The sequence below is a fragment of the Schistocerca serialis genome, chromosome 3, assembly GCF_023864345.2.
Source record: "Schistocerca serialis cubense isolate TAMUIC-IGC-003099 chromosome 3, iqSchSeri2.2, whole genome shotgun sequence".
NCBI lineage: Eukaryota > Metazoa > Arthropoda > Insecta > Orthoptera > Acrididae > Schistocerca > Schistocerca serialis.
In genome coordinates, this window is record NC_064640.1 from 361,804,146 (window position 1) to 361,926,041 (window position 121,896).

The 121,896-nt window shown below is 39.7% G+C and overlaps 1 protein-coding gene across 7 annotated transcripts; it reads left to right on the forward strand.

Annotated features, from left to right (window-relative positions):
• The first annotated feature begins 20,763 nt into the window (after window positions 1–20,763).
• Window positions 20,764–116,858, forward strand: LOC126470166 (protein phosphatase methylesterase 1). Of its 7 annotated transcripts, none has more exons than XM_050097804.1 (10): window positions 20,764–21,100; window positions 52,227–52,413; window positions 52,488–52,597; window positions 52,947–53,192; window positions 61,800–61,865; window positions 76,418–76,637; window positions 97,135–97,321; window positions 97,726–97,858; window positions 99,086–99,184; window positions 114,371–116,858. In XM_050097804.1, the coding sequence occupies exons 1-9, from the start codon at window positions 21,039–21,041 to the stop codon at window positions 99,102–99,104; spliced, it is 1,230 nt and encodes a 409-aa protein (XP_049953761.1). In that variant the 5' UTR covers window positions 20,764–21,038; the 3' UTR covers window positions 99,105–99,184; window positions 114,371–116,858. The 7 variants fall into 7 exon arrangements, with proteins under 7 accessions (XP_049953761.1, XP_049953760.1, XP_049953759.1 ...); XM_050097803.1 differs by having other exon boundaries at window positions 97,726–97,817; XM_050097802.1 differs by lacking the exon at window positions 114,371–116,858 and adding an exon at window positions 107,784–108,470 and having other exon boundaries at window positions 97,726–97,817.
• Window positions 116,859–121,896: the final 5,038 nt, after the last annotated feature.

Below are 121,896 nucleotides of genomic sequence, written 5' to 3' on the forward strand. Positions count from 1 at the left end.
TTGCTTATGTTACCGGGTGTGGGTCGCCTTTTTTACCATCCAGGTGTGATGCAGAGCCCCAATACCACCAGAGTATCTACAAATAATACTTTTTCCAAAACCCAACCCACATAATGCTGACTACCAAAGCATGTACATAGGTTGCTGTGGAGGTAGTATGTTGATGTTATTTTGTTATAAACACACACCCGTAGCTCAGATACACAATTTTGTGTGTTGTTTTTCCATGGGATCCCCTCGAATCCCTACCCCAACCCTCAGCTCCAGCTTACTACAGTGCATCCATCTTCAGACACCACCCAGATTTAGTGCTGGTGGATTCACTTCTACACACTATCCTGGACTTACAGTGGTTGGATTCCCTTCCAGACAGTACCTGGGACCAACTGCAGGATGAATCCACATTTTGGTCCTACCCCAGCTTGACACATGTGGACTCATCTTCACACTCTGTTCTAGATGTAATGCATTTGGATCTACCCTGAACGATATCCGAGGCATAATGGTAGTGGATCCACCTTTGGATATTACCCCAGATTTATTGTTGGTGGACCCATACTCAGCAATATTCCAGGCATAATACTGATGGATCCATCACTGCATGAGTTCTGCACCATATCCCAAGTCTATTTTGGACGGTGGGGACCCCCATGGGAAAATGACACACAAAACTAAGTTGTGTATGTGTTTACTGCAGAATAATGTCAACAGTCTACCTCCATAGCAATCCATGTATGTGCATATGTTTTAGCTTTCGCATTGGTAGTTGGTGTTATGTGAGTTGGCGTTTTACTTACATGACTTAGATTAACACCTAATACTATTGCATGGCATTTGTCTAATTTTTAACCATTTATCTTACTACTAACCTTTTTTCGATTGTTCTCTCTGGCAGTATGAGTCATGGGAAATATACAGCTTTTTACAATATATGATTGACTGTTTTGGAGCATAGTTAACACACACTGCAGAGAGAGAAGTCTGGAAATGCTGTCAGCTCGACTGTTGTTCATAGCTCATCGCTAATGTGGAAGGTTAGGTCTGCCTCTGCTAATTCATCAAGAATGCCTGTTATAGTTATCTCCCAGGCTGAAAGCTCTTGTCATGGCCCCATGGTTTTAATGTTTAACATTTTACCACTGTGAATTATTATTATTTTAAAATAAGCAAGTACGCTTTTGATATAGAGTGGACGTGAGCGACTTTAAAAAAATGATTTTCCTTCGTTAGTACATGTATCGATGTGTTAAGTAACACTATACACAAAACAAATCACATCATCCCTACCCTAGGCCGAGATGGCAGCACACACACAAGATAGTGTTAGATTGCAGTTACTTACATCCACTCTTAGAGGTATGACCAAAAGTGCTGCCACATTGGGTCTTTAATCAGAGATTTTTCTACCAATACAAATTGTCGACTAAACTTTGTTTAACAGGTGGGGGGCTATTGCAAAATATAATCTGTCAGTCAAAAATTTTAATAATCTAACATGGACATCAATTAAGCAAACTTGTGCTGTTGGTGTTCATATAAAATACCAAGGAACGAGTTATGCTCACTCCTCACAGAGTACTATTGCCGAAAAAACATACTCGTTTTTATCATATTTTTAACACATGCCAGAGGCTAATAAGATCTTGATTCAGGCGTGCACCTCTGTTTCCAGCTAGACCATGGGCATGCTGTGCACAGTAACAGCTGTCCGCTAATGGATGCTGCACAGCTGTCAGGTGTTGTCTCGCTGACAGAGTAAAAAATTATTCTCACTACCTGCCATTAGTATTATTGTGGAAGCAGTGCGTATCGTGATAGATACTGGATTCCAAGTGATGTTTGATGCTTACATATGACAAAGACAGGTTCCAAAATAGCATGCACCTGCAAAGCTGCATTACTATTCTTTGAATGAATCCAACAGTGGTGTCTGAGGTCAGGGTAGTACACCACAGATAGTTGTTGTGTTGCACAACAAGTCTCAAAACATCAGAAAATTATTCCTCTCTATCATTAGTGGATCCACTGTCCACATGACAGACCAGTGCCTGCACCTGTTCTGAAATACAATCCTGCTATCTGAGTACATACTGTTGCCTGGCTATGTATTTATTCTAATCTTTTATTAGTCCATCTCATCCTCCCCACTCTCTCTGCCCATTTGGTCCTCCACTCTATCCATATTCCCCTTCCCCTTCTGTCCATCTCCTCCACCCCCTTCCCTTCTCTATGTTAACATGCTCATCGAAAGAGGAGGCTGGTGGTTCTTACAACCACAGTAGTCCTTTCCAGATTGTAGCTAATATGAGAAGCAAATTTGGTTGAAATCATCCCAGAAGTTTAAAATCAGCTCTCTACCCACGACTGTGCCTACATACGCACATGTCAAATATATTTCACACATATTTAACGTATTTCACATATATTTGTATACATATTTCACTTATATCTTGTGAATTTCTCTCTGCTGTTTCATTTTCACACAGATCAATGTTTACGACATATCTCCTGAACTATGTTGATATAATGTGAATGATGTAATATTGCAGTTATGTCTAATAGTATATGTGACTACTGTCTGAGAAATGTATTGCGAATAGAGTCTGTAATAAAGAAGGGGTGAACTGAAACTTCATGCTTGATGTTGTAGTTTTTCACACATCTCAGTATTTGACGTCACATTTCCTGAATTGAGTTGTAGAATTGCATATTTTTGTGGATACATTCAGTGGCCTATATGGATACTGTCTGTCAAAAGTTATGCAAATAGAGTTAGTATCAACAAAGCAATAAATTTGAATTTAAATGACTTGCATGATGTGACAGTTTTTCAGGCATCTCAGTGTTTATGGCGTCATTTCTCCTAAACTGCATATCGTACAATGATATAATTTTGCTGGTACATTCAGTTTTACTTGTGAATATAGTCTGCAAAATGTGTCGTGAGTACAGTTAGTAGCAAAGAAGTAATAAATTAAAACGTCATGCATCATGCGACAGTTTTACTGCATGAACAGCGAAAACATAGTAAGAGATAAACTTCTTTCCCTTCTGCAGTTTGTGTAGGTTGTCCACAAGAAAAAGTTTTTTAAAGGTTTGAAATTACGTGTAAAGTTTGTTGCAAGTCACTAAGTGCTCTCATTCTGACATACTGGATGACTAAAGGAGGGGTATACGAGCATCATGGGCTACACAGCTTCTTCAAGCCCATCCCCACCCCCTCTCTTGGTAGGTATGTGGTTGTTACCCCCACAGCAATACTTTCTAGACAGTAAGTGATATATGTCTCGAGTTTGGTTGAAATCGATCCAGTGATTTAGGAGGAGATGAGAAACATACATACATACATATATCTTAAACAATTTTTACTAACACATAGTTTTTATAGCATTGAAGACTATCTGAATATGGAAAAGTAATATTATTTATATATACTGATGAAAAATATTTGTATTTATTATCCAAGTTTTTGAAACAAATTAAAGATAAGAAGCTGTATTGTAATTGACTGCATCCATACAATATATATTGTTAACGGATGAATAAAGAGATTGATTGATTGATAGACATCCATCCATTTTTATGAGATGTATGGGTATTTAAGAATACTGGTGGAACCGGTTTAAGAGAGTGTTTCCTGTGTGCAGCAGTGAGCTGGTGCTACCATCTCTAAAATTACATGACAGGAAATAAGAATATTCGAATTCTATTGGTTGAAATAAGCAAAGGAAAGAGACTTTTGGGTATAAATACGGATCGTCTCGATGTGAAAAGTCTGAGATCTCGTCGCAGCAACATCATCAATTGCGCTAGAATCAGCAGAGGTGAAATGCCATAATGGAAATGGTTATGATGATGGTTTATCAGGGACTAATAAGTGTCTCCAACTTGACTGTAGAGATTGGGATGAGAAGTTCCGCCTTATGCAAGACACTTTTCTTGTTCTTTTGTTTCACCCATACATGTTTCAGCACATTTGTGCTATCGTCAGTGTGTTCAATTTTTATTTTTAACTGTAAAATTGTTGTTACATATTAACTTTTGTGTTGTTTACAACATTATGTAAAAGTTCCATTTATAGCTTAATTGGCGAAAACTGGATGTAAGCATTAGTTAACATACCTTACATGATGTTATTGTCCATTTATTTTGGTAGCTATTCAGCTACACAATATACAACTTGTCATCTGCAAACAGCAAACCGTAATTTGTGTTCTATTTGTTATGCATTTACGAACGGAAATGAATCTGCATCACTTTTTTGTGTGTAACTTACAGTTTCGAAGTTTTGGTGCGTTCTGCTGTGTTGTTGGCGAAGTAAATAGGCTTACTTCTTAACCTATGGTCGCTTGGCACCGCACTTTTTTCGATTTCTCAAAACATAGGCGGAGTTTTCGCTGCCATTACATGGCGACGCATATAGATGTGGTAGTAAGTCGGTCCACAAATTGCAAGTATTTAGCGTCAATAAGGTGCAAGTTATGCGACAAAATCGTATCAAGTGGCATTAGAATTTGTTCAGTGTTGCATATTTTGTATCATTCGCATTTCTTCGCGAAAATAAATCAAGAAAACGTTTCGTGTACGTGTGGAACAAAGTGTAACGGACGTCTGGCAGCGAGTGAAATGTGCCGCGCAAATCGTGAAATAATAGTACTCGAATCACTGCAGAAAGAACTGAAAGCCACAAGAGAACATGCTCTGTTGTTGGAAAACATTATTAAAAGCCTATCTGACCCATCACATAAAGAACTCAGTCAACTTCAGGAGTACAGTGACCCAAAGAAATGTGCAAAACCTAAATTTGTTGCCAGTGAGTTAAAAGTTCCGTTAAGAAATCGATTTCAACATCTTATTACGGATTGTGAACTTAAAAATGTTGAAACAAGCAACTCACTCCAAGACTATGAATCGGAATCGGCGGGCAGGAAATTTACCAAGCGTAAAAAGTCAGTAAAACGTAACTGTCTCGATGTTGCAAACAAAGTGACTCCTAAAAACTTTAGTAGGCCTACAGTTTGGCTTGCCGACAGCCACGGAAGAGGAATTGCAGGAATTCTTCGTTTCCAGCAGGATCTCAATATTACAAGTGTTGTGAAACCTGAAGCAGGCATAAAAGAAGTTTTGAAAGACTATAAAAACAATAATCACGTGACATAAAGTAGATGCATTGTAATATTGGGCGGCGCAAACGATGTATATAAGAATGAACTCATAGTAGCAAACAGAGTGCTAAGAGATGCGCTATGTACAACAGAGGATCAAAAAGTTATTGTTGTAGGCATACCACACAAACATGACCTTACTGAATCTTCTTGTGTGAACAGAGAAATCCAAAAAGCAAACAGGATGTATAAAAAGATCTGCAAGACCACTTCAAATGCTTTTTTCCTCAGTATTGACGATCTTGAATGAGAGCACTTCACAACACATGGAATGCATTTAAATAAATGGTGCAAATCGCTGCTCAGTCAAAAGATCAAAATGTTAGTGGATAGTGTTTCTCCTAGATGTATGAAAAGTGATCCTATTCCACTACCACTGGTAAAGGACACCTGCAAAGTATCTTCCCTACCATGTACTCTAGTTGCAGCAGTAACAAAACATCAGGTATCACTGATTACAAAAAAATGTGCTGGGAGAGAAGAAGCTGTAACTACAGTTACAACAGGTAGAACACCCCATTCTTGAACTAAGGTAATAGAAACAGCAAAGGTGGCATATTCAGCAACAAGTGTACCAACAGGTGATCCAGCTGTCCATTCTGCAGCAACATTTGAACTACCTACAGTGGGAACCCAGCCACTTAGATCATGTCATGAACAAGAAGAAGAGAAGAGACCTCCAAGAGTAGAAGCAGTATCAACTGTAGAGGGCAAATGGAAAACTGTACATCCATTACGTCTAAATGATTTTTAGTAGAAGGCAGCAATGGGGAGGAAGCCCATAAGATAAATAGTGCCAAAGATTTAATAGCCTCTCAGCAAAATAGTGCATCTGTAAAGAAAGACAGGTTTGACTTTATAATCTGTTATCTTAACATTGAAGGAGTAACGGATAAAGAATTTATTGTCAATGACTTTGGATTAGAAAATAAGTTTGATATCTTTTGTTTAAGTGAACACTGGGCTAGTGAGAGTGAACTTACATTTACTACATTTGATAATTGTAATCTAACCAGTAGCTACTGCAGAAAATTGCATTTAAGAGGTAGTGTGGCAATATATGTTAACAGGTCACTTAGCGGTACAGTCAATAGATTAGATCTAGATTTTCTGTGTGATGAACAAAACTTTGAAGCTGCTGGTATAGTAATAGACAGTTTTAAGTTAGTTGTAATTTCCCTGTTCAGGTCACCTAAGGGTATAACCAATGTATTTTTAGAAAAACTGGAACTGCTGTTACCTGTACTTACAGATACTAGATGGATACATTATGATATTGTGATAGGTGGAGATGTGAATGCTGAATTCGATGTTACAACACAAAAGCGTACTGTCACTGAACTCCAAAACCTACTAAGACAGTGCAACTTACATACAGTCAATAACAAGCCTACAAGAGAACATACATGTCTTGACAATATTTTTGTAAATTTTAAAACAACAGAAGAATCATGTTTTGTGACAGTATTTCCATATTCTGATCATGATTCAGTATCTTTAAATTATACAAATAGGTTCCCTCTTGATAAGAGTAATGTAAATAAGCCTGTCCCAGAAGTTGTGGTCACTAGACCAGTCACAGATGAGAAAATTGACAGGTTTTGTACGTCCCTTTCTAACAGAGATTGGTTTTGCCTGTGTTATGATGAGACACATTATACTTTAAGCAATTATCTGCCAGCAAATGTACTATTTGATATGTTTCTTAAAGCATTTTTGGGACACTTTAATGACTGCATTCCAATAAAGAAATCCAAAGTAACTGACAGAGTCCTAAAAGCAAAAGTTCCAAATAGACAAAATACACGGTATACAAAACAGCTGTCTACTATGAAAAATCAAGTTATGTTGTTGTACAATATTTATAAAAATCTGAAAAGCAACCATGCTAAATTAGCCTATGTTAGATCTAGGAATGAGAACAAAAAAGCAATTGTAGAAGTCAAACAAGCACACAATTTCAGAAGTATTGAGAAATCCACCAATAAGTGCAAAGCAGCATGGACACTAATAAATAGTGTCGCCAGAGATAAAAGAAGTGACAAAATTAGTATCTCTCCCCAGGAATTTAATGACTTTTTTATTAAATCAGTTGAGGAAGTAGGCAGTGCTATAATTAAACCTGAAGTCAGCTCATCACAGTTACTGTCAAAAAATATTGCTAGGTCATCAACAAACACAAGTAATTTCAATTTATCTGAGGTCTCACCAGGTTTTCTGTTAAGAATAGTGAAGCAGTTAAAATCATCAGACAGTGTAGACATATATGACCTGTCTTGTAACATGCTGAAGAAAGTAATAGACTGTATAGTGTACCCCCTAACATATTGTATACACAAGTGTATATGGGAGGGTTATTTCCCTGATGAGCTTCAACTGTCTAGGGTAGTTCCAGTACATAAAAGGAGATAAAAATTGTGTTACAGAGACAATTGAGCAAGCTTCACTCTGTTTAAAGCAAATGGGTTCTTGCTTAATGAAAGCAAAACCCAGCAGATTGTATTTAGTTTAAAAGACAAGTTTGCAACATATGATCCTAGTTGTGTTAAATTTTTGGGGTTGTATTTGGATGATAAACTTTCTTGGAATCCACATATTAAGTATATTAGTGGTAAATTGTCTAGGGTAATCTATTTGTTAAGGCGATTAATGTACTGTGTACCTAAAAATTATGTTGAGTATCTTGCTACTCATTTTTCCAAAGCATCATATCCTATGGTATTATTTTATGAGGAAACTCCACTTGTGTGCATGATATACGATTGCTTCAAAAGAAAGCTATTAGGATAATTACAGGCCTACCATACAAGGCTCATTGTAAACCTTTGTTTACTCAACAAAAAATCATGACAGTAACAAACCTATATATTTATTATGTTTTAATCTACACAAAAAAGAACTTCCCTAAAGTAAAACGCAGGGCAAATATACATTGTTACAACACTAGGACAAACCGCTGTATCTATACACCCTACCACAGACTGTCAAAATCAGTTAACAGTTATGAACTTATGGGCCACAAATTATTTAACAAACTTCCACAAGCTATACAAAATGTACCAGAGCAACAATACAAATAAACACTTCACACTTCATGACTGGTTGGTTGTAAACCCATTCTACAATATAAAGGATTTCATGACCTGTAACTGTAACGTTGTTAACAATTCTGTTCTTTTATAGCATGTACTGTATTGTATTATGTGTATGACTTTGTCTATTGCTGTAATGGCTTAAAGACAATAAAATTATTATTATTGTTGTTGTTGTTGATGTTATTGTTGCTGTGTGGTGTTCATTTGTTTTGTAGTGTGTTTTGCTGGGTGAAGCGCGCAAGTTTGAATTGTATTTGGTGTTACTGGTGTGTGGTTTGTGTGGGTTCGCATGTGTGTGTTGAGCACTGGGGCAGAGAGAGAGAGAGATGGGGGGAGGGAGGGAGGGATTGATAGAGGTAGAGATAGAGAAAGAGAGGGAGGGAGAGGTAGAAAGATTTTTATTTTCATTTATTTATTTATTTGTTCTTTTCCCCCATGGGTATTTTTGGTGTGGGTGTTATTTGTATAGTTCTTGAATTGTGGCGAAGAGGGTTTTGTTGCACAATAATGTGTAGTCATTGAGTGCTTTCTTTCCTTGGGATATTAATTTTTGGATGTGATAGTTTTCTTCTATAGTTAATTTTTGATATAGGCTGCTACTAGCTTTTAGGATGTGTAAGTCAGTTTCAATGTTTATTGGGCGTTGAATGTGTGCTATCAGGTGGTCTACAAATGGGTGTGAGCTATTGCTTCTCAGTGCACTGAGGTGTTCTGTATACCTGGTTCTGAAATTCCTACATGTTTGGTCCACATATACAGATTGACATCAGTTGGAAGTAAGTTGGTAAATAATGGACTGGACGTATTTGTCAGTGTTAGTGGTAATTCTTCCAAGTCTGCTTTGTATTGTTGTTGGTTCTGTATGTGATGTTGAGTCCTTGTTTCTTTAATATATTAACCACCCTGTGTGTGACTTTGTTGTTGTAAGTCATTATGTGTCATTTGTTACTTACTGTCTGCTGATTTATTGTGTGTTGTGTTGTGTGTGTGTTTTGTGGTTATGTGTTGTTTGTTTTTGTGGTTTATTTTGTCTACTCTCTTTGCATCTTATCCATTCTCCTGTGCAATTTGTTTTATTGTGTTCAGTTCTTCTGTGTGATCATGTTTGTTCCTGGGTATTTTGTTCAACCTGTGAAGTAAATATCTGAAGCTGGCTTCTTTGTGAGTTATGGGGTGATTGGATTGGTTATGAATAATGGTGCTGGTGATTGTGGGTTTTCTGTAGATTGTGAATTCATGTTTATTGTTTCTCTTCTGTATGGTAAGAAATTAACTTTTTCATCTATTTGTGTTTCAATGTTGAAGTGTATTTGTGGGTGGATGTTTATGTTTTCATTAAGTTCTTTTATGCGAGACTTGGTATGTTTTCATTTCTTATTTTTTCTATTAAATCACTTGAGTTCTTTGGACTTCTGTTTTCAGTGTATCTTTATATTGTCTGTAGCAGAGTGTGTGTGTGTTTGTCTAAGTGGTATGGCAGTACTTCGGTGTAGTTTATCAATGGACGTATAGGTATTCCGGGTTTGTGAACTTTAGGCAATGATTTTGGGGTGGGGGCTTTGGGAATTTTCTGTATCATTCTTTTAATCTGTGTTTCTGCGAAAATCGTTTTTCAGGGGTTTCTGTAACTTTCTTTGGTATCGGTTTCTTGGGTCACTTATTAATTCTGTGATGTTGTTGCTTTGGATGAATTCTAATGTTTTGTGAATGTATTCCTATTTGTTTATAACTACTATTGAATTACCATTGTCAGATTTTGTGCCGATGGCATTTTCTTGTGTTAATTTGTTCTGTAGTTTTCTGTTTGTTTTTTCTTCAGCAGTCCTAGTGTTTTCTTTTATGATAGTTTTGTTCGCTTTGATTATGTTTCTTATTTCCTCAGCAGCTAGTTCTCTTGTTAGATTTGCATTGAATTCAGGTGTGTTTAGTTTTTCTTGTTGCTTTATGATGTGTTCAGTTTCTGTTATGATATTTTCTACTGTCCTGTGTGACACCACTGTGTTTATGTTATGTTTGGGTCCCTTTTCAAGTAGGCTATGTTCTTGTTCAGATAATTTAATGTCTGTTAGATTAATCACTCTTTTGTGAAAGGTGTGTTTGTTGTATTGGTGGTGGGATTGGTATGTGTTTGTGTGGTTTAACAATTTGGTGAGTTTCTTTTGTTGGATTGTCTGTTTTCTGCCTATTATGGTATCGGTGTATATTCTGAGCCTATAAATTAGTTTATCAAAAAATGGTAGATATGTTATGTGATTTGCTAGTTCTATATGCAATCTGTATAGTTCAATATTCAGAGTCTGTTTTTTGGAATACAAAAACCGGATTTCTTGCTTTATCCACATGATTACTGCCTTACATTTTGTCTGCTGTGCTGCTGTTGGCATGTTGTTTACAGTTATGGTTACATAGTTAGGTACTATTTTATAAGCCAAACATAGTTTGTTGAACTTTATGTTGAGTATGGTTTTATGAAGTCTGATGGTTGTGTTCTGATATTTGTTGAAGAGCTGCGAAGGAAATACCTGGCTTGGCGTAGAAACGATCATCTTATGGTGCAGTTCTTCTTGTTGTTTCCATGCTTGCTATGAAAATGGGATGAGAAGTTCCACCTTATGCAAGACAACTTTTTTTGTTTTGTTTCCCCCATATACGTATGTTTCATCACTTTTGTGTTATCGTCCGTGGGTTCAATTTTTATTTTTAAATGCAAAATTGTTGTTACATATTAACATTTGTGTTGTTTACAACATTATGTGAAAGTTACATTTATAGCTTAATTGGCGAAAAGTGGATGTAAGCTCGATAGCTGCCAGAAGAGCCTCTTCCACATCCCGGACAAGGCCCCCTGGCAAGCACACCAAGTGAATGTTGGACTTCTTCCCCGCCCTAGCTGCTATGTTCCTGAGGGGCTCCTCCATGACCCACCTAACATTGGAGCTACCAATAACTAACAAACCCCTGCCCTCACGTGCCTGTCTGGACCTCATTGACTACTTGAGCCAGAAACCAGTACATGTGGAAATGCCTACCTAAAGTAAAAAGTTCTTAAAGCTGAAGAACACTCAACCACCAAGAATGATATCCCTTTGTCATATACACTGACTTAGAGTACCTCCTACCTACTGTGATGCATTGTGAAGGCACCAATACCTCACAGACTATCTTTACAGAAGACACGTGCCATATGCAGCAGAGTATTAAGTTGTATGTTCGTACGACTCAAATGTCAAAAAATTCGAAATGTAGATGGCTGGCTGTTCTCAGAGATCAAAAACGTGTGTTGGAAGTTGATGGGATTTACCACAACAACATTCCCATGACCGACTCGCTGGAGAATGATGCCCTATTTGAGCAGGCATATTTGTAAGCTGCCATTGGATAGAAAACTGGAAAGTCCATGTGGAGACCACTAAAATCTAACGCATAAGTTCCACAGCTTACCCCACAATGCATCCAACTTGAGTGCCAATTGCTGTGACGTATCAATGTGTTCTTCCATAATTTGAGTGGGTATGATGCCTACTTCCTTCTTGAGCACTTGGGTCATTTTGTCTTTGAAAGATGATTAGGCCAGTATCATTGTGGCACTGTTGAATAGTACATTTCATCCTACAAATGAATCACACCAAAAATAACTCCCTGTATCATGGATTTGCTGCATTTCATTAATGCTTCTCTTCAGAAATTTTCTGAGACGATGTGTGAGAAGGATATTCTCATCACCAGGGCTGCAACTCCTGATCATGTAAAGTTTCAGCTTGTGATGGAGAAAAGGATCTTTCCTTATAAGTACCTACATTCCATGTGCATGCACAGTTACGCCAAGGCAAATGACCCACGAATGAGTGAGCGGTAGTACAGGCTACTGACGATTTAAGTTACATCATTTACCTGGACATGAAAAACTCTATGGGTATGCCATTGAACAAAGGGTTTCAATAGCTGCTTGAGGAGGTAATCGCCAAATTGAACAGAAAGATCCATAACGTTTCAGAGGATGCCAGTGAGAGTTATCTTCTGGAGGTAGAACTGGCTTATCTCACTCATCTGCATGACGAGCACAGCGAGTTACCACTGTGTCCAGAATACCTAGTCCCATGAAATGGTTCCATCCCGAAGCTGTTATTAATGCTAGGGAATACGCAGCGAGAGATTCTAAACGACAGAAAACTTCAGCATTGTTTCAGTTTGGGTATGTAACTTGTTGGAATCACCCATGGTATCTCCTTCAAGCAGCATTGCTGGTTGAAGGAGTACATTGATGTGAACACCAAAAGGAGGGTTCTTGCGATGTATGATTCTGAAAAAGATTTTTACAAATAAATGAACAATTCAATTTTCTGAAAAATTGTGGTAAATGTTGTAGAATACCACGTAATTCATTTAGTTTACCGGTGGGGTAGGGGGGGGGGTCGTTTAGTACAAGAGATTGCATCGCCAGACCAAATAGCACGTGGGTCACCATCTTCAATAAAGCACTAGTCGCTGTGGAGATGACCAAGATCTCAGTGCAGTTCACAAAGTCTGTTTATATAGCTATGTGGCCGGCTGAAGTGGCCGTGCGGTTAAAGGCGCTGCAGTCCGGAACCGCAAGACCGCTACGGTCGCAGGTTCGAATCCTGCCTCGGGCATGGATGTTTGTGATGCCCTTAGGTTAGTTAGGTTTAACTAGTTCTAAGCTCTAGGGGACTAATGACCTCAGCAGTTGAGTCCCATAGTGCTCAGAGCCATTTGAACCATATATAGCTTTGTGAAAACTCTTAACATTGTTGAAAGAAAACAAAGGTTATTAATATTATACATCACTGTCTTGCATGTCTACGTATTTACAGTCCTCTGCCGCTGGAGTGCTCCAAATTGTAGCGTGTAACATGGCAATGTGTAATGTAATCGAGTTTCGAATTTGAAGAGTTCGTCCACGCATGTAGCACCTTATTCAACACAACAAAGCTACATCACACATGAGAGATGTGATATCTGCAATAATTAGCCGTCTTGAATTCACTGTCATCAATCATCCTCCATTTAAGAATTTAAAGAACATCTTCAAGAACTTCACTTTGATAGTGATGAAGTTGTGCAAGCAGAGGTGAGGTTGTGGCTCCGCCAACAAGGTCAGTGGGGGTATGAACGAAATGGTCTCTCGTTGGGGGAAATGTTTTCGTCACTCTGTTGAGAAATAAATTTGTTGACTGAAGGATAAGTATGTAGAAAGTTGAAAACGATCGTTTCATTTAAGAAGAATTCAGAATTCTCATGTTAGGAATTTCAGCAGTCCCTTGTATTTGTAGTGAAAGTCATCAGAAACTTTTACAATCAAGTAATAACATTTTTTGTGCATATGCATAATATATTGCAGAAGGAATAGGAACCAAAAACACTAAAAATACTCTACACATAAATTTTTAGTATGAATAACCCATTACAAATTATTGTTCAACAAACAACAATGTTCGTTTTTTGGTCATTGGCTTTAAGACATAAATTTTAACATAAAAACACATTTGATTTTTCTTATTATTTGACAACAACGTCCATTTTCCTCACTAATGGCATATGGGAAAACTCGCAAAAGAGTATCACACCATCACTGCTCCAGCAACTTTACATTTAAATCTCCAATCACTGGCTCATATTTATCAAGAGCCATTTTCAATCAGAGCACGAGGAGTTAGGGTCAACCCCTGTTCTCAATATAATGCACGTCATATTCTGGTAACAAGTCTTTAACCCATATCACTTTCTTCAAGTCCTACACGAACACTCACAGGTCGGGTGGAATAACTGAGCATGTATCATTCAGCTCCATATCTAAAGGAGTACTCGCTGAGCCCATGCTGTGCTGATGGTGATTTTCCATCAGCCATATTGCCGAAGTTATACCCAATTCATAGTAGGGTGTTGTCCACTGTAGAATAAAACCACCAGAAACAACAATGCTACTTCAACACCACCCAACACCTGAAATGCAATTTCCTTCATAACAAACTTATTTTCTGTGGAGTGGAATCCTTGGAAATCAAAAATATGCATCGTACATAGTTCTGTGCGAGAAGTGTGTTATCACTGTACCTCTTAGAAGTCAAACAGGTTTCAGGAAAGGAAAAATGATGAGAAATCTCACAAAACTCTCTTCTTAAGCATCAGACATTTGTTATTACCTTCAGTAAGATATCTGACAGACCAGTGAATAGAAGTAGGCAAATAAGCAAATTTACAGTTCAAGTTCAGACCACACAAAACTAATCAGTTTTATTTATTTCCTTCAATCTGTGCTCTGTGTGTTGTGCTGTATGATTTGTCTTACCTTGTAGACAATTGAAAGAACTGTATTGCTTCAGGTGTAAGTGGTAGACCAGTTAGCAAGAAACAAGTCAATAACACTTTCCAATATTTCATTTGTTACTCAATCTGTTGTTGCAGCTCTGTTGGCATTGATTTTATACTTGTGTCATTAGTAAAGCACTCACTTTCTGCTTCTTCAGTGTAAGATGGAAGGTCATCTACATACTGCAAGAATGGGACTGGTTCCAAGATAGAGCCTGTGGGATGCCCATAGTAATTTATCACCACTCAAAAGAATATTCATCATGAGAACTGCATGAGTCATCTAACATGACCCTTTGCTTCTTATTACTTAACATTATCTTATATTTACATATACCGAACGAGGTGGCACAGTGCACTTGCATGCAGGAGGACGACGGTTCAAGCTAATGTCTGGCCATCCTGATTTAGGTTTTCCATGATTTCCCTAAATTGCTTCAGGCAAATGCCAGGATGGTTCCTTTCAAAGGGCACGGCCAGTTTCCTTCCCCATCCTTCCCTAATCCGAGCTTCTGCTCCATCTCTAGTGACCTCGGTGTCAACAGGACACTAAACACTAATCTTCTTTTCCTCCTAAATTTACGTGTATGCCCAAATTCTGATAAATACAGTACCACTTCCAAAATTTTTGAGAAAGAAGTTAGTAGTGAAACAGGTCGATAGTTATGAACGTCTGTCCTACTACTATTTTTAAAAGAGCAGCCATACAATGGCATACTTCCTTCTGTCTGGAAAGAAGTATGTCTGCTACCTGACAATCTCAGCATACAGTGCTCTTTAGGTGTAAGACACCTATCCACTTTCATGGACTTCGTTGCAGAATTCGTATACTGCAATCCATTACTTTTTTCCATTCCAAAGTAAACCCACATTTAGAACATGTAAAGGACTTCACAATTAGAGAAAGTCAGTAATCGTTGGTCTACCTTTGGTCCTCATGCAAGCGGTTATTCGGCTTGACATTGATTGACGGAGTTGTTGGGTGTCCTCGAGAGGTATATCATGTCAAATTCTGTCCAATTGGCGCCTTACATAGTCAAAATTCCGACCTGGTTGGAGAGCCCTGCCCATAATGTTCCAAACATTCTCAATTGAGGAGACATCCGGTGACCTTGCTGGCAAAGACAGGGATTGGCGAGCACGGAGACAAGCAGAAAAAACTCTTGCCGTGTGTGAGCGGGCATTATCTTGCTGAAATGTAACCCTAGGATGGCATGCTGTGAAGGTCAACAAACGGGGTGTAGAATAGCGTCCACATACTGCCATGCTCTAGGGGTTCCATGGATGAAAACTGAATGTGTGCTGCAATGAAATGTAATGGCACCCAGACCATCACTCCTTGCTGTCAGGCTGCATGGCATATGACAATCAAGTTGTTATCCCACTGTTGTCTGAGGTATCTCCAGACACATCTTTGCTGTTGTTTGGGGATCAGTTCGAAGCTGAACTTATCACTGAAGGCGATTCTACTCCAGTCAATGAGATTCCAGGCCAAGTGTGCCCATGACTACTGCAGATGGGCTTGTTGGTGTACAAAGGTCACTGATAGTCGGTGTTAAGTTAGAAAAAAATGGAGAACATTTTTGTCTGACATTATCAATGTTGCAGTTGATTACGTTCTGTTTTCTTGTCATTGATTCTACTTTACTATCACCTATTTACACTGTTTTGTGCCAAAATAAAAGCAAACTTGCAAAATTTTCGTTTGTTTCTTTAATTTTGGAGACTAGTCTACATCCACATTGACAGTAGCTGCCTCGTCCTATGTGACAATGGGATATCTCACCCTGTATGATGTTGGCTTAAGGCCATAAATATGAAGCCAGCGAATTACGCATTTAATTTAGACAAAAACATTGTGATTAGGGTATGTGTACTGTAGGATTATTAATAAAAATACAAACCTAAATTTGTGTAAAAATGATTACTTATATTACCTACAGATGCAAAAACACGAGTGGAGAGTCAAATACTACTGTCTGTAGGTAAATGCTTTAGCTACAATAATGCAATGGCTTTAAAAATAGACTATTCGTTTCGAAGTTTTCAGAGACTGACTTTTATACTTATAATATGTAGGTTCCTGAGGAACAGCACATGGAAAAGCTTGTGGGTCAAGGCTTTGTGACGAAATATAGCACTCACTCAAATACAGTACACTATGTTCAGAATGTGTCCTCAAAACTCAGTTTGACTGAAGGTCGACGTCATATATTCACATCACAGCCTAGCACTTTTTTCATATTTTCTCTCATGCATGCAGCATGTTTGCTGCACTACAGTTTTCATAAATGAATGTAATGTTTCTGTGTATGATACCTATTTATTTGACAGAATTTCATATTAAACTTGTTTTACTTTGCTCTTGGCAGTTCTGTTCACAGCAGCTGACTATGCATTATATGTTTTACTTGAATATTTACCTTTAAGATAATCCAGTGGGTGAATTTTGTGAGAGGGTAACAAATTATTCATTTAAAATTTTCAACATACGAATTCTTTTCTGTGCGTGTATGATTATTCTGCTCTGTGCTAATTGTTATGATGGAAGAGTTTTCTTTATTATTGGAACTGTTGCTCCAGAAAGTAATAATGACCGATGTGTATCAAAAAGTTCAACATTTCATGCAAATTCTACACGTCTGTTTGTTTTCTATTGTTCCCAAAAGACATTCCCCTCAATCTAGATTTGAGGAACAGTTGTCCTTCAGTTTGCCAAGACAATATCCTGTAATAATAACTGGTAGCAAATGAGGCACTTGGTTTCAGAGGTGATGCAGTATGTACATCCACAGAATTCCACTGATTTAATCTTTAGTGCAGTTATGAGTAAGTGTCTGTCATGTGAGACATCAATTGCCACCTGATAATCACTTAGTATTACAATGTAGTATGGTTCGCGCAGTGAGAATGTTGAGTGAAAGTCTTTTTATCACATGAACAAAGGTGAATGCAAACACAGGAATCGTATTATCTTTAAAAGATAGTGAACTAGATTTGTGATAAAGTACACTGCTTAATAAGTAGCAAGGCTGTGTTGTTTGCAAAAGTGGAATAAAGATTTAATTTCATAAAGCAGTGGAATATGTTTTGCTGAATTTAAAATGATAATTTAGGTATATAACCCATTTGTTGCTGAAATACGTTTTTACAGACATTGTAACTGCTTATATGTGGAACAGTGATTGTAATGGTTGGCTAAGATCACTACTGAAATACGGATGGAAAACAAAAACGCAACATCAGCAAGGAGTTGTGTAACGTAAACGAAAGTTGGTAGGTATGGTTCTACATCTGAAAGATGACATCCACTCAAATTTAGCATCACTCGTGTAAGAGTGGTGCTAGTAGTGTCACCATGAAGATGTAGGTCAGGTTCGTTTTAAATACCAACTGCACAGTCGTTAGCCTTCGCTACCTTTGAGATTGGATGTGCTGAGCTGATGTTAGTCAAGAATGCCTTTAAGGCGACAAAGATGGCATTATCAACATCTCACTGAGTTTGAATGAAGTTGTGTACTAGGGCCATGAGAGGCCAGATGTTCCTTCTGCGATACAACACTATGACTTGGCAGGAATGTAGCCACAGTATGTGATTGCTGGCAGCAGTGGTCGGGAGAATTTACAGTCACAAAAGAACAGACTCTGGATGGCCACGTGGCGCTGCCAAGAGGGAAGACCATTGTGTTTAGCGTATGGCTATTGTGCATTATACTGCATCTGCAGCAGCAATTTGAGCACAGTTAGGATCACAATGACACAATGAACTTTCACAAATCAGTTACTTCAAGTATAGCTTCGAGGCAGATGCCCTGTAGTGTGCATTCTACAGACCACATACCGCTGTGATATGCCACTTGAGTGGCGTCAAGCCAGAGCTCGTTATTGGAGGGCAGGATGGAAGTTTGTTGTGTTTGCTGATGAAAGCCGATTCTGCCTCAGTACTAATGATGGCCGTGTGCTGGTTAGGAGGAGGCCATTTGAGGGCATGCAACCAATCTGTATGCGTGATAGACACCCAGAACCTACACCTGGAGTTAAAGTCTGGGATGTTAATTCTTATTACAGCAGGTGTGGTTATCCCACACATGCTGACTGCAAAATTGTATGTCAACCTGGTGATCCGACCTGCTGTGCTGTCATTCATGAACAGCATTCCAGAGGGTGTTTTGCACCAGGATACACTCGCCCACATACTGCTGTTGTAACCTAACATGCTCTACAGAGTGTCGACACAGTGACATGCTGTCCTGACCTGCTCGATAACCAGATCTGTCTCCAAACGAGCACATGGGACATCATTGGATGACAACTGAAGCATCATCCACAACAGCATGAACTGTCCTTGTGCAAGTGCACAAGTGCAACAGGCATTTGGAACTCCATCCCACAAACTGACGTCGAGCACCTGTACAACACAATACATTCATGTTTGCATGCTTGCATTCAACATTATGTCAGTTACACCAGTAATTAATGTACCAGCAGTTCATATTTGCAATGTTTTATCTCTCACTTACATTAACCTGTGACCTTGCAATGTTAATCACTTAAATATGTTTCCTAGACAAATGTATTCCCAAAATTTCATTACTCTACATAAAATATTTTTTGGTGTTGTGATCTTTCCCATCAGTATTTATCTAGTGCCATTTAAGAAAAATTGTCAAACGAAATTGATAGTGTATAAAATGACCTAAACATTCCTAGAGAGGGAAGAAATGTGTGTGCGAGAGAGAAACATAGATAGGCTTTCTTCTGGTAAACCTTCCGGGATGTAAGGTCGTGGACCACAACCTTACATCGTGGAAGGTTTACCAGAAGATATGTCATCCGGTCGTGAAAGCTTTCATACTATGATAGATAGGCTTTGCTTGGCATTAAGCTTATGATTCTAATAGTAATGCTTAATTGCATCTAAGCTCAGTCAATAATTTTCATACAGTACTGTCAGAATTGTCATGTTCCTTTACAGATAACTAAAAAGTGTCAGTTTGGCACTTATGTTCTGAAAATCTTGCATTGTAATAGTAAAATGGTAGGAAGGATCTTGTGCCATTTGTACTGTTAACCATTAAAGGTAACAGATAGACTAAAGTTAAAATGATAATCTGATTTGCCACGGTATGGTCAATGCCTAATGAATGAATTTTTGCATCGACAGATTAAGTGCTCAGCTATGAGCATTCCTCTATGAAAGTATGTAATGTCTAAGTAAATACTCGGATGTAACTGTCAATTCAATGTCCTTAAGTAGAGAGGACAAGTTTCACACAGGGTTTTATGAGAGAAATCCTTATTTCGGTCTCGACAAGATGGCGGATTTCTGTGGCCCCCCCCCCCCCCTGCCATCATCTAGTGCCTAGGTAACGCTATTTTCCTTCTTATTCTAACCTCCTTGTAACATATGCCTTTGGTGTCAAGTTACATTAATATTACAGCCCAATATATACATTTGCATCACTCACTGCTGCAAAAATATTTCTATCTGTTAGTTGGAATGACACTAGGAGCGCTAGCTGCGAGAAAGCCTGCCGTAAAATTAATGTTTGTTTTTAATAATTTTTCTTCATCATTAACGAAATAGATATTATGTTTTTGCATTCCAAGCATTACTAAATTATCAAGAGACGTGCATGATCGTAAAATAAATGTAAAATCAACCGGATGCAAGTATTGTATTTCATACCAGTTTCCTATGTTCTAATTTCACTGTTTTGACTGGAAGTGTTGTGAAGAAAACTTTATGTTGCTGAGCAGATATACGACCATTTTTTGTAAAAGGTTATTTCTTTTACTAGCCATTCACTTGCACTGAAAAGAAGACGACATTCTTCAGTAAATATCTGTAAGTTACAACAGAATCGTAAATAAACTGTCCTGTAATGTACCATTTCATACCTCGTAGGGTCCTTAGGAGAGAAATAGAAAGACAAATGTGGCGCCATTTTTTAATTAGTACCGATTTTGGTGGCACAGCATACGCCCCCTGTTGCAAATCTATGTTACAAATCAATATAAACGGTGCTATTCGCGTTCGTCCGACATCGTATTCAAAAGTGTAGGTTTCGGTCCGCTGGGAGCGTTGTTTTCGCAGTGTTCAACAAAAATGAGCAGGCTTGTATGTACGGGTGGTAGGTAGTCTCTGTGGTAATATCTTTATGGGCGATTGTATGCTTTGGGGACGAAAGAGAGAATGCTAATTGGCGCGATGGCTACTGGTGTGTTGTAATTTGTGCCCGAGGAGATTGTGTGTATTGGTTGGTGAAATGTGATTATTTAATTCCTATTAACTTCAGTTTAGTGTCCAGTGAAGTGTTGTAGAAAATGTAGTGGTGTACAGACTCTATCCCGAAACCGACTCATCGAAATTTTTTTGATTTTGTTAAATGTCATCATCTGTAGCAGTCGTGACTCGAGCGTGATTTCACTTCAGACGTAGAATTAAATAATGTCATCGCTTCAGAAGAAAGTTCTTAAAACTAATCTCCCTACTGGCCCGTCTGTTGCAAGGTATTGTTAAATTTGTTCATGATTATTAATGTTAGAAATGGTTGAGGTTGTTTAATATTAGATTGTTACGGTGTAAAATGAAACATTATGGTTAGAAATTACTATGTCAAAATGAATCACTATTGTCGTATCAAGTGTCTATAAATGACATCTTGTTACTGATTTTGGTAAGATTCAATTTGATGTCGTTACTGATAGTTCTTTCACTACTGCTATTTGTACACAATCAGTAGTATGTCGTGACTCTTTTGAACTGTATACTTTTTATATCATTTAACAAGTTTTTCTTACCGGCGTTTGTCATGTTAAGAAAAACGTTAAGTGGAAATTTCATAGAATCGTTGTACCTAGCTGTATACTTTTAAACCACTGATATTATCCTTGTTTACAGTTTGCTTACTGTGATAGTTGTATTCAGAAGGGATGGAATGTTGAATGATTGCCCGAAACTGCATAAATTTATGAAAATTTTCCCTGTGAGCGGTCGCGAAAGCAAGTAATTTTATTAAATGTAGGAGATTAATCATATTATTTTTTTGTTTGTGTTCCATCAAATATGTTAGCTATAACACAGAAGGTATTGGATGTTTGTCAAACAATAATATCAACTTCTGTCTACAAGTAGATAGTATCTTTTGTGAATAGGCTTACTGGAAATGCACAGGATAGGTGTAATTTTATGTGGTGTAAGGTGCCTCTCCCTGCCCTCCCCCCCCCCCCCCCCCCCCCCCCGTCCTGCAATGGACAGGTTCATCTGTTAAGAGAGGCCTAATTCCATGTGTGTGAAGGAAACTATAGTTTTTTTCCTCTTTGTGACAATTTGTTACTGAGCATATTGTAAGCTTTTGAATTTTATCCATTTCTGCTCCATATCTTTGTCCTCAGCACTGAATATTTTATATTGACAACTCCATTTGTATCCTGTCACTGTTGCTAAGCAAGAGTATTTTCCTGTCTTTCATAACAGTCATAATTACACTGTATATAACCAATGATGCCATCACAGCCTTATCAGCATTGGTGGCCTAACTTACATTGAGTTGCGTAGTTCAGGATGTTAATATGAGGTTTAAGATGATGCCTTCAGGAATTGGTTCTCTGCCTGCTTGAAGTTATTTTTGGGCAAGACATTCAGAATGATGTCAGGTGAATCCTTGTCTCTGGCACTTGTTTTGATTGTATGAGTCTCGTAGTCTACACATGTCAAATTGAAACTCCCCTTTCTGAACCACATTTGATGCTTAAATTCACCCACATAATTTCACATGCAGTACCCATAACAACTTCACTGGATATTATTGAATTCTTTACTCCAGTGCCACCATTGGCCTATAACCTATCCTTGCAATAAATATTTCAATCTGTATTTAGGATTTTGTTGCTGTTCACATTTGTTTTCAACTAACTTTCTGTTCCTGATACTATATGGGCAGTATTATCTTAAATAAGTCACACTAGTTGTGGTACTGTACCATAGATACTCCTGCAGTTTAGTAATATCATATTAAACTTTTCTATTTCCAACCTGTGAGGCCAAATAGTGTCTAAGAGTAATTTGGCTGATCTATCTTTGATTTCAATGGGCAATTAATCACAGATCCAAACAGGGTGGGGGTCCTCAAACTTGAAAAAAGGCTCTGTGGCAAGGAACATGGATGACAAAACACAGAAAATTAAGTTTTAAAACAAAAAATCCACTATTCAAATTTGACTCTCATTTTTAGTGCTATCAGAATATACAAAAATACAAGACTTGATTCTTCTCATTTCCTCTTGTACGCTGTACACAAACATGCACATTTCCATGAAGCTCCCTTGTGTACATGAACATGCTCTGTGGCTAGGTACTTCAATAAGTATGATGCTCTTGTAGTGCCTCTAAAATTTAGTGGTCTTGGAATGCCATTGACACAACGTACTAATGATGTGGAGAATTAGTTGCAAACGACCATGGAGAACTGAATAAGAAGCACCAGAGTACCACAACACTGGATTAGGAGTGTCACAAGTCTCTCCATCATGCCAGTATGGCACACACAATTTGCATCCATTTCACATGCAGAAGGTACAAGCATTGCTGCAGGAGACTAATAAAAGAAGCTAGAATTGTGGAACTGCATTATACATAAGATGCAAGACCAATGTTCCCCCATTAACAATTTTTGAAAGGGAGATTGTAGGTAGACTCATAATATGCACAAGTGTAAAAAAGTGGACCCTCTGGGCACTCTAATATATACACAGTACAAAAACAGTGTTGATATCTGGTGTAACATGTTTTCATAACTTAAGGCCATAGGTGCTACAATAAACACGGATAGGAGAAAGTAATGTAACAACAGTTAACGTATGCAAAGTGTAACACTGTCAGATAAGTGTCTTACCTTCTTACTTTGTTGATATCATTACTGCAGATGTGAAAATGGGCACAGGCTGACACTGGGAAGTAATGTAATGGCACAATAGAACGTGCAATAAGGGTCAACATTTATAGATAATTTGACAGCGTATGGCAGATATTTACAATAGTTTTATCATTCATGAATATATTTGTATCTTTGATCTTTTTAGGAAATATTTTCAGAAGTTTGTTGACCAATCATGTGAATACAGAACATTATTGAGGAAAGTTAAAGGTCATCTGGATCCTTTGATAGTGATTGCTTGTGGACACAATATCTAACAGCTAATTCGTGAGATCTCAGAACACTAGAGTTTCTTTCATGTGTCCATCTGGAATCTCCAATTTGTGAAGGGGAGATTTCAGTAGAGAACATAAGTAGCCTATGTGATTTTGGACACAGGCATAATGGATGTGTATTAAACAATTCTATCTATGGAGAGTTCAAGTTCCAAAAAGAACAGGGCGTATAAAACACTTTTTTTACAATTATATGTTTTTAAAAAGTATCCTGTTCAAGCATCCATTAGTTGCTGTGTAAGTACTAAATGTGCATATTACAGATTTCTTGCAATTATTATGTCACATTTTTCTTCGCACACGACATATACTATAGCACTTTGCTCATGTTCTTGCTCACATGCTTTAGGAATAATTGAGGGATCATGCCTACGTTACTGAACTGTTGTATGTATGTTTCTCTTCTGTTACAGTTAGTTTTGTATTGTACTGACTTGGGGGATATATTAATTTTGTTTTAATGCTTTACTAATATTGTGTGTGCATTGGTTGTGATGTATTATGGTGTTGAAGTATATGTTTCCTGGTGTGTGTGTGTGGGGGGGGGGGGGGGGGGTTGTTACACGTACACACATTGTGTTATTGTTGTCTGTTTGTGTATCTGGATTGTTTTTGATCTCCCTGCCTTCTGTCCGTATTTTCCTTTAAGTGGTGTTGCATAGTTTGTGTACTATGTTGCCTTTGTGTCTATTTTTTGTGCTATGTTGATAACTGTTGTTCTTTGTGACCTATCCCTAAGGCACTTGACAGTATGACTCACAGTATTCTTCTAGATAAATTGAAGTTTTATGAGATTGATGGGCTAGCCAACCAGTGGATAATATCGTATCTAACCAGAAGAATGCAGAAATTTGTACTTTTAATCTGGGGACCTAATTCTGACTGGGGTGAAATTACATATGGAGTTCCCCAAGGCTCAATCTCACATTTACTATTTTTCCTCACCTGCATAAATGATCTTCTGTGTAATATACAATGAGCAGAATAATTGTTTTTGCAGATGACACCAGTATTGTAGTCAATCCAAGCATACATACAGAATGAGAAGAAATGGTAAACAATGTTCTTAAAAGTATCATTGACTGGATCTCTGTGAATGGTTTCACTCTCAGTTTTAAAAAGACACAATGTATTTAGTTCTGCACATTTAAGGGTACTACACCAATGATAAATGTAGCAAGTAGCACCAGTAGTATGTAGTAGGAATTACTAACTGAACTCACATATGTATATATTTTTTTCTTTTTGTGTTAAAAAAAAGGCAAAATGATTCGTGGAACATCTAACTAACATGTTTATTTCTTCCTGATAGTTCTTTTTGCTTAGATCACACACAAAATTTTGCCTCCTTCATTTCCCACCCTACACCACACCACTCTCACCCTCTGATAAGTCAGACCTAGAGCGTGTGAGCAAGAACAGTGTGCTATAGTGTAGGTTACGTGTAGAAAATGTGGCATATCAATTGGAAAAAAATGTGTACTATTACATAAAGTACATACAGAATAACAAGTAGATTCATTAATAGAACAGCAAATGAATGTAAATGAAGGAAAACCAGTTCTAAATAGAAATAGTTGGATTCAAAAGAGCTGCCAAGAATCAGTACCTGTATAATTAATTTGCTTTGTATTACGGACCACTGAAGATGCCTAGCATGGATAGGCAAAACATGTACATTTCAGCTGCGTCATATAGCCATGTAAGAGGCATGGAACCTTTTATAGATGGGGAGCTTTTTTATATACGCTGTTGTTGTGGTCACGATTTTGTGGTCACTGGAGAAAAATTTAGTCACTTGATGTTGAGCATTATCAGCAAACTCATCTCCATAATATATGCAGAAAGGTTACAAATGTCTTGAGGAACACAGCTTTTTTTAAAGTAATTACCAAATAATGAAATGGACAATAGTTTAGAAGAACGTAAATTAAAATGAACATACATTATGTGATCAAAAGTATCCGAACACCCCCAAAAACATACATTTTTCATATTAGGTGCATTGTGCTGCCACCTACTGCCAGGTACTCCATATCAGCAACCTCAGTAGTCATTAAACATTGTGAGACAGAAGAATGGGGCAGTCCGCGGAACTCATGGACTTCGAAAGTGGTCAGGTGCTTGTGTCATACATTTGTATGTGAGGTTTCCATGCTCCTAAACATCCCTAGGTCCACTGTTTCCGATGTTATAGTGAAGTGGAAACGTGAAGGGACACGTACAGCGCAAAAGCGTACGGGCTGACCTCACCTGTTGACAGACAGAGACCGCTGACAGTTGAAGAGGGTCGTAATGTGTAATAGGCAGACATCTATGCAGACCATCGCATAGGAATTCCAGACTGTGTCAGGATCCACTGCAAGTACTATGACAGTTAGGCAGGCGATGAGAAAACTTGGATTTCATGATCGAGCGGCTGGTAATAATCTACACATCATGCCAGTAAATGCCAAACAACGCCTCGCTTGATGCACGGAGTGGAAACATTGGATGATTGAACACTGGAAAAACATTGTGTGGAGTGACAAAACACTGTGCACAATGTGGCGATCTGATGGCAGGGTGCGGGTATGGCAAATGCTTGGTGGAAGTCATCTGCCAGCGTGTATAATGCCAACAGTAAAATTCGGAGGTTGTGGTGTTATGATGTAGTCATGTTTTTCATGGAGGGGGCTTGCATCCCTTGTTGTTTTGCATGGCACTATCACAGCACAGGCCTACATTGATGTCTAAGCAACTTGTTGCTTGCCACTGTTGAAGAGCAATTTGGGGATGGTGATTGCATCTTTCAACATGATCGAGCACCTCTTCATAATCATGGCCTTTGGTAGAGTGGTTACACAACAATAACATCCCTGTAACAGGCTACCTGCAGAGAGTCCTGACCTGAATCCTGTAGAACACCTTCGGGATGTTTTGGAACACAGACTTCGTGCCAGACCTCACCGACAGACATCGATACCTCTCCTCAGTGCAGCACTCAGTGAAGAATGGGCTGCTATTTCCCAAGAAACCTTCCAGCACCTGATTGAATTTATGCCTGTGAAAGTGGAAGCTGTTATCAAGGTTGAGGATGGGCCAATGCCATATTGAATTCCAGCATTACTGATGGAGGGCACCACGAACTTGCAAGTCATTTTCAGCCAGGTGTATGGACACTTCTGATCACATAATGTACTAAAGGGGGTAGGGAGCATCATAAAGATGATATGGCATCATGTAAAAATACCAGCATCAGAATACAAATGAATGAGGAAATATAACGTTATTTACAAAGTAACAAAATGGCCAGTACGTGGTGTGAATAGTAGCACAAGGAGCACTGAATGTGGTAGACAAGCCAAATAGATGCAAAATTACTTAAAAACAAAGCACATCAATAAGAATGTGATACAGCAAAGATCATAAAATACCTAGTTGCCACATATCAGAAATAAGAGACATTACAATAAAAATGTAAAACCTAAATGTAAGATAACGGATGGACATGGGGCAAGAAACGGATGAAAGCTGGATGGCACATTAGGCACATGTCATATTACATAAAGGAAATACATAAATATTACATTTTACAAAAGACAGACTCTTATTAAGCTGCACTATGAAAGTCAAATTCATATGATTAAATTAAGAATGTGAAGAGAAGGGGACAGAGGTGCCCATTGACAATTTTTGTTTAATACTTACATTCACAGACAGTGAATAACATAACATAGTATATAATTAAAATAAGTACAGTTTTAATGTTAAATCAATGATAAAGAGCCTAAAGAAATGGATATGCAACTCCATTGCAAAGGTTGAAGAGAAAAATGGTTTACATGATCAAATTTGAATGAAGGCCGATTGTTGTCAAAGTGCTGGTTGAAATATACTGTTGTAAAATGCATGTACATCAACAGAATCGTAAATGTCGTCTGGATTCACATGGGCTCCGTTGTAATTTATGAATGGTAGGTACATCAATAAAGAGTAAAGGTAAATAAAGGGGAAAGCGGAAAATAAAGTAAGGGCATGGAGATGGGTGTAAAAAATTTTGTTAGAAAGACATAAAGGGGAAGGGACAACATGGATCGGAAATAAAGAGAACAGTGATACAGGGCAACAGATAAGCACTGTGCAAGAGCATAAATTGACAAACTGTAAATGAAAAGTAATGGTACATTGTTGCACAGTATTCTAAAGAGGGCAGGTAACAAAGAAGCACAAGAACCACATATAAAATAATGAACCTATACAGGAAAAATAATAAGCAGGCTGTATAGTGGAACGTGGAAATAAACTATGTAAACAACAGGTCATCAGGTACATTGGAAAACTATTGGTGAGCCAACCCTGTTTGTTGGTTAACCACTTTTGGATGACTGATAGAATGATGAATATAAATTTAAAGCTCCTGAAGAATGTCTAAATCCTGCCCTTTAGGCTTGGTATGCAAGATTTCTGAGTTATCGTTAATCAAGGATAGTAGATGGCCTTCATTTTTAAAATGAGCAATGGGTACTGTTGTTTTTATAAGTGTGTTCCCTTAAATGTGTGACAGTCCTTTCGAATCTGCCCTATGTAAACATTATCACATGAGCCACAGTTAATTTACAGATATTTTAAATTTCTCTCTCCTGCCATCAGGCAAGTGTGTGTGTGTGTGTGTGTGTGTGTGTGTGTGTGTGTGTGTGTGTGTGTGTGAGAGAGAGAGAGAGAGAGAGAGAGAGAGAGAGAGAGAGAGAGGAGGGGGAGGGGCACACGTGCATGCACGCTTGTTCTTCCTACAGCGTGAGAAAAGAATTTCATTCCGAAAGCTAGCAAAGCAAAGCTCTGTACCTTTTGTTTTTGTATCTGTCGAGGACGCAGCACTTCTGCCTTTCAGTGAGTCATCTCTTTATTCCTTAATAATTCATTACTCTCAACCAGAACTTTTCATGCGTCTTTTCTAATAGTGTCATCCTTAAGTTGTTCAGCAAGCATATTGAACGTAGAAAGGAAATGTACTCACTTGTGGGAGATGGGATGATTTAAGTCCATGTCAGTAATTATTATCAATGGTTATTAGCTTATGATAAATATCAGTTAGGAGGTCAGGGCACTCCGTACTTATTGTCAGACCCAGTGCTTATAGGGTGAAGGTTTTAATGTGTTGCAGAGTGGCTGGCGTCTCCTTTTTTATTCTCATGGTGAGCCAACCATGGTAACCTGCTTTGTTGTTTTATTCTCTTCATCCCGTTTCTTGTATTTCTGTGGTTTTCTTGTACACTTTTGTCCATTTACATGTTTGTTGCCCTTCATCGTTCTTGTGATTTTCCCTTTCATTCTGTTTTGAGTTGTCAGTCTCTTTTGTTTTATTCTCACACTTGTGGCATTGTTTTATTTGGAACAAGGGACTGATGACCTTGTAGTTTGGTCCCTTCTCCCTCTTTTAATCCAACCAACCAACTAGCTCATTCTTGATGGAGCCGCTATGATTATGTGGTTTCCTGGTCATATCACTCTGAGAGTAACAGACTGCTGCCAGGGCTGCAGTCCTTGTACCTCAGGCCGCTAGTTCGTCCAATCCCTCTGATGATCTCTCTGTTGCTGTCTGTCAGCAGGTGGTTTCACTTTGGCATCACCACTGATCCTCCCTTTGTGGGCTCAAGCTCCAGGGAAAGAAGCCTTTTGGAGTGGCTTGGATGACCACCTCTGGGCCCTCTCGCCATGGGATCATTTTAGCTAGGTTGCGTATTGGACACTGTCTTTTTAGCCATCGCCATTTGTTAAGTGGTGCTCCCCCAACACTTTGTGCTCATTGCCCTCAACCTCGGACAGGCTGCCATTTCCTGACAGAATACCTTGTTTTCAACCATTTAAGTTCTCATTTGTATTTGCCGTCTGAGTTATTGGCCACTTTAGAAATGACGCGCGGGCTGTCGACAGCATTTCAATTTTTATCTTTCTCACAGTATGACAAATGACATTTAATCTTTAGTCTAGAAGCTGCATTTCTCTATGGCTTATTTTATAGACCTTTCTCCACATCTCTGGTATTAGCTGTTTTTCCTTCCTTTGGTTAGGCTTAACATGTAGTCTTTTTTAAATCCCGTCACGGTCTTCATGTTACATGGTTCTGACATGGGCACGTATGACCCTAGTTATTTTTGAGCCCTAAAACAAAACAAACAACTGCAGGCCTTTTTGGGTAAAGTTAGTTATTGTTCTAAGTTGCTCCCTCAAGCAGCACACATTATGCACCCACTTAACCAGTTATGCAAGAAGGGAGTTCAGTTCAGGTAACTGGCTGCCTGTGAGCATGCTTTCAGCCAGCTGAAATACCTTTTATGCTCAGGGCCCTGCGTTACGCCCTTTTCTCCATATTTCTCCTTGTTTTGGCTGCTGATGCTTCCCCCTGTCGCATTGCTGCAGTGTTTGCGCATTGAAACGATGATGGTACTGAGCAACCCATCGCCTGTACATCTGAGATACTGACACCTGCTTAGAGAAACTACTCACAGATAAAGAGGTTTTGGTGACCATCTTTGCTCTTCAGAAATTCCATGTGTACCTTTTTAGGACCAAGATTACCCTCGCTACCAACCACAAACCATTGGCCACACTCTCAACTTCCAGAGTGGATGGCTGAAAGGCTCCAGCATTGGGCTCTTTGCCTTAGTTCTTATAATTACACTACTAAGTGCAAGCCTACCATGCAAAATGCAAACATAGAGGCACTCTCTCGTCTATCCTCCGGACCAGACCTGGCATTTGACTGACAGATCTCCTGTTTCCACATTGACATAGAACAATGCTACTTGGATGGATTTCCCATTACTGCTACTCACATCAATGCAGTTAAGTGCTGGGACCCCATTTTACAGTGTGTTACTGTGTGTGGGTGGCCCACTTGTTTTTTTAAAATCAGCTGATCCACAACTCTAAGCCAGGGCTCACCTCTCTCACTACCCCCCCTGCGGGCCCAGGGTTAGAATAGGCCCGAGGTATTCCTGCCTGCCGTAAGAGGCGCCTAAAAGGAGCCTCACACATTTCGGCCTTTATGTGATGGTCCTCTGTAGGGTTAGACCTCCATTTTTCAAAAATTTTCCCAAAGAGCGAGCCAATTGAGGAAGGTGCACCTTACAAGGTGCATTGTGTCCATTGTGCATTAGATCTTTAGCACACTTTCTCGTCGTGGCATTGCAGTCCCACTCATCTTCCATCTCTTGGGCGAGGACACTTTCCTGGGTGTGTTTTCCTCCACCCACTATGCAGTGTCATTTTCTGCACCAACGATGACCATGGAATTCTTTGCACCTCATATCCAGCACAGTAGCCAGTCCGTTGTGGTGGGGCTGCCATGTACCCTGTTGGTTGTAGCCCCCTGACTACACAAGGATTGCTCTGCTGATGCCTGCGCCATTAACTCCCCATGTATGGCCAAGAGTAGATGCCCGTCACCCTGGGGCATTGGGACTCCCTGCAGTGGGCATCCTGCCAGGTGGCCTTTGCTGCAGCTGGGTGGTGCTCGTGGGGAGGGCCCCTGGTCAGAGTGCGTGGCATCAGGGTGAATGACACGCGATTAAGGTACCATGTCATCACTTGCTGGTGATCAAATGCCATCAGTCTCCAAGTGTTCCAAGTCTCAGTACACTGCAAGGAAGTATGATCCTAAATAGTTACCCTCCCTGGCCACACCATGGGAGGAACGCCAGGCTAAGGATGGCAGCTAACCTTTCTCGCCCCGTTACCTTGTATGTACGAGAGTGATGGGGACTCCTTTGTCTCAGTAAAGCCTCAGTTTTTTTTTAGAGGACAGGTTTGGGGAGGTGGAGGGCTTGTCCAATATGTGGTCAGGGTCAGTCTTAGAGAAGATGGTTTGTATCAACTTTTTGCATTATAAAGCGTTCCTTCCGCCATCCTTACTTCTCGGTCCCGTTGTTCTCCCATTCGTGGAAACAACTAAGTTTCTAGGGCTCACGTTGGACAGGAAACTGTGTTGGTCTCCGCATGTCTCTTATTTGGCGGCCCGTTGTACACATTCCCTTAATGTCCTCAGAGTTCTTAGTGGTTCATCTTGGGGAGCGGATCGCACTGTCCTGCTTCGCTTGTATCGGTCCATAGTCCGATCGAAGCTGGAATATGGGAGCTTCGTCTACTCATCTGCTCGGCCATCCCTCTTACGCCGTCTCAACTCCACCCACCATCGGGGGTTACGTCTTGCGACCGGAGCCTTCTACACTAGTCCTGTCGAGTCTTTATGCTGAATTACCATTGACCGACCGGCGCAACGTACTGCTGTGTCAGTATGCCTGCCGGCTGTTGTTTATGCCCGACCACCCCTCTTACCAGTCCTTCTTCGCCGATTCTCTCGACCGTCAGTACGGGTGGTATGTGTCTGCCCTGCTGCCCCCCGGAGTCCGCTTCCGTCGCCTGCTTCGACAATTGGAATTTGCCCCCCCTACCACCTTCAGAGAGGGTGAGAGCCCGACACCACCTTGGCTCCAGGCTCCGGTTCATATTTATCTCGACCTCAGCTCACTCCCAAAGGAGGGTACTCCGGCTGCAGTGTATTGCTCACGGTTTGTCGAACTTCGTGCTCGACTTGCCGGTCACACCTTTATTTACACCGATGGCTGCAAAACTGACGATGGTGTCGGCTGTGCCTTTGTCGTCGGGGCCGCCACCTTTAAATACCGGCTCCTCGACCAATGTTCGAGCTTTACGGCCGAGCTTTTTGCTCTCCATCAGGCCGTTCAGTATTCCCGCCGCCACCGCCATTCATCGTATGTACTCTGCTCTGACTCACTCAGTGCTCTTCAGAGCCTTGGAGCTCCCTATCTGGTCCATCCCTTGATTCAACGGATACAGCAGTCCCTCCATTCTTTCGCTGATAATGGTTCTCCTGTCAGCTTTCTGTGGGTTCCCGGACATGTAGGAGTGCCTGGGAATGAGGCTACGGATGCTGCAGCCAAGGCTGCAGTCCTCCTGCCTCGGCCAGCCTCCCATTGTGTCCCGTCATCTGACGTTCATGGTGATGTTTGTAAGAGGCTTGTGTCGTCGTGGTGGGATGCTTGATCATCCCTCCAAGGAAACAAGCTTCGGGCAGTAAAACTGCTCCCAACTGCTTGGACAACCTCCTCCCGACCATCTCGGCGAGAGGAGGTCCTTCTGACCAGGTTGCGGATTGGGCATTGCCGGTTTAGCCACCGCTACCTGCTCTCCGGTGACCCAGCCCCGCAGTGCCCTTGTGGTCAGGCATTAACAGTGCGCCATGTTTTATTGTCGTGTCCCCGCTTTAGTCAATCTCGTGTTGTCCTGTCCCTGCCATCTACTTTACCGGATATTTTAGCTGACGACGCTCGAGCAGCTGCTCGTGTTCTGCGTTTTATAACTTTGACTGGCTTGTCCAAAGACATCTAACCTTTTTACTTATTTTGTCTGCATCTTTGTCAGGTCTTTCTGGTGTCCCCCCTCCCCTTGAGTTTTACTAGATTCCATGTGCTCTAACAACGGTGACTGGGCGCTAATGACCTCAGTAGTTGAGCGCCCTTAAACCCCACAAAAAAAAAAAGGGGGGGGGGGGTCAGTCTTGATTAAAACGACATACTCTGCCCAGTCACAGGCATTACTCGCTTGTGATAAGCTGGGGCATGTTTCCGTCACCATTGTGCCTCATAAGAGCTTAAATATGGTTCAGGGTATTATATTCCACATGGACCGTCTTTTGCAGTCCGACAACGAGCTGCGCGCCAACTTAGAGCAATGAGGAGTTCATTTCATCCTGCGCATCCATTGGGGTCTGAGGGATAATCGGGTTGCCACTGGTGCCTTCGTCTTGGCGTTTGAGGGTGACACATTAACCAAGAAGGTCAAGATAATGGTCTGTCACTGTCATTTCGAGCCATGTATCCCTCCCCAAATGTGGTACTTTAAGTGCTGGAAGTTTGGCCAAATGTCTTCCCGCTGTACTTCCCGCATCACATGCCGAGATTGTGGACATCCATCCCATCCCAATACTCCATGTGCCCCACTTCCCATCTTTGTCAACTGTGGAGAGCATCATTCACCTTGCTCGCCAGACTGCAGGATTTTACAGAAAGAGAAGAAAATCATGGAATATAAGACCCTGGACTGACTGACCTACACTGAGGCCAAGAGGAATTTTGAGTGCCTACATCCTGTGACTGTGACCTCCTCTTATACCGCTACTACAAGAACAGTTGTAGCCCCATCAGTTCCGTGAGTTCCAGTCAGCTCTCAGAGCTGGAAGACTACACCTGCTTCCTTGATGGTAGGGGGCACTTCCCTTCCTGTTGCTCCCATACCATGTACCTCAGGAGCACTGTCCCCCCAACCATTGGGGACACCAGTCCCCACTTCTCAGCTGGAGAAGCGTAAGTATTCTTCGGCTCCTCTTGCTAGGAAGTTGTCCCTTGTATCACTCCCTCCCCAGGTTTCTGATAGTGGGAAAGATGACTACTGCCAGTGGCTGAAGTGCTCAAAAGCAGCTGGTTGTATGGCTTCATGATCAGCCTCAGTCCAAGAGACTGAATCAGTGAAGCCATCCCAGCCTGATAAAACCAAGGATCAACAAGAGAAATCCAGAAAGAAGATGTCCAAGACCAAGGGAATTGCGGTGGCACCCACACCACCACTGCCTACAAGCTCTGGTGTCCACTGAGGACCTAGATATTGCCAGACCCTAAGACACAATGGGTATAGCCTGCTCAGAAAATGTCAGTGGCAGCAGGTGACCCTGAGGTGTAGACTGCCTCATTGAGTGTTTCATGCCTTCCCAGTCTCATGATCACGTCATCCTCTAGTGGAACTGCAGTGGTTTTTTCCACCACCTGGCTGAGCTACAGCAATTGTCAAAATTTACACCTGCTTTCTGCATTGACCTCCAGGAAACCTGGTTCCCGGCAATGCGGACCCCTGCCCTACGCGGCTACAGGGGATATTACAAGAACCATAGCGAATATAATAGTGTCAGGTGGAGTTTGCATTTATACCCTGAACTCTGTATTTAGTGAACCTGTGCACCTTCAAACTCCTCTTGCAGCTGTGGCTGTCACGATACGGTCGACGCAGGAAGTAACTGTTTGCAACATATATCTCCCTCCAGATATTGCGATATCGTTGAACGTATTGGCTGCATTGATTGATCAACTCCTGAACCTTTCCTACTTTTGGGATATTGTAATGCGCATAACCCCTTTTGGGTTGGCTCCATGCTTACTGGCCAAGGCAGAGATGTCGAAACTTTACTGTCTCAGTTCGACTTCTGTCTCTTAAAGACTGGGGTTGCCACACATTTCAGTGTGGCTCATGGTAGTTACTCTGCCATTGATTTATCAGTTTGCAGCCCAGGACTTCTCCCATGTATCCACTGGAGAGCACATGACGACCTGTGTGGTAGTGACTGCTTCCCCATCGTCCTGTCACTCCCTCGGCATCATGCCAGTGGACGCCTACCCATATGTGCTTTAAACAAGGCAGACTGGGTAGCCTTCACCTCTGCTGACACTGTTGAATCGCCCCCACATGGTGCCATTGATGTTGTGATTAAACACATAACTACAACAATAGTTTCTGCATCAGCAAATGCGATCCCTCATTCTATAAGGTGCCCCCGGTGAAAGACAGTCCCTTGGTGGTCGCTGGAAGTCGCTGCGGCAATTAAGGAGCATCGGCGAGCTCTACAGGGGCATAACCGGCACCTAATAGCCTTCAAACAGCTCCATGCCCTCATTCGCCAGCTTATAAAATGATGAAAACAGGAGTGTTGTGAGAGGTACATGTCAACCATTGGGTGCCATACATCACCTTCCTAAGTCTGGAAGAAGGTCAGCCACCTTTTTGGGTACCAGACCCCTACAGGTCTCCCTGGCGTTAACATCAATGGTGTGCTCTCTACCGACGCAAACGCGATGGCCGAGCACTTTACTGAGCACAATGCTCGAGGCTCTGCATTGGAGAACTACCCCCCAGCCTTTTGCACCCTCAAACGGCGGATGGGAAGGAAAATCCTCTTGTTCACTACACGCCACAGTGAACCCTATAATGCCACATTTACAGAGTGGGAGCTCCTCATCACCTTTGCACATTGCCCCGACATGGCTACTGGGCCTGATTGGATCCACAGTCAGATGATTAACCATCTCTCATCTGCCTGTGAGCGATATCTCCTCGTCACCTTCAACCACATCTGGTGAGATGGTATCTCTCCATCTCAATGGCTGGAGAGCACCATCATTCTGGTGCTAAGACCTGGTAAAAATCCGCTTGATTTGAATAGCTATCAGCCCATCAGCCTCAACAACATTCTCTGTAAGCATCCTCATACGGTGACCAGCAGTTGGGTTGGGTCCTGGAATTACGTGGCCTACTGGCTCCATGTCAGGACGGCTTCCGCCAGGCTCGCTCTACCACTGATAATCTCGTGTCCCTCGAGGCTAATTTTAGTGCATTTTCTGTGGTCCTCTGTGTCCTCCGACCTACGGCTTTTAGGGTGGAGGTTTTAATGTGTTGCAGAGTGGCTGGGTTCTCCTTTTGGGTCCTGGAATTACGTGGCCTACTGGCTCCATGTCAGGACGGCTTCCGCCAGGCTCGCTCTACCACTGATAATCTCGTGTCCCTCGAGGCTAATTTTAGTGCATTTTCTTTGGTCCTCTGTGTCCTCCGACCTACGGCTTTTAGGGTGGAGGTTTTAATGTGTTGCAGAGTGGCTGGGTTCTCCTTTTTTATGCTCATTGTCAGCCAGCCATGTTAATCTGCTTTCTTGTTTTTAATCTCTTCTCCCTGTTTCTTCCATCTCTCTTTGGTTTTCTTGTTTTGTCCAGTGTAGTGTTTGTTGTCCTGTCTTTCTTATGGTTCTCCTTTTCTCCTGTTATTGTGCTGTACGTCTTCTTTCTTTTCTTCTTTCCCTTGGATAATTGTTCTACTTGGAACAAGGGACCGATGACCTTGCAGTTTGATCCTTTCTTCCCCCCCTTTTTAAACCAACCAACCAACCAACCAACCTCTCTCACTCCGTCGCCTTTGCGACCACATTCGTCTGGACTTTGCTGGTCCCTTTCTGGGATCTATGTGGCTCATTGTCGTGCATGCTTATTCCAGCTATCCACATGGGGTGAGCATGGTATGCACCACTACCACCACATCACTCAATACACTTAAACCAGAGTTTTGCCATCAAAGGGCTTCCCCGCATCCTCATGTCAGACAACGGGCCCCAATTCACGGCAGTGCCCTTCGAACAGTTCTGCAAAGCCATTGGCATCAAACACCTGTTCAGCCCACATTTTCACTCATCCTTCAATTACGAAGTAGCTGGATGGTGCAAACATTGAAACAACAAATTTTGAAAGCTGTGAGAGCATCCATTGGTGCAGGAGCACTTAGGGTTCCTGAGCACCTACATGACAGCTGCTGTCCATGACCGCAACCCGGTGGGTCTCCTCCATGGGTGTCCGCTGCGTGTTCTACTCCACCTTCCTTCACCACAGCCCTCTGAATGCCAGATCCAACGTGCTAGACGATACCCCCAGGTTCAGTGGTATGGGCACACTCATGCGGAGCAAAACCTTCACGGATGCCTGCTACAGTGGTGGCCACCCATGTGTGGCACCTCATTATGCTTGATACTCTGAGGGCTTTGGAACATTGGCCCACTAACTGCCTACTGACTGCCCCATCACTGAGTAACTTGGGAGTTGTAGCGCCTGCTTATGCAAATTCCTCAACCAAATGGGTACAGTAGGAGCTCCAGGACACTGTCAGTGGTTCCCGTGGACGTGGATATGGATCTCACTGCAGTCTACCACACAGCCATTTGCCAGCCCATTGTGCAAAGTCCCTTGTTCCTTCTCCCAGCTGGTGAGCTTCTCCACCAACAGTGCTATTAGTTCTCCTTGTGAAACATTGTCCTGGGTGCTTTAGGTCCTATGTGCCCATTTTGGAGTAGAGAGGGGGGGGGGGGGGGAAATCTGGTATCCTGGCCTGATGATTTTGAAAGCCCGCCAGAACACATGGGCCTAAACGACAGCCTCTACGTGGCACTCCTAAAATTTGCAAGTACTGCTGTCGCCACCTCAGTGCTATGTGTGGGGCACTCCACACATGCAAGCCTATTGACACTTGCGGCTGCTCTATAAAGCTAGCAGCACAGGACCCTGGACCTCAGTCATGTTCAGACTGTGCTGTAGTATTGTTCAGTGTATTCATTGTTGTCTGGTTCCTGATATTGCTATGTCTAGGCTCTAGATTTGGTTCACTCTCTGGAATTGTCATTCTGCCACTCTCTGGACTTGTCATTCTGAAATGTTGTCTTCATTGTCCATCCATTGCTGTTGTTGGCTTTCCGCGGTATTTGACGGCTCACCATTGATGCCCTCGGATGGTCAGCCAGTGTCTCCTGGCCATGTCCAATGCTTGTATATTGTCTCACATGATATTGGCGTAGTTTCTTTGTGAGGAACAGTATAAAATATCATTGAACACCATTTTTCACATAACTGAATGAGTGAATACTATATAGGCCTACTACTCACCACATGTTGATGCCTGATAATTCTTTGGACTCTTGTTTGACCTTTCCTCTGCATTCTATTTGCTAATTATGGAAAAAAAAGTTGATCTGCTTACAGCCTGAGTTCTCTTACTTTATCCATATGATACATTTGTGAAATATGATGGAGGTTATAGAATCATACTGCAGTCTGTCTTAAGTAAGTAGACTGTTGGCCATTAATGTCGCAACTCCTCGAAAGGTAGCAAAAAACATTTATTTGTTGTATGTATGCAGTACAGTAGGAAAATACATAGTTTAAATTTGTAGGTGATGTGGGGCTTTACAGGGGAAATTAAGTACACAGAACTGTCACCTCAGGCAGAAAGAATGGCTCTAACCCAACTAGGCATAGAGTTGAGCTAGGCTTGGATGACAGAAATTGGTATGTCATTCCATGATGCTTCAACTGTGGCATAGAGTCCATCAGTCACAATGGCTGGTGAGTGGTGGCTGTGCTGGTCGGGGCAACAGTTGAACACCCTGTGCATTGAGGTTTGTCAGGACAGCCTGGACATTGTATGGTCATGCATTATCCTGTTGAAAGCTAATGTCACAAGGCCCTCAAAACAGCTGCTGTCAAAATAACTGCCTATATAAACCAGATGTGATGATGATATGTACCCAGTGGCACCCATACCATCACATCATGTTATGGTCTTGCATGAAGTTGACAAATGCAGTCTGGTCATGTTTGCTGGTGTGGCTGTTTTCTGCAGCAAGTACATAAATATTCATTTTATAAATTAAAAATGCTATTTTCTTGCTGCGATCTATATTTATTTGTGTTACAGGTGCATTTTGCCTTTGTATTAAGGCATCTTCCATGGATTTAATCTGGAATAATATAGTTTGTTTTTATACTATATTAATAGATTAGGAAACACCTCATGTCCTAATTTGTACATTACTAGATTATTACTTATTATCATTTGCTTTTCTGGCCAAAATCAGCATGTTCTCATCTGGTCATAGGCTAGGCGTCACACTGTCACATCACTTATAAAATGTAGACACATTTTCCACAAAATTTAGCTTATGAAATATGAAGACAATACACAAAGATTGTCACGTGAAAATGTGTCAATGCTTTATAAGTGAAATGAGTGTACATCCTCTAACCAAAGACTAGATGAGAAGAAATGCAGATTTTGACTGGAAAAACGAATAACATGAACCGTTTCCTCACCTGTAAATGTCGCATATAAAAACAAACCTGTATTTTTTCCATATTAAGTCTACTGAAGATTAACACGCGAAACATGTCTGAAACATAAATACAGGGCTATTACAAATGATTGAAGTGATTTCATAAATTCACTGTAGCTCCATTCATTGACATATGGTCACTACACACTACAGATACGTAGAAAAACTCATAAAGTTTTGTTTGGCTGAAGCCGCACTTCAGGTTTCTGCCGCCAGAGCGCTCGAGAGCGCAGTGAGACAAAATGGCGACGGGAGCCGAGAAAGCGTATGTCGTGCTTGAAATGCACTCACATCAGTCAGTCATAACAGTGCAACAACACTTCAGGACAAAGTTCAACAAAGATCCACCAACCGCTAACTCCATTCGGCGCTCGCATTCGGGAGGACGACGGTTCAATCCCGTGTCCGGCCATCCTGATTTAGGTTTTCCGTGATTTCCCTAAATCGCTCCAGGCAAATGCCGGGATGGTTCCTTTCAAAGGGCAAGGCCGACTTTCTTCCCCGTCCTTCCCTAATCCGATGAGACCGATGACCTCGCTGTCTGGTCTCCTTCCCCAAACCAACCAACCCATTCGGCGATGGTATGTGCAGTTTAAAGCTTCTGGATGCCTCTGTAAGGTGAAATCAAGGGGTCGGCCTGCAGTGAGCGAAGAAACGGTTGAACGCATGCGGGCAAGTTTCACGTGTAGCCCGCGGAAGTTGACGAATAAAGCAAGCAGGGAGCTAAACGTACCACAGCCGACGGTTTGGAAAATCTTGCGGAAAAGGCTAAAGCAGAAGCCTTAACGTTTAAAATTGTAACAGCCCTGACACTCGATGACAAAGTCAAACGCTTTGAATTTTTGGCGCGGTTGCAACAGCTCATGGAAGAGGATGCGTTCAGTGCGAAACTCGTTTTCATTGATGAAGCAACATTTTTTCTTAATTGTCAAGTGAACAGACACAATGTGCGAATCTAGGCGGTAGAGAATCCTCACGCATTCGTGCAGCAGATTCGCAATTCACCAAAAGTTAATGTGTTTTGTGCAATCTCACGGTTTAAAGTTTACGGCCCCTTTTTCTTCTGCGAAAAAAACGTTACAGGACATGTGTATCTGGGCATGCTGGAAAATTGGCTCATGCCACAACTGGAGACGACAGCGCCGACTTCATCTTTCAACAGGATGGTGCTCCACCGCACTTCCATTATGATGTTCGGCATTTCTTAAACAGGAGATTGGAAAACCAGTGGATCGGTTGTGGTGGAGATCATGATCAGCAATTCATGTCATGGCCTCCACGCTCTCCCGACTTAACCCCATGCGATTTCTTTCTGTGGGGTTATGTGAAAGATTCAGTGTTTAAACCTCCTCTACCAAGAAACATGCCAGAACTGCGAGCTCGCATCAACGATGCTTTCGAACTCATTGATGGGGACATGCTGCGCCGAGTGTGGGAGGAACTTGATTATCTGCTTGATGTGTGCCGAATCACTAAAGGGGCACATATCGAACATTTGTGAATGCCTAAAAAAACTTTTTGAGTTTTTGAATGTGTGTGCAAAACATTGTGAAAATATCTCAAATAATAAAGTTATTGTAGAGCTGTGAAATCACTTCAATCATTTGTAATAACCCTGTATAGTTTGCACCAAGAAAATGGCAATTTCAATTTGTAAAATAAACTGAAAATGTTCATTCTCCTTGGAGCCTCCACACACAGTTACATACATCGTGAAGTTGTATGCTGAACTGAGACTCATCTAAAAAAGGCATGGTGTCACTGATCTGTTAGTGCTTTTGTCGGAGGCATATTCATTGACGTGCTTCCCTTTGTTGCTGCATCAAGGGAAGCCTCAACAATGGCCACCAGACTGACAGTTTGTGGAGCTCAAGACATCAGTGTACTGTCCATGTGAATAGTTGTCTTGCTGCAAAGAAGCCAATTTTATGACTTGAGGTGCACAATATGATATGTCTGTCTGAACCTGCACTGCTGACTAAACAACACATCTGTCCTCCCGGGTGCTAATCACATGGAACTCTATAGAGTCCTGCATGGCAATGAAAGTGGCGCTCCAGTGCCCCTGAATTATGTATTTGCATGACAGTTATGGGGTCCCAACCAGTGTGAGCAGCAATATTGCAGACCAATGAACCGCAGGTCTTGATAGATCACAAACCTTCTGCTGTCGAATTCTGACTTGGTGGTAGACATTTATCCCTGTTACATGAAACGCAACATGATTTTATCACATACAACCAACATTCAAATATGATTTTCTGATTGAGAAATCCACTTCATAATTGTTCCTTATACGAGGGGCATTCAGAAAGTAAGCTCTGATCGGTCGCGAAATGGAAACGACTATGAAAATCCGATAAAGCTTTGCGCAGATGTGTTGGGTAGTCTCTCTAGTATAACCCCAGTTAGCATCACGTCGCTCTTCTCATTTCTGAGCTCGCAGTGAGTGCGTAAAGATGTCTAGAAAATAGTGTCTGCCGCCAAGTACGAGGGCCTGGTGAGAAATTTCGCCTGAAGCTATGCAGCTAACATTACATAACTGTCGTGCTGTTTCGTCTTCACGACAATTCGCAGCCGCATTCTGCAGGGGCAATGAAGATGCTCCTGCATCGTTTTCAAATGGAAACGTTAGATTACCCACAATACAGTCCGCAATTGTCTCCCCCTGAGTTTCATCTCTAGTCACATGAACTGCTGTCTTTGAAGACAACATTTTGACACAGACAACGAGGTGTAGGCCAGCGTGGAGAATTGGCGGAAAGCACTGGCGGCTGCCTTCTATGATGAGGCTATTGAAAAGTTGGTACAACGCTATGACAAAAGTCTAAGCCAGAACGGCGACTACGTAGAGAAGTAGCTGAAAGGTGTAGCTAATTGTTACAAGTAAAACATTTCTGATGTTCACTGTGGTTTCAATTTGGCAATCAATCGGAGCTTACTTTCTGAACAGGCCTTGTATACTGAATTTGGATGGTATTACTCCTATCTAATTTGTATTTTGCAAATGCAGACATGTACTACATTTTTTGCCAATTTGACATTTGTAGCTTGCCGCATTTGTGCTGTTCCAATTTTAATGGAAAAAGTGTACTTTTCCAATATCGCATTCTTAAAAGAATCTCACTTTTCTAACAAATATTTATAAGTAAGATCTCAGAGCATTTGTAACATTACCAAAGACTCCAGTTACAAATCTAAAAATATGCATCTGAATTCCTTTGACTCCCTCTTTCCATCTGACATGGTGAAGATATGTGTATTGATCACCACCAGAATTCAAATTGATTTGGATGCTAAAGAAAACTCGGGCCATATTAACTACAATGTTCTTGATATTTGTCTAACTGTGGTAAGTAGAAAAACTGTCAGTTATTGTTGTCACTGAGTTTGCAAAATTCCATTAATCAAATTCTGTCCTTAATTGTGGGTAATCCGTTTACTTCTTACTTTGAAGTTAAGAATATGATGCTTACATTTAGTGGGGTTGACCAATAATGTGAATAATTTTCTGTATCTTGTTCTTGATTGTGTGTTGCTTGTCTCTTGGTACAACAGAACTGTTCAAAATTTGCCTGATTACCTGAATTTTTTTAGAGTACAGTTTCTGAGAAAGACTTCTTATTTACAGGGTCATTTCAGCCTTTTTTTAAAATTTCTGATTGACATGATGCAGTTTCAGGGTAATTGTTCACCAGTAGCAAGATTTATGTTCTGGGAGGAATATCACTATGGTAACCTCAGAAAATTTGCTTCAAAATCTGTATTTTGTTCTCATAAATTCGTCTGCTTTCGTATATATGTATACATAAAATGCTTGATATATTATGTTCCATAATCTCATGGCACGTTAACTGATGTCAGTGGTGTTCATCCACTCTCCTGTTATCTCCCTCCTACTGTTGTAGGTAGTATCACTACTAACTTCATATCATCAGATATTTTTGCTGGACATTTTACTAAAAAATCATCAAATTATGCACAAGCAAGACTAAAAACTTTCTAGTTCAAGTCAGGTTCAGTTAGGTTAGTGACATCTGACATTAATAAGTGGAAGACCAGTCAAGTTGAGATAATTTGCTATGGAACCTTACATTTAATAATTGATACCTGGTTGGTTACAGTGAAATGTGGGGGAGATATGTTAAACACTTTCTGTATTTGGAGCGATTGCCCAAATACAAAACATAACGGGGGGGGGGGGGGGGGGGGGTTGGGTAAAGCCTTATGGTAACACTCAGCTAGGATATTAATGCAGATGTGATATTTGGACTATTACTCCTGCACAAGAAAAATACTATATTTGATTTGTAAGCAGAACAGGGGAAGTGTGACTATGAAATCTTTCGCAACAGATTTATTGTTGTAAATGTTCTCAGTGTACTTACCGCATTAAATTTCAACGAAAAAAAATGAGCTTTTGGCAGTATTCGCCATTATATTGGCAGGAAAGCACCTGACAGTTAAAGGAAAAGAATTACACAGATGTAACTGATACTATGTAATAGTGCCCACTGTGACCCGATGTTACATTAGAGCCAGCAATGAAACTTCACTGACACTGTCTTTATTTGCATCAAAGTATGTCGTTTTTACTCCTGTACCTCTAAGAATCATCCACAGCAGTCACCACTACATCAGATAAATCTGTTTAATACCTTTCTCTCTCTCTCTCTCTCTCTCTCTCTCTCTCTCCCTCTCTCTCTCTCTCTCTCTCTCTCTCTCTCTCTCTCTCTCTCTCTCTCTCTCTCTCTCCTTTTTTTTTTTTTTTTTTTACAGTCAGTTGCTTTCTTGGCACTGGCAGCAGTGGACATTGTGAAAAGCTTGAATTCTCATTTGGAATTAAAGTGACAAGTGCTCTGAGACCATTTAATACAGAAGAGAAATAAGTTTGTATGTTGGCTAATGTGGTTATACATCTAGTACTGCTTCATTTGACGCCTTTCTGAGAGACAATCTCCACTCCTTCCAAATTAGCAATGTACTAGCTTGAATTCAAAGAAATAGTATCGACAGCAGTTGAGAGATACACATACCAAATAAATTAACCAGCGATGGAGCTGATACTCCTTTGTACACAAAAAGTGTCAAAACACTGTTGCAGAGACAACAAAAAAAATGCCAAATTTAAATGAATGCGAAACCTCCCAAGATTGACTATCTTTCTTTTACGGAAGCTTGAAATTTAGTACGGACTTAATGTGAGTTGCTTATAATAGTTTCCACAATGAAAGTTTGTCTCGAATCCTGGCCAAAAATCTAAAGAGATTCTGGTCATAATGTAAAGTATGCTAGCAGCAAGACACAAGAAATGTCCTCTCTGCGTGATAGCAATGGAAATACTATTGATGACAGTGTTGCTAAAGCAGAGTTACTAAACACAGCTCCTAAGAAGACAACGTAAACATTCTGGAATTTGAATCAAGATCAGCTGCCAACATGAGTAACATAGAAGTAGGTATCCTCGGGGTAGTGAAGCAACTTAAATCACTTAATAAAAGCAAGTGTTCTGGCCCAGACTATGTACCAATTAGATTCCTTTCAGAGTATGCTGATGCAATAGCTCCATGCTTATCAATCATGTAAAACTGCTCACTCAACGAAAGATCTGTACCCAAAGATTGGAAAGTTGCACAGGTCATCCAATATTCAAGAAAGGCAGTAGGAGTAATCGACGTTGATGTGCAGTAGGATTTTGGAACATATATTGTGTTCGAACATTTATGAATTACCTCAAAGAGAATGGTCTGTTGACACACAGTCAACACGGATCTAGAAATCATTGTTCTTGTGAAGCACAACTAGCTCTTTACTCATACGAAGTGTTGAGTGCTTTTGATTCTGTATTTCTAGACTCCAGAAGGCTTTTGACACTGTACCTCACAGTCGGCTTGCAGTCAAGTTGTATACTGATGGAATATCTCTCTGTTATGTAACTGGATTCGTGATTTCCTGTCAGAAAGGTCACAGTTCGTAGTAACTGACAGAAAGTCATTAAGTAAAACAGAAATGATTTCTGGTGTTCCCCTAAGCAGTGTTATAGGCCCTCTGCTAAACAATTTAGGGGACAATCTCAGCAGCCGTCTTGGTTGTTTGCAGATGATGCTATCATTTATAGTCTAGTAAAGTCATCAGAAGATCAAAACAAATTGCAAAGTGATTTAGAATAGATACCTACGTATGTTACAAAAATTAGCAATTAACCCTAAATAATGAAAAGTGTTAGGTCATCCACATGACTGCTAGAACGAATTTGTTAAACTTTGGTTACACGATAAATCAGTCAAATGTAAAGGTCGTAAATTCAGAATTACAATTAAGAACAACTTAAATTGGAATTAACACATAGAAAATGTTGTGGGGAAAGGTGAACCAAAGACTGCATTGTTTTTTACTGCAGAGCTTTATGCTGTTCTCCAGGCTGTCCAATACATCCGTCACCATAAGGGGATACACTATATTATATGCTCGGATCCGCTCGGCTCTCTTCTCAACCTCCAAGCTCTTTATCCCATTCATCCTCTGGTCCACCGGTTTCAGGACTGCCTCCACATGCTCCACTTGGGAGGCATCTCTGTGGCATTTCACTGGCTTCCAGGGCATGTTGGTATCTGTGGAAACAAGGCAGCTGATATAGCAGCAAAGGCTGCAGTAGTCTCTCTCCCTTGGCCCGCTGTTTGCATGGTTCCCTTTGCCGATCTACAGAGTGTTTTATGTCATCGTGTTGCTCATTTATGGTACACACATTGGTCTGCACTTCCCAATAATAAATTACAGGACGTCAAACCTCTTCCCTGTCCTTGGACCTCTTCCTCTCGGTCTTGTAGTCCGGAGGAGGTAACCAGATAGGGCACTGTCGTTTTAGCCATCAGCATCCTTTAAGTGGCAGTCCTCCCCTGCTTTGTCCCCACTGCTCTCCGCCATGGACGGTGAGACACCTTTTACTTCACTGCCCCTATTTTAATCCGCTACATGCCCATTTACAGCTGTCACCTGACATATCTTCACTTTTAGCAGATGACACCCGCTCAGCCGATCACATCCTTGAGTTTATCAGTGTCAGTGAGATGACATCGGTCATTTGAAGCTCTTTTTCGGGGAAACCACCCCACCTTCAATAGCAATTTTCTAAGATTTCCTTCAGTTTTGTTACCCCCCTCCTTGAGTTTTGCTCCCATTGCTGCTCATTTGAAATTCATCTTTTTACCCTTTGCTAAGCCACAGAATGGACACTTATGACCATAGCAATTTTACACCCTAAAACCATAACAAAAAGGTTGCATTTTGTTGGCAGAACTGATTTACTAATGAGACCGCCTGCACTACACTTGTCTGTCCACTGTCGGAATACTGTTGTGCGGTGTGGGATTCTTACCAGATAGGATTAAGAGTACATTGAGAAAGTTCAGAGTAGAGCAACACATTTTGTGTTGGGGCGAGTGTGTCATTGACATGATACAGTACTTGGAGTGGACATCATTAAAACAAAGGCGTTTTTTGTTGCAGCGTAATCTTCTCATGAAATTTCAGTCACCAACTTTCTCCTCTGAATGTGAAAATATTTTGTTGACGCTGATCTACAGAGGAAGAAATTGTCATCATAATAAAATAAGGGAAATTGGAGATCACACAGAAAGATGCAGGTGTTCATTTTTTCCGGACACTGTTAGAGACCAGCATTATACAGAATTATTTGGCAGAGGGCTCATTGAAGCCACTGCCAGATGCTTAATTGTGTTTTGCAGAGAATCGGTGTAGATGTAGGTATTGTATCTGCAAGACAGTTGGTGAAGAGAGAGGGCATATGGTGTAATTTGCTAGATTGTATGGTCATAACTGTCACTAAAATGCTTTGAGAAGGTTGCAAGTTGTTCAAATGAAATGGATACAGCCATTTTTACTTGATCCAGTCTTCTTTACTTGAGGTATTGATGGTTTTCCCAAATCATTACAAGTAAATTTGTGAAGGTTTCTAGTAAATAAGGCATTTTCCTCCTCAAATTCCCATTGATAATATTGGCAGAATGAAGTAAATTTGGACACACTGTTTATTATTGTCATGGTGTTGTTTAATTTTGGAATTTCATGGTTCCTTTATTAATCTGTTTTTACTTTATTTTATTTATTTATTTTTTATATACTTCTACCCAATTAAGTTCAGTGTGTGTTATATTATAATGTGTGACACTGTAATCATCACAGATGTTCGGTTTAATAAAATCAGTAAGCAAAGACATAAAAAATGGGTTGTGACAAGATTAGATGTCCAGTCCTAAATAACAAGTTTATATATATATAACTTGCTATTTAGGACTGGACATCTAATCTTGTCACAACCCATTATATATATATATATAATCGGCTATACTCAGAAACATCCAATTGGCATTGAAAAATGCTTTAAGCATGACGCTCTTCAAAAGGATTGCTCAGACATCCCTTGGCATGATATAAGCAATGAACCGACTTTAGACGGAAAAATTCGGGAATTATGTCGCAAAATTATTGCACTGTATGATAAACTTGCTCCTCAACGCACTGTCAAGGTAAAGAGAGCTCCCGCTCCGTGGCTCACCACTGCATTACGCCAGTTAATGAATGAACGTGATGCTGCACATAGGGCCTTCAAGCGTAACTCAACTCCCGAGGCGTACGAAGCTTATAGGAAACTCCAAAATAGAACCAAGCAAAGCGTGAGGAATGCCAAAATCAGACATGCCCGCTCTGTCGTATGCGGCATATCAAAACCTGCTGCACTGTGGAAAAAGCTGCGCAGTTTCGGTATAGGGAAGCGAAGATCTGACGCTGTTTATCAAGCGTCTGCAGAAGAATTAAACAATTTCTTCTCAACAGCCGTAAACTGCCACGCAGCGACAAATTACCAGCCCCAAGATATCAATCTCTCGAGAGACAAGTTTTTCCTAAAACATGTCACTACCGGCACAGTACACAAGGCAATTATGAGAATCTCTTCCGAGGCAGTAGGAAATGATGGAGTGAGCATTGGCATGATTAAGAACGTCGTAAACACTATTACTCCAGTTATCACAGACATCTTCAACCTGTCTCTTGTCAGTAGCACATATCCTACTGAGTGGAAGCAAAGCTTAATTCAACCTATACCCAAGACTGACAACCCTAAGTCGCCAGGTGACTACAGGCCGATCAGCATACTTCCTGCAATATCTAAAGCCCTAGAACACATCGTCCATGAACAGCTGACGGATTACCTCAAAACTCATAACATCCACGACAAATATCAGTCAGGCTTTCGAAAGCACCATAGTACAGCAACTGCATTAATCAAAGTAACTGATGACATTAAACATGCTATGGACAGACGTGAAGCTACCATCCTAACACTGCTTGACTTTAGCAAGGCTTTTGATACTGTTGACTTTGATATACTACTAATTAAAATGAAGCAGCTGAATTTCTCAAACAGCGCAATACACTGGTTCGACAGCTACCTCAAAAACAGAAGTCAACAAGTCATTTGTGGGTCGGAAAAGTCATCATGGAAAAACGTGCGCTCTGGAGTTCCCCAAGGCTCCGTCCTTGGTCCATTACTCTTCTCACTGTACATTAATGATATTTCTTCAGTGATTCACTCCTGCAACTACCATCTATATGCCGACGACATCCAACTGTACATAAGTGCAAGCCCCAAGAACATTGCTGACGCAGTAGCGAGTATGAACGCAGATCTTTGCTCTGTTTCTCGATGGGCACAGAACCTAGGTCTGAAACTAAACCCCAAGAAATCCCAGGTCATACTTATATCTCATCCAAAGTTAATCAGTCGGTACCTTCGCGAAACAGTCCCTCAAATACTCCTCAATGGTACCCAACTACCATACCAAAAAACAGTAAAAGACCTTGGAATAATCTTGGATGAACACCTAAACTGGGAAGAACAAACAGTCACAGCTTGCCGGAAATCGCTCTCCTCCCTACATGCAATTCAAAAATTTAGAAAAATATTTCCAACCCATGTTAAACAAAAATTAGTCCAAACACTAGTCTTGCCTAATCTTTACTACTGTGATGTAGTTCAACATGGCACAAATAATGAAAATTCGAGATGCCTCGAGCTAGTGATGAATGCTTGTGTTAGATACGTATGCAACATACGGTTGTATGATCATATCAGTCCTTCATACTCCCAGCTAGGTTGGATACGCCCACATAAGGCACGCGATCTCCACACGATGTGCTTACTTCATCGATTTCTTAGCCACTGGTGCCCCCAATACTTATCTTCTCACATTAAACACCTATCATCATTCCACAACCGCAATACCAGATCGGATACGTCTAGCATCTTGGCTGTACCTTTACATAACACAAAATCTTTCTCCGTGTCATTCTCCATCTCAGCCATACGACTATGGAACGCGCTCCCCTGTGATCTGCGTCTTATCCAAAACCACTCAACATTCAAGAGGGAACTTAAGACTTACATATTAGGGACGGTATAGCCACCATTGTTGTGCCCCCCCTCATCTTTTTTTTCTCCTCTCCATCATAGCTTCGAATTTTACCATTCTATTTCTCTTCCTCTAACCTATCTACCTCTTCTATATCTCTTTCACCCCATTCCATCGTCTTATGTCTCTGCTTGATGAGAATAACTCACAAGCTGCAAGAATATAACGAGAAAATTCCCAACTAGCAATAGGACTGACACTCATAAAAGAAAAATATGTTTACTTTCATATACATAGTCATTATTATTATTATTATTATCATTATTATTATTATTTTTATTATTCTTGATTGTTATAATTATTTTTTGATTGTTATAATTATCATTGTACTACTTTTATAATCTCTATTTTTTTTCTTTAACATTAATACTGTATAACATGTTATATGTCCTAATTTTCTGTAGACACTGAAATTTGTTGAATCTGAGTATGCCTGGTTAGGTGTAAGAGAGGGCCTGAAGGCCCTAATCTTGCCAGGTAAAATAAATGCATAAATAAATAAATAAAATAAATAATTTCACAAAACTGTGAGTTACAGGAGCTGATGAGGTCAATCGATATAGTGTTACTGATAGTCATTTAATTTAAGAAAAAAATGTTTACTATTAAAAACTTCCAATTTTCTTGTTTTTGTCATTTCATGCTTCAGGTACTAGTTTCCTCACATTTATGTTACCTTGTTCCACATTTTTGCACTGTGATTGTTAAGTTTCAAATTCTACTTGTATTATAATTTGTATATTACTGTCACTGTACTAGTGCATATATTGATCCGTTGTCTTCGTTGATTCATTACTCTCTCCTTTTTTTTCCATATTTCAATTCTCGTGATGTTTACATATGCTGAATACTGTACAAGGTCATAATTTCTGCTCACTGTTTCTCTAACACCTGAACATCACACACAAACTTTCCAGTGTTACCAATGTTTCATAGCAAAGTGTCCATTGACTTGTAGTGTTATTGCGGTACACAAATGTAATCCATTATGTGAACTACTGGCAGACTGATGAGTCTTTCCCATCCATTTCTGTTTGAAACTATAGACACTCATTTGGCCCTGCATGTGTTGTATTGCTATGTTCTCACCTTTCATTAGGCACTCTTCTTAGTCTTGTCTACTTATATCCAGAAACAAACTTCCTTGATCGGTCCATCTTCAATCCATTCATCTGGCTATGTATCACGCTAACCTCTTTCATTTTGATCATAGTTGTAATTGCATCCTGCACTGTATGCTGTTCCCTTGATCCATTTATTTTCTTTTACCATATCTCTTAATAATTCTTGCCATAATCCTCTCAACTACCCACTGAGCAACCCTAAGTTTTTAAGATTGTTTTTGCATTAAAAGCCCACCTCAGTGACAAAAGGCAAAACTGGTAAGTCACATTGATGGAGAGCTTTCATTTCAGGTACATCTGGATCTTCATTTTAAAAACTCTTTGGTTTAGCAAAAGCACGCCACACCTTTTTATGCCAATTTCGGTTTGTGTAAGTGTAATCATTGTCTTCAGTTACCTGTAGTACTGAAACTAATCCAGCTGGTTCTATGACTTCGTTGTATATTTGTACTGTTTTCTTTTTGATGTGTGAATTATGCATTTTTTTCTTGTCTGTTTACATCAGCCTCTAATTCTTGTGTTATAACATTTTCTTGGGGATGGAATCTTAAATTTTTGTTGTTGTTCTCTCTCTCTCTCTCTCTCTCTCTCTCTCTCTCTCTCTGTCTCTCTCGCTTTCCCCCTCCCTCTCTTTACTTTTTTTACTTCATCTCATCTCCCTGTATCCTTGTGTTTCTTGCGCTCTTTCAATAAAAAGTGGTAGTGTTAAGTTTACAGTTTTTATTGGGCTTTGTCTGCAGTTGACACCATTGTTTGCTAGGAAAAGACAGTTAGCCAGGTATGAGAAGTTCACACTTAAAACAGGTGGAAAATGAAGTTTAAGGTTCTAGAGTATTTGGTTTCAGAATATAATAGTTTTACCTGCGTGGTGCTGCCCTTGTCATTAGTGTTGTGTAGTATAATCATTCTACAACGCAGAGCTACATTTTGTTCTCACTCACAGCCCCTAGTGATTTTTGTCTTTTAGGATATACATACTTTTCTTCTTTGAGACTGGGTCTACAGAACAAATGGCAACTGCTGGTAGCATTAAATAATTTAAACATCTGTTATTGTTTTACAGAAGGCGCCTTGCAGTGGGCAGTAAACGTGATTACGCTCCCACAAAATGGAATAAATATTTCAGTGAATATGAAGATGTACATGTTCGAGAAAACACATTTCGTGTGTATAAGCGAGGTGACAGTGGTCCTGCTTTGGTTTTATTACATGGTGGAGGATTCTCTGCACTTACTTGGGCAGTCTTTTCAGTAAGTAAATTCTCCAATCTACAACTGTTGCACAATTAATTTATATGATAGTGTCAAAGTCTCAATGTTCATAGGCATCGGTGACAAACTTGGTTGCGTGCCGAGTTCTGGCTATTGACCTGAGGGGCCATGGTGACAGTGAAACGACAGATGATGAGGACCTGTCTGCTAAGACAATGGCAAGGTAGGTTCATTAAACAAAAAGTTTTGTAAATTTCTAAATCTTCCTCATGAAGTTAGCTAAAAAGTATTGCTAAATGAGAAAAATATTTTGTAAAGAGTTTTGACATAGGATGATAGTAAGATTTTTACCGAGTAACAGTATCAACACTTTTCATTTTGTACCCAGTTCTCACTTTTCTAATTTTCCAAAGAAATGAGTCGTCATAAATATTTGAAGTGCCATTCCAAGTTTAACTATTACATCTACAGACAGTATTAAATTTGAATCTTGAGTTATGTCTTACAGTCATCAGCTATAATTTTCATGAGCGATGATATTGTTTTTTGAGTGTTCTTATTTTATTTTTTAGTGATGTTGGAGATACTATAAGCATGCTGTATGGCACTGATGCTCCCCCAGTAATTTTGATTGGACACAGCATGGGTGGGGCAATTGCAGTTCATGTTGCTGCTGCTGATTTAATACCATCACTTTGTGGACTAGTGGTAATAGATGTTGTTGAAGGGACTGCTATGGATGCTCTTACAAGTATGCAGAGTTTCTTACGTAGCCGTCCCACTGGGTTCAAATCAATAGAACAAGCTGTCGAATACAGGTAAGTGCTCAAAACTTTCAGCTGGCAAAAATATGTATGCTATCTTTAATTAAGGGGCTTAGTAGTAAATAAAGAATATCAGTTAAATACTGTGTACAAGACACACATCCTTCATTCTCAGTTGTTGTGTATGTGGGTGTCTTATTAGCATGTAATTGATTTTGTTTTGAGTGTTTTTATGTTGCTGAAGAAGCCTAAAAATGTAATTAGCAACATATATTCTACTAAAATTCCCATGTTTTACCTTTGAATTTAGCCATTCAAGTAATTTTACGAGGCATCACCGAACATTTTAATGGGAAATAGTTTTGTAAGTTATCAGATTCTTTCTGCCACATGTATAAACTGAGAAACTTAATCCATGCTTAAAATGTTGTTGTAAACAATATTACTCTCTTATGGATCCATTTTGTTTTGTGTCTGCTCACTTCAGGGCACAATTAGTTTGTATTGTCCTACTCAGTTTGATAAACAAATGACTTACTTTCTTATGAACGGTTGATTCTATTGACAAGGAACCCCTTGAGTGCTAGGTTGCAGAAGGCCAATGATGTTTTCAGCATATGGTGCCCCCCATGTTGTCTACCATGCAACCACAGTATTGGCTACAAATGGCAACAGTAGTCAGCACTGGATATATCAAATGGTGAGCATAGCATGAGGCTTTCGAGTATAGTTGAACTGCTTAGTTGACTAGTAACTCACAACAGTGCTACAGTGCTAGTGGTGTTGATACAAAGCGGAGCAATAGCAACGATAATCAAAGCAAACATTGCATTATATGTACAACAGTTGCCGAATTTGACATTTGGTCAGGAAGGAACCCAAGGAATTTCGCAGAGTGAGAAAGAAATGGCAGATGAAATATTAGCATTTCTGCAAGATGAGTCAGTGGAATGTGTGGTGCTGTATACACCCGACAGTGTGGACAATGTACATGAGGAGTACAATGATGATGATGATGATGATGATGCTTAACAAATGAAAGTGATATTGAAACAGGTGTGGAGCCATGTAGTGCATCATCATTGTTGGACAGGGAGCCACAAATCCCGTCTTCAGTGAAACATAGTAAAGGACAATCGTCCAAGGAGCTGGTACTAAACATAATTACGTATATGGAGGATTATCCATAGCATAGTAAAAATAATAAACAAATAAAATTGTGAATAGATATTCAATAAGTGTGCAGCAATATAAGTGTAACTCATCAGAAAAACTACAGATATTCAAGAGAGAACAAGGTGCACCTGTTACAAAAACTGGTGTTTGCGAATTTCAAGGATGCTTGATTCAGTTTGAGGGCTTTGCATGGCAGTGACCTACTATGTCATGCTGTATGCAACATAGATTAGTCATTTCAGGGGAAATAGTGGATGTTTGCATAACTTTAAACAATATTACAGAACTGGAAAACGTAAGATAATGAAATTTCAAACAAAGCGTTAACTTGACGATGCACACCAAACTGCAGAATTGGCCTGAAAATTTGTAGATAGATAAACAAAATTATCCCATCATTCAGTAAGGAATTTGTGTTTTACTCTGACCAATGGGGATTTGAAGAGCAAACGCATGTGAAAGAAGCTCTGTAAATTATAGGTACCAAGACAGTTGTGTGAAAATCGACTAACATCAATGCCTTAACACATTTGTAGACAATTATGCCAATTGTTAATCTGGATGGTAAATTGGCTGGGAAGTTATTAGTTATTGTGCTACAAGAAGTTGGAGGTGCTCTGCCTCCTACAATTCTTTCACATGTGCGTGATCTTCAGAAGGAATATTTATGTCACAGCAAGCAAGAATCAGAAAATTGGTGTAAGAGAACTAAAACTGTGGTATGATCACTGTTTTTGGCCAGTAGCTGGTCAAAATAAATTGCTTTTGCTTGATTCCTGGTCTGCATGTAGAAATAATACTTTTTTAGAGCAAACTATCCCTCCTGAAAAATTTGTGAGATTGTAAGTGATACCACCTGGAACCACTGAACAAATTCAGCCTCAGTATGCTTGTTTCCTATCATGCCTCTAAAACACATTATCGCACTATCTGCAGCTCCGCCTTCCAGGATATCCAGTTTCATAATGATTTCAATGACAGACTGTTTCGGTTTTAATGACATCACAGTCAATCAGTTCTCATTACCATGTTACACCACTATGAGTGTACATGCATTCTTTAAGAGTGGAAACGTAGCTGAACATCCTGCACGGTTTGTAACTCCCAAGAAGTTCACCTTTGATCTTGAAGGTGCAAATCTTTGTGATCACTGACACACCTTTTTTCATGCAGTTTTTATTGTGTAAGTTAGTGGTCTGTGTTGAACATTCTTGAATGTTGTTGATTTCCATTTTGTGAAGTGTAATACATACATCCCATTGAAGGTTGATCTCTGCACCTCCTGGACACTCATTTTCTGTCACCCTTCTGATGAACATGGTGATTCGAACTTATGACCTCACACTCAGGGGGTTCCGTCCGTCCGTCCGTCCGTCCGTCCGTGTGTGTGTGTGTGTGTGTGTGTGTGTGTGTGTGTGTGTGTGTGATGATTAACATTAGACAGTAATGTGTTTGTTATGTAATGTGATGCCATAATTGATGTGACGTGAAATAGGCTATTTAGGTCATCAGGTTAAATAACATAAACTTTTTTCTGAAGGTAATAAATCATATTTTCAGAGTTAATTGTTTCCAGTGTATAATGTTACTCAGTGTCTCACAAAATGTTCTTTCTTCTCCAGCCACACTATCCAAAATTAATAATTCACCAATTTGGAAACATTCATTATTTCAGCTCTGTGATTTTAAATAATATTGTCATGTAGAAGAAGGTGTAATTATATGAATGACTTCACTTAACGAAGGTTTATTCAGCACTTGCACATACAAGAGCGTGGAGTGAACTGCCTCCGACCAGAACACATACAGTATATGTACAGTTACGGAACATTCCAGTACACTGATTCTTGACATTTGTGGATACTTCTAGAATGTACTCGAACCAAATATAGAAAATAAAATTGTACAGCCCAGGTGAGTTTTGAACTCGCGACCCTCCCTGCAACAGTTTAGTATCATAATCGGTACACCACAGTGATGGTGCTACTCGGCTTCTTCTGCGACATTGCTCCCTCCTTAAGAGAACAGCATCTCAGTGTTACGTTCTCATAGTCTGGGACCAAGTCATCGGTCCTGCATACTCAGACTCCCAATAACTGATGTTCACCCAGGTGGTGGTCCTCTTAGAACTTCCTATGCTTCTACGCTCTTCATCACCTTGCCGCTTGTTGCCTGTTGCTGGAGCTGCAAATTTACCCTGGGTTGCAGGATCCTTGTGGGGCTTCATTCGAAGGATGTGGACCGTATCTCTGATCTTTCATCGTTTTGTGTTGGGGTCGAAATCTTCAACATCATAAGTGAAATCAGACAACTGTATTACAACCTTATAAGGTCCAAAGTAGCGCCTGAGGAACTTCTCAGAGACCAACTTTCCATACAGGAGTGAAGATCCAGATGAGGTCACAAGGCTGGTAGACAACGGGGTAGTGGCTCGCGTTATACCTTCGGCAATTGTTTTCTTGAGCCTGCAGCATGTAGAGTTGAGCTAAGTGCCAAGCTTCCTCAACTCTGGTTAACACCTGGCTGATGTAGTCATCGTCCACGTCATCAGGATGTAACGGAAACACAGTGTCCACCGTCGTAGTCGCCTCACGCCAGTGCACCAGAAAAAAATGGCGTAAATCCTGTGGTGTCTTGTTTGGCAGTGTTGAAGGCAAACATCACGAAAGGTAGCACTTCATCCCAGTTGCTCTGCTCAACATTGATGAACATTGATAGCATGCTGGCCAAGGTCTTATTAATGTGTTCAGTTAGCCCGTTAGTTTTCGGATGGTAGGCAGTCGTCATGTGATGAGTAATGTTGGACTGATGATTTATCTCTGTCACAAGATTCGATTGAAAAACTTTCCCTCGATCCGTAATCAACGACCTTGGGGCACCGTGTTTTAATACAATGTCTTCCACGATGAATTTGGCTACCTCGGATGCTTCGGCTGTTTTTATGGTTTTTGTAATGGCATTGCATGTCAGATAATCAGTGCAAACAATAATCATTGTATTGCCACTAGCAGACGTTGGAAATCGTCCGAGGAGGTCAATCCCAACATTCTGAAAGGTATTTCGGCTGGTGGAATTGGTATGAGTCGGCCACGTGGTTTCTGAGGAACTGCCTTTCTCCTCTGGCACTCTTGACAGTGCGAAATATAGTGGCGGACACTCCTAAATAAACCTGGCCAGAAAAATCTCTTGCGGATTCTATCGTATATCTGAATAAATCCTAAATGTCTGGCGTCAGGTGTGTCATAGAATTTCTGTAGAACATCTAAGCGCATGTGTTTAAGAATCACTGGTAGCCATCTCTTTCCAAACGGATCAAAGTTTTTCCTGTGAAGTAATCCATTAACTACCTTAAATTGTCCTTTCACATCCTCTGACAGACTTAAGGCGAGCATAATTTGAGATATCTTGGCATCCTCCTCCTGCTCAGCAGAGAGATCTTGGAGTGCAGCGAGACAGTCACGATCTTCATCAGTCTTGATGGTCTTGCACAGGGTTTCTTGAGAGACATTCGGCATCTTCGTGTTTTCTTCCAATTTTTTACACTATGGTAATGTCATATTCTTGAAGACGTAGTGCCCACCTGACGAGTCGTCCTGTTGGATCCGTAAGACCTGTCATCCAACAAAGTGAATGATGGTCTGTAACAATTGTGAATGGCCTTCCATAGAGATACTGTCGAAATTTGCAGATGGCCCAGATCACAGCAAGACATTTCCTTTCTTTAGTTGAGTAGTTTCTCTTGGCTTTTGTAAGTGTCCTAGAAGCATAGGCTATAACCTTCTCTTTTCCATCTGAAATTTGTACCAGATCAGCACCGATCCCATACCTACTGGCATCTGTGTGTAGTTCTGTAGGTGCTCACTCATCATACAAACCAAGTATGAGGTCGGTCAGTCAGAACAACTCTTGGAGTGGCCAGGCTTTGATACAAAAGTCTTTGATAAAACATCGGTAATAAGAACATAATCTGAGGAAGCTTCTCACACCTCTAATACTTTTAGGAATAGGAAATTCTGTTATAGATCTCACCTTTTCTGGGTCTGGCCGCACACCTTCGTTTGACACAAGGTGTCCAAGTATTAAGATTTCTTTTGCTCCAAAGAGACACTTTCTTAGATTAAGTTTCAGTCTGGCTTGTTGGAGACACTTAAGAACAGCCCTCAGTCTTTTTATGTATTCATCAAATGTCTCTGCGAACACTATAATGCTATCTAAATAACAAAGACACATCGTACACTTCAGGTGACTTAGAAGATTATCTATCATCCGTTCAAAAGTTGCTGGTGCATTACACAAACCAAACGGCATTCCCTTAAACTCATACAGGCCCTCAGGGGTGATGAATGCAGTTTCCTCACGATCAGCTTCATCTACTTTGGTTTACCAGATCCCGAGTACATGTCCATGATTGAGAAAAACTTAGCCCCCTTCAAGCAATCTAGTGTATCATCAGTTCGTGGAAGATGGTAAACGTTCTTTTTAGTTACCTTACTAAGCTTCCTGTAATCAACACAAAAGCGGCAACTGCCATCCTTCTTCTTAACGAGGAGTGCTGGTGACGACCATGGGTTCTGCGAAGGCTGAATGATGTCATTCTTCATCACTTTCTCTAACTCGTCGTGAATTATTCGACGTTCCGTTGCTGACACTTGGTTTGCTCTCTGGCTTATTGGCTGATGGTTTCCAGTGCTAATTCGTTGCTTCACCATCGATATGTCTAATTTGTTCTTCACCTGTTTATTGAAGCATTCAGAGAACTCTTGAAGAACGGCAAGTAGCTTCTTCTGTTGTTCCTTAGTTAGATAGTCGAGTTAGAAGATCTTGTCTCGTAGTGGTAACACTAATTTTGCCCACAGACTTGGCATGGGAGGTTTCTGCGACGCTCAGCTGTTCTTTCATTAACGGCTCAGTGTTTGCTACGCACGTGTGTCTTGGAAGGATCTGCAGTTCTCAGCGACATTTAACTATCCACAATTCAGCGAATCCATTCTTAAACGAGACGATGGAGGCTGGGATGACTAAGTTATTCTTCATTGGTATGCTTCTCTTACATTCCACGACAAGATCCATGGGTTGCTGCATGGCATGACATGTGACAGTTATCTTTTTAGTGCTGACTGCAGGACCAAGGAAGACTAACATCTGGAGGAGCACACGTAGTCTCCACACACTTGGATGCGCATCTTCCTATCCACAGTATCTCATCTCATCTAGCATAATCTTCGAGCGACCACAATCTATAATTGCCTGACGAGCTTTAAAAAAGTCCTATCCGAGAATGACGATTAATTCTAAGGGCTGTGTATGGCCACTTATACCCACACAAATCTTTGTGTACATTTTACATATTTCCCATTAGCCACCTTCAGCAGAGATGTTTTGTTGTCGACGAATACGGTTTTCTGCAAGTGGCGATGCTACTTCCCTGAAATGACTGAATATGGTGCTCCAGAGTCCCCAAGAGCTTGGGCTGATCGGCCATCCATGAGGATATCAATGTAGTTTCCTATCGTTTTTGTAGTGATCAACGTCGGAAGATTTTTCTCTTCGACGGCCTCACCTCCAAGAAAGGTCGCACCCTTTAGTTTTCCAGGTTGCGGTGGCTAAGTGATTGGCTGGAGCTTCTAAACGGCAATGGAGACCTTGATGGGCATGTTTGGGAGCGTCCTCTCCAGCAGCTAGCTTGTGTTGATGGTAACCTACGTCATCCTGCACCCACATCTTTTTGATCTTTGTCGTCCCGGAGTTGGCGTCAGCTAAGATCGGTCTGCTGTCTTCTGGCGTGGTCGTCATCAAATATCTGCTGCCTTTCTAGACAATAGCGCACCACATGTCCCAGTCGTCCGCAGTGGAAACATACTGGTTGGTTATCCTGGGTCCTCCAGACGTCAGTCTTCATTGGTGCCCAAACAGGTTCCTCATGCGGCATTGTAGGAACATAACTTCGCCTTGGTCTCGACTTTTTCATCGTTTTAAAGGGAAATGAAGGATGAGAGATTGGGTTCAGTGTTTGTTCCACTTCCTCCCTTATGACTTCTTGAAACGTCTGAGTTTTTTGCTCACTGTGCAATCCAAATGCCTTCTGAACTTCCTCTCTCACTATCTGACGAAGAACACTTGTGAAATCAGTTCCTTCCTCCATCACAGACATCGATATAACTTTTGGAAGCTGTTCAATCTTCTTGCGTGTAATTTTTTTTTTATGCATTGTCTCGATATACTGGCACCATTTTATGAAGTCATCTGCTGTTGAAACCACCTTCAGGAGTAGGGCTTGATACATGTCCTATGCAACACCCTTCATGAGATGTGCAACCTTATCTTCCTCCTTCATTCTAGGATCCACTATTTTTCACAGCTCCAAGACATCTTGAATGTAGGATGCTGTAGTTTCTCCTAGATGTTGTGCCCTCCACTTTACTCTATCTTCAGCCTTGCACTGTTGTTGTTGCGTGTCGCCGAAATACTTGCGCATTTCCGTCAGGAATACTTCCCAGCTTGTGAACTTCTCCTCGTTGTTCTCATACCATTGCTTGGCAGTGCCCTCCAAGTAGAAAAATCCATTAGCCAAACACACGGTGTCATCCCATTCGTTAAATTTGGCTATACGCTCATACACCTTCAGCCACTTGCTCGGATCTTGGCCATTGTCACCAGAGAACCCGGAACGATGTCTCATGTGGTGGCACACAGTTGCTGTCATCATAACATCCTCTCCTTCTTCTGTCTCCGATGGATTGCAATCTGTTGAATATGGCACGAACTAGGGTTTCTCGCCACGTAAACGGCGGCTCTGTCGTTGCCTGATGGGAGCCACTGTGTCGTCAATAATGTGCTGTGTAACAGGTTCCAATACCCGGCGCCTTCACCAGAATAATGTCGCTTAGAGGAAGGTGTAAGTAGATGAATGACAAACACTAACTTCACTTAATGAAAGTTTATTCAACACATGCATATACAAGAGTGCGGAGCGAACTGCCTCCAGCCAGAACACATACAGTATATATACAGCTACAGAGCATTCCAGTACAATGAGTCTTGACATTTGGGATACTTATAGAATCTACTCGAACTGAATATACTAATTAAAATTGTACAGTCCAGGTGAGTTTTGAATTCACGACCCTCCATGCAACAGTTTAGTATCATATCTGCTACACCACAGTGACGGTGATACTCAACTTTTTCTGCGACAATATTTTCAATAAGAAAATTTTTTATATTGTCATAGCTATGATAATCTTTTTATATTGTCATAGCTATGATAATCTTTTTATATTGTCATAGCTATGATAATCTTTTTATATTGTCATAGCTATGATAATCATTTTCTTACACACACACACACACACATCCTGTAGCTATGGTTTGTTATTCTCTGTGAATGTTAAGTCTTTGTTTCATATCACGTAGATTGGAAAAAAATACTTACATGCAACAATTGATATGACATAAAGTTATATACTATTTATTTATGTATTTCAGTGTTCGTAGTGGACAAGTCAGAAATTTGGAGTCAGCTAAAGTTTCTATGCCTGGCCAAATAAAGAAGTAAGTATATAATATAGGCTTATGAAGGAAAGTAGTGAAGTAATGTTGTCGTAGTAGTGAATGAATGAAACCATTATCTAACCTACAGCAGATTTTAAAACCCAGTAACTTCTATGTAACATTTTAGTAGAATGTTTTGCACCCAAAGTAAGAAATATATGAAAGAGTTTTACTTGCCAGAATTGTTTGCATGAGTGAAAGAGTTTGAGAAATAAGGCAAGTTCATAAAATTTCAATATTTTGTATTAAATAGTATAGTGAGAAGTAAACTATGGAATGTCAGAGTTTGGACACTTTTCACTTACAGCTTCAGAATTCCAATGCCGAATGTTCTGCTAGTTCACATACTCTGATAAATGCAGCCATGCTTCATCAGATAAAAGGGCATTTCAGGATTATCTTCATCATGGGCAGTTGCAGTACTAATGCCAAGCTACAGTATGTGCAGTGGTCAGTCAGTGCGCTAGAGTAACTTGGTCAAGTTTGAGTTTGTGCACAGCTCCGTGAGCCGATGCTATTGGTGAATCAGTCTGAAGTGCTACAATTGGGCCACTGAAAGAAGGTCTGGGGCAGCCAGTGTCTCTTTTGCCAGTGCTTCTACATGGCTGTTTGTTGTTAAACCATGTAGCTTACATGATTACGACCATCACACCAGAAGATTTTAGAGCCATTGCAGTGCCAAACTACTGAAATGTGAAAAAACATTAATAATCTCGAGGATCAAAACACTCTTATCTTCATAATTAAAAAGAAAAGGTTTGGAAATATATTGTGAGGTAAAGAAAAGATTTTAATGTTTCAGTATGTATTTAAATGCATAGCTGCACCTGTTGTCTGCATCTTACGGAAGAGAGTAGACACCACAGTCTCCAGTGTGTGTGCATTCAAAATCAACATCTCCTGTTTCATCATCACTGTCTTTACTGTACTCTTGCTGCTGCTGCTGCTGCTGCTGCTGCTGCTGCTGCTGCTATAATCCCCTAACCTTTTACTAATTCTTCCACTCTGTGTTCCTGTGCAATTTCTCATTACCATTCCTTTATGTGAGTAATACTGCCCAATGCCTCGTACACATTAAAAATTCAATACCTTTTAAATTCAAATTTTATTTCTGTCTGCAACATTCAGATTTCTCCTGAGCCCAAACGAATTCCTCTGTGTTGAAATGGCAAAGATATGGTGGATGGCACAATACTTTATGACCGTTTTCCTTGCAATTTTGTCAATGTCATAAATGATATACGATTTATGGTGTTTCCAGATTTCAAGATCTGTCAAGGTGTATATGACCCGGGAGATCTGGGAAAAACCCGGTAATTTTTTCATCTGGGAGAAAACTGGGAAAACCTGGGAATTTTTCATTGTTTTAGTTTTCAGTTAAATTTTTGTAATTTTGGCTGGTTGAACCGATAATCTAAGAAAGGATAGTACTGTGGCCCACTACTGCAGCAATAAAATGTGAACGAGAGAGAAAAATGCAAATTAAACTTCATTTCCAAAGGAAATGTGCCACATACATCATCAAAACACAGTGCTCATACAAGTGTCTGCCAACAGCAAAATGTGTCAAAGCTTTTAGGAAGACTATGAAATACTTCATAACAACAAATTGCCTCTGATGAGCGTGACGTCACAACTGTTTACATTAGAGTCATTCGAACAGTTGAGAGCGGGCTCATGCGCATGCGCAGTTGAGTCACATATGAGTAGTACATTCTCCCGCTTCTGGCTACAGAAGTGTGACTGTCAGGTGTATAAGCAGTAGCAGTAAGCAGCCAAATGCTACCTGAAAAAATTTTACTGGTGCGTCCAATCTGCCAGATTCACACGTGCACAGCAGGCGCGGATCTTGGGGCCAGAGGTGGGTGGGAGGGGGGGGAGAACCGGGGTGTCTGGGTCGGGTGTTTGGAAATATCGTAGATCTGGGGAAGATGCACAGAGCAGTCTGAATTATAGTGGGAAGGTGGGTAGTCTCCACGTGACCCGTGTTTACGTTTAGTGATTTTGCTGTTTCCTCTTTGTTCACTGCTCTCCAGTAAAATGAAAACAAAACAGATTTCTGTGGCCTGAAGCTATCAAGTGAATTAAAATACATTCACATAATTATGAAGGCCTAAAATGTTATTAGTTTCAGATCTTATTTTATTTCCATGTTTCTGACAGTCAAGCATTAATTGCCTTGCAGAACAATGAAGTTATTTTTGTCAGTTTGCTAAAGAAATTTGGCTTTTATTAATCTTTTCTGCTGAGGCAGTCAATTTATTTGAAACAAAGTGTTTCATTCCACGCTGTTGGCTAGTTTCAACTGTTCACTGCATTTCAAGTGCACATTTTCATCTTCTAGTACATATGGCATTATGCCATAATAAAGAACCAATCAAGAAATAATACAGTACTGGTACTCCAAGAACATTTACGTCTTTAAAACCAGACTGAAAAGCTTAATATCATGTCAAGGCCTACTTCATTGGGAATCTGGACATACAAATGTGCACTATAAGCCGAATTATGCATTTTAGTATGGTTCATGAAATTCAAATGCTCGTGGAGTATCCACTGATGTCTTGTTTCTTTTAGGACATAATGTAAGATATTTTAATGTACAAACATATGGGCTTCCTACATAATTGTAGCTGCAAAAAAAAAAGTGCAGGGACGACTGTTATCCGCTACTCTCTGCCAAGTGCTGAAACGAACCTATTTCTAACAGGTCACGGGAAAATATTGCGAATGGTGGTTTGAAAAGCATTAAGCCTATTTTGCACGACGACTGTGTGCAGATATCCGAAAAGGGAACATTATTCTCTGTTCCCCCACTTCATATTTCAGTTCGTCCGCACACCATGAACACACGTAATCTCAAAACTCGTTCAACTAGTGTTGCCAAAGTTGGAATACGCCGAAAGTGTTTAGTTTCACAGAGTTGGGCGACTGTGCGGCACGCATGTGCAGTGGCCGGTAGTGCAGTTGCCTGCAACCTAGTGTTGTGTAAACTAGGCTTTACTTTCAAAGTAAATTTCCTTTTACGCAAGATGAACTATGTGCGAGAATGTATGATGAATTTTTTAAATCAAAGAGCGTTTGTCTCTCATTTAAAAATCAACTCTTTGAGGACAAGCCATTTAGAAGAATTTAGAGTCCAGAAGATCAGACATTTATGTCATTATTAAACATTTTTCTGACACATTTGTGTGATGTATCTTAAAGTGTAACACGCGCAAAAAAAAATCAACATTATATGGGAAAGCATAGCTTTTCTCCGCAGCTTATTAATCTATAGGTAGTGGAGAGCAGGCGTGGTAATTAAGAAGATAATCACTCATTCTTCCATCATTTTTTATGAATACTTTTATTCTCGCAGTGTATACACAGGGCGTGTAGCGTAGAGTGCGTACTACAGAGAACTGATCTGACAAAGATACAGTTGTTCTCGCTATGGTAGGGTAGTGACATTATTGGGGAGTGAGCCAGAGTTCTACGTCCCCACAAATCGTAGAGACCAATATTATATGTGAATGAGCTTTTATTCTTATAGCAACACTATGTATATTAATTTAAACCATCAACTTTTCCTGTTTGTCTTTTCGCGCTACTTAACAGTGATATTGCTATTGGCTGACTACATCATGTATCCTGTACTCTGAATATCCGCTGTCATCAGCTGGCAAGATCATGTGACATGAGCTGTGACTGGCTGAAAAAAGCGCATCACAATCTTGATTTCAATGGTTCAGAAAGTAACATGTGGTATTAGGTGAAATTCGCATTTATACTTCCTTAAAACGAAAATATGCAGCGTACATGTTGCTGCACATCAAAGATCTTTCCAAAACATGTTCCCCTACTGAGTTTTGTTTTCTAAAGTGCTAAGAAAGTCTACACCAATGTTTAAAACCGTAGCCATTCAAAGGATTGATAACTCTTACAGTTCCGAGATAAAGTATACTGTGACGTAACATGGAAAAAGTGTATTTTCACCCAGGAGAAGATTAAATTTTAACCGGGAAAAATCCGCGAAATTTTTTTCCTTGTCTGCGTATACACCCTGTTCGTGCTTTTTTTCATTTTACTATCAAATGAATATATGCCGTTCTTGCCTACTTAGTCCACTGTGTCACTTCCTGCTGCTGCATGTAGAAGCTTTATTTAACTGAACAGGTATACGATGCATTATCAAAAATTATTCAGTTGAGTTTTCTTCTGTGTTTGGAGGCAAAGAGTGTGCTAACCATTCTTTAAATTCTGTTGCTGTTAATTTCTTCATGGTAGTCTACAGATTTCTTCTATGTAAGCAACAAAACATTTGGAACAAACCCACTGATCGTTCTAGCATCTAAAACAATGAACTGACTGTCTTCTCCATTTGGAACTTGCAGTGTCATGGATCTATGCAGTTGGTTTGAAATGACTAATATTTACCTGCATTTAGTCCAAACAAATGATTTCGTGAGGTTTGCATTTGCATACCTCCCTCAAAAACTGGCATCTTCAGGCAACAATACCTTCCCATTCAAGCAAAACTCCTCTTCCAGGAATTGTTTTCCATTGAAATCTCATCTTCTTTAGCACCACTGAAAGTCCGGTTTTTCATTTAAAAAAACCTCAGGATCTCATAGTGAGAGATTGAACTTCTTCCATGTGAGATATTTTTTTCTGCACGTAACAGTCATATATGTTACCGAATTGCGTCTTCTTGAAAATGATCCAGTTTCATCATTTTAGCAATACACTCTCGGGTTTTTCCTCAAGTCAAAAGAGTAGCAGTTGTTTCTGTTGTGTCGGTAGCTGGGCCGACACCGTGAAGTTGAGATGGCTGAAAAGGCAAGCTAGACTAACACAGACGGGCGTGAAGTACTGGAACAGGATACGTAATTAATGTTAGGAAGAAAAGTACGGAGCAGGTTTAATACTTAACTTTACTCATTCCTTTGTGGTACATCGATCTTGACGATACACAGGAGACTTTAAGTACAATCACTGTATGGCTAATGGCGCCTTGCTAGTTCGTAGCCATTAACTTAGCTGATGGCTATTCTGTCTCTCGGCTAATGAGAGAGAAAGGCTTCGTACATCTGGTCGGTAGCTAGGTCCTCGTACAACTGGGGCGAGTGCTCTCTCTTATCACAAGACCTGCCTTGGTGGTGGCGCTAGGTCTGCGATTACACAGTGGCGACACGCGGGTCCGACATGTACTAAATGGACCGCGGCCGATTTAAGCTACCACCTAGCAAGTGTGGTGTCTGGCGGTGACACCACATTCCTCCCCCGCAAATCGGCGAACGGTCGTGTGATAAGGCTTCCGCCCGCCGTGGGGAGGACCACATGTTGACGTATGCGATGAGGTGGGGAGCCTAACAACAGGCGAGGCTGTGCCACCCGCACCCGGCCATTCGGTCCGAGGGGAGCTAGGAAACGCCTGAAAAACTAGTCCAGGGTGCACGTCAACATGCGGTGTATGCGCCCGTAAAGAGACAGGAGGGACCGAAGGATCAACCTCCATTGCGTCGGGGTAGCCGACGCGCGATGACGTCATGTGGTCCGGAGCGGGCGGGAGTTCCATGGCGGAGGACAGCTGGTCACGGGAAGCGATCGGCGGCGCGTGACCCTGGGAGGCGCTTGGCGGCTGCAACGAAGCGTCGAATGCGGGCTGCGCCGGCGGGAGAACAAGCGGCGGCGGCGGCGGCTGCTGCTGCTGCTGCGGCGGCGGCGGCGCGTCGCCATGGGGCAAAATGGAAGGCATCGTTGGTAACACCTGGGGATGAGGCGAGCCAGTAGATGGGTCCCCAGGGCGCTGACCGGACGGCACCGTCGCTGAAAGTAGACGGGGAGCGGCAGAACCCGAGCGACGACAGAGGCGCAGCTGATTGAGATGCTGACGCACCTCACCAGAGGCCCCCAAAACCAAATACATCGCGCGGCCGAGGCAGCGAAGAATGCGCCCTGCGAGCCAACGCCGTGAACCTCGATAGTTGCGATAAAATACAACGTCGCCTGGAGCAAAAGCAGGAGTCTGCCGCTGCACAGGAACCTGATGCGGCGGATGCAGCAAAGACAGCAAGGTGCGATGAGGACGACCGTGGAGCAACTCAGCCGGCGAGCGACCATCTCGGGGCTGAGAGCGATACGAAGACAAAAAGAGCAACAATGCGTCCTCCCGAGAATGCGACTCTTTCAGTTTCAACATCTGTGACTTGAAAGTCCGGACCAATCGTTCAGCGGCACCGTTGGACTGAGGCGAAAACGGCGCGGATGTCAGATGTTGAATACCATTGGCCTGGCAGAATGACTGAAATTCTGCGGACATGAATTGTGGGCCATTGTCGGAAACAATAGTCTGCGGAAGACCTTCAATGCAAAAGATAGCAGACAACGCTTGGATGGTGGCGGAGGACGTCGTGGAAGACATCCGGACAACAAAAGGAAAATTACTGAAGGCGTCGACCAGAACCAACCATCGAGCATTCCAGAATGGACCAGCAAAATCAATGTGCAAGCGTTGCCAAGGGGAAGTGGCTTTTGGCCACGCAAAGACTTTCCGCGGCGGTGCGGCTTGTTGTTCGGCACACGCCGGGCACGAAGAACACATATTCGTAATCGCAGCATCGATTCCGAACCAAGTACAGTGCTGACGAGCAAGTTGTTTCGTTCGCACTATACCCCAATGTCCTTGGTGAAGAAGCCGTAAAACAGAGGACTGTAACGAACGTGGGACCACGACTCTGGACTGATCATTATCAGAACGCAACAACAAAACACCACGTCGAACACAAAGTCTCTCCTTGTGAGCAAAAAATCGGCGAACCAACGGATCCTCGATCCGAGACTTAGACAAAGGCCATTGCGTAGCAACAAAACGTAAAACAGTAGCAAGGACAGGGTCAGCAGCTGTGGCTGTAGCGACACGACGAAAATCAATCGGAAACGATTCGACCACTTCATCGGTTTCCGAATCAATGAACATGCAAGCAAGTTCGGATGAATCGAATGCTTTATCCTCAGCAACAGGCAAACGGGACAATGCATCGGCGTTTCCGTGCTTAGCAGTGGACCGATACAAGATATCGTAGCGGTACTGCAAGAGGAAAATAGACCAGCGAATGAATTTCTGCGCTGTACGTGGAGGTACAGGCTTGGTCGGATGAAAAAGCGAAGTCAAAGGTTTGTGGTCTGTGATGATGGTAAAGTGACGACCATACAAGAAATCATGGAACTTAGTAACACCAAACACGAGAGCCAAAGCTTCTTTCTCTATCTGTGAATAATTTCTTTGCGCAGACGAGAGCAATTTGGACGCAAAGGCAATAGGGCGATCATGGGAGCCAACTTTGTGCGCAAGCACAGCACCGATCCCGAAATCCGATGCATCTACCATCAACAAAAGGGGTTTCTGGGGATCGAATGGCGTAAGGCAAGTATTAGAAAGCAACGCCGATTTCAACTGGCGAAAGGCACGTTCGCATTCCGTCGTCCAGACGAACGGAACACCTGTACGGCGTACGGGATGAAGCGGAGCTGAAAGAGAAGAGGCATTGCGCACATTCACTCACACCTTGTGATTCTACATTGTTCAATGTTCTTGCGACCTCCTGACGCAATGCGTGGGGAACATTGCGCGCTCGGAAAAATTTCGGTTGCGCGTTTCCTTCCAGTTCCAAATGTGCTTCATAGTTTTTAGCGCAACCTAAGCCCGGTGCAAAAATGTCTGCAAATTCGTCACACAGCCGAGAAACACTGACTGTAGGCACAGTCTGATTCACTGATAGGACCTGATTTACAATAGACATGTTAAACAACTGAAATAAATCTAGACCAAACAAGTTCACTGCAGAAGAAGAACGAAGAACGTAAAATGACACAAGTTTTGTTTGTCCCTTGTATGTTGCAAGAAGGCTGCACTGTCCTAACACAGGAATTTTCTGTCCGGAATATGTAGTTAGCTTAACATTTGCGGAACGCAACGGAGGTTTGCCCAGTTGTTTGTACGTGTCGTGATTGAGCAATGAAACTGCAGCTCCGGTATCGAGCTGGAATGGTATCACTTTGCCTTCAAAGTCTAAGTCCACAAAAAGTTTATTGTCCTGCTGACGACAAAAGCGACTGTTTTGTGCAATTTGAATAGACACTGGTACAGAATCACTTGCTAATTGACATGATTTCCGGCGACGTCGACGCACAGTTTTTGTGGGACGATCACAGTCACTGTTAGAGAAAGTGTCACTGGACGAAGCGGAATTAACGACATGAATGTCCATAGGCGAAGGTCCACGAGCCTGAGGGTCCTTGGTTCGATTCCGGCGCGAAGCAAAGGGCCTGGAATGATTGTGATTGTCTGATCTGAGCTTTTTCTGGCAAACACTTTGAACATGTCCTTTCTTATTGCAGAAAAAGCAAATAGCTCGGCGCGACGGGCAATGTTCACGCGAATGTCTAGTAGCACACCGCAGGCACGATTTCACTACATTTGTGGGCTGGCGCGGCACACGTGGCTTAGCACGCGGCGGCAGCTGTGCGGACGTGCGCGAGGCCCGGTTACCGGGCCGCGCAGCGCGTCCAGCGGGCCGGTTAATGTTACACACGGCTGGCGAAGTTTCAAAAGATTCCTGAGCACAGTCAAGTGTGTCCTGTCTATCCAATATGTCTATCACGTGTTGAAGGGAGGGATTAACTAGTTTCAAAATTTGCTCCCGTATGCGAACATCAGAAACGTTCTGTGCAATTGCATCACGCACCATTGTATCTGAATAAGAAAGACCACAGTCACATTCAAAGGCACAGTCCCTAGTAAGTCCTTGCAATGTTGCTACCCACTCCCTATTAGTTTGACCGGCCGTACGTTTTGTACGAAAGAACGTATACCGTTTTGCAACCACATTAACTGTTTCTTTGAAATAGGCATCTAATGCAGACAAAATTTCCTCGTAGGACAGAGTTGCTACGTCGCGTCGGGGAAACAATTTCACTATCACACGGTATGTGGACACACCGACACAAGAAAGCAAAAACGGCTGCCGCTCTTTACCTTGAATTCTGTAGGCTGCTAGATGAAAGTTGAACTGGCGAGACCACTCGTGCCAGGTCTCATCGGCTGCCACGTATGGTCGAAAGGGAGGTGCAACAGCGTGTAGTGGCAGCGGTAGCGAAGAAGCGGCGGCGGCCGCATCGGTTTGAATGGTACGTTGACCCTGGACGAGCTGTCCAAGGGCATCCAGTAACGCCTGCGTCTGCTGATTCTGCAAGCGATAAAATTCGGACAGTACATCTGGAGAATGTGGCGAAGCCATGACACAATTAAATGTAAGCAATCAGAAAGAACTCTTTTCCCTCGTCGCCAATGTTGTGTCGGTAGCTGGGCCGACACCGTGAAGTTGAGATGGCTGAAAAGGCAAGCTAGACTAACGCAGACGGGCGTGAAGTACTGGAACAGGATACGTAATTAATGTTAGGAAGAAAAGTACGGAGCAGGTTTAATACTTAACTTTACTCATTCCTTTGTGGTACATCGATCTTGACGATACACAGGAGACTTTAAGTACAATCACTGTATGGCTAATGGCGCCTTGCTAGTTCGTAGCCATTAACTTAGCTGATGGCTGTTCTGTCTCTCGGCTAATGAGAGAGAAAGGCTTCGTACATCTGGTCGGTAGCTAGGTCCTCGTACAACTGGGGCGAGTGCTCTCTCTTATCACAAGACCTGCCTTGGTGGTGGCGCTAGGTCTGCGATTACACAGTGGCGACACGCGGGTCCGACATGTACTAAATGGACCGCGGCCGATTTAAGCTACCACCTAGCAAGTGTGGTGTCTGGCGGTGACACCACAGTTTCCTTTAAATCTTCATCTCACTTCTCTCTTATTTCCTTCATAGAGATAGTTACAATTTTGCCGGCCGCGGTGGTCTAGCGGTTCTGGCGCTGCAGTCCGGAACCGTGGGGCTGCTACAGTCGCAGGTTCGAATCCTGCCTCGGGCATGGGTGTGTGTGATGTCCTTAGGTTAGTTAGGTTTAAGTAGTTCTAAGTTCTAGGGGACTAATGACCACAGCAGTTGAGTCCCATAGTGCTCAGAGCCATTTGAGCCATTTTTAGTTACAATTTTCAGAGCTGCAGCTACTTGTTCGACAAAGATGTAAGAGGCCCACTGTTATCATTTTCTTCATCAAAATAGCATCGTATATTATATACAAGCCCATAATATTGGCAGAGGTAGCTCCCATATCTACTTTCCTGTAGCTTGAGGAAGAGATCATACTTCCAGATACATTTGAAATTGGCAGTACTACACGTCACACCTCACTGTTAACAAAATCTGTATCAGTAACTCATGATCTGCAACAAATGTGCAGTTGTGTAAGTGTGGCAGTGTCACACCATCACTGTAGCAACATTTATTAGTTCCAGAGCACAGATTGGCACTGAAGTGCCCCCCCCCCCTCCCCCAACTCACACACACACGCGCGCACACAATGTGCTCTAAGTGTATGAAGTATCAGGTATGTTATTTCTGCGACTTTACTGTAAATGGTGCAGTGATTTTCTTGTACTTCTTTCCAAGGCCTCTCCTAATTCATCTTACTTATATGCAGCTAAAATAAATACACCACCTGCCACACTGTCCAAGCACTTGACCAGAATGTCATGTGATGACCACAAACAGTCCATGTAGGTACTGATTCAACTCGAAGCTGGAGACTGCACTGAATTGTACATGAAATGCCCTGTATTTTTGAAGCTAAATATAGCTTACTGTTAAAGTATTATTATTTATCTCAAGGTTGATGCAACCAAACAGTTCAAACTCGAGGATGTCGTATTCATAACAATATTAGCTTTCCCTTTTGTGAAGATAAATGCCTCTCTCTTGTGATATCACTATAAGTGTCATCCTCTTCATATTCAGATATCTCAATTCTACCTTCATTTTAATCCTCGTATCCTCTGAAGATCAGGAGGACGTTATCAGGAGAAATAAAACTGGCATTCTACAGGTCAGAGCGTGGAATGTCAGAGCCCTTAATCAGGCAGGTAGGTTAGAAAATTTAAAAAGGGAAATGGATAGGTTGAAGTTAGATGTAGTGGGAATTAGTGAAGTTCAGTGACAGGAGGAACAAGACTTCTGGTCAGGTGAATACAGGATTGTAAATACAAAATCAAATGGGGGTAATGCAGCAGAAGGTTTAATAATGAATAAAAAAAATAGGAATGCGGGTAAGCTACTACAAACAGCACAATGAACGCATTATCGTGGCCAAGATAGATATGAAGCCCACGCCTACCACAGTAGTAAAAGTTTATATGCCAACTAGCTCCGAAGATGATGAAGAGATTGATGAAATGTATGATGAGATAAAAGAAATTATTCAGGTAGTGAAGGGAGATGAAAATTTAATAGTCACGGGTGACTGGAATTCGATAGTAGGAAAAAGAAGAGAAGGAAATGTAGTAGGTGAATATGGAATGATGGTAAGGAATGAAAGAGGAAGCTGCCTGGTAGAATTTTGCGCAGAGCATAACTTAATCATAGCTAACACTTGGTTCAAGAATCATGAAAGAAGGTTGTATACATGGAAGAAGCCTGGAGATACTCGAAGGTGTCAGATTATATAATGATAAGACAGAGATTTAGGAACCAGGTTTTAAATTGTAAGACATTTCCAGGGGCAGATGTGGACTCTGACCACAATCTATTGGTTATGAACTGAAGATTACAACTGAAGAAACTGCAAAAAGGTGGGAATTTAAGGAGGTGTGACCTGGATAAACTGACAGAACCAGAGGTTGTAGAGAATTTCAGGGAGAGCATTAGGGGACGATCGACAAAAATAGGGGAAAGAAATATAGTAGAAGAAGAATGGATAGCTTTGAGGGATGAAATAGTGAAGGCAGCAGAGGATCAAGTAGGTAAAAAGACAAGGGCTAATAGAAATCCTTGGGTAACAGAAGAGATATTGAATTTAATTGATGAAAGGAGAAAATATAAAAATGCAGTAAATGAAGCAGGCAAAAAGGAATACAAACGTCTCAAAAATGAGATCGACAGGAAGTGCAAAATGGCTAAGCAGGTATGGCTAGAGGACAAATGTAAGGATGTAGAGACGTATATTACTAGGGTTAAAGAGACCTTTGGCGAAAAGAGAATGACTTACATGAATATCAAGAGCTCAGATGGAAACCCAATTCTAAGCAAAGAAGGGAAAGCAGAAAGGTGGAAGGAGTATGTAGAGGGTCTATACAAGGGCGATGTTCTTGAGGACAATATTATGGAAATGGAAGAGGATGTAGATGAAGATGAAATGGGAGATACGGTACTGCGTGAAGAGTTTGACAGAGCACTGGAAGACCTGAGTCGAAACAAGGCCCCGGGAGTAGACACCATTCCATTAGAACTACTGACAGCCTTGGGAGTGCCAGGCCTAACAAAACTCTACCATTTAGTGAGCAAGATGTATGGGACAGGCGAAATACCCTCAGACTTCAAGAAGAATATAAAAATTCCAATCCCAAAGAAAGCAGGTGTTGACAGATTTGAAAATTACCGAAGTATTAGTTTAATAAGCCACAGCTGCAAAATACTAATACAAATTCTTTACAAACATATGGAAAAACTTGTAGAAGCTGACCTTGGGGAAGATCAGTTTGGATTCCGTAGAAATGTTGGAACACGAGAGGCAATACTGACCCTACGACTTATCTTAGAAAATAGATTAAGGAAAGGCAAACCTATGTTTCTAGCATTTGTAGACTTAGAGAAAACTTTTGACAATGTTGACTGGAATACTCTCTTTCAAATTCTGAAGGTGGCAGGGGTAAAATACAGGGAGCGAAAGACTATTTACAATTTGTACAGAAACCAGATGACAGTTATAAGAGTCGAGGGACATGAAAGGGAAGCAGTGGCTGAGAAGGGAGTGAGACAGGGTTGTAGCCTCTCCCTGATGTTATTCAATCTGTATATTGAGCAAGCAGTGAAGGAAACAAAAGAAAAATTCGGAGTAGGTATTAAAATCCATGGAGAAGAAATAAAAACTTTGAGGTTCGCCGATGACATTGTAATTCTGTCAGAGACAGCAAAGGACTTGGAAGAGCAGTTGAACGGAATGGACAGTGTTTTGAAAGGAGGATATAAGATGAACGTCAACAAAAGCAAAACAAGGATAATGGAATGTAGTCGAATTAAGTCGGATGATGCTGAGGGAATTAGATTAGGAAACAAGACGCTTAAAGTAGTAAATGAGTTTTGCTATTTGGGGAGCAAAATAACTGATGATGGTGGAAGTAGAGAGGATATAAAGTGTAGACTGGCAATGGCAAGGAAAGTGTTTCTGAAGAAGAGAAATTTGTTAACATCGAGTATAGATTTAAGTGTCAGGAAGTTGTTTATGAAAGTATTTGTATGGAGTCTAGCCATGGTTGGAAGTGAAATGTGGACGATAAATAGTTTGGACAAGAAGAGAATCGAAGCTTTCGAAATGTGGTGCTACAGAAGAATGCTGTAGATAAGATGGGTAGATCACATAACTAATGAGGAAGTATTGAATAGAATTGGGGATAAGAGGAGTTTGTGGCACAACTTGACTAGGAGAAGGGATCGCTTGGTGGGACATATTCTGAGTCATCAAGGGATCACCAATTTAGTATTGGAGGACAGTGTGGAGGGTAAAAATCGTAGAGGGAGACAAAGAGATGAATACACTAAAAAGATTCTGAAGGATGGTACTGGGAGATGAAGAAGCTTGCACAGGATAGAGTAGCATGGAGAGCTGCATCAAACCAGTCTCTGGACTGAAGACCACAACAACAACAACATCCTCTGAAGATATACCAACTCCTCTTCATGTGAAGGCTACATATTGCTATTTGTATAATAAAGTGTTGTGTTATGTTCTAATGTGTGTCGTTTTATACAGATGCCAAGATACTTCATCTGACAAAGTTGGTCACTTCCTTCTCATGCTATCCTTATCTGAGTGTGTTGAATGTTTATGAAATGTGTTGAATGTTTATGAAATGTTGCCTTAAACCATCCATCCGTATGACTGCTTTTGAAAGGATAAAATACCCAAATCGTTTTCTTACATAATGAGTTGTGCTACATTTGTTTTAAAAAGTTGCTTGAAATGTTTAATGGTCTCACAGGAATTGAGGACATAATAATTTTCAGTTACTAGTAAATGCTTGCAATATTTTCAGGAACTAGCTTAGAAAAGCATTCTTTTAGTCTGTTTCTTTGTGCTAGCTAGTAATTTTTTGAACATTGACCGCAATAAGTGTCTGTACTAATTGGACTAGAAACAAGGAATCAAATCTATATACATGTCTCTATCTTGTCTGATCTGAGGTCCTTTTGTATCTTAATGTTTTCACATACTTTGATTATAATTTCCGTTACTGGGGTGGTGAACATTCTGAAAATGTTACTACATTTTCCACTTCCCACAATTTATTGCATTGTCATCTTACCTGTCAAGTCATTAAACGTTTATTTGGATTTGATTGCTTTGCCATTGCTTATAATTTCATTGATGAATTAAACTATTGTTCTTTCTCTTGTATACACAGCTGTGTTACTAACAAGGCAGCTACAAATGACCTTAATTTGTATGAACCTTCAGAGGACTCACTCGTTGCTGAGATATTATCTTCCGAGAATGTTATCCAAGAAGAACCAAGTGGAGAAGAAAATGACAACACTTCTTGTAGTGGTACAAATGCAACTCATCATACCAAAGACTCTTCAGATACAGATGATACGTGGGAACAACAAAGCTGTTCTGTCCAAGTAAGGGTAGATCCTTTGTAAATTAGCTGTTCTCTACAAATGAAGTGAAACTTAATTCTGATAAGTCACACAAAAATTGTGGTACTTTATCTGCATATTAATTCCTGGTTGTAAAGTCTGTTCACCATTTCATCTTACTAGAGTTTTGAAGTTAGTGGGCTATGAAGTACTGTATCTAGATTGTCAGTGGTGGAAATGATAGAAACAATTTTAGCAACATAATTGAAGAAAAAACTGATGCTATTTTCTATGCTGTGCAGTCACAATATTGAATGGAACACACTATATGGTGTCACAGACACTACCGTCCCACTATCTGCAATACTATCTCCTTTCTGCCATTTAACCATGCAGATTTAGAAATCTATACCCAAAAACAGCTTGTTTCAATTGATCCTACCCATGTTCAATTGGTCTCATATTTTGGAACAGGCAGGCCACTCTGTGGTGGTGATCCTAGCATGCTGAAAGTATGTGTTCTAGAGAAGAGCACCTTGAGTGTGAGAGTTATTATCCATCAAGATGAAATTGTCACTAAAATGTTGACAGCATGGTTGCGTTGTTGGTTACAGAATTTCGTCCCTCTACATTAGAGTGGTGAGGTTTCCCTCAACAATCAGTAGAGCTGTACATGGCCTCATGCACCCCAGAACATCTCTCTGCCACCACCTTGATGCACATGGGAAACAGTGTTGGGAGACATTCAGTATTATCTGGTTGTCTCCAGAAACGTAGTCTGCAATGATCGCTGTCCAAATATCAGAGCTACATGCATCAACACCACTCGACCCCAACTCTGGTGCATCCATTCTGTAAGATTTCTTGCCCATCGGTAATGATGATCTGGTTCTCGCCATGTCGTTGAGAGTGGAGATTCGCATCATGCACTCTTCTCCTTATAGTTTGGTGCAATCTGCAACATCCTGTAACCCTTCACATGCTGAATACAGTTCTGGAGCACTCAGCCCATGGTTCCTTTGACTCAAAAGTTGTAGATATCTGCCATCTTGTGCACTTTGCAAATGTGGACAGTATGTGTGGTGTGAGTCCTCAAAACAACCTTCCAGGCGGGACTGATACCCCATCCACAGCACATCACTTTGACTCTGGTGCACACGTCGAGCAACTTCCTCGGTTGATAAGCCTTATTTGCATTGATGGTTTGGACCCAATCATCGGTTGCAATTGTCCTTAGTAGCAGAATGGATGTTCACTCTGGTGTTCCCATGCTATCCCTAAGGCCATACCCTACAGCAAGGAACATCTGGATATGCGACACTCCAGAAACAAGTGGCAACATCAGGCGATGTGCTTGGGTGTGCTGCATGCAAATGATAGTCTCCTGCTATAAGATGGCTTCTAGAACTGACCATCTGTTTCTATAAAATGGCACCTCTAAACTGTAGAACATTGTAGCTTGAGGGTAAGGCAGCAAAATTAGCTTTGCTTAGGAAAATAAAGTGATACAGAAGCACTGTGCATGAAATTTATGAAGGGAGGAATCTTCATGGAGAATTTCGTAATTTATATCATAAAATGTGAAGATTGCCACACAAATGCTTTGATTATAAGTGGATGAGCAGACACACATTCAGATGTCTCGTCAATAAATTAAGATGAATGTTTGTGACATGACCAAGAACTTTCAACAACTAGTAAGTGCGGGAGAGTGACTAGGTAAATATGTAATAATGAGCGATTTACTGCTGAAGGTATACATGGTGTAACGGTTGCATCATAAAGTAGTAACTGGTATCATTATTAGGTTCCAGGTTCGATCCTGGCTACTACTTATATTTTATCACCTATCCCAGAATATATCACACACATTAAATTCTTAATAAAACACAATGAACAAGCATGAAATTTTACTGATATTTTATTGTTGGTAACGTAATTCATCAGCAATCATTGTTAAGGCCAAGTGTTTCAATTCATCTAAATAGTATGTGTAAGTAAAGCGTGCCAAATCTTTGAAAAGAAAGTGAAAATTTTTGTGAAATGACATAATAAAAGTAAGAAAATAGGTTAGACGAATATTTGATGCATCTCATTTTCTGTACATGATTTCGAGGCAAAGGCACATCAAATGTCTCTGATCTGTTTTATTTTTTCAGACAAATCATTTTCACAAAATATTTAACAGATTTCTTTCATTTTTTATTTTTATTTATTTATTTATTTTTAATTCAGAAAGCACGATTTCATTGACACCCCATTTGCCTTCCTAGTATCTTCTGTTCTCAAAATTTCTAAATTTAGCACTTGATTTTGAAGGAAGCCCTTTGGGCAGTTAAATGTAGCACCAGTGTATCTTTTTATGCACATGGTAGCCAGACCTTGAAGAGATGAACTTTTTCACACTTCATTTACATAGCTAGCAGCAGCTGTTCATGAAATATTTCAGTTTTCCTCAAATCGGTAATTAAATTTTCCTTAATTACCCTAATTACTTATAAACAATTAAATATTTTCTTGTAATACTGGACCTCACACTGGTCACTTTGATACCTCATTTGCCCATTTCTCACTCTTTGTTTGGCTATGAAAATTTGGACAAAATCTCTTTGTGTAATTTATAGGAAGTCTTGTTTTTCCTCCGCTCAAACATTTGACCAAAATGTTTAGAGTGTTACTCATACAACAAAACACATCCTTTTTGTCTGCTGTCATTTCCAAAAACCTCATCTTGATATCTTGAATCATTTATAAAATACGATGATTTTTACGGTCACTTGATTGCAGGTCCTAAGGAAATCATTCGGGTGTGCTGCAAGCGACCCGTCATCTGATATAAGAACCAATAGCTCAAGAATGAAAAGAGCTATCATTCTGCTCTCAACTTTAAATACAATTTCGATGTGTTGGCTGCATTTAATATGCAATAATGTAAGGCTTAAAATGAACTACATGCAAAGTCTACTCAGTGTGATTTTATCTCTGGAAACTCTTAAAAATTTTGTGCAGTCATTTCTTTAGTTTCGTGCAGCACAGTAACTATGACAAATAATGAAAAGAAATTCAGCCCTCCATTGAGCGAAGATATCAAGTTGCAAGATGCAGAAGAATCAAATGTTTTCATAGAATAGTTTTCTTAAAATCAGGTAAGTATTTCATAATTTCATAACAACCATCACGTCTGCTCCTGTGTTTTGCTGAAAAGACTAGTAGCTGTCACTGTCACTGCCACACATGCTGTGGCAACAACATTCAGACACATTTGAATCCAAACATCACAAGTTGTAGCAAGGGACAGGCAGCTCTAAGGACATTACTCACCTAGGAAATTTCCATAACTATACCTGTGGTTGTGTTTTGTCTTTCGAAGCAATCGTGTGCTGTTTGTTGCTTCTGTTGCTTACATAGGACATGGTCTAATACATCGCTACTGGTGCTTTACTTTCAATAAAACTCTTGCAATCTAATAGAGGGCAGCATTCTACCTATGGGTAGTGCTGATGGTAACTTTGTGTATCTTGTTGAACAGCATTGGCGATGACCTTCAGATTGGTACAGGAATGGTCACAATAGCATAAATTGTTAATAATTAGGGACAGGAAAAAATCATTTCATTTTGTGGTCAGATTTTGGAACTCCTTTTTGGCCAGATATCAGTGTTCCTTTTTTTTCCTCCAGATCTCAGTGTTCCTTTTTGACCAGGATTTGGTTCTCTTTTTACAGTTTAAATGTTTATTGCCAAGTTTGATTTCCCCCCCCCCAAGTTTTATGTGCCTGTTTTGTTGTTATTTTTTCCCAATTTCGGTATTTTTGCCAGATTTGGTGTTATTTTTGAAGTCTCATCATAGCTCGCTATGCCGGAATTGAACTGCTATTTTATGAGTATATGCAAACCTCAGGCTTGAGGAAAAAAGAAGACAAAATGCAATTTCAATATTCAATAACAGTAGAATAGCTCTGCAGTCAGCCTCAAATGCCTGTTCTCTAAATTTGCACAATAGTGCCTTGCAGAAAGATTGCTGTCTTCCCTCCAGATGCTTTCATTTGAGTTCATGAAGCATATCTGTAAATACTTGCATGCTTATGGTATCTACCATTAACAAATCAAGCAGCATGCCTCTGAATTGCTTTGAGCCTTCCTTTAATTTGACCTTGTGGGGATCTCAAATACTTGAACAGTCCTCAAGAATGAGTCGTACTAGCGTTCTGTATGCTGTCTCCTTTATTAGTGATCTGCAGTTTCCCAAAATTCTCCCAATGAAATGAAGTCAAACATTCACCTTCCCTACCACAAACCTTACATGCCTGTTCCTTTTCATCTTGCTTTGTGCCACTATGCCTAGATATTTATAACACTGTCAAGCTGCATCCTGCTAATCCTGTATTTGAATGTTAAAGGGCTATTTCTTCTGCTTATCCACATTACCTTAAATTATTATTGATGTGGAGCAAGCTACCAATTATCACACAAACTAGAAATTTTGTCTGTCATCTTGTATATTCCTACAGACACTCAATGATACCACCTTCCCAGTTCACCCCTGGTAGCTGAGTGGTCAGCATGACGGAATGTCATACCTAACACCCGGGTTTGATTCCTGGCTGGGTCTGAGATTTTCTCCGCTCAGGGACTGGGTGTTGTGTTGTCCTTATCACCACCATTTCATCCCCATCAACACGCAAGTCACCAAAGTGGCGTCAACTCGAAAGACTTGAATCAGGCGAATGGTCTACCTGATGGGAGGCCCTAGCCACACGACGTTTATTTACCACCTTCCCATACACCACAGTGTCATCAGCAAACAGCCGATCATTGCTGCTCACCCTGTCTGTCAGTCAGGTAGAGGGAAAAAAAGAAAATAGTTCTGTCACACAGTCCTCCTCCGAATGCGAAAATATTTTGTTGACGCCGACCTATATAGGGAGGAACAATCACCACGATAAAATAAGGGAAATCAGAGCTCGTACAGAAAGATATAGGTGTTCATTCTTTCCACGCGCTATACGAGATTGGAGTAATAGAGAATTGTGAAGGTGGTTCGATGAACCCTCTGCCAGGCACTTGAATGTGATTTGCAGAGTATCCATGTAGATGTAGATGTAGCTATAGAGATGTAGATGTTGATGTCCTGGGGAAGTCCTGATGATACACTGTCTCCTCTTTGAGGACTGTGTACTGGCTTCCATTACTTAAAAAGTCCTTGAGCAATTCACACATCAGGGAACCTAAACCATATGCTCGGACCTTTGTCTCTATTCTGCAGTCGTGGCACCAAGTCAAATGCTTCCTGCAAATCTGGGAATATGGAATCTGTCTGTTGCCCTCCATTCATGGTTTGTAGGACATCATGTGAGAAAACGGTAAGCTGAGTTTGACACAAGTGATGTTTTCTAAATCTGTGCTAATTTGTGGACACACACCTTTTTTGTCTCAAGGAAATTTGTTACATTAGGACCTGGAATGTGTTAAAGAATCCTGCAGCAAACCGATGTTAAGGATACTGGTATTTAATTATGTGGGTCAGTTCTTTTACCTTTGTTATATACAGGAGTCACCTGCACTTTTTTCCATTCACTTGGGGCTTTTGGCTGGGTGAGAGGTTTGCGATAAATGCAAGCTAAATAAGGGTCCAAAGGAACCAATGCTGCGCAGTACTCTCTGTAAATCTGAATTTGGATTCCATCTGCACCTGGTGACTTACTTGGTTTCAACTCTTTCAGTTGCTTCTTTATGCACAGATGCAGATTCTTTGTCCCCCAGGTGAGAGTGTGTGTGACAGTCAAACAATGGTATGTTTGTACAATCCTCATGCATGAGTGATTTCTTAAATGTGAAATTTAAAACTACAGCTTTCGTTTTGCTGTCTTCTACAGCCACATCAGACTTAATGAGGAATGGCTGGATAGAAGCCTTCAACCCGCTTACTGATTTTACTATGTATGACCTGAATTTTCTCAGGTTCTTAGCAAGATTTTTCACTAATGTGCAACAGTAGAAGTTGTAGTTGTATGCATCATGAATTGATCTTCTTACCTACACACGAATTTCTACTAACTTTTACCTGTCGACATTTTGTGTGTGTGTGTGTGTGTGTGTGTGTGTGTGGTTTTTTTTTTAATATATATATATATATATATATATATATATATATATATATATAAAAAAAAAAACCAAGAGTGCAACTATCTCTGTTTCCTCAGCATTTTCTAAAGTTGATTATTAAACCGCGGAAGGTCCTTCCCCATCCTTAAGCCATCAAACCACGTGTCTCCATAGTGTGATTAACAGTCAGTTTAAACATTGCCCACGATCCCTTTGCATCCATTGCACTGGAGCTAAATGATGCTCCTTAATTGTCTAAGTGGGGTGTTAACAACTGCTTATCTGCTTTTTCTATCATAAACATTCTCCTGGCCTTTTTTATAGATGTATTACTGTTAGTAACCATTGTTACAATGATATCATGATCACCAGTCCCTGTTTGTATACTGATGCTGTTGATAAGGTCAGACCTGTTTGTAGCTCCAAGGTCTATAAGATTTCTGTTGCTTGTGGGTTGTTAACTAGTTATTCAAGCCAGCTTTTGGAAGAATGTCCTCAGAAGTACTTCGCAAACAAGATACCTAAATTTAATGGTTTGGTTTTATCTTAACTTCACCTTAAGTAGTTTTTTGTTTTCTTTAATTTGATGAAATTGCTCTCACCAGATGCTGCAGTCACAGGAATTGTCATAGTATCCTCAAAGCTGTTTTAATGTTTGGATAAGCATCTCTTAATGTATACTTTGAATGAGAGAGACCTTCAAAATTTCCGAATGGAAAGCTGTGTCAATGCTCTTTGATAATCTCTTTCACAATCTCTTTCACTGGATCTTGAAAGAAAGTATTTCATCAAGTAGCTTTGCTGTACTGATATCCCTCTTATCTTCATAAAAAAATTACTTAAGAGTACTGTTGCCAACATGTGCATGTCATGATGTAACATTTTTTAGATGGATTCAGTCCTAAAATAATTATGGAATACGATGTCTGATTTTGTGTGTGTAACGTAAAAGAATATGATAATTACAGTATGTAATATGTTACACCACATGTGCTTTGAAAATGACTTAAGGTCGAAATTAACCAGATGGGTGATTCAAATAAAGAACATTCACATTACGGCCTAGAACTGTTTGTGTTTTCATTTAGGGGTCCTCACGGAAACAAAATTTATTACCTCTTATATTTGGCACCATAAACAACTCCATATTTTTTGAGATAAGATAGAGATTTCATTTAAGGCATATGCTGACAGGATATTAATCAGGAGAAATTATGTGATACGGCTTAAGACTGGTTGTCCATTTCAGTCCTCCTCCTCCTCCTCCTCCTCCTCCTCCTCCTCTCATATACTTTGAAGCAATCAAACTGAAATAGTTCACTGTGACAACAGCGTTTGTTCACAGTTGTTGGCTGAAGGAAAGACTTTTTCTCATGTGCAGAAGAGAACAAAGGGTAGAAAAGCCCACCACATACCTCTCCTGTTGGATTCTTTTTTTGTCCATTTACGCCCCCAACCACGGCAAAGGTACTACTCACCACACCTGTGGTGCACCCTAGTGTGGTGTGAAGTGTAAGTACTCTGTTTAATTTTTGGACCTGAGGATATTTCACACCTCATCAAAGAGGTTGGTTCCTCTTTACAAGAACACAGTAACTTGGTGTACATATCAAAAGTTTGGGTAGATCAGCTAGAAAATACGATCTGCAATGAGCACCTTTTATTAGCACAATAGGATGTAAATGAGTACTAAAACGTTATCATACTGTTCTTGCTTTCTCTTTGGGAAATGAAATTTGAACGAAAATATCACTGTAGTTATTGCTCTGATTTCTAAGTGTAGACGGCACAGTGTGGCAGAAATTCACTGTAAAATATTTCATGACAGCATAGTTAATGCTTTACCTTCCTACTACCATAGTAATTACTTACTACTACCATAGTAATTACTTACTACTACCATAGTAATTACTTACTTCACTGAGTCCTTTCAGAGAAAGAACTGTCCTGAGTTGAAATGTAATGTTCTTCAGATAAGAAAAGCTGTAAAAACTTGGCTGCCCTATACGTGTGAACATGGTGCATAGATATACAGGGTGTTACAAAAAGATACGGCTAAACTTTCAGGAAACATTCCTCACACACAAATAAAGAAAAGATGTTATGTGGACATGTGTCCGGAAACGCTTAATTTCCATGTTAGAGTTCATTTTAGTTTCGTCAGTACGTACTGTACTTCCTCGATTCACCGCCAGTTGGACCAATTGAAGGAAGGTAATGTCGACATCGGTGCTTGAGTTGACATGCGACTCATTGCTCTACAGTACTAGCGTCAAGCACATCAGTATGCAGCATCAACAGGTTAGTGTTCATTACAAACGTGGTTTTGCAGTCAGTGCAATGTTTACAAATGCGGAGTTGGCAGATGCCCATTTGATGTATGGATTAGCACGGGGCAATAGCTGTGGTGCAGTATGTTTGTATCGAGACAGATTTCCAGAATGAAGGTGTCACGACAGGAAGACGTTCGGAGCAATTGATTATCGTCTTAGGGAGCACGGAACATTCCAGCCTATGACTTGCAACTGGGGAAGAACTAGAACGACGAGGACACCTGCAATGGACGAGGCAATTCTTCGTGCAGTTGACGATAACCCTAATGTCAGCGTCAGAGAAGTTGCTGCTGTACAAGGTAACATTGACCACGTCACTGTATGGAGAGTGCTATGGGAGAACCAGTTGTTTCCGTACCATGTACAGCGTGTGCAGGCACTATCAGCAGTTGATTGGCCTCCACTGGTACACTTCTGCGAATGGTTCATCCAACAATGTGTCAATCCTCATTTCAGTGCAAATGTTCTCTTTACGGATGAGGCTTCATTCCAACGTGATCAAATTGTAAATTTTCACAATCAACATGAGTGGGCTGACGAGAATCCGCACGCAATTGTGCAATCACATCATCAACACAGATTTTCTGTGAACGTTTGGGCAGGCATTGTTGGTGATGTCTTGATTGGGCCCCATGTTCTTCCACCTACGCTCAATGGAGCATGTTATCATGATTTCATACGGGATACTCTACCTGTGCTGCTAGAACATGTGCCTTTACAAGTACGACACAACATGTGGTTTATGCACGATGTAGGTCCTGCACATTTCAGTCGAAGTGTTCGTACGCTTCTCAACTACAGATTCGGTGACTGATGGATTGGTAGAGGCGGACTAATTCCATGGCCTCCACGCTCTCCTGACCTCAACCCTCTTGACTGTCATTTATGGGTGCATTTGATAGCTCTTGCCTATGCAACCCCGGTACCAAATGTAGAGACTCTTCGTGCTCGTATTGTGGACGGCTGTGATACAATACTCCATTCTCCAGGGCTGCATCAGCGCATCAGGGATTCCATGCGACGGAGGGTGGTTGCATGTAACGGAAGACATTTTGAACATTTCCTGTAACAAAGTGTTTGAAGTCATGCTGGTACGTTCTGTTGCTGTGTGTTTCCATTCCATGATTAAAGTGATTTGAAGAGAAGTAATAAAATGAGCTCTAACATGGAAAGTAAGCATTTCCAGACACATGTCCACATAACATATTTTCTTTCTTTGTGTGTGAGGAATGTTTCCTGAAAGTTTGGCCGTACCTTTTTGTAACACCCTGCATTTAACTGTATTATACTGTGGGTCTTTAAATTGTGTTAAGTTGCCAGCCTGGTTGTCCACGTGTCAGACCAGACTGACCACCATCCTGTCCACAAATCTGGTCTCTCAGCAGTGCCATGCCTAAGCTCCTACCTCTGAGCTTTGTTGGTTGCCAAGCTGTCACCTGCTGAAGCTTCTGCACATATTTTGATTATTTCTCTCTTCATTTTCTGTACAATTCTTTGGCTCTCACATTCCAACTTGTCAAATACAGCTCTCTCCATGGTTCTGACATCTCACCTTTTTTGTAATCTTTATGTATTCGTTTGGACTCTTACTACTTTGAATGGTTATATTTTAATAATTTATGATGAAGTCTTTCTATAACTCCATGTCCACCCCATTTGGCTTCCTCAACATCATGATACAGTAGGACAGTTCCAAATTTGTTGTTATTTGTGTGTTCGTGGCCATCACTGTCGATCAGTGTCAGCTTCAGATTAACTATGTTCATGTATTGTCCAAATATGCCATGTTGTTTTGCTCATCACAGTACAATCACCAACATACTTCATCAAAGCTCGGAATTATCTTCTGTGACAATTTGGTACTAGTTTTGAACTGTCATATTGTTAGTGATCTTCAACTTTCTGTCTCCCCCCCCCCCCCCCCCCCCTCCCTGTCATATTAGTGGTACTTAATTATCTTTGAATAAGTCCTTCAAATTACCCTGTTGATTCCAGATGATCTGAGCCCCAAGAACTATGTTAGATTCTTTTTTCCTTTCCTACTTTCTTAACTGGATGCATTAATTTTTATTTTTACAGTTTACTATCTAGACTTTTCTATTGAACATTCAGAATTCTTAGAAATTGTTTGTATTTTTATTCCACAGAGGACTTTCCACTACTGTATTGAAATTGCATATGGTGCTTAACTTCCCCAAACATCTCCACTTTTGTATAGTTTCCAGAAATTTGAATATTTTGTTTTTGAACCACTGGGCAGTTTCTTCTTTTCTTATTTTTCAGGTAGGAATTTTATTTCTTAAATGATTGTTACTGTTATCCTTGATGATGGCATGTGCCTCCTCTAAAATGTGTGTTACATTTTAAACAAGTGGAATCTGTCTGTCCACATTTCATATTTAAACGTAGGTAGAGAGGAGGCTCTGCCAGTAGCCATTGAACACACTGGTTGTGACTGGCTGTATGTAGATTGAGGCCCACATCACACCAAGTTGAGTTACGTGTACTGCTAGTCTTGTACGAGGGGTGGAAGCACAATTCTTGATTTACAACATAATTCACAGAACTGCTTGTAATCCTTTAGTTTGGAGCTGATTGAGGTGGTAAACTAGAATCTCAGAAGTTTCTGTGCCTAGCTTTGATGTGGATTACGTCACCTATTTCATCAAATAGAAAATCATTCCCCTTAACACTTTGAGGGCTGGGCAGCTAGGGTGTCATTTAAGTGGCTGATACTGCACATTTCCACAATTTTTCTGAATTTTATGTAGGAGGTTCTATTGCACAGAATTAAGATTAGTTTGTTGCATTTGGAAGACAGATTTTGTTTCTGTGAAATGCTGCAAAGAAACATAAATGTACATGTATGACAAATATTTTATATCTAAATAAAAATGTGTTATTTTCACAACAACAAAATTTTTTTCTGACATTATTTCCTAAATGGAGATAAGATTATAATTTGTTGGTATTAAAAATAAGACTGTTTGAAAATGTATTTTTTTGTCTAAAATTGTATAGTTATATTTGGTTTAGTGTGAAAACTTCTGAAGCATTCTGGGCGATCTTGTGGCAAATCCTTTCCTATAAAGGGGGTCTACAGTACAGAATTTGTAGACTAATAGTCAATTTCTGTTTTCTAACAAGTCACATATGTAAAACCACAACAAAAAACTTGCACAGTTCACTGAGTTTCAAGTGACTCCACTAATGCCAAACTGTGTGTGGCTCCAGGTTCCATGTTACATTTAACTTGTCAGTAGTTGTTCTAGCACAGCGGTTTCTCTCTCGTATTACCTTCTTCAGCAGTTCTTTGCCGAAAAAGTAGGTGAAGCAATCAAACACTGTAGAGTTCTTGTCAATCTAAGTTTGAATTCCAATTGATTCTCCAAAACCTTGAAGCTGTGGTGTAGTAGTGTTACCTCTTCAGTGCACAGTTGAAAGACGCAGATTGATATTTTGAGATGAGGGATCTCTGAAGCAGCATCAACAGCAGCAGCTTCACCATGAGGGCTCCTGGACTCATAGAAATGCCTCCTTCTTCTATATAATAAATCACAAAAATTCACTTTCTTGTGTACGGTAGACAATATGTACACTTACGGAAAAATGTGGTGAAACAAGTAGCTTACCATCACTGCATTCAAAACTAGAAATTTGTTCATCAAGCCCAGAGTCACTGTTGTTCAACAGAAACTCTATCATCACATAAGTTCATCTTGAAGACAAACATGTAGTGTAAACTGGCAACACAGACAACATTGGAAGTCCTTTGCTGTGTGTGTAACATTGGGAGACACTGCATATGGCAGCTAGGTGAAACAAAACAAAGCAAGCAGCATTCCTTTCCCACTAAGACAAGTGACACAGGCTGCCAATAGCATTTTTTTATGGTCACACAAGTGTTAAAGAATCCCTTCATGCAGAGGAGACATAAAACAAATTTTGGGATTCACATATGAAGCTGAGAAACTGCAAATTTAGCTCCTACATAAATTATCCTTTTTGGAGTAAACCTGTGCATCGTAAGAGCTATGTCATTCATCTTGAAAGTGTTAATAGGTCAAATGAGCACTACCCACAGAAAGCATCTGCACCTCATGATCTAGTGACTAGTGTTGCTGCCTCTGGATCATGGGGCCCTGGGTTTGATTCCCAGGTGGGTCTGTGATTTTCTCCACCCGGGGACTGGGTGTATGTGTTGTCCTCATCATCAGATCCTCATTCGGATAGTGGCGAGACTGGAAATGGAAAGATTGGAACTCGTTCGGGCGCTGATGACCACGATGTTGAGTGCCCCACAAACCACCACCACCACCACAGCCAACCAACCAACCACAGAAAGTGGTTACTCACTAAGCAAAGTGTATATGTAGCCTGGCATGTTACATGTGGTGTTAACATGGGGATTGGTTTTTGAGGCTAGCGGAACATGTCTGTATGTCCATTTTAGTGTTGCATTACACCATCCTCAGACCTATGAATGCAGTATACTATCTTTGTTGTAATTGTACATAATGCAATATCGAACTACCTATATTTACTTCGAAATTGGTTACATATTAATTCCATTAAACTAAAAAACTCCAGTTTTGATATGTATGTATGACCAGCAAAGTATTAAAACCATAACAAAAGAAATGACCCATATATAGTGTGTGTATATGGCACCATATTTATAATGACTGCACTGAAATCTGACAACCTATGATGTAGAATTAATAATTAAGAACAGTGCAGTCACACAAAGTAATTAGATGTTGTTGTTGTTGTTCTGGTCTTCAATCCTGAGAATGGTTTGATGCAGCTCTCCATGCTACTCTATCCTGTGCAAGCTTTTTCATCTCCCAGTACCTACTGCAACCTACATCCTTCTGAATCTGCTTAGTGTATTCATCTCTTGGTCTCCCTCTACGATTTTTACCCTCCACGCTGCCCTCCAATACTAAATTGGTGATACCTTGATGCCTCAGAACATGTCCTACCAACCGATCCCTTCTTCTGGTCAAGTTGTGCCACAAATTTCTCTTCTCCCCAATCCTACTCAATACTTCCTCATTAGTTATGTGATCTACCCATCTAATCTTCAGCATTCTTCTGTAGCACCATATTTCGAAAGCTTCTATCCTCTTCTTGTCCAAACTATTTATCGTCCATGTTTCACTTCCATACATGGCTACACTCCGTACGAATACTTTCAGAAATGACTTCCTGACACTTAAATCTATACTCGATGTTAACAAATTTCTGTTCTTCAGAAACGCTTTCCTTGCCATTGCCAGCCTACATTTTATATCCTCTCTACTTTGACCATCATCAGTTATTTTGTTCCCCAAATAGCAAAACTCCTTTACTACTTTAAGTGCCTCATTTCCTAATCTAATTCCCTCAGCATCACCCGACTTAATTCGACTACATTCCATTATCCTTGTTTTGCTTTTGTTGATGTTCATCTTATATCCTCCTTTCAAGACACTGTCCATTCCATTCAACTGCTCTTCCAAGTCCTTTGCTGTCTCTGACAGAATTACAATGTCATCGGCGAACCTCAAAGTTTTTATTTCTTCTCCATGAATTTTAATACCTACTCCGAATTTTTCTTTTGTTTCCTTTACTGCTTGCTCAATATACAGATTGAACAACATCGGGGAGAGGCTACAACCCTGTCTTACTCTCTTCCCAACCACTGCTTCCCTTTCATGTCCCTCGACTCTTATAACTGCCATCTGGTTTCTGTACAAATTGTAAATAGCCTTTCGCTCCCTGTATTTTACCCCTGCCACCTTTAGAATTTGAAAGAGAGTATTCCAGTCAACATTGTCAAAAGCTTTCTCTAAGTCTACAAATGCTAGAAACGTAGGTTTGCCTTTCCTTAATCTATTTTCTAAGATAAGTCGTAAGGTCAGTATTGCCTCACGTGTTCCAGTGTTTCTACGGAATCCAAACTGATCTTCCCCGAGGTTGGCTTCTACTAGTTTTTCCATTCGTCTGTAAAGAATTAGATGTACACGTGGTTATTCAGTAGGGTGAAGAACCATATTGCTCTACTCAGCCTTTGTCAGCATTCACTGCTTGGCACTGGTACAGGCAGTTACATCTACATATATATTCCGCCAGCTACCAAGCGGTGTGTGGCGGAGGGCACAATTCGTGCCAAAGTCATATCCCCACCCCTGTTCCCTCACAGATTGTGCGAGGGAAAAATGACTGTCTGAATACCTCAGTACAAGCTCTAATTTCCCTTATCTTTGAATGGTGATCATTGTGCGATTTGAAAGTTGCTGGTAATAATATATGCTCTTCATCCTCGACGAAGATCGGATATCAGAATTTAGTGAGCAGCCTGTTCTGTTTAGCGCGTCTTCTATCTGCTGGTGTGTAACACTTCAGACTTCCTATGAGATTTGTAACGCTCTTGTGGTGGCTAAATGTACCAGTCAAATCTTGCTGCTCTTCTTTGGACCTTCTCAATCTCTTGAATGAGACCCAACTGGTAAGGGTCCCATACAGACAAACAATACACCAAAACTGCACGAACTAATGTGTTGTAAGCAATTTCCTTTGTTGAAGGACTGCATCGCTTCAGGATTCTACCAATAAACCGCAATCTAGAGTTCACCTTGCCCATTACTTGTGTTACTCTCGGTGTAAACAGATTTAACATATTATGCATAAATAGGTGGGGAAAGCCCATTGCTGTTTGATTACAAGATTGATGATAAATTGCTGGATTTCATTGGAACCGGGAAATAATATCTAGAAGTGCCCACACACGTAACTGCGTGCTTGACAAGCATGCATGCACAAGCATGCTTGGCCAAACATACTTGAGCATGTGTAGGATAAATTTTTACAAGTATCATGATTGTACAGGCAACTTGATGCATGATCAAAAGTCAGTTATGCATGCTTGTGCAAGTGTTCAAGCATATGGGTGCTTGAGCATGTGTACGAATAATAGGAAAGCTTATGCAAGCATTCGTCAGTGATTTGATTTGGTTTAATTTTTAATTGGTCCTGTTAAATTACATTGTGTACAGAGGTTGTTCTGTAATGTAGGACAAGTCAAATAATACAATATTACATGGAGAAAAAGAGAAGGAAAAACAGCAGTACTGTGAGACAGTTTCTATAATGTGTCTATCTTGAATAGTTAACATGGGAATAATATTTTCTATCTTTACTCCAAATAACACATTTCCATTTTTTCCTGTAACACAAGCAAAAAGGCTGCCAAAACCAGCACATCGTCATCTGAGCTTGACATTTTTTGGTAAACAAACTGGTGCTTGTACAAGTATAGTTGAACGAACTGAAAGTGCGAGGAATTTGTGCATTCTTGTGCAAGCACATTGCCAATGCGCGCATGTCAAACATGCAGTTGTGTGTGTGTGATCGCATTAAGATTGTGGTTTCAGAGTAATTGTCAGCAGTTCGCATCACTGCTGATGCCTAAAAGTTTGAGCACTTTTAGGGAATTACACTTTTTAATTGTCTTACTTTGAAAGTTTTTCATGGTACACAGACATATCCTCAGTGACTTGTGGTGCGAATTGTGTTATATTTGTAGAACATATTTTTCATATCAAAAGTAGTTCGGCTTTTCATTGGTGAACACCCTGTGTTTAACTTGTGGTTATAGCACAGCCATACAATGTACTTGTCAACAAGGTTAGGTATGTACTTTACTGGAGCAATAATATCTACGACTGTTGGGGACATGAGAGTTGTAATAAGTATACAATAATCAAGCAAAGATGTGCAGGAGGAAATTAACAGGCCCTTGTCATTCTCATCTTAATGCAGGTATCACCATTTGATGCCACTTTCACAACTTATCTGAAAGGGGGGGGGGGGGGGGGGGGGGGGGAATATCAGTGACAGAACTGAACCTCTAACCTCCACATTATTAGGCAGCAGCACTTGCCTCTTGGTGTTGAAAATGATCTATTCGGATGTGTGTGGTGATAAATAGGAAAATTTGTAATGACGCTGGTGTGTATTATATAGTACTTTAGTGCTTGTTGTCCAGAAGGATAATGTAGCATTTTGTGTATGAAGAAATGGGCATCAGGAAATAGTCCCAAAATACTAATCAAAGACTATGATAGAGATTTGTCAGCTCAGCAGTACCTCAAACTGCCTGCCTTGCACCCAAGCACATCTTCCTCTACATCAAAGATAGATTCATGGTGTAGTAGCATAGGAGACAGAAGATTTTGAGAACACAAAGTTGCTGTGTTGAGCAAACTGCTGCTGGGGAGGTATTATTATGGGGAAACCCATGTAAATAAGGATCCTTGAGAATTTTGTTTTATTGAGGAGGCCAAGTCCCATCCTGAGATTACTGCCAGTGGAAGAAGAGAGTTTTGTTAATGGTGGCAAAAGTTATCAGCTAAGTCAGATGTGAAATTCCTTGTTGGAGGCTATATGCATAGAGCACATCCAACAGTGGACAGCACATGAGACAGATCAAAAATGCCCATGCAAAGGTTAAAATGTCTCTCTCTTGGCTCCCCACCCCACCTCAATTCGCCCTCACACCACCTCAACCTGCCCACAACGTACACAAGATTTAACTAAGTGGAGGGGGTGCTCCCCACTGCCAGTAGAGTATTAGAAGTGTAGGAAGAGCTGCAGTGTCTCAACACCACCAGAAGATGATTTGTTTGACATTCACCAGAACTTCTCAGTATCTAAATACTACTACTGGCTGCAAACCAGCTTTATGTTAGTTGTATATTCCAGGAAAGTCTATGTTTATCCAAAACAGAATGAGGTAACACAGTCTAGGTTAATTTCTGTGATATGTTGCTATATTTCAGATGCACAATGTAAAGTGAGAACCACACAGAGGGATGTAAGGTCGTATAAAAAAAAAGGTCTTTCACGTACACCTAAGGGAATTATTATGAGCTGTACTTTGAAAATTACTTCACATCTCTTTTACAGTGTCAAATTTATGTGTGTGTAAGAAGAGTAAAGAACAGCAGAAAAGGCTTTACAGAAAATTGTGTGTCAGAAATGATTCAGTTTGAAAGGGAATATTTTATTGCCCTCACAGCTTTCAAATGTGGGACAGAAAAGTGCTTTGTATCTTCTGAACTTCTGATGTCCAAAAGGAGAAACAGCAGTGTTACACAGAAGTATGGGTGGAACCAATGACAATGTTCCAGTTGCACAACTTACATAGACAATAAGAAATAAGTGGGATATGTTCGTGAAGTAGACAGACATCTTGGAAATATGATATAAAATTGACAGGAAAAGCTGAAAGTAACTGCCCAGAATTTTTTTCCATTTCCACTTCCTTGGTATCACAAATGCATGTCCTATCCAAATTAAGATCCCCAGGTGTGTCAATGGCTGTGAAAGTATTTTGTATATGCATTGTCAAAGGTATTCGCACGAAAAGGAATTTCTCTGAGAGAATAATTTTAAAGACAGATATAAAATGCCCAAGAAATGTAATCCAAAAACTGCACAGGACTAAAGTTTCACAGAACATAGGCAGTGTAAGCCTTCTAGTATGTGACATGCTTAAATTGGAGCACCAAGCAGGAACCACATCACTTTGATGGATCTTCAGAGTATTTGATTTATCAGTATGTCTCACATATGAAATAAACTACATTGTTAATTTTTACTGTAAGATGAATTTTCGCAGGTAATATAACCATATTCCGTACCAAGAACAGTTTATTTTACAGCTCTTGGACTATTTCCCTTAGTAAAGCATTCTTCAGGAACATACCAGTTGTAACTTTTTTCACCACAGCAATCCATAATATTTACATATTTGATCAACAGTTACTAGTCCAATTCACAACACCTAGTTATCTTCCATTTCACTGTGACTTGTCAGCTGTATATGTTACTTTGATGATTATCAACAATGTAGGAAAAGATAGAGGGCTACTTACCTTAAAGAGAACACACTAAGTCACAGACAGGTACAATTAAGACACTTACACATAAGCTTTCAGCCTCAGCTTTCATCGGAAAAAGAGACACACACCATTCATTCACGCAAGCAAGCAGGCCTCACTCAGCTGCATTCTGGCCCTGAGCTGCCGGAGTTGGCAGTCATGTCTACCACTTGGGGTGGAAGCGGCAATTTGGAGAGGGTGGGGAAGAGAGGGAAATATACAGGTGGGCGAAGAGAGGAGCATTATCTGGCGGAGTGACTAGAATGCCAACAGGCATAGTGTCAGCAGGTTGTGGGGAAAATGAATTAAAAAAGGAAAGAAGTGGGGAAAATGGGTGGGTGCACTGTTAGAGGGTGGGAGAAAAGAATGGAAAGGAGGTGATAGGACAGAGGGGGTGGAAACTGTCGGGTGGAGAGTGTGGGGACCATATGTTCCCATAGGTTGAGGCTGAGATAGTTAGACAGCAGAATTTTTGTTTGTAACTTTCAGCAGCTTGAGAAGCTAATGAGGCTAAAAATTCATGAGAAACTCATGATTTTGACATTCAGGGAGCATTAAAATAAGAACGCTGAAGGAGCTAAACATCCCAAATTCTTCTATGACAAACACTCTGATGCAGACAGGTTTTGCATGTTACAATTTTAAAAGGATTTGCTTAGTTGTAGCACCATACAAGTTTCAGCATCTTATTTGAAAATCTGAAATACCACACACAATAAACATTTGGACTTGGCACTGGAACCTACAAGACAAATGAAGCATCCAGTGTATCTGCTGAATATGATAAGCTGCTAATTGCTTTCGTGCAAATTGCATATAAGGTACATTACTAATGATGTTGATCACCAGGCTACAAAGTACAAGTTCCCAACAGCAGCATGGTCATTTATGATACAGGTGTACTTTGGAGGGTCAGATGCGAATATTGTTACTTAAAGCTATGACACTGTTCACACGTTTGGTTTTAAGAAATCTTGACCCAAAAATTCTATAATACGAGAGAAATATTACTCAAAATCGTGTATAAACTGCTCATTAAAAGTTTAGCACCAGCTGGATATCTGCAAACATGTGGGCTTACATTCAAGGAGAGTGGGAAATGAAATAGTAAGCTTTGTGAGACGGAAAAATATTGTAATGAAATAAAAACGAAACAATAGCTTAAATAAAGACAGTTTACTCGGAAGTGAGCATTTTTACACAGGTGTGAAATCCTCCCAGGGCATATTGTCTATAAGTTGCTCAAGATGGTATCAGCCCTCGAGAGGTATTCTGGTGTGTGAATCAGGTTCCTGTGATGATGTTTTGCAAGTTTCAACTGACCCCACATGTGCTCTGGTTCAAGTCTGTAGATGCAGCAGTCCTCTCCATTCAGTCGATTATTGCCTCCAAGAGTTTGGGTACAGATCTGATCTTTTCATTCATTATCATCTTGATTTGCAAATCCTTTGCCGAAACGTTCGTTATAGGGAATCGACAGTATGTTGGAGGATACTCTCCTGGTAGTGCACAACTGAAATTACGTAAATTGCAGTAAGCTGTGTCAGACATCTGTACGTGGCTCAAAACATGATTGATCCATCTCCCTGCTGAACACGTGGACATGCATACCAGTGACGTGATCCTCCTCTACTACAGTCGTCACGTGTCACACAATTCCTACATTTGTCAATGTAGGAAACCAAACACAAGTTATCCAGATTTCATTTCAGATGACCCCTTGTCCCCCCCTCCCCCTCCACAAACCTCATTGCAGAAGGGTTTGTACTGTTCTTTGTAATGGACATGTAAATTCAAAATTGATCATGTGGAGACGGTTGTGTACTTTCTGGGGTAATATGTCCTTGTTGCCCCAAAGGTAGCACATAGTTCTATTGCATTCTTCCCTTCATTCCCCCTGTTTGGCTCTCTTCTTCCTATTTTATTCTCCAGTCTCCCTGCACATCTCTCCTTCTGTAAGAGAGGTTGAATCAGTACCTGAAGGAACGATCAGTTTTTTCAGTTAAGTTATTCCCCAATGATTAACATAACTTTTTTGTTACCCTAGTGAAAATCAAAAACCACCCTATGCAGATGCTATGTTTTATTTTGTATTTAAGGCTTTTGCGTACCAGGAATATTACTGAAACCTTGTGTAATTTGCATTTACTACTGAAAATCTTATAATTTTCCAGGAAAAGAAACGCAGTAGAACAGCTGACAAATATACGTGGCGAATAGACCTAGCAAAGACAGAGAAATATTGGTCTGGATGGTTCAAAGGACTGTCTAACATTTTTTTGAATTGTCCAGTGCCAAAAATGTTATTGTTGGCTGGAATAGATAGGCTGGACAAAGAGCTCATGGTTGGGCAAATGCAAGGTAATGTGTTCAAACAAGTTTTGAGCCTGGATAATATGTGTTACCATTTTGCTGAAAACTGTAGAGAGCATTAGTTGTTTTGAACTGTTGTAATAAACCCTGTATATCCCCTAATAAAAATAAATATCCATGCAACTTTTACTTAATTTTCTGTATCGAATATGTTAGGAATGCTAATATTTAGAGGGCAGCTATCATTGTGATATTGTGCATGTGTATTGCATGTTTTTGGGAGATAAACTTGCTATGTTACACAACTACTAACATCTCACTCAAATTCTGTGGAATTGTTGTCTTGAGTGTTTCTAATGAGAGATAGAAATACTCTTTATTTTGTGAATATAGTTGGTTTATAATATGTTTACCTATTTTATTTTGTTTTGAATATTGCTTCTCATGTGCAGGTAAATTCCAGTTGCAAGTTTTGGGACAGTGTGGCCATGCTGTGCATGAAGATGTTCCAGAAAAACTAGCAGATATAATGGCATCATTTATGGTGAGATATAAATTTGCAGAGCCAACAGCAAACTTTCAGCGGTATGTATTGGTGTTGTGGAATGATGAAATGTTTTTCAGTAGCTGCTCTAAAGCAATTAATTTGCTTTTATTTGAATCTCCAATAAAATTTTCATTTGACAATGTACTTTTTTGTGGTGACATTCTTGTATAAATCCTTCAGAGTTCTTGCCATGTCTGATTTTTCAATCTTCAGCGCTTGATGGCATCCTCTTTAATCATTGTCAAATTTCAGGCATTTGTTATAGGTACTTAAGTTGGCTGAATTACGTCACGGAAATATCATAAAATAACGAAACTTTCATGTGTTACCAGAGATTATGTTGATGTCTGTGACTGAAGAACATTGTTAACAATGTTGATTTTGTTTGTTTAGAAAATTCACCACATTGTCCACAGTAACTTACTGAAAACAATACTGTGATACATTTTATCATCCTGTGGATGTATGTGGGATAACCCATCTTAGCGGTCTTACTGTGCAGACTATGGCTTGTTTATCTCCATTCTGTAGGCTTTTGATCAGTACCTATTTCCAAACAATGGTACTAGACAAATTATTGTCTTTAAAATGAAAGGATCTTTTTTAGGATTCAGTGGATAGCTGTATTATGCACCATCTGGTCCTAATGCACAAATAGTGAAACATTTTGTGGAATATTTGAATACTACAAACTAAGCTTCCTCCTCCAGATTCTTGTGCCATGAGGTGAACAATATAACGGAAAATTCATGAATGATACAAATAGTACACACCATGAAAGATGTTAGTTATCCATCACCATCAAACTATTGTGCCTAAATTGGAGATGTATACAAGACTAATACTAACCGTAATTGTGAGGTCTATGACAAGGAAGAAAAATTTCTTGTAACCACATGTATAAAGACTGTAGCTTCCTAATTGATCTGCTTGGTTGGGTGATCAGGAACATCACTGCCACCCTGTTGAAGACTGACCATCCCTTTTTCCTGTAACATAAATCTGTAGTACCAGCAATAGACTCAGCTTCTTCTCATTACATTGGAATTGAGTGAATGTCATTAGCTTTTCCCCAATGAAGTAGAAGTTGAAGAAATTCTCAAAAAATTACCATATTATGTTTCCAACCCATTTGCTAACGGACCAGCTGCAAATAGTATTCTTTAAATCTGAAGTTAAATTTTTGGTTTTCTTGTAATGAGTAGTAGTATGGACTAAGCAATGATTGTTTGTACATAAAACAAAAAAATCATTATTGTTCACAGGACTTTCCCTGCATGCTAAAAAATAAGAAAGAGTGCAAGAAGACAAGAAACTGGGAAATGCAATGTGTTCTGAGGTGGAGAAATTGGCTGACAGTTCTGGTATGTGAAATGGAATGTGGAGCAGAAAAAAAAGTTAATCATTTATCCAGTCATGTTAAGATATCTCAGTCAGCTGTACTTCTATAAAAATAAGTGTACTGTAGCTGAGCTTATGGCCTATCTTAATAATCTATGGTGTAGTGAGAGAGAGGGATAAATGGATTGATAGCTGTTCAGCACTTTGTATTAATTCCTTTACCAAGATGCAGTGTTTTTTAAGAGACTGAATAGCATGCTGGTGTGTTTATTCTCAGCAACAACAGTAATTTAACAATTTATTCTTGTATTGTTAATGCTATGACTTTCAATTTCAGATTGTGGTTCATTGCAGTGATTTCTGTTTTCTAATAACTTGTCATCTTTCATCTTTAATTCAATGTTATTCCAAGATAGTTATGTAGAAATTCACTCTGATCTTGGGAACAGTTTATAACTCAGTGTAAAAGCTCATACTAACTCCAAAAGCATTTAAGTATGGGATTTTTCTTTGATTTTTAACGTCATTGTAAGTTTAGTGAAATTACTATGTAAAATTCACTGTTGTGTAGATATACAGGTCGTCCCAGGAAGAATGATCAGTATTCAGGGAAATGACAGGAATGATCATTTGAATCGAAAAACTTTGTATGAACATTTGCTCTATGCCAAATGGTTTCCGAGATAGAACTCATGTAATATATATATATTGACAAGATCCCTATGGCTCCTACCACATCCCGTATCTTGGCCTCCATAATAACCTATTTTGTGTTTTCAGTGGTCAAGCTTCTATCGCTCACACCCCTTCCTATCCTTTGAATACATTTAAGTCCTGGTCTTCCTCTGCACCTTCTGTTTGTTGGTCTGTGTTCAAATAGATTTTTAGGTAGTCTTCCTTGTCTCATTCTCATTAAATGTCAAAACCAGAAAAGTTGTTTGCATTTCATTTCATCCAGTATGGTATCCCGTAAATCCTCATTTGTTCTTTGTTCCAAGTGAGACATACTTGAAGCTTGTCCATATTATTCAATACATAGTCAGATTTATTCATGTACAGTAGTTAGTAAATATTATAGTATGTGTTTTACAAAGTGTCAACTGATTTGTACATTTTATAACACATTTATCTGTAAGCAAGATCATACACTTCACATTACGGCTGTTGTACAGTTCCCAATAAATGTTTCAATATCCCACCGTCAACTTCAAGGCATTTGTGCACTCTTCGGAGAACATTTGTGTTGCATATCTGAGTGCCTCTGCATGTTACATAATGACGGCAGCAGTATCCACGATGTGACCAAGCAGTACATCTTGCATATCCACTTTTTGTATGTACACATGAGACATCATCCAACCCCTTTTACAAAAATCTAATGGCATAAGGTCTGGCGATCTTGGTGGCCTGTTAATTGTACTACCATGACCAATCCAGCGATTATGGTAATTTTGGGTGAGATGTTCCCTCAAACGTCTGGGGAAAATGTGGAGAGACTCTGTCGTGCTGAAATACAACACAGTCAGTGGGGCCAAAGGAACAACCATCACCAAGGTGTTTAACAAATGAATTTTCCCATAAAAGGGGGGGGGGGGCAAGTTATTCTGTCTCGTCATTCACTCTTCGAACATGACTGGATCTGTTTGTTACAAAACATGCTCCACCAAACATTGATTGAAAAACAGACTTGGAAATCAGTTTCCTCTGTAGCATATAAATTTTCCTAGATGATTATTGTGTGTGTTGTTGATTCACTTTTGTGCAAAGGTGACCTGATTGGTGAATAGTATTAATGGAAGCAGATGACGATTGTCATTTAACCAGTGACAGTATTAGTCCTGTGGTATTGTTGTCAATGTGAAGATGTAGACACAATGTGTGTGAAATGAGTGCAGTTTTTCCCAGTGTAATCTTTGCTGTATACATGTTCATGGGACATTGACATGTGTAGAAAGTCACCGTGTGCTGCTAGTAAGATTATACTACACCATTTCAACAATGTGTTGCTGTTCCTAGACAGGTTGTTGAACTACATGATCAGAAGAAAAATGAGAACTTGGAAGAATACCTGTTCCACACAATGTGCTGAAACCTCTGGTAAACTCTCTGTCATCAGGAATTCAATGAGTCAGAAATTAGCAATTGTATTGCTAAAGGGCTGCAGGAGCTATGTATAAACTCAGTTAACAGACACTTCTCTCTGCTACATGCTCAGACTCCCACACTACTTTACTCACAACACACTATGGACAGCTGTGCATTCCATGGGCTATTTTATTGGCAAAAAGACATCTTGAGCAAAAAGGTTTGAAAGCAATGAGGTAGGTTGGGCTAACATGAAATTTCAGAGGTTGAGTGGATAAGACACACATTCATGTGTGCCACTAGCCCGAAAACAAATGTACATTATGTGTGTCCTATCCCAGAAACCATTCAGAATAGGACATGTGTGCATATGAAGTTCTTTTTGCTATGAATTAGTGTTCCTGTCATATTCCCGAATGCTGACCATTTCTTGTGGGACACTGTATATCACAGTAGTCACAGCAAGTGACCAGAAAAATTAAACCCTGCTTGATTTACAGGAAACTTCATAGTAGTATCTTGTGAGATATATTTAAATGCAAGTGCGCCCCCCCCCCCCTCCACACACACACACACACACACACACACACACACACACACACGTGCCAGACTAAGTGCATTTTGTTAAAAGGTAATACTGACAAAGAAATTAGCTTCCTTTTGTTGTAATTTTTTTTGTAGTACTTTAAAATGTTTAATGGAGTCCTTTATAGAGAATGAGTTGTGAAAAATTTTTGGAACGTGACTGCCTTCAGTTATCACAAAATGAATGTCTTTCTACTACTTTCTAGAAGCAGTGTGGGTGATATATGTGGATTAGACTAGCTAATGACACAATGCAGTATTTGTCAGGTAATCAGTCTACTCTGGTGGGAATCTGTCATAGTCAACAGCTATTAAAGCATAATTCAACTTATATTACCCCATACCATTTTGTCAAGCTGAAGAAAGATTGCCCACTTTTTGGAAAACAGGAATTTACGTTGCCATTGTTAAACATGTTTTAGTGTCCGCCATTTGTGGCACATGTGGAATGACACGTGCGAGTTGCTCTGATGTTAACATGCACTGTCTCTTAACTAGCAACATTGTGGCATCATTGTCCTTAGTTGGCTATTTGAAGCTTTGGCAGTGGGACTATAAATAAACCAATCTCCTTTCTGGTTGCTACCATATATGTGGTGTTTTTGATTTCTTATTTGTTCAACTGATCTGAACCAGAATGGAATACTTGTTTCATCATGCTGTAACTGTCTTTCAGAAAGATCCAGACATAGGCAAGGAAGAGAAGGTTTTTGAAAATGCTGAAGGTAGTACTAAAAATGCATTGCCGATAACTATTGGATGGCTTATATTCTTTCATCATTTGTATGAAGTGGTGAACACTGGTAATCCATTTATTATGTCAAAGACCAGCTTGAAGTAAACATAACTTTTTGTAGTGTGGTTGAAGTGATGTATACTTGAGCTGTAGGTTTTCTTAAGGAGAAATTAGTGGTTTTTGCTGAAGATAATCTGACTTATTATAGAGTTTGGAGACAACTGGTTACCCTCCATGAAATGAATGCGAGAAAAATATTGTAACTACAGAATAAGAGAAACCATGTATCAAACTATTTTGCAACATTTTAGCGGCACATTTCAGGTGTGTAAGGTTCTCCCTTAAGTGGAATAATATGGAGATAGTAATTAAAAGCCAAATAGTTCATTAATGAACTGTTCAAAGCAGTTCTCCACCACATCCTTTCTCTCAGGTGTGCTAGTGTTGTGTGGGTTAAGCAGCAGAGCATCTTTATGGGCTTTGAAAATCACTCAGATTTAATAGTGTGCCATAAATTGTTAGAGGGCTTCATATTTTGGTACTTTAGTGTTAACAAAACACTACAAGAGGCATTAAAAAAGAAATGTTATATGATGATGCATAGTAGATGTCTTAAATAACAGCTTATAAATATCTGACAAGTTCTGTTCATCTGCACATTTTGGTTTGGTGGCAATAGCAAAATTGTGTGTATGTTGTATAATTAGTCATTGGCGGTGTGAAGATAGCCACCACAAAACTGTAGGCAGATTGTTTTCATGGTACACAGGGGTATCTTCATTGTTACAAAATGGACTAAGTATCAATTCATAGTCATAGTAAACTGGTGGTAAAAGAATACATTAATATAAATACTATGTCAAAGTGTATTAATTTACTTTCTGACTGTAAAACATTGTGATATATGTTATGTAGGCGTGCAAAAATTGAATGTAGAGCTGTGAAACATTTATTGAATATCGGAAAGTATTGGAATTATTAGGTTAAATTATATTAAAAGACAAGTTTAGACACAGCTTTACTTTTCATGCTAGTCCCATCTTAAGTGCTAGCTCAATTGGTGTTACCAATGTGTAACACATACAGTTGCGACACACACTGCTGTGAAAGTTGTTACCCCAGAAGTTGGAACAACACTAGCTCCCCTTGTGGTGAGGGAGCAACTGTAAGATGACATTATGTGTTTAATTATTTTTCTACTTGATTAACAAAATAGTTAATATATTTCTGCAGTTCAATCATTGGTAAATTATCGAAAGATGTGATTGATCCTGAAATAAATGTTAAAACAGCTAAATCTCTCTGATTCAGCACTATAAGCTACAACTTAGTCATGAATAAATACTTTTTAATATGTGTATAATTGCAGCTTATACAGCTGAAATTGAGAGAATACATACGCATATTTTATGCCTGAGAAACACTTAATTCTGTTGTCTGTTCTTATTATGATAAGCACTTTCTTTGACATGTAACACTTTTCTGTGAAGTCTAATGATTTGCACATTCTTACACTTCTCTCAACTTTCCAAAGTGGGAATATTTTTGTAAATGCAACTCCTATTGCTTCAAAAGTGAATGCGTTGAAGATTCTTGCCATTTGTGGTTCAGATGTAGCAGCAATAACAGAATTGCTTTCTTCTGTGTTGGGAAACAGGCGTACGACATATTTTTGCAAAAGGTTGGGTTTATGCTCTTTACTAATCCTTTCTTCTTGTTCATAAAAGAAAATGGTATTCTTCAATAAATAAATATCTGTAGGTTACAAGATAATTGTAAATAAAGTGGTCTGTAATGTACTATTTCATACATCCCAAGGTCCTTAGAAAACTAAAGAAAGTCAAATGTGGTGTTACCATCAATTTTTATGGCACTATATATGTTGTCCATTGTAAAAACTATGTTGCAAATCGATATGAGTGATAGTATTCGCACTCGTGCGATATCATTTTCAGAAGCATAACTTACTGGCTGGTTAGAGTGCTGCTGTCACAGTGTATAACAAAAATGTCATGACTCTGTGTGTTAGACTGTGGTGTTACTAAGTGATGAAAATGAAGTGGAAGTGGGGATGTTGTGTTGTGCAGAATCCTTCATGTAATGATTGCTAGTTTGTCTACCAATGGTAATTGAGCGGATCTCTCAAATCCCGGTGTTGATACTTTGTTAATGCTTGAAATTTTTTTTTTTTTTTTTTTTTTTTTTTTTTACTGTGTCTATAAAAGCATAAATTACACAACATAATTGTTTTCACAAAAGTCAGTACCGCCTTTAGCGAGGTATTTGATGTTGCCATATGGCAATGCTAGGTGTTTTCAGTACCTAAATTTATATGGATTAGTACTTCAACAAAATAAATAGATTATTGAAAGTTCTTATTGCATATATAACTTTCATTTAAAATTATTATTAACTCTTCGTTATACAATTGATATTTTATGATACAATACAATTGCTAACAATACATGGCTAAAAGAATCAAATACCTCATACACAATCCCACATTACACTTGGAACATTGTTCTCACAGTAGATTTACAGTCATTGTGAGAACATGTATTCTTCTTCTTCTTCTTCCCTCCTGTATGTCAGATGAGGTGGTGAGTTTTATCAAATCTAATTGAACCTGATATACAGCTCTCAGAAGATGCCTTTGATGCAGAAGTTCTTCCAGCTCCTTTGGGTAAAGCTTTTTATCTCTGCAAGTACACAGCTGCTACTTCGCCGTTGAATTCCAGGTGATAAATATTTTGGTTTCTTCTTTTATTATACAAAATCCAACTCTTTTGTATGCCAACATCTTACATCCGTGTGTGTGTGTGTGTGTGTGTGTGTGTGTGTGTGTGTGTGTGTGTGTGTGTGTGTGAGGGGGCACGCACGTGCGCTCACTTTTTTAGTTGCGGAAATCTCTGGACTTGCTCAACTTCTGGAGCACCACCACATGAAGAAGAGATTGCTGTGACAACTGAGTTGTCCAGCCACTGCACATACTGCTCTATTGATTCTCAACTGCTGGCTCAAAATGTATTGGAAAATGATTTTTTGTTCCCAGTGGACATTCTTTAGGAATTGTGTTTTCTCTCATGGTACCAATGGCAGAGTATCCACAGTACTTGAGAAATGAAAACAGAGATGCACCTGCAAGTAGATTGTCCATGTGGAAACTGTAGCAAAGTTCTCTCTTCACTTCAGGAATGTCATCTAATAAAACAAGTTAAGGACTTGCTGCCTTGTCAAAAAACTGCTCATAGACTGTATTTCCTTTAGGACCTTTGCCCTGATAAAGTCCATAATTTACCAAATATCCATCTTTGGTGTTGAGGCTCCAAATCTTGTAGCTGAACCTAATAGGCTTACCGCAGCTGAATTGTTTGTGTCCATGACAGCCAGAGTACTTCAACATACATTCATAATATGACAGATGTTCCTCAGGTATGAAATTCTCAATGCAGTGCTTCATCTCCATAACTGCAGCCCTTGGTCTCGCTGGAGATCTGCCCACCATCCTCACAGATACCGATACCAGTGTTAACAGTTTGGTGAAATTTTTTGAACTATCAGGCCTCGTCCCTAAAGTGGTGGGGAAGGGCAGCAGACTTTAGTATGTTATAAACTGCTCTGCATGTGGGGACAGCCTTCGTCCCCACCCATGAGATTTCATGTTGACTTTTCGTCAGGGCACTGATGACCGTGATGTTGAGTGCCCCCCTCAACCCAATTCATCATCATAATCATCATCATCATTTCCATAACTGGACAGATTTTCCGTGCTTTGTCATTTTGATCGATCTTAGTATTATGTGCACAGTGTAAAAACCTCTCTTCTTGTAGGCTGAGACACAGCCAAGTTTTGCATCTCATCTTTTGAGTCCCAATAGTCTCTTTTAGAAGGTAACTTGTTGTAGCCACTAACATACAAAATGGAGATTAAACACTATATCTTGTCTGCTGTAATTTTTGGGTCCTGACAATTGAGAACTAATATTAATGCTTTGTTTCTTTCATCAAATGCTCAATAAATTCCTGGTCAATAAAAAGTTCAAATGTATTGATGATCAACATGATTCTGTATCTTGAGTACGCAGGTCTTGGAAATGTAGAGGGATTTTGAATGTCAAAGTCAGCTCCTTTCTCCCACCTCTGCCCTCGTGTATCTCCATTAGAAGACCAGTTCACAATATTGCCAGATAATAAGGTAGATCCTACTTTGGATACAGAGTGCTCTGGTAGACTTGGACATGGTGCAGCTGGTTCAGATGCAATAGGATCTGCGCAGCATTCATTGATTGTGCCAGTGGGTCATGGTCCTCATAATAAACACAAATCCTTTGTTGTTTGGCAGCCTTATTGCAGCATTAGCTCATAACTGGGGAGAGGACAGGTTGTCTACTAATCTTTAACAATACAAAATGGAATAAAAAAATCATAAAGTAGTCTGTGTCAGTACCAGTAAACAGACAATTCAAAACAAACCAGTGATAGGCCTACTTACCTGCCAACATAATTTCCTGAATCTTCATCTGTGTTTAAATTCAGATCTGATGGCTCAACAAACACATCACCATCAGTATCATCATTATTAAGAACACCCAGTGCCTCAGAAAGCGATAAACCTCTTCCAAAACAAGAAAGGGAATTTTTTTCATTTTACTGAGTAGAAGTGCCTCATGGCAACACCAAAGTTCAAACAGCCTAGCTCAACATAATTTACTGCACAACAAGCAATAATTTTCAAAGAATTTATATTTGAGTATACAAAGTATAACCATACTAAAAACAAAGTCATATTTCGTATATTATTGTGTAACACATACTTACTCAAAATTATATTCCATTTTTCTTTCTCATTCAGCAAATGACAAATTCCAACACTGCATACATTGCGACTTTTAAATGTACTGTTAAAACTTGCATTGTAGTGATCTTTACAGTCTTATGAAATAGAAGCAAGTGCTACCAACACTCTTGCTTCATTGATGTCATGGAAACGATTTTAAGATAGTGTAACAAGCATTGCCATATGACAACGCACAATGCTAATGGGTTAATGGGACATTTTGTAGGACTAAAGCAAGTTTTTTGCAGAAATTAAGCTGTTATTCATGGTCTGAAAAAGCAAATACCAGTATCACTATAGTCTGATTAAAATTACCTTTTAGTTGACTTCTGTCACTTACTGCTACAGTGTTGTCACATTGACTGCTGCTCTGTTACAGACGACACACAAATGTGGCTGGTCACTTCACAAGTGCTGTTAAGGAACCTGCACTGTTTGATATTTATTGACAAAACTAGTTTGTCAAACTTTCAGTATAGTGAAGCAATTGTCACACTATCAATGATTTTGTCAATATTCTCAGTTGACAGAGCGATTTTACAAGGTTAAGATGTTGAAAACCCAAAAGAAAGCATGTGCCACAATTTTTCTAGCTTTAGCTGGTAAACAACAGAAAATGATAAGTGGAAATAGGTCCAAGAGTGGCTAAAAAGAGAAGTGACTTGTTGCATGTTTATTTACTAACTAAAATCTTAACCATGGACACAAGATTTTGTAAATTATTTTGTTATGAATCCTGCCTCTTACAACAAATTATTAATGTTTGTATGGCATAAAATAGGAAGCAAAATTGATTAATAACAAAAGAGGCAATCACAGTCAAAGAGAGATCAGATGTAGCTGAGTTTTCTGACAACAGGCAGGTGATTCGAACATTTTTATTGTAGTACTGTATTATCAACGAATACAATTAGCAAAACTGTTATTTAAACCTGTGAAGTAATTCAGTCAGTCCTACAATGATAAATTCATGTAAGCAATGTAATTTATGTTTTTTGATATTGTTGTGAGGCTGACCTGTATTTTTCACTCGTCTCAGTCTACTATGTTTCCAAATCAATAAAGAAGTAAGTGCCATAATGAAGCCTTCACTGACCACCTTAAAGTGGTAAATGTTATGACTACCACTGCATAGTCCTATTGAAACTTTTTTGTGCTAAGACTTCTTGAAAAATTGAATCAGAGGGATGTTATGCTTAAAGACGAACTGAAAACATAAATGGTGCATAGTAACATTGTGTGGCTGGTTCATGAAGCTCTGTCAACATGTTAATAGTGAATATTGTGAAACTGTCAGTTCTTGACCTTACACACTCGGTGTGTATTGAGAATATGTTTGAAGGCCATCAGTACTGATTGTCAATATATCTGGTATATCTACTATTGACAATACGCCAATACACATCCTCGGTGGGTCAATATATTCAACAATATTTTTGAATGTGTGAGGGCCACTTTACCCACGTGTAACATGGAACAGTGTTGTCATGAGGTGGAACACAAGATGATGTGTTGACAGTGATTTTAACTTTGTACTGCTATCGTAACCACAACCAAGTGATGTGCAATGTGTCCAAGATAATGGCAGCCAACAACTATTAAACACACACTCTTTGTTCACAGCAGTTAAAACTAACATATACAAGCAAACTCTAGAAAGATGAGTGCTAAAAGCAAACTATCATTTCTCACTTTTGTTGGTTACCTGAAACTAGTCTCACACTGATGACATGAGCTGACACATTATGGGTTAACATGAGTACGGCATGTACAAAATAAAGCCTTCCTGTTAAAAAGTAAGGAAATGTTTTCTGTGTACATATCTCCACCAGTTGCTAACTGCAGACAGCTTCTTTGTCTGAAAAACAGTAGATACCACTGATTTCAGAGTCACTGGAACTTTCCAAAGTGGATGAACAGCTGGAAGCAATAAGTGGTTCCTTAACATTATCTTCAAGAAAACCATCATTATTCCACACATCAGTTACTCACTTTGAATGCATAGCAACAGGCCCCTAGCCCATTTCAGTAACGTTTCCAGGCCCTGGTAGTTAATTGGTTTTATGAAGTGGCAAGGGTTCTAATAATTATAGTTTCTCTGTGTATCATCCAAAGTAACTTAGTGTTATCGTAACCCCTGAATGATGTCTAATGTCTGATGAGTTTCCTGAACTTGGTAACAACGTATTTTTGTATTTTTGAACGAGTTTCTGTGGTGTACTTCAGGAGAAGGTTGAGCAGATACACCCCCCCCCCCCCCCCCCACACACACACACACAAATTATTAGTAATTTATTAAAACTTGAACTTTGTATATACTTAACTTTGGAAAAAGTCCATTGCATGGTTATAGTTTCACATCAGAGCACAGTTGGCCTTAAGTGGATATAATTTCAGAATAACTGTTCTGTTAGCACACAGCCAGATCTGTGCTAACACAATACTATTGTTCTTAGCAATGGTTAAAAGTGGTTGCTGATTACAGAGGGACTGGGCTGAGTGGCACTGCACTTGGACATAAATAACTTTCCGTTTGCAGTGGTGTAGGGAAACACACAGTGCAACAAAAGTCTTACTTGTGGTGCTGTCTTGAGGTACCAACGTCAGCATGTGACCTTGTTCTGCAGACAACACCAAAATTTTATCATGGTACTCTGACTTCTCTTAGATTTGTATACTCTCACTTTTCTTCAATTTAAAACAGCGGATAGGCAGAAATGAAGCCATGGTAGATACCAACATGAAAAAGAATAATCCTACCTTCTTTGCCTGTGGAGAGTGCTATACCTTATCCTTCGTAGTCATTCCAATCTTTAGTAATGGTATGAACAGCATTCACTCATGCTTTATCAGTCCAAAATGTCCTTGAAATTAATGTCTCTCTTATGTCGCACAAAAATCTTTGTCGTCATGCATTTATGTCTTCCAGTTCCATCAACATTTTATGACCTGAGATATCTTTGCATTTAAAACTGGTCCTTTTGTTTCACATTTCATCAGATGTGAACACACACACACAGTGAACTGACTATTTATTTTGGCAGTAGCATGATGTGGAGTGCTTTGATTGAGGAAACCAGCTCCGTGTGAAGTGTTGACCAATAAGTAATTTCAGTCAGACTATAGAATCCTAGTACACGTTTTTGAGTGAAACAAATTGTGAGCAGTTTCCCTTGCTCTATTGCTTTGATGAACATAAGGTAGTCATAGCACTGAGCAATCAAAGGTTGCAGTTAAATGACAGACTATAATAATAATAATAATAATAATAATAATAATAAGTTATTATTATTATTATTATTATTATTATTATTATTATTATTATTATTTCTGTTTTTCACAACAGAGCTCACATTGTTGCACAGTGACGTCTACTCCAGGTTACTTCTGCTTCCTCAAGAGTAGGCCTGGTGACTTGAGTGATTTTATAGTACTTTAAGCAAGATATAGGCAGTACCAAACAGTACCTTATCTTTTATTTTACTGTCTTTACTACATCCTGGAATTCCATACAGTGAACTTACCTTGATGCTCAGATCATTGTATTTAAATTTCTTCTGAGCCGCATTATCATGTATGCTCCCATGACACTGAACTGAGACATCAGTGAAGAGGCATACTCTTTTTATCTGGCTGAACAGTGTGAGACTCGTTAACGGCAACTGTACTATTGGTATACATTTGTTAATGGGACAGGGTAGACTTGATCTGCATCCACTACAACGTCTTCAAACTAGGCAGTTTGGGTCCTGCCATTGCAAAATTTGTTGTCAGATGTGACGGAGACATAACATTAGCAGATTGCTGAGAAAAGGGGAAGTATAACCTCCTTATGTAGAAGCAAGTATACATACATTAGTATAATAGAAAATCTTCACTGGAATAGACAGACATCTGCTCACCACATGAATGAGATATTGTGCAAGGGATAAGGACAGCAACAAAAGATTAAAATTTGCATCTCAGCATTTGAAGTTGAGCAACCTGTCTTCATGATCTCATCACAGTGTCGTCAGCTGTGACCTTGAAAGTATACCGCACTTGGACAAATACACTATTTTGCTGCCAGAAACAATGATTGTTGATGTTCTGCTGCCATTGCTGGTATATATCCTTGTACTTAGTATTACACCAGACTAATTTGAATTTGCGTAATTGAGTGGGCACATGAAGTTGCGATTTTGACAACATATTTTGTATAATGAGAACCTGACCGATGGTTCCTGCTGACAGGATGTCAAATGAAGCAATTCATGGATGTCTTTTTTTGGGCTGATTGTGGGTGCACACTCCAAAAGAAAATTGTAAATATCTTTAGAAATACCATGACCAAAACTGCCAGTTTGAACAATTATAAGATGCCATTTGTTACACTTTTAGAGTAAACATGGCTACTAAATTCTAAAACAGAACACGGTGTAACAAAGATTTAAAATTGTTAAAAAAATCGAAAGATTCAAGGGAGGCAAATGAAACAGTGTGTAATTTTATAGACAGTTGTATGCCCCAACCTTGTTTGTATGAAATAAGTACTGTACACTTATTACACAATCAGCTGTGATATTCCAGAGTACTGCCACATACATTGCTGTAACATATATTCTGTTCATTTGTAATTATTAAACTTGGAATGTGTTTGAGAAGTAAGTTCTAGATTGGTATTTGTAATACATGAGCTGTAAAGCCTTCTTTCAGTAGCACAATTCAGTAGATGGTTTTTGGACTTTGTTTTCAACTCTTAGTTCTGCATGAACCATAGTAGTGTGAGCCATTCTACAAGAAAAATATTGATTGTTACTTGAGAAATTACATGGCAATATTTAATATGACTGTTTCTCATGCCCACCAGTTCTGACTCGTACAGTTGCTTGTGAAGGACTGTTAGCAGGAGCATATTGTTGGCAATATTAACATTTATAATTACACCACCATTATATTCTGAAGTAATAGTAGCTGCTACTGCTGCTGCTCCTCTGTTTCCCATATTCAAGGCGCAAACTTTTCATATTATATTCTTTTAGAAAGTTACTTGTGAGGTGTGGACTGTGTGATTGTGTTTGCAGATTGCTTAGTCCATATTATGGTATATCTGGAATATTTTAGACTGTGGGTACTTCCTTAAGGTGCTGTTAAATATAAATTACTGGAAAAAAAAGTCTGCACGGGAACATGAACATTTGTACAAGAGTTCTGAATTATCAGTTTACCTATGCATCTATGAAAACATGATGTTGATTCCATTCACTATTACACAAATTTTTATTCATAAATGTACTATCAAGCATTATGGAAGCAGGGAAGAAATAAAGTTCCGCTCAACAAATGTGCAGAAGAGCACTAGAAAGTTCAGATCTATAATACCAAGCCCTTAAAACATTTAAAAATTGGGCTCAGGCTTGTGAAATGAATATACTATTCTTCTAAGAACGTATTCCTTTTGTGGACTGAAATGAACTGTTAGTTTATTTTAAGGATTTTGTACATTCTAAGACTTACCTCTTGGTTAGTGTGTGTTCTGTTCAGTTGGTAAAAAGTATACGTGCAGAAGTCAGTATATTTAGTGTTATTTACCAACCTTATTAAACTGAAATTTGGTGAGCACACTGAACTACAACTACACCTGGACCTGGATGTAAATTCCACCATTTCAAAATGTAGAACATGCAAAAATTTTATAACAAGTTTTTGCTTTTCTTAGGATTTAGAAGGGTGAGGGAGAGCTTGTATGTGATCAGTGATGTATTTGGATTGTTTTTCTCAAGCATCCTTCCAACAAAAGGCAGCTACATTAAAACCATTATTTCTGTAAAATGTGCTTTAAATATGAAACTTACTTTAAATTAGAAACAAGTGTCCTACATTCTCCCATTAACATGGTGTACTTTAGTTGCTCCTTCTGAAAAGTTTTATTGTTTATAGAGTTCAGAGGTACTTGTTATGAGCATGTACATTTCTTTTCATGTTATCACTTTGTGTGCATTAAATGTGTCTAGTTATATATGACAGTAGCTCCAAGTTTGTGATGCAGTGTATTCAAATGATTTCTTATTATAAGCTGGAATTGCTCAGAATTTTAAAAATGAGACTTTGTATTCTCAAGTATTTCTGTTAGTTCAAATCCAGTTATGAATTTACTCTCACTTATAAAGATATATTTATCAGAGATCTGAATTACCAATATTGAGCACTATAAGGATGGCTGTTTCAATTGTTTTGCAAAATTTCTCACTTTGTTCTAATGTCCTTCATGTAAGATTACTATTGCTATTCGATTTTTTAGTTTATTAAAGAAACAGTCATTTGGAAACAAGCCTTCTGTTCCTTGCAGTGCAAGATTTGTCGTTCTTGTAACTTGTTAGTGGTGTACTTCATACATACTTACAATAAGTTTTCCCTTGATAGTTGTGCAGTTGTTTTCATGATTGACACCTTACTCACATGACATCAATAGATTAGTAAAGTGTTCTGTCTTATACAAATTTATGGTTTGATTTGAAGAATTTTGTCCACACATACCCTAAAAATTTCTAACGTTATGACTGTATACGTATATAATGTGATTCTGATGGAAAATTATGTTTCTCCATGGAGTGATTTATTAGGGTATATTGCTTACTTTTAAAAATAATTGTTTGTGTTCAAGAAGTAACAAAGAATTTTTATTTAATTAAAAAAGCATTATTTTGTATGGAAGGTAGGTTGGGTTGTAGGTATATTTGCTTAACATATATTTGACAGTTACAGAAAAAATCTTACATACTCCACCACAGGACGGCCCAAATTTAACAGAAACACATATTTCCCCTTAAAATGTGTTTTGCATCAAAATTGCCAATCATCAAATAGGATTTTTAAATTCTAAAGCTTGTTTGCTTGTTAGTCCACAGGACTGCTTTACTCAAGTATTCAATCTTTGTCCACTTACATAACAAATCCTCTGACTACATTGTATATTTTGTTTTGCAGCATGTAAGAGCTGAGCAGTATGCATTATGAAGGTTCAGAAAATCGTTTCAGTGGGGAGCAGCTTTAACTTTCAGTTTCCTGGTCCCAACAGTGGTTGTTCAATTGTAAGGTGTACTTTTGTGCTGTTCACAATACTGTAAATTTTGAGAGGAACTGACTTCAATGGCTGTACAACAAATAATATAATAAATGATTTTTACCTCCCTCAGTAAAATAGATATGTATATATTATTAACATCTTGCCTGTTGTTGTGCATTCTCAATGGTCTTTTGGCAAATAAGGCATTATTCATGTCTGCTATATCCTTTTGTCTTCTTATATGAATGAAATGATGATAACTTTCATTACTATCACTTACAACATCTGCAAAATATAACTTCAAACTGCAGCGTAGCAGTATTATTTCATACATCCAGAACGTCTGCCTTTTTGGACGTGTTCCATAACAAGAGAGAGTAAGAGTGAGTGTGTAGCATACTGTAGGAGAAATTAAGATATTTATTGCTTGCTTAGACAAATTCCTGAGTAGATTAATAAATCTAATTATCATCTCTACACATTTTTACATCTTCAACCACTCTCTGCATGAAATGGTACAGTGTCATTAAGCCCTTTCTTTGCTTGTCCTAAAGTAGATATTATGTTCAAATCATGTCAGCAAATTTCTTTTTGCTGCTGCATCAATCCTCTGAAGTTGCATTTCATGTTCCGTACTCGAGTAATTTAACATGTTGACTACCATGAGGCCACTGGTGGACACAGTGGAGCCTTGTGACTGACATTGCGTGCCCGCTGACAGCCACACATTCAACTCTATTCAGTCTAGTAGTGTGCATTAACTGGTATTCCTTGATTAAGTTGATTCTAGTATACAGTAAGTCTGGTACTGTATCTTGTTCAACTTTTATTATTGTTATTATTATTATTATTATTATTTTGCAAGTTTACGTTCAATGGTTTTTATTACTAATTCTTTACAAAATTACATCATGGCTCTAAATCCATTATGAAGCTGACTCCTAATTTACCTTTTGATATGGACAGTGAGATTTCCTGTCATATAACGTGAATGTAAATGGTTTTCACTCAAATCCCACACTGTCAACATTTTAAATTTCCAAAAACTGACTGGTTTCACTGAAGAATTATTCAGGATGTCGAAAAAATAAGGTTTTTATGGTGAACCAGAGTTATCATAGCTTTCTTGTAATGAGGATGTGTTTGTGGGCACAACTGATAGCAACACCAGTGACAATGACGTATTGGTAATGGTGATGGTGATGGCAATAGACAGCAAGAAACCTACAGTAGTTTGAACTGTACGAGGCCACAACTATGACGAAGGCTAAACTGGTAATACCATCCATTTACAGGCTGCATTGATCCGCAGTATGTGATTAACAGGGTGCAGGGGATTGTGATGGAATTATGAACACAACTTCCAAAGATATGCTGTATTGAACAGAGTGGAACTAGGGGCTGCCTGCTGGCACACATCGGGCATGAGACTGCTGCATCAGCCAGTGGCCTTGTGGCAGCCAACTTGTTAAAAATGCATCCCATTCAGTTACACTACTCACCAATGCCTTATGTGGATGCACATGAGAATTATTACACAAGTCTCCACTTTCTTTTACTCTTGGAACCCATTGTGCAATATAGCACAGTCTTCTAGACTTCGTCAAATTCTGTTTTGAGCATAAGAATGAAAATTATCATAGTTGTGATTGTTGTTGTGTGTTGTACAGTATGCATTACATGAGCAATATTGTACTCGATTTTGCCTGTATAAATTTGTTTTCTTTTGTGTTACTTGTACTTTAACCTATATAGTTTGCCTCTGACTGTTGTAAGCAATGTTGACTCTTTACTGTTATCGCCTTTTAATGTTTTAGTGCCTTTTGTTTTTCATAAATCACTGCTTTTATACTATAATGGGAAGCAAAAGATAACATCTCAGTTTGTAGCACAAATTGTGTCCAAAACACTTTTTCTCCTAACTGATAAGAACCATTCATTTGATCAACTTATTTTCATAATTTGTTGAATATTTATTTTTTTCCTAATACCAGTGCTTTAGTGCACTTGTCTTGAAAGACTGTTTAATACTATGTACAAATTTCTTCAAATTGTATTATGGCCAAGATAAAACAAATCTTTTACTGCAAAGGGTCCATAGAGTTATGATACAGAAAAGTAACAATTCTGGAAATGATTGTTTCCAGGTATATTTTTGAAATACATATTGCCAACACACTTTTTGTGGACATTTGATGAACAAGCCAATTTGTATTCTGATTTGTTTGTTGTTTAAAGTTGAAAATATATTTATTTCATTCCTTGAAGTAGACATTATGCCATAACTGTAACTTATCACACCCTTCAAGTAACTTTGCAATGGGCCGAATTCAGACGATTTTTTTTATTTTCCGCTATGACTGTTGGATGAAATAAAATAAATTGTTCTAAAAATGTTTGTTTGTAGAACATTCTTTATTTTCCACTACTAGACCAAGGAGTTTGTGCAGAAGGGTGCCCCAAGATGTGTAACATTGAAAGAATTGTATTGTAAGTTTGGTTAGAGTTCTACATTTTGTTTGGCATTCCGGATCTACAGAATAGAATTATTTAAAAATATGACTTGCCAGCAGGTTTCATGTGTTTTGCCCTACAGTTATTTTCTTGTATACGTAGAGAATTTGCATTGGTCATGACAGAAAAGAAATAGCCAAATCAAGCTTAGGATCTTTCCTAGGCTCACTATCCATAATCTTTTTTCACTTGCACACAACATCTGTAAAAAGCTTGCATTTGTAATAGTAATTTGAATAACCAACATCTACAACAGTTACTGATATTAATAATTAAACAATCCACGATTTTGATAACTACAGTTGATTGTCAAGGTGCGGTATGTATAAGGAGAGGAAAATTTCACAAAGATGACGATGTGAAATTTGCAGTTTTGAGCAAAATAGCATGAAGTCAATGATTTTTACGAGATGTGCTATAAATTTGAGTGTGTGAGTTTACTAATATATGTAACTGATAGTTATTAAATGTTAAAATCACATTTTTATATCTAGTCTCCACAAGGCTGAGGTATGTATATAATATTAAAATCACAGTTCATTTTCTGTGTAACAAATTCTGATGTGACGAAAAAAATAGTGTAGAAATTTGTAAAAATAATACCAAATTTGGCAAAAAACACTGAATGTGACAAAACGGACAGAATTTCGTAAAATGTAAAATTTGGCATAAAAGGTGCCGAATTTGGTGAACTTGTATTAAAAAAATAAAAAAAAAAGAATAAACGGACAAACCACCTGTTCATCCCAGAGTAGCACTTGCAACCTAAATCCTCAGTTATTTTCTGTATGTATTACAATCTCTGTTTTCCTGTACAGTTTTTATCCTCTACAGCTCCCTCTAGTACTGTGAAAGTTATTCCATGATGTCTTAACTGATGTCCTATAATTCTGTCCCTTCTTCCTGTCAGTGTTTTCTGAAGAACCACCTCTTTCCTTACCTTATTGGTCCACTAATTTTCAACAATCTTGTGTAGCACTCCATCTAAAATGCTTTGAGTCTGTGCTTTTCTGGTTTCCCCAGTCCATCTATCATTACCATACAATGCTGTACTCCACACTTAGTCTCAGAAATTAAAGGTGAAAGGATATCAATAATGAGATTTGCTGTTGTATAACATCACCAATACCAAACTGCAACATTCTGCTTACATGGGTTGAAAAACAAGTAGCCACACATCCAAAAAAATGTGGCAGTGGCTTCTTGTCTACGACACAATAATGTGCAATGTAATCGGCGGCAGGTATTCCACAACATTCTGTTAACAGCCTTGAGGTATTAGTATGGTGCAGTCTATCAGAGATCGGAATCATCATCTGGTTGATGAGTATGATGTCACAATAACAGCGACATTCGTGTACTACATCACCACGCCAAATGTGTTCATCAATTCCATATTCATTAGGTGTGGCTCTTTGAAACAATATGGTTTCAAGCGGATTGCACAAAGCTACCCTGTTGTTCCCAAAATCGGTTTTTTGCTCCTTCTTATGATGTGTGTGAAAGCTAGTGTGTATGAAGCTAAACTGCATAAGCGTGGACTTCAAACAAGACTTTCGTCAAGAAATCACCATTGTGCCAGCATTGGTGTTCAAAAATTAAATAGATAAATTTGCACAGTGTCTCTGAACACGTATTAACAACAAGCAAGTCAATTTTAAGACGAATATGCATTTAAAGACGTATGTAGCTGGCAGATACAATCAAATAGAAAATAGAGGTGTCTGCTATCTGAGCTGCTAAAGTATCGCCATTCCCACGATATCCCTAACTTTACTTTCCCAGCCTCCTGCCCTCACTCATTCCCAATTTTTCTATCCTTTTCCTTTACATACTACCGCCTTGTTTACTTAAAAGACTATAAATTTCTCACACATCCTTCAGAATGTGCAGAGTTGCCTCTGTATTACCACGCCAACATCCATCACCCTTTCTACACCTTTCCTTAGCAATTATTCATATCAGATGAATTGTGTTGTCTCCAGATTGGTGAAGAAACGTAAGTCCAAAATGTATTCTTTAATAGTACAACAAACTGACAGTTGTGAAACATATCTGTTGTTTTGCATGTCTTTTCTACAAGCTTTATTGTACAGTATGTTACATTGCTCCAGCAACCTTCAATGAAACTGCTACTAGATAACCAGAAGATGGGGAACTTCTGTAATCATGCACTGTGTTGCCTAATGTTTGTTTCACAAATGCCAGCCATGTAATTAATAGTGCTACTATTTCAGATTTATTTCCATTTTTGCTGAAACATGAATAGTTGTTACAGATTCTTGGCCAAATTGATCTGCTATACAGCTGAAACAGTAATTTATTTTCAACAATGTTCCATATGAATGAGGCAAAGTGACAATATTGTCAAAACTTATTTGTGCCCTTGTCGGAAACCAATGATTTGAGTCCGAACCAAGTAACACAACCTCAAGACCATTGCACATCTTCCACTGAATATCACAGTTGCCACAACACACTTAATGCCAGTGCCATATCACAGTAAACATTTCATAAAATCTTGTTCCAGTGCTCAGCAGTGGTTTGCAAGGTATGCACCATTTGTAGGTGATCTCTTTTTATTTTTGTGCCTAGTGATGTCTGGCAGCAGTATGACCATGCAAACTTAGTCCCATTTCTGGAGCACCTTGCAGTGTGCATATATTCCCATGTGTGTTAAGTTGGGTCTCTCTGAGCCTTTCACTTCTCTACATGAGCAGTGGGGTACATTAGCACTGTATTCTCATTCGGGTGGATGGTGGTCCAAATCCCCATTAGGATTTGTTTTCCATGGTTTTCCTAAGTTGCTGAAGTTAAATACGGGGATGGTTCCTCTGAAAAGGACATATCCGATTTCCCTCCTGAAACCGAGCTCTAATGACATTGTCTTGAGTTGAAAGTCAAACCGTAATCTTCCTTACATAACTTATGGACATAAATAATTATTAGAGAAGTAAATTATTATGCATAAACATAAGCACTGCTGAATGTCATTGTTATTCTCAAACTGAAAAAGATATTTAATAATAAAGCTCATTAGCAATAACTGTTTGCCAAGGATGCTAATGCCTATAATTGCAAAATGTGTGCTTGCAAAAACCACATTTAATAAATAAGTTTAGTTTTGTGAAGGGTAGTGAAGTGAATACTTCTTGCATAAGAAATAAATTGCCCCAACAGACTGTAGCAATAGGTGGCAGTAAATGAAAATTCAGTAGATTGGATGCATACAAGATTTCCATTTATAACTATGTCAAAATTGCCCAGTGCAAACTGACCCTCCAGTGGATAGCAAAGTGTTCAGTACAGTTCCTCATAGTGAACAAATTACAAGCTTACAGAATATTAGGCTGGCTTTGTGATTTGATTGAGAACATCCCAGAAAAAGCACATGATGTGTTCTTAGCTGGGATAAATCATCAGATATGAAAGTACATAACTGTTTTTTGATGACTGTCATGTATAGAGAAGTCGCAGTATCAAAAAATTGTAGTAAACTGCTGACAGATCTGTATGGAAATGGAAAAATAAAAAAAAGTTCAACCACTATGATTGCTGTATTATTTCACTTTACTGAGTCGCCATTTACTGAACATGTATGCCATATCAACTTCCCTTTGGAGTGTCCTCTCATGAGATCGTAGCCTTGCATCATCAGACACTGTCCTTTGGCCTGGATGAGTGAGGAGGAGGAGGATTTCATCGTACATGGCCAGAAGGTGTAGTACATTTTAGCCAATTTGTAAATTTTCATGCTGCAGGTTATTGTCCAGCCACTCGTATTTTCATATATGCGAGACCTTACCTCAACATCAAGATGATAGCACATTGAGCTGTGAGATTTGTTGTACATGCTTCTCTAGCTACCATAATCTGCCACTTTGTATTCCCATGAACCCTAATAAGTAACAAAATAACACCTATTTCCCCAGCCTTTGTTGACAAAGAAAGGTGTGGATAGTCTGGATTATTTTATGTTTTGGGTACATGTGTTCTATAGACTGAAGGGTAGTCAGGAGAAATTCTCATCCAGTGTCATGTGCTTCAACACCCCTACAATTGCATGTATCCCCACATCATATACTGTAAATCATCAGATAAATGGGTTTCAAGAAAAAACACATACACGCACGCACGCGCCCTGATAGAGAACCTCTGTTGAGACACATCTGTGAATATTGTGACATAGTTGTAGTGTTCATTTAAAATTTCATAAAACAAAAAGTTAAAAAAAAAATCATTGGGTGCAATCTTCTTGTCCCTCAATATATCTAATCTAATTTTGAGCATCTTGAGTAACCTGGTTGACAATCTGGGTTGGAGTTGGTATCTGTCAAGAGGTCATACTTTGAATGGATTCGTAAAGGCTACTTGTCGTTAAATCCTGATTATTCTGGGGGTTGTGGCGCTCATGATGTCATGCCACAGGTAACCAATGCTGCCTCCAGGTGTCCCTCTCAGCAGGTCATCTTTAGAGAGAGAGAGAGAGAGAGAGAGAGAGAGAGAGAGAGAGAGAGAGAGAGGGGGGGGGGGGGGGCAGCAACACTGCTACTTTGATAGCCGTGTTTCTGCCTAACTGCTGCGGCAGGTACAAATTGTCAGTAAAAGAGTTCAAACTCCGCTGTTATACCTCAGACACCAAGTCAAATACGTAAGATGAAATGGCAGAAAATACAATAGTTAACTTGTTTTGAATTATCTCATGCTTATTGCACTAATAATACATCTCCCTAGTGCTACTTATGCTAATGGTATGTGGAGTTGAATACAGTGAATATAAAAGATATTTATGCAGCTTACATATTTCTGCTTTGAATCTTTGTTCAGGAGACCAATTACAAATTAGGTGTTTTAAGATTTGTTTTCCGTGTCAAGTGCAAGAAGTTAAACATGAAACACACATTATACCACATAAGATGAAACCCCACAAGAA

Coding starts and splice junctions, on each gene's coding strand:
- LOC126470166 (XM_050097800.1), top strand. CDS start 21,039: ATGTCATCGCTTCAGAAGAAAGTTCTTAAAACTAATCTCCCTACTGGC. Junction 21,101..52,226: donor ACTGGCCCGTCTGTTGCAAG/GTATTGTTAAAT, acceptor ATTGTTTTACAG/AAGGCGCCTTGCAGTGGGCA. Junction 61,866..76,417: donor ATGCCTGGCCAAATAAAGAA/GTAAGTATATAA, acceptor TTGTATACACAG/CTGTGTTACTAACAAGGCAG.